Source organism: Magnolia sinica, chromosome 3 (genome assembly GCF_029962835.1).
Source record: "Magnolia sinica isolate HGM2019 chromosome 3, MsV1, whole genome shotgun sequence".
Classification (NCBI taxonomy): domain Eukaryota; kingdom Viridiplantae; phylum Streptophyta; class Magnoliopsida; order Magnoliales; family Magnoliaceae; genus Magnolia; species Magnolia sinica.
In genome coordinates, this window is record NC_080575.1 from 10359942 (window position 1) to 10504120 (window position 144179).

General features: G+C 41.2%; 4 protein-coding genes and 1 non-coding gene across 7 annotated transcripts; 3 read left to right on the forward strand and 2 right to left on the reverse strand.

Moving 5' to 3' along the window:
* Window positions 1-40109: 40109 nt before the first annotated feature.
* LOC131239491 (uncharacterized) lies at window positions 40110-42040 on the reverse strand. Its single transcript, XM_058237216.1, has 3 exons — window positions 41843-42040; window positions 41634-41726; window positions 40110-41322 (listed from the first exon to the last, which is right to left on the reverse strand). Exons 1-3 carry the CDS (start codon window positions 41888-41890, stop codon window positions 40387-40389), a joined length of 1077 nt encoding a protein of 358 aa, XP_058093199.1. The 5' UTR covers window positions 41891-42040; the 3' UTR covers window positions 40110-40386.
* Window positions 42041-58412: 16372 nt separating this feature from the next.
* Window positions 58413-58485, forward strand: TRNAK-CUU (transfer RNA lysine (anticodon CUU)). Its single transcript has one exon. It is a non-coding gene; the product is annotated as a tRNA-Lys (tRNA).
* Window positions 58486-60536: 2051 nt separating this feature from the next.
* LOC131239492 (ribonucleoside-diphosphate reductase small chain-like) lies at window positions 60537-61895 on the forward strand. Its single transcript, XM_058237217.1, has one exon. It carries the CDS (start codon window positions 60761-60763, stop codon window positions 61748-61750), a length of 990 nt encoding a protein of 329 aa, XP_058093200.1. The 5' UTR covers window positions 60537-60760; the 3' UTR covers window positions 61751-61895.
* Window positions 61896-64710: 2815 nt separating this feature from the next.
* On the forward strand, window positions 64711-94441 carry LOC131239493 (uncharacterized). Of its 2 annotated transcripts, XM_058237218.1 has the most exons (9): window positions 64715-65046; window positions 80159-80234; window positions 82811-82850; window positions 89279-89337; window positions 89420-89457; window positions 90187-90250; window positions 92035-92088; window positions 93766-93867; window positions 93951-94441. In XM_058237218.1, the coding sequence occupies exons 1-9, from the start codon at window positions 64850-64852 to the stop codon at window positions 94005-94007; spliced, it is 687 nt and encodes a 228-aa protein (XP_058093201.1). In that variant the 5' UTR covers window positions 64715-64849; the 3' UTR covers window positions 94008-94441. The 2 variants fall into 2 exon arrangements, with proteins under 2 accessions (XP_058093202.1, XP_058093201.1); XM_058237219.1 differs by lacking the exon at window positions 93766-93867 and having other exon boundaries at window positions 64711-65046.
* A 2564-nt stretch (window positions 94442-97005) lies between these two features.
* LOC131239494 (uncharacterized) lies at window positions 97006-117612 on the reverse strand. Of its 2 annotated transcripts, none has more exons than XM_058237221.1 (13): window positions 117353-117612; window positions 115908-116049; window positions 115523-115659; window positions 112546-112747; window positions 112002-112240; window positions 111197-111308; window positions 110946-111090; window positions 101718-101853; window positions 100779-100961; window positions 99839-100336; window positions 99381-99436; window positions 99056-99258; window positions 97006-98787 (listed from the first exon to the last, which is right to left on the reverse strand). In XM_058237221.1, exons 1-13 carry the CDS (start codon window positions 117551-117553, stop codon window positions 97415-97417), a joined length of 3627 nt encoding a protein of 1208 aa, XP_058093204.1. In that variant the 5' UTR covers window positions 117554-117612; the 3' UTR covers window positions 97006-97414. The 2 variants fall into 2 exon arrangements, with proteins under 2 accessions (XP_058093204.1, XP_058093203.1); XM_058237220.1 differs by having other exon boundaries at window positions 100779-100951; window positions 101708-101853.
* Between the last annotated feature and the right edge of the window lie 26567 nt (window positions 117613-144179).

A 144179-nucleotide genomic window follows, 5' to 3' on the forward strand; every position in this document is an offset into this window, starting at 1 on the left:
CCTTTCAGACGCATTGTACTCAAAAGTTTTTATTCACAGTAGATTTTGTGGTAGTATTTTTGTGGTTATTGTTCGTGGGTTATGCTTTTGGTTATGCTCATTACAATTGAACTGATGATTTGAAACCCTCCTTGTAGCATCCCAGGATCGAAACCTGGTGTATAGGTGCCGGAAGCCGAGAATGGGGTACTATGGAGGCTGTCGGTGCCAAATTCGGCACTCGAAAATTTTGTGAACCCGGTTTCCGAGTTTGGGGCGTGACAGCCGGGGTTTTTGAAGGTGCAGATGTTGTGGCCTGAGTTGGCAGCACTTCCAGGGCCGCTTCTTGGGTAGTACTACCCGTATTGTGGGAATCGGCCGCCCCTTGGTGGCCTTGTTGATCATCGGGAGTGAAGTGATCCTTCTCGACTAGGTCACCGTGAGGTATGCGGACAAAATGACTCTCACCTTGAGAACACATTTTCCTGGAAAAACATTTCTTAGAGGGTTAAACACTAGAGCATCGTCCATGTAAAGGTCGTACACAAATATACAAGACCTATAGGTTCCATTCATGAGTATAAGCGACTATACATACAAGGCATTCACAAGGCAACAAGAAATTTCAAGACAATCCATACATTCATATTAAATTCAAAATGTCATTGGCATGGCCAGTTACATCCTATATCATGGATTACATGTGTCACTAGATACTTCGAACATAAGGAAATACAGCCTAATCAAAGTAAAAAGTTCTAATTATCCTTCAATACATAGGAGTAATTCTAACTGGCTCAAAACAAACTACTATTTATTAGTAGAGCTAATCTACTATTTTTCCGGGTCGGATGAAGACGGGGGTGCTTTCTTTCCTTAACTACAGTAAATCAAGGCCTTTATAGCTCGATACATTTTCTTGTTCTACTTCTCCTGCCTCGCTTGATTTTTCTCGATCCTCGCTATCTTAGCGTCGAGTGCATCTAAGCGCTCACGTATGTATGGAGTAGTGAGCAACCCTTCGCTGACTTCCTCAGCTTCTTCAGCCTCTTCGGCGTCCTCGCCGTCAGCCCCGTAGAACCCCATTTTCGGATCCCGGCACCCATTCACCAGGTTCCGATCCTGGAATACTACAAGGAGGATTTCAAGTCATCAGTCTGATTCATAATGAGCATAACAAAAGCATAACCCACAAACAATAACCACAAGAACACCACCACAAAATCCACTAAGATCAAAAACTTTTGAGTACAATGCGATAGAAAAGGAAAATACAATGTGATAAAAGAAACAAAACTCCAGAAGCTCGCCTGCACGGTCCAACTACGGCGAGACTATGGCTGCGACTGCGTCCTGGCGTCACCTGCACGCATCAATCGTGCATAAGCTTATGGAAAGCTTAGAGGGTGGTGTAAGTGTGTGCGCAATATAAACGTGCTCAAAATGCAAGGTCAAAGTGATGCGGAAACATGGTGATGAACACATGAATGCAATCAGCCGTACCAAGGCTATGCGGTGCAAGATATGAATGCTATCGGCCATACACAGCCATGCGATGCGAGATGCAACTCAAGCATGCCAATTCTCAACATGTATCAGTACAGTTTTCATTCTGGATAATCACCGGGGTTCAATACACTCCAAATGGCACTGTCGCTCTCCTAGCCGCACAGTCCAAATGAGCGTAAGAAACCTCACTATCCGCCTGACCAATAGTCTGCCAATACCTATCCGGCACGTCGATAGCGGACCCATTCGCGAGCTGGTCAAACTCAGCCTAGTATTGCCCCCTTCCCTCGGGCGAGTGAGGCCACACTCCTTTCCAACCGACCACGACACAGTGGGAGACGCGGCCTCCTGGTATTCGGCCCTCGTGCGCTCATATATCCACTCGGTCTCGACATTGGAGTCATCCTCCGGTACCATCGGGTTTAGGAATTTTCACCCGGGGACGTCTATGGCGCCCGTATGCTGAACCAAATATTTTCGATTTCCAATCCCGCCATCCACGATGTGTCTCTGTGGAGGCTATGGCCCCGATGTCGCTAGGGCATACAAGAACTACAATCACACAAATGCAAGTGCATGAATCATACTATCACTCATGCATAGTCCTGCGTAACCCATGCGCTCATATGGGCAACTCCGCCTATCGGGGAGCTCATCGAAGGCATATGCTATGATCAATCACTCCTCATACCAGCATACATATGATGCGTATGATGATAAATCATGGATCTATACTAAACATGCATATAGGGATGGGCTCTGCGTATCACGGAAATGGGCCTAGACGGCCTGCAGAGTATAAGTATGAACCTATCAGTGGCCTTAAGGAGTGTGACAATGCGGACATTTAACCAACATTGTCCTTACAATGTGGACGTCAAACCAACATTGTTCCCAAGGCTTAGCCCGCCATAAAGCACCATTACACAAACCATAGGAAATCACACATTGCAATGGACTAATATACATCTCATTGGGCCTCGACCCATAGTGCTCAGAGATACATCAAATGGGCCATCTCATATGGGCCTTATATAAGTCAAGTGGGCCGCATTAGTGGGCCTTATGTACATTGCAATGGGCCATAACCCATGAGCCTTTGAAAACTTCACAATGGGTCTCGTAACATGGCCCTTATATATATCAGAGTGGGCCTCGACATCGGGCCACCAATACGTCGAATGGGCCTAACCTCATGGGCCTTATATATATATCAAGGTGGGCCTCCCCAACGGCCAGAAATACATCGATATGGCTCCACCACATGGGCCTAGGGCCCACCATAATATTTATTTGAAATCCAACCTATTCATAAGGTCACTTGGACCTTGGGTAAGGCCCACTGAAATGTTCATTTGAAATCCAACTTATTCATAAGGTCACACGGGCCAGGGAGGAGGGGAACAACAATTTTCAGCTTGATCTGAAACTTCTGTGGACCCAGAAAGGGTTTCAATGGTAGAGTTCAATTCACACTGTTTCTTGTGATGTGGGCCGCCCGAGCGCTGGATTGGCCTGATTTTTGAGGGGGGTCCATGTCAAATAGTGGCCCACCAAATGGGCGGTGTGGATACAAAATATACATCATGGTGGGGCCCACGGATGGAGCCGTGGGTCCCTGCCTCTTGGCCGTCGCCCGTACTGCAGCAGCAGCAGCGCTGCTGCTGCTGTAAAAATTATTATTATTATTATTATTATTATTTTTTTATTTTATTTTATTTTTTTTTGTTTTGGGGCCCACCGAGATGTGATTCACAATCCAGCCCGTCCATTATGTGTGTCCCACTTGACTGAGGGTACAGACCAAGTTTCAGCCGCATCCGAATTTCAGGTAGGCCCCACCAAGTGCTTTTATATGTTTAGACATGTCTTCATATGATTTTAGATGGTGTGGCCCCCCTGAGTTCCGTATAAGGCTGATTTTTGGTGTGGACGGCTGGTCCGTGGGGACCCACAAATGCACGGTGGCTGATGGTCGAAAGGAACCAATGTGGGGTCCACAACAGGGGCCGTGAGCCCACCGACCGTCCGTCCGTCACCGTCGGCCACGAAGAGCAGCAGCAGCCTTCATTTCTTGTTTTTTTTTTTTTTTGAAAAACAGCTTTTACCATTGGCAAGTGGGGTCCACATCTAGACAATCCACTCCATCCATTGGTTTCGTGGCTTGATACCAACCCATGAGTCCAATATTGAGCTTTTCCAGATGTACAGAGCATCATGGAGCAAATCAAAGGTAGGGACACTGTTTCCTATGGTAGCCTGCCAGAAAATGGGATCCACTTCATTTTTCTACTCAACGCCTAAAATGAGTTGAGGAACAACATGGACGGCTCGGATCTTACATATACATCAAGGTGGGGCCTACATGAGTGGCCCACCACTCCTTTCTTCTCTTTTTTTTTTTTTTAAGGATCATTGTTGCAACGTCCAGCGTCCAGGGACGCTGGACGGTTTGTATATATTCCCAAAAATGTGGTGGGTCCCACGTGAATGTGGCCCACCAATATATATATATATATATATATATACATATACATTTAATATTTACCTTATATTGTATATATATATAAGTACATATTATATTATATATTATATACATATATTATATAAAATATAACATACATATATATATATATACATATAAAAAGATGCATTGGACCCATCCCAACAGTAGAGGGTGCGGATCATCACCTATAATAGAGTGGGCCACACCGTCTGATGTAGATGGACGGAGGAGATGTAACACCTATCGGTGGGATCCACACCATTACAAAGAAAGAATGAGAGAGAGATAAAGAGAGAGATACACGGTGAGATAGAGGAACCCCGCCACTATGGGCCCTCTTGATTAAATCACATACATCCAAATGGGTCCCACCAACAAGTGGGCCCTAAAATTTAAATTAATGGAAAAACACCCACCTTATCTTCCTTCTCCTTGCTCCCTTGGACTCCTTAGCTCCTTACCTTCACTTTTAATGGAGGTTGATGAAAGATGAATGGTTGAGATTGGAGATGAGAGGGTGGGCCACACTTGAAGTTGAGAGAGAGAGTGTTGGATGTGAGAAGTTTCTCATGGAATTTGGAAAAGTTGCTAGAGAATGAGAGGGAGAGATAGAAATAATGGGTGGAGGGATGGGTGGAGTGATGGTTGTAAGAAAGAAGTGATGAGGGGTATGGTTTAGTTTGAAATTGGTGGAGAAGAGGGATGGTTGAGGTTGAAAATGAGAAAAGAGGAATGGTGAGGTGGAAAGATGGTGGACTTTTGGAAAAAGAGGGAATGGGTGAAGTACTTTGAGGCATGGTTGCATTTATGGTTAATTAGAGGGACTAATTGTGTAGAGATTCCCTCGAAATCGGCAACGCGCGGTGTTTCTTCGGAATAAACGCTGATCGGCATCTTCTTACCTGGGTATCGGTTCGGTGCGCAAGTCACGGCGTTGGAACCGCGGCGACGACGCGATCGTCAAGACATAGGTTTCAGATCGAGCCGACGTCGGTGCGAGGGACCTGGCTTAAGATCGTGCGCAAACACCGAATTCGGTGCAATGCCCAAATTTGACCGGAAGGATCCAAGCGCTCACGTATGTATGGAGTGGCGAGCGGCCCTTCGCCGGCTTCCTCAACTTCTTCAGCCTCTTCAGCGTCCTCAGCTTCTTCCTCATCCTCTTCACTTTCATCGCCTTCCTCCTCTTCTTCGTCAACATCTCCAAATTCCTCAATGTGGGCCTGTCGCTGTTTGGGGCCCATTCCCATAAGATTTAACATCTTGTCACCCAAGATTTCCATCAGTACGGGGTTCCCGTTCGATCCGCCTATCCCATGCTGTCGGGCCATATGGCATACTAGGTGGCCAAATGGAAGGACCATATCCTTCCGAGTCACCCTAGCAGCCCTCACGATTTGGCGGAGCACCATGTTGGGGGCGCACACATCTGCTCCATGACCCACTTAATATAGAAATTCCACCATGTAGCGGGTGCATTCGGGGTGATTTTCAACCTCAAGTACAGATTGCAGGTGCCAATTTGGTGAAATAACCAGTATTCGGGGGTCAAGGCTATCGGGTATAGGCTGACATCCCGCGTCCATTGAGTCGCACGGTTGTATAAGAAGCGAGTTCGTTCATCGCAGCTTCAACTCCATTCCAAATTCCTTTCGTCAATTTGCACAACCCCCAGTGGTACTCCCAGTATTTCAGAAAATTACTTAACTGCGAAGTGGATGTTCTTGCCACCTACTATAATATCAAATCCTAGAGGCGTGAATTGAGGGTTCCTAATTCGAGTGCAGAACGCCTTATCTTACCCCTCATCGGCCCGCGCACCTCCATAAAACATGGGACCCCATCCTTTTTCCATAAGTCGATTGAGTAGAGAGTAATTACCTAACAAATGTTCCTCCATGGAGGCCTTAAAGGTAACCTTGCGCACTCAGAAATTTCTCAAATCTTCAACGGGCGATTAGTCGACTCGTATTGTAGGCTTCCTTTGGGAATCGTTTCTTCTTTTGGATCAGACTTCCGGGTTTGATTTCTCCTTTGGATCGGCGTCACACTTGCTTCGCCACTCTTGGCTTAGCCCTTAGCATGGATCAGCTGCCTTCTTACTCCGTCTTTCTCGGCTCGGTCCCGCCTCCTTGGGAGCCGGTCTTTTCTTTCCCATGAGGAAGAGGATCACCAGAATAGAAAAGAATGAGGCAATAGTTGCAAGGAAGGTCATCTTCCTTGACTAGATATGGATTGGATATGAGGATGTATAGGTGGGTTGTTGAGGGGAAGGATTCTAGGAAGGGTTTTGAGAATGGGTTTGAGAATGAGTTTGAGAATGAGTTTTAGGAATGGGTTTTGGAAATGGGTTTTAAGAATGTGTTTTGGAAATGGGTTTTGGGAGTGGGTTTTGGAAATGGTTCTTAGGAATGAGTTGAGAATGGGTTTTTGGAAAAGGTTTTGGAAATGGTTTGGGGAATGAGTTTGGGGCGTGTTTGGACGAGCCCATTCCATGGGACTGGATTGTATTAGGGTGGACGGCAGCCATTTCAAGGTAATGATGGTTGCATTAGTGGATTGCTTGCAATCCTATGGGATTGCTATACCCAGGGATTTCACCACTGAGTCTGCTTAGCATGCTTGGCTAATCCTGGGATTATGCCCGGCCAATCCCTTCCAATTCGTCCAACCAAACACGTCCCAGGCAAAGTAGACGGGATTAGGAGGGATTAGGTGGATTTCAAGGTAATGATGGTGATGTAAGTGGATTGCTGGAAATCCCATGGGATTGCTATATCCAGGCAGAAGTTCAACGTGTGTGTTTGGCACGCCCGGCCAATCCCGAGATTTCTCCTTCCAATCCCATCCAATACAATCCAATCCCTTATTATCCGCCTGTCCAAACACACCCTTGGGAACGATGGAGTGAGATGGGTTGAAGGTGGATGTTGTTGGTTGGGTTTTTAGGTTTGAGATTTAGAGGGGGAGAGGGTTTCTCTAGAGGGTTTGGGAGGGTTGGAGTGTAGTGAAAGGGGAGAAATGAGGTATTAGGGTCTTAAAGTGCAATAAAGTGGGGCCCACATGAGTTTGGATTGCAAAAGGGGGGGCCACCCATCGGCGACCCGGGTGAGGGCCACGCGAACCTTTGGACCCCAAGGTGGGAGCCACGCCAACCGGGCGAGGGCCACATCCCCTCACTGCCCATCCGGGCGGGGGCAACGTGTCGCGCTGCCTAGTTGGGTGGGGGTCACGCCATCCGGGTGAGGGCCACGTGGGTTCCTGAGTTCCCAAGCATGGGCAACGCCTCCCGGGTGTGTTTTACATGAATCCTTGATCCCCGAAACGCGACAACACCCCCCTTCCCCCCACCCCCCCTCTCCCCCCCGGCATGTGCTATGAGTCTCGCGACCTCTATGTCCCCTCATTTTCATAAAATTTGACTTGCTAGGAGCATCCATCGCCCCCAAACGGCTCGGTAATGCCAAGTTCAAGTCTGCAATGGGTCATTGGGCTCAGGGGTAACGTTCACGGACATTTCAAGTTCGTGTTTCGTCAATACCCTATTCCCAAACTAACCCGTATTGGATTTCGCAAGGCCAATGATACCAATGGGCTAGAAGACATTTCAATCAGAAGGTATAGGTACCCGGCTTTCCGAATCTCAAGCGAACGTATCGTAAGGGTCCAGATTTAACCCTAACATCGTCGCGCTCCCTCTCACCTTAGTTTATACCCTTGGGAAGTTAGACTTTCCATCTAAAATTTACGATTCGAGATACCTAAGGTGAGTCATATTGTCTCTACATCACTAGTGCGCTCACTCCTAAGTCAACAGATGCGTTAGTGAGTTTGTGGTCCACGACCTAATTGATTCCAAACTATTGCTCCAATACCAACTTGTAATACCCTGAAATTTGAGGGTCGTGTATACACTCGACTCCCAAGTTTTCAGGTATCACTTTTAACCAAATTTTAATGTTTTGCATGTAATTCAATTAAATGAGCAGTATGGAATTGACCGGAACATAAACCACAATCACAACTGTCAACTGAAATGAAGCGACTAACGTATACAAGTCTACAAAAAAATCAACGGGCCGCACAAGGCGTCGCCCGACAAAATAAAAAAATGATATGTCCAAAAGAATGGTGCGCTGAGTCCACTACTCAGCAATCCATAGTCAGCCCGCTCAATTTACAGTGATCCGCCCATCAGCTGGAAGTAAGATAGCGCATCCTCCTTATCTATACTCGCACCGCTCGGCTCATCAAGCTCAGCATCACCTGCATCTATTAAAGAGTCTGTTTGGTGTTATAAAACACCGTCCCAGAGTGGGAGTGAGTGATCAACTTAATAAGTGCTATTAGCCTTAAGTTACAACAAGTGTCAATTCTATGGTGAATTTAATGAAAAGCATACATTCACAGATCCCTGACTAGTCTTGTTAATGTATATGCATAAATTATGATATGATGTATGACCCCGCGATCCTTGATCCCGTTGGGTTCCCCATCCCCGATTTGAAGCACATGGGGAGTACTAGAAAGTGGGATCGCTTGCGGTAACTACAGGGAGTCTCGTCACCCAAGCGTAGGCCGACAGCTTGGATACAGTATCCCATTCCACCATACCCGGCTCTCAAGATAGTAGATCAATTTCTAGCAGTTGTCAGTGGGCTTCGGTGGGAGAGGGGTGTCCTAGGTTCCATATAGGCGTGAATAGGTATAGTTAACAAACATGGTTGGTCAATAAGTGGGCTAGACCGTCCAAGTTCAGGCGAGTACGTATCAGACGACATCGAGTGCAAGCAACCCACGTAGTCCAACTACTGTCGCCCATTCGCATCCGCTCAAATCCGTTAGTCTAGTCACAAGATGGTTCTACTAACGAGACCAACTTCACCAATCTCAATTCATTGACCAACCCAGAAATGGATTGTATTCAATAACACTTCAACAATTAAGGATTCATTTCTAGTACAAGTGAAATCATGCATACCATACATTGAGCATGAAAATTCAGATTTTTAATATAAATGCAACTACTCTTAATAGCATGAATTTGAACGTGATGTGTGTAGTGCTGGGTTACCAAAGAGACCAAGAATAATACATGCCTCATAGTACAAGAACACAATAAGGAACAATGCATTCATGCATACTACAGGGAAAATCATGCAAGAATTATGTGTGAGATGAACATGCAACACCAATTTCATGCCCAAACATATTGAAGAATAAACAAACAACAATTAATCATTTCATATAAATTAGGTGGACCTATCATGTAGGTTCTTAGCTAGGTTTTCTCTAAATTACTCATGCACATCACCCTAACATTCATAATTATTAAATTTATCTTCAAATTGGTACTTGACCACCTAAGGATAATAGTCTGCACCTTTGGATCGTTGAGAGCTTAAGGAAACGATCTAGAAGTGTCGAACTCGTGGGTCGATTAGCCGATGTCCTAAGTCAAATGCATTTTGCATGTAAGCAACACAAAGGATTTCTAGAAAAGATGAGTGGTTACCTCCCTAGTCGGTTAGAAGTGGTGCTTGTAGTGGTGGGTATGGGGAAGAGGAAGGAGATTCTCAAAGTTTCCAGTTCCTTGGGCCCCACCTTCTACTACACTCTCTTCCTCTCACTTCCTCCTTTCTTTTTTCTCTCATCTCTCACTTCTCTCTTGTTGCTGGAAATTGGTGAGAGTGGGTACTAAAGGATCTTATATCCTAGACTTTTGGGCCAAATGGCCTTAATTTCTATTGTTTTACTCCAACGGCCCCGTGGGACCCCTCTTTGGCTTTTGGGGCTGCTTTGACGCACCCTTATCCACAAATTTATAGCGTAGGTGTCCCATGGTATGAAGGGTTGTGCAAAATTTGAAGGCAAAACGGACGCGGAGTTTTATCATACGGGCCCGATCTTTAAATGGCCCTATGGGGTCCATTTCTGACTGTTTGGGCTACCCTGATGCCTCCCGGCCATGAAATTTATAGGATAGGTGCCCCATGGCCCGATGAAGGGCCGTGTAAAATTTGAAGGCAAACGGACTTGAGATTTTATCGTACGGGTCCGATTTACAATCAATGGTCACCGTTCCACGATCGGGGTTTAGATTTTGTGGACGGGCGTAGAGAAATATTTTCGGCCTTCAACGTAAATTTAGGAGAGATCTAACGGCTAAAATGCCCAATATCTCAGTTTCATTAAAAGGTCAGTGATTTAAAATTCTAGCCTTTGGGCCAAGGCTGGGGTGAGTTGCGCTTGGCAAGTGCCATCTACACGGCGCGCATACTTAATTTCTAGGTGTCTGCTGAGTCCATTGTCCATAACGAACCACAAGCCTAGTGAGGTCTACGGTCTCCCCAATTTTTTAGGTTTTTCTGACCTTTCTTGGCCGTTGCACGGCCTGTACAGGCTGTTACCAAGTACAAACAAGCTATCTGGCTTAACAGCTCGCACTTAATCCGAACATAACCAGGTTCAACCGCCTCAATGGAGATAACCTGGGTTAATTTGTTGGTGGTACCCCTCATACGAGTGGTTTAATCGAGCGGTCCTGCAGTAAATTCCGATCATTAGATGAGTTACATGTAGATTTGGATGTTTCAGATGGTATAAATTATTCTTTATGGGGGTGCATTTGTTGGATGCCTTGAGATATAATACACGTGCTAATTGGGCCTCACAGTTCTCGACTTCAACACTAATTTCCAAAGAAAAAAGAGGCATTTTGGTAACATTGCACCGCTACAAGCAATGATTAAAGGGTGAAATCATTTATTTTATCACACATTATTCAACAACCCCAAGTGCAAAGTTGGGGTGTAGTATAAACTTGGGAGTCCAAGGTAGATCTATAGGCACTGTATGTAACACCCCGAAAATTGGCATCCGAGTACATAGAATCCGATCCCGAGTTGCCAGGTGTTAACCAAATGAAAACGCATGTGTCCTCATTCAAATTCAAATTCATTTCATACACAGATAATCAGAGTAGTGTAATTTCGATTAGGGATCCAAAGTGAGATAGAGATAACAATAGATTCGGAAATATAAAGTTAAGAGTTAAAAATACAATTTCAATAGTGATGATCGCCCAAAATGGAATTATACAAACCATAATCCACAATATACATACCTAAGATGGTTAAAGTGTAAAGCCTCTAATTTACACCCAATTCTCCAAAACATAATGGCATTAGTACAACCCGATATTAGCCTACCTGTCTGAGGTCCCACTAGTACCTGCATCATTGATACGCCTGGTTGGTGTTTTAAAACACCGTCCTAAGTGGGAGTGAGTAGTTGTTGAGGGTCAAATATTGCATATTAGACCCCAGTTGTCTCAGTCCGTACCGTTCCGTTAGCTTTCGCGGTCTTGCCGGTCAAATTCCAGCAACCTTCGCATCGTAACCGACATTTGCGCACGATCCTAAACCAGGTCCCGCACACCGACATTGGCTCGATCCGAAACTTGTATCATAACGACCGCGTCGTCGCCGCGGTTCCAACGCCGTGACTTGCGCACCGAACCGATACCCATGCTAGAAGATGTCGATCTGTGTTTATTCCGAAGAAACACCGCACATTGTAAATATCGAGAGAATCTCTACGATATGTCCAATCAATCAATCAATGTCAAGTACAAGTCAAGTCACACCTTACCCAAGTACAACAACACATCCCTCTTTCTCCACAAAGTCAACTCTCTCTCTCTTCACCCATTCCTCTTTTTCCAAAATTTCAACCCAAACCATACCTTTCCTTACATCACCCATCACCCATCTATATCACTCCCATCCTCTCATTCTCTCTCTCATTTCTTAAATCTCCCAAGCAACATCTCACATCCAAGCTTCCTCTCTCCCAAAACACAAGTGTGGCCCACCCTCTCATCTCTCATCCACACCATCAATCTCCCATCAACCTCCATTAAAAGGCAAGCTAAGGAGCATTGGAGTCTAAGGGACCAAGAAGAAGGAAGATAAGGTGGGTGATCTACCGATGTTTCCAATTTTAAGGGCCACTTGTTGTGGGACCCACTTGATGTATGTGTTGTATTAATGGAGGGCCCATAGTGGCAGGGTCCCTCCTCTCTATCACCGTATATCCCTCTTTCTCTCTTTCTTTTCTCTCCCTAAAATGAAGTGGGCCCTACCAAATCATGTTAAATCCACTCCATTCATCAATGGTGTGGCCCACCACATCTTAGGCGAAATCCATCGTCCATTTTAGGATGGTGGAAAGTTTCACATGTTATATAGTATATTATATTTATTTTTATATTTACATATATATATAAATATATATATATACATGGTGGTGGGCCATGTACATGTGGGACCCACCATGGTGCATGTGTTGTAGCAACACTGTTCAGGACGCTGGACGTCTAACCGTGGACGGGAGAGGCTAACCTGGAGTGTGTACACTGACGTGGGTGTGTACTTTAAAAAAAAAGGAAAAAGAAAAGGGAAGGAAGGTTGCTTTTGGGTGGACTGCTTATGTAGGCCCCACCTTGATATATGAATCCGATCCACGCCGCCATTCTATTCCCCACGTGTTTTTAGGCATTGAACATAAATTTGAGGCTAATCCGATTCTCAGGCGGGCCATACCATAGGGAATAATAGGGTATACCATTCGTCCAAAACAGGCCGCATATTAGACTCATTTGGTCAGTCTTGGACTGTGGAATCCAATGGCTGGAGTGGATTCATCTGATGTGGGCCCTGTAGGGGAAAAACCACAAAATCTCCTTTTTTTAAAAAATAAAAATAAACTCAACAGCAGCGCTGCTGCTGCTGCTACTGACAGCAGGCGCAGGCAGCACCTGCGCTGGCCGCTGACGGACGGACGAGCTGGAGCTCACGACCCCAGCTGTGGGCCCCACCTTGATGCGTTTCGAACATCAACACCGTGCATTTGATGGGTCCCCTTTGTCCATGGGACATCTCCAAAAAAATCAACCATAAACGGAACTCAGGTGGGCCATACCATCTAAAATCATGTGAAGACATGCCTAAAACATATAAAAATTGCTTAGTGGGGCCTACCTGAGTTTTGGATGTTGCCGAAATTTGGTCTGGACCGTTAGTCCAGTGGGACACACATAATGGGTGGGCTGGATCTGTGGAACACATACGGTGGGCCCCAGATTCGAGTGGCCTCATCAAACAGTTTGAATGGCAAATACACATTACCATGGGCCCCGGTCCACATGACTCCCACGTGACCTCATCGACAGGTTGGGTGGAAAATAAACATTACGGTGGGTCCCTCACTGACTGTGTGGCCCTATGAACCGGTTGGGTGCAAATAAACATTCTAGTGGGCCCCTGGTCCACACGACCCTATCAACAGGTTGTATGGAAAATAAACATTACAGTGGGCTCAAGTTGAGTGAAAAATAAACATTTCAATGGGCCCAGGTTGGGCCCCAGGTCTGAGTGAACTTGTTAATGGGGTGGATGGAAAATAAACATTATGGTAGGCCCACTTGGGGCCCACTGAAGTATGTATTCCACACCCTTCATTAGTGTGGGCCCCACCATGATGCATGTGTTTCATCCAAACCATCCAATCATTTGGAAAATATTTTAATGCCATATGATAAGGCCCACCTTGGTATGTTTGTGGGTCGTCTGTTGAGGCCCACCTTGATACATACAAGGCCCACCTTGATTTGTATAAGGCCCATACTATGAGGCCCATTGTGATGTATGCAAGCCTGTGTGACTAGGCCCATGTTGATGCATTTGTGGCCCGTCATTGAGGCCCACCTTGATATGTATATACGAGACCCATGTATGAGGCACATTTGATGTACTGGAGGCCCATGGGTCAAGGCCCAATAGGACGTACATAAGGCCCATTGTAGTGTGACTCCACCATGGTATATGTATTGATTTTATAGTGGGTTATACCTTGGGAGCAATGATGGTTTGACGTCCACATTGAATGGATAATGTTGGTTAAATGTCCGCATTATAACTCTCCCTAAGGCCCACTGATAGGCCCATATTTGTGGTAAGTAGGCCGTCTAGGCCCATCTCCATTATACATAAAGCCCATCTCTTTATACATGTTTAGCATAGATCCATGATTCATGATCATTCGCATCATATGTATGCCTGATGTGAGGAGTGACCGATCATAGCATATGCCTTCGGGCCCTGATAGTCGGAGTTACCCCATATAAGTGCATGGTACACGCAAGACTGTTGCATGACTGATAGTGTGACTCATGCACTTGCATTTGTGTGATTGTAGTTACTGTATGCCCTAGCGACATCAGGGTCATAGCCTCCACAGACACATCGTGGATGGCTAGATTGAATACCGAAAATATTTGGTTCTAGCATACGGGCACCATAGATGTCCCTGGGTGAAAATCTTTAAACCCGATGGTACCAGAGGATGACTCCAACGTCGATACCGAGTGGATATATGAGTGCACAAGGGCCGAATACCAGGAGGCTGCGTCTCCCACTGTGTCGTAGTCGGTTGGAAAGGAGTATGGTCTTACTCACCCAAGGGTAGGGGGCAATACTAGGCTGAGTTTGACCAGCTCGTGAATGGGTCCGCTATCGACGTACCGGATAGGTATTGGCAGACTATTGGCCAGGCGGATAGTGAGGTTTCTTACACTCATTTGGACTGTGCGGCTTGGAGAGCGGCAGTGCCTCTTAGAGTGTACTAAACCCCGGTGATTATCCAAAATGAGAACTGTACTGATATATGATGAGGATTGGCATGCTTGAGGTGTATCTCGCATCGTATGGCCGTGTTATGACCGATGGTAATCATATCTTGCACCGCATAGCCTTGGTACGGCTGATTGCATTTATATACTCATCACCATGATTCCACATTACTCTGATCTTACATTCTGAGCACGCTTATATTGCACACACACTTACACCACCCTCTAAGCTTCCTATAAGCTTATGCATGATTGATGCGTGTAGGTGACCCCAGGACGTAGCCATAGCATAGTAGCAGCAGGAGCGTGCAGACGAGCTTTGGAGTTTCTATCTTTTGCATTATCTTGTATTTTTCCCTTTTAGACACATTGTACTCAAAAGTTTTTGATCATAGTAGATTTTGTGGTGGTGTTCTTGTAATTATTGTTCGTGGGTTATGCTTTTGGTTATGCTCATTGCAGTTAAACTGATGATTTGAAATCCTCCTCCTTGTAGCATTCCAGGATCAGAACCTGGTGAATGGGTGCCGGGAGCCGAGAATGGGGTTCTACGGAGGTTGTCGGTGCCGGATTCGGCGATCAGGAATTTTGTGAGCCCATTTTTTGAGTTCGGGGTGTGACACCAGTTACTACCTGGATTTACGAACATGACACTGCTTAACGGTTCATTTTAATCGTGTTTGTGATGCAGGGTGTATTTACGAGCTTGGACTGAAAAAGATGCTAAATGCATAGAATTGACGCTCTAGAATCACCAAGGCAAGGGACGGACTCTAGGGGACCGAGATCGACGGAAGTGCATGCCAGATATCCAGGAAAATCGAGAAACTGAAGCTCAAGTGGCCCGAAATTGGTCCAGAATGCAAGATCACATGGTTCCCGCCATCCGATTGACACAAGACTTCATACATGTGATGGGGGCCATAAATTAACCGTACATATTAAATTTCAGCAATTGAAGATCTCTGAAAGTGGGCTAACAGACAGATCAACCCCTTAATTCACTAAGTGGGGCCCACCTGCTATCTAAATATGCTTCAAAATTGTCCTTGACGGCTTAAAGAATATGAGAAAAAGGATGGACAGTGCAGATTTCTGAAAAGCATCATAGTGGGCCCTGCATATGGTGCATGTATATCATGTACATTGTATGTACGCCGAGCACAATGCTGCCTTCCAAATCCAAACAGCGCCCGCCCGTGCCTAACCAATTTCCAAAACAGAAATGGCACTTGCCATTTTCAGCTACTCAACGAACGGCCGCTGGCCGTTTTTGTGGACCTCTGTGGGACCCACACGTCACCCGTACGGAAAATCCGAGCTGTCCATCTTGTAGAGTGGCTCGAATACTATAAAACCTTGCTGAAATTTTACACCCATGCGTGCACACGTGTGCGATACAGAGGCCACAAACAGGCGGTTCTGCGACGTTTAAAATTGTTTTTATTGTGATTTCTTCTCTGGGCCACGACAATGGACGTTCAAAACCATCCATTCTTGACTGAAATTTCGTCATGATGCAATGGATGGGGTGGATTTCCTTGAAAACACCTTTGTGGGGCCCACCGATCACGACAGTGAAGGAATGCGAAAGCTTTCGCAAATCCACGAAAACTGGCTTTTCCAGGCGGTTGTGGCCCACCATCTTTCATCATATGGCAGATATGAACCATCCATCATATAGAGGGCTCAAAAACGTCCTAAGGGACGGGGTTTCTTTTAAAATTGAGCGAGGAAAGTAGGGAGTTTTAAAGCTCCGAACTTGACTGCGAAAAAGCTTTCGCTATGGCTGCGACAGCTGCTGTGACAGTCCTCCACCGCCTCCAGCAGCTATAAAAGAAGGTTTTGGACATGGGGAGAAGGCATTCAAATCTAAGGAATTCCTTGGACGTGCACAAGAGGGAGAGTAGAGTTTTTAGGGTTTTTATTTTTATTTTTCTGTTTTATTTTTTCTTTCTTTTAAGGTGTAGCCTAATCATGTTACTAGGCTAAACCTCTTAGCTAGGGCTAAGAGGTGAAGCTTGTAGTGTGATTGGGTTATTAGCTTTGCTTTGATTCATGGTTATTGAATTCTTGTGGATTTTAGTTTGATTATTAAAGAATACTTTTAGTTTTTAATGGTTTATTGTGACTCAAATTACAGTATATCTGCAATAGCTTTGAGTTTGTTCTTTTCATTATGAGATTGTGAACTTGGAAGGCCCAGTTGTTCACCATTGACTCTTTGTCATGGTTGGGTGACGGAACCCCTTCCTAACTTTCACAATTCTCTTGTGATTGGCTGTGGGTTTGATAAATTGTTGTTGTTTGCCATAGTCTCCTGGGCATGGTTAGGTGATGGAATCACTTCCAATTCTACACCAATCGTATCTGTTGATGATTAGATCTATGAGACATTCAGATATCTACCAAATCTCTTCTTACCAACTGGATAGGATGAGACTCTGATTCTAGTTGTGTCCTTGAATCAATACAAGGTAACTTCCCAATTGCTACAAGTGGATCCTTGGCACCCTAGTTCCTACCTTTATTTTTATTAGTTTTTAATTAATCTATTCACAATTATTCCCTCATATTCGCTTGATTTAGATTACATCTTAGTCTAGTTCTAGTTCTATTTAATTTCAGATTACGTACAGGTTTCAATCCCTTGGGATTCGACTTCGGTCTCACCGAGTTTATTACTACATCACAACCCTATACTTGGGGAGTGAACAGTCGCTAACTCAGTGGTTCCATTAGTCCTAAGTTATACATGGTATCGACACAATCAGCGCAGTTAATGATAAACAAAAAATCAAACAATTCCTAAATACTCTTATTAAATGTGCATATGAAGATATGACATGATGCATACCCTTTCCAAACAACACTCCCTCACACGCGACTCCGATCACCTGTTTCACAAATGACAACACTCCCTCAAATGTGCGACTTCAACGCCTGTTTCACCACATTCTAATATAATGTGATGCGATGAACGATCATATTAGCTGAGTAATTATTAAGTTCAATTCATCCATCATATTGGCGAAGCTATGATACCGACATTATATTACGAGTCTTCATCCACTTCACGTGGCTCGTTGTCGTACGTTACGACTCCTTACCAATGTCCCTTGATTCAAATTTAGGTGTTGCCCATTTATCTCATAAATCTACAATTCCAAGGGTACAGTATGATACCCAAACGTATGAGGATCAACCCAGTATGAATCGTCACCCAATACCGGGTATGATCACTCAGTTCCGAGGTGCGGGCTTGTCACATAAAACCAAAAATATATAAGGAAAGAGCTCGTCACCCAATCTCATTCACGCTCGAGTCATTTGAATTGTACTCCGGCACGTAAACATCGGCCGAGTAATTTGACGGGGGTCATTCAAACAATGATATATCACCTCCATTAGTGTTCACTGGTTAATATAGGGAGGCTCCTCACCCTAGCATATGCCGATAGCTCGAACACGGTGTCCCATACCACCATGCCTGACTCATGAGTCTTAGTGGGGATCAAATCGCACTAACGATTATGAATGGACACATCTATTGGGAACGGGGTATCATATATTTCATTTAGTCATATCATACAATGTGAACATACATGATCAGTCGGCTAGTGGACTAATTTGATTGACCTGGGAGAACCACAACACAACCAGCATTGGGTGCAAGCAGCCCGTGTAGTCCAGCTACTGTTGGTCGTCCGTGTTCAACCTGGGTCAATCGAACAAGCCTAGGGTGACCGCCTTAACTTGGGCCACCCTTTTAGTTCAGGCGGTTAGCCAATTAATCCAACATTGTAGCAATTGTAAGTATCGCTATGAACTAAACACTACATCACACAATTATAGCATAGGTTCTACCACACAACCACTTAGGCATTTCATCGAACATGTAAGCATACATAGGATACTATGTTCACTAAGGCATTAAATCAAACATGTGAGCATGCATAAAGTAATACAATCACTTAAGTATTAAATCAAGCACATGAGCATCGAAAAAGCAATACATTCCACTATTCAAGCATTTTATCAAACATGTGGGCATCCATATCTAACAAATAACATATATTATATACAAATCAAAATATTTACATATTACCATGTACAAATTCATCTATAAGCATCTAATCATTAGCTGAGACCCTCAAGGGTCGATAAATGATAACCTAGAGATGATGGTTCGCACCTTGTGACGTTTCGCCCAACTCATGGTGCTCTTTGGGTTAGAGTTTTGAAAAAGATCATTAAAATATACAAGCTTGTGAGAATGGGGATAAACAAGTATTAAAACTCTAGATTACAAGTGAAATTCAACACTTACCTCCATTTATTATCGGAAAAACTCCGACGATGACTCTTGTTACGGCGGGGCAGCTAGATATGGGATGTGAGGGCGGAGGTGCACCAACACCCATAACCCAAGCTCTCTCTCTTCTCCTTTCTCCTCTTTCTCTTCTCCCTTTCTCCTTTTTTTTTCTCTTGCTCTAGGGCATGAAATTCGTATGAGAGGAGGGGTGCCCAAATAAGGCCTTTATATAATGCCAGATTTGGTGTAAATGGCCCTAAGGGCTAGGTTTTTACTATACTAGCCTTAGGAGAGTGTTTTTTACCATTTGGGGGCTAGTACGGAGCATAGGAGTCGACATCCACCGTTGGATAATTGGCCCTAGCGATGATCTACTCATAGACACAATCGGCCTGTCATTTGGATGCGTCGGTATAATTAAAAGTTTATTCAACGGTCACCAATAGTCGATCAGGGCAGTGGCTATACGGATATGTGTGGAGAAATATCTTTAGTCAGTACCCTAAATTTGGCCATGAATCGACGGTCTGAAAGTTACAACTTTGTGAAAGAGTAATGGACTTATTTCACTTAAGTTTCAGATTTTTATATAGGGTATTCGTACAACTCAAGCACTCACCTTACGAGTCCAAGTTGAATGATTCGAGACGCGATCTCGGCTCGATGTCCCGCGATAGACGTCAAGCCCACTAAGACAAATGTATTTCTATAGCCACGGGTTCAGTGGCCCACTAACGAGCGATTTAGAGCTTGGTTGGATAATCAAAACATTTCTGTAATGAATTGGGTAGTGAGATTTCTTATGCGTAATAACTACGGTTTGGATTGGCTAAGTTTGTAGTGTGGCCTATTTGCAATTAGCGAAAATATCGATTCGGTTAAAGTCCGTCTAAGTTGTTGATTTTTAGGTTAAAGGGGTAACTGATTGATTTGGTTTATTAATTAAGATCTAACACCCCCACTTGTCTTGACTTTGGCTGGATCTTTGTTTAGTTACGGTTGTCTCGATTAGTCAGTGATAGGTCAACTAGATTTGGACCCTAAGTGAACAAATCCCGAGGCTAAGCTCGATGTTTGAGTGATCGGGTGGATTCGTTGGCTTCCTCCGGTTGATTGATCGGATTTGTGCGGTTCTTTACTAGTACTACTCGTATATAGGCTCACTGCGAGTGTTATGGACCAGTAAGCGACAACATAAGTTAGTTATAATGAAAATTTTCAAGGGTTTTTCGAAATCCAAAAGAGTGAAAATCCAGGATGTTACACTGTATGAATAACAATTCACAAACAGCTAAATCTAAGCTAAACTAGAAATAATATAAGAAAGATGCATTGTAGTGAAGGGAATTCAATAATGCAACGAACTAGAATGCAAATATCCATTTTAAATAGATTATGATACCAATCCAACAATTCAACTTAATAACTTAGTTGGAGCAGAAAATCTATTCCCTTCGATCGGAATTAGGGGTACATTGAGTCGAGTTGGCCTTAGCTCGACTCGGCTCGGCCACTAGCTGACCTCAGCTCGAACTCGACTCGGCTCGGTCCTCGAACCTGACTGGCCAGCTTGGCTCGGTTTGGTCAGCAGCTCGAGCCAAGATCGACTCGAGTTCGCATGTGCAGTATTTTCACAAACACCCAGACTGCACCTTGAAAACCCCACTGTATGTAAAACAGCTACAATGGTTTTACATGTATTTTATCAAATACCTTCCAAGCAACATAAAAATCAAGAAAAAAAAAGGATATTTGTTTCATATATATACCTTCCTTGCTGCTAGCCACACTTCGTTGAGTCATTTCATCAAACACTTAGTGAGCAATACCAATATCAAAGTAACCGAATCGCTGAACTAGTTCGATCCGAGTTTGATTCGAGCTGGGTTCGATCCAAGTCGAGTCGAGCTAAGGTCAGCTCGAACTCATTTTCGAGCTCAAAGAATCAGCTCTACTCGGCTCGAACTCAACTTCGAACCAAATCGAATCAAGCTTTTTCGAGTCGAGTCGAGCGAGCTACCCCTCATCGGAATATAGAGCCATTAAACCATAAATTCAAACATCCAACATAAATTATGATCATAATTGATGAATCTTACATGAAAAATATGATAATTGATTGTAAGGAATTCTAAGTATTTATTTTGCCCGGAGTCTAGAATGGATCGAGTATTATATAGATCAATATCTTCTATAATCTATGAATTAATTTCACGCGATGGTTAGCCATGAGTTACTAGTGGAAGCTTGGTAGAGCTATAAAATGAAAGATATGTCCTAAAGAGGGTGATTAGAACCAAAAAAAAATTATACCTTATTAACATATAGTTATTTAATTAAACTAAGTAAGACAAATAACTCTAAAGCTTCTAAGCCAATAAATGGTCTAATTATATAAAATATAAATGATATGCTGATAAAGTAATCAGTCTATATATGATAGTGTGCATATGTATATATGTGAGATATGCTACCTTATGGTCCAAAATCCTCGATTTGAATGTGGTCTTAGCATCAAAAATTTGAGAAAAACACTCTAAATCTTATTTCATCAACATTCTCATCGTTAGTACTTTAAATTCTAATCTAAGTAGACTTTAATCAAAGATTAAAGGTTTATCCAATTTAATTCCAGCGTATCATCTCTATTCTTTTATACTTACTAAAACATAAAATAATAGAAAATCTATCTTAAAATATTGAATATAAAAATAATTACATTATCTGAGAGTGTTTGACAAGAGCAAATGCAGCTTATAAAACGCACATCTGAGCCATGACTTGTCCACACCCAGATCTAGAGCGCAACTGGCAGACTGAGTGGAGATACCTCGTTTCAACACTCGAGGTCTTGGCATCGATCCCCAACGGGGGTGGCTAAAATGGAGGGTGTGTACTGACATTACCTTAGGCTTACAGTACCTTTGCACATGTGGGATGTTCTAATAATAGGTGTTGCCTACTAAATCTTTTTTAGCTGACACTGGGTCGCACTAATTGGATGATTCTAATCACCCAATCAGCGTGTGAACTTGGATGGTTAACATCGTGTGGAGGAAAAAAAAATCCAAATTTCAAGTTAAAAGATCCAATCCATTGATCCATATGGCTACAATCCTACCAACACATGATATTCAGATATCATCTGATCAACTTATAGGCCCCATCGGTTGGACATCCAACACAGTTGCAAGACTCTCACTGATCGAATACTTAGAACCGTCCAATCCCTTCTGTATTCAATCTTAGACCATCCATTTAGTTTCTCAGATGATCGATGGCCTGATCATCAGATATATTTTGCATGTGCACCATTAGGGTCTCATGGACTGGTAATGGGGAGCGGATTAGGTGAGACCCTGGCCTAACCCAAGACGGTGCGGCCCTTACTGTGCGGCCCACCTTGATGTGTGTATTTTGCATCCACACTGTCCATCCGGTTTTACAGATCATTTTACGGCGTGATACCAAAAATGAAGAAAATTCATTTATCAGGTGGACCATACCATAAGAAACAGTGGTGATTGACTATTAATGAGCCATGAAAGTTTTGGATCAAGCTGATATTTATTTTTTCCCTTCATTCCGGCTTATTTGACCTTATCAACGGATTGGAGGGAAAATTAACACTACAGAAACATTAAGATGCGGCCTAAGAAGTTTTTAATGGTAGGGTGTTCAATCACCATTGTTTCCTAGAGCATGACCCACCTGATAAATGGATCTTCTTCATTTTGGAATCATGACCCAAAACGAGATGGAAAAACGGATTGACGGGTTGGATACAAAATACACACATCAAGGTGGGCCCCACGATAAAGGCAGCACCTCTTGGGTGAAGCCATGCCTCACGAAATCCGCTTCCCTGGTTATGTGTGTTGTTGAAAGCACACAAGTATGTGTGTGAGACATCCACTCCATACATCATTTTTGCCACCTTATGTTCACCCTACACACAAAAATCAATACGATCCCAAAACTAAGGTGGGCCATACCGTGGGAGCAATGTAAAATCACTCATAAATCCTCTAAATTAGGGGGGTGTGGCCCACCTGAGTTTTGGATAAGGTTGATTTTGGGATGTCTCTTCATCCTGATGATGTTCACATGATGAATGGGTTGGATGGTGTATATATATATATATATATATATATATATATATAAGTGGCTCAAGTAGGTTGTACACCAAAATAGTTAGCTCAATTAGATGGCTTGACTGGACTCAAAAAAGCTCAACTTAAAATTTTTTTAGTGGAGTTTGAGCTTGCCCAGGCTCGACTTGAGCCATATCGGACCCCAAGTCGTATCAAACTCGAAATTGATGGCTCGATTGTTTTGATATTAATGTTGTCCAGCAAGTATTTGATGAAATGACACAACGAAGTGTCTATAGGTGGTGAGGAAGGCTTGGACATGAAACAAACATTTTTATATTTTGATTTTTATGTTGCCTGTGTTGTGTTTGATGAAATACATGTAAAATTATGTTTTACATTCAGTGAGAAGTTGAAGTTGCACTCCACGTGATTGAAAAAACAACATTGTTGTTCTATTTTGGCTTGAACTGGCTAGTCAAGCTCAAGGACGGAGCTAAGCCAAGTCCGAGTTAGGATCCGGTAGTGACCAAGCCGAGTCAAGCTGTGCCAAGCTCGACTCGCCTACACCCCTAGGCGAGGAAGGTCTCCCAGGCGTCCTCATCTTCACCGTTACTCCTGGTGTGGCTCAGCAGAGTTCTGGATCCGCCAATTTTTGGGCTCAAATCCTAAGATGATGTATGGAAATTGAAGGAAGGTGTGAACGTTACACGTGGGCCCACAGAACTCTATGAGATCTATTGTGTTCTCTGTGTGACATCGACGTCGTCCATCAGCTGTATCATCTCAAGTTAAGACGACTGTTGAAAAAATAAAAATAAATAAATAAATAAATTTACTTGAGCCCACAGTAAATTTTATACGCCATCCCCAACCTGTCCAGTAGGTCCAACATACCTGGACTAAGGAAAAAAACAAATATCAGCTTGATCCAAAACTTTTGTGGCCCACAAGTTTTTAATGATAAATCACCAGTGTTTCCTGTGGTGCAGTCCACCTGAGATCAGGATCTGTTTCAGTTTTAAAACTTTTAATCCCACGTCCTAAAATCAGCTGGAAAAACGGATGAACGGCATGGATATACAACACATACATCAAGGTGGCCCCACGGTCGCGACCTGACCTGACTGCATGGGCTCCCCGTAATTCTCAGGCAAGCGCATTTACTCAGTGGGGCCCACATGAGGAACGTCTTAGATGGTGGGCTTACGGTGTTATGATTAGGGTGGTTGGCAAATAGAGTTCTCTTGTCAAATCCAGATGAAAGTGACTTTTGAGGGTGCGACTGGAATTTCGCTGGGTAGGTGGGCCGGAGGTTGAACGGTTGTGGTTGTATTTACCTTGAAAATGACTGCTAAAGACGAAAAACGAATGATGTCTCTATGAGAAGGAAGATCCACGTGGCATGATTTCTTTTGATCTTTAGGTCACTAGGCATGTGCCTTGTATTTGGTGGGCCCCACCTAGCTTCAAAATTGGCAAGCGTCTCTGACATTTTCAGACGCGAAAATGACAGTAGGAAACGCTTTGCCGTCTGTAATAGGTACGTGGCGTCCGCATCTTTGCAATCTATACACGCGTTTCTAAGTCTGACAAGAAGGGTGCGGATTAGGTGTTACCGTTACCATAGGGCCAACCTCGATGATGTGTTGCTTATCCACGCCGTCCATTCATGTTTACAGATCGTTTTAGGACGTTGTCCCAAAAATTAAACAGATCCAAATATCAATTGGACCACACCACTGGAAACAGGGGTGAATTGCCATTAAAAACTTTTTGTGGACCACAAAACGTTTTGCATAAATATGATCTTTTCATTTTTCCTACATCCAGTTTTGGTAGACATTATCAACAGGTTGGATGGAAAATAAACATTACAGTAGACCCCAGAATGTATTTAATGATGAGCATTCAATCACCAATTGTTCCTGTGGTGTGGTCCACCTGAGATTTGCATACTCCTAATTTTTTGGATTGCAAACTAAAATGGGCTAGAAAAACGGATGGACGTCGTGGATATGCGACACATCATCAAGGTTGGCCCGACGGTATTGGTAACACCTAATCCGCTCCTGTGAAGATGGGGTCATGATTTCGAAATCCAGACCATTGGTACGTTCACTCCCGCCGTGATAGAACATACCCAGAAATCGATTTTCAGTTGGATCCGGAATTACTCTTCTTGACCGTCTATTTATATACAAAAATCGAACGGTTAAGATGGTCCGGTCAAGATAATATTTAACCCATATTCCATCCACGGTGGAATGCAACAAAGTACGGTCAGGATTACCGAATTATTGGCTAGTTTTCACTTAGAACACATATGATGTAATTCGTGAGCTATAATAAATGGCAAATCAAAACACATGCCCGCGTTCTCATTCATTTGAAGGTAGATTCAACAAAGGCGGCGGATTGCTGGATTACCTCCAGCACCCGACTTCAGGGATTTGTGCAGCACTAAGCTTGTGGGGCCTACATGATGCGTATATCATATCCACGCCGTCCATCCGTTTTAAAAGATAAATATCATATCAACGCCGTCCATCCGTTTTAAAAGATAAATTTAGATCATAACATAAAAATTGAGGTAGATATAAATCTCAAGTGGGCTACTCAATAGGAAAAAATGAGGATTAAACGGCCATCCTTAAAACTTCTTGGGGGCCACAGAAGTTTTACATCAGATTTATATTTTTTTTCCCTTCATCCAACTCTGTTTGAGCTTATGAACAGGTTGGATTACAGGGCCCTAGAAATATTTCAACGGTAGGCGTCATTATCTTCACTGTTTCCTATGGTGTAGTCTAGTTGAGTAACTCGTTTTTTTCATCTTAATGTAAAATGATACGAGAAAGCAGATGTACGGAATGGACATAACACATAAATCACGGTGGACCCCGCATAGCTTAGTGCTGCAGGTGAAGAATAGGAAAGGATGGACGATCTCTGAAAATCTTCCCTATCTTTCACTTTAGACCAGCTGATATTAATGCCTTCCGTGTATGGCAATTCAACACGCATCTCACGTATGAGGTGGGCACACGTGTAGGATTGTTGAAGTTGATAAGATGGTCTTTCTGTGGAGAAACGCAGGTGGGCCCTTACAATTTGAGAAAAAAATTTATACTCTGGCAGAGTGTGATGGATGATACGCAAGCACTTAGAAATTGCATACGTGGCATACAAGTTATTCCAACAAAATTGTGGGTTCTAATTTAGATGTATCATAAATAGAAGTTAAGCTTATTTGGTTATCTAATTCTATGATTTCATTTACAGCAAAGGTCAAAAAGAAAATCATCCAATGGTCCAATTTCAACGACTAGGTGCCAGATCATAGGTTAGGACTGGGATTTTTCAAAGAATCTGATCTTCTGACTGTGACTTTGCGACGCTGGTCCACAGTTCAGTTGGTTTAGTTTGATTTAGTGTATGCCACGTGCAGTTTCTGAGTGTATTTATGTTAAGTGGGCCACACAAGGGAGGATTGAATGCCCACCGTTGAAACTTCAGTGGGGTCACAGAAGTTTTGGATCGGGATTGTATCTGTGTTTTCCCTTCATTCAGGTGGGAATCATGTTATGAACGGGTTGGATGGCATCTAATCATCAAGGTGAGCCGCAGAAATGTTTTAAAGGTGGGTGCATCCGTTCCTACTGCTTTCTCTGGTGTGGCCCACTCGATTTTTGGATCCTCCTCATGTTTGGGCTCTCAGCGTAAAATGAACTGACCAAATGGATGGACGGAGTTGATGAAACATAAACACCATGGTCCTTAGTTATTCGATACTTGTCAGAGCGTGGCGGGTGATTCCATGCATTTGTAATCCCCAGAAATTGTGGAACCTACCGTGGAGGGGGAAGCGGATTGTGTGGTATGCCACATACCACCGACATCCGTGGTGTGTTGACGTCACCAAGTTCTGTGGGGCCCACCATCATGTTTGGGTTATATCCACACCATCCATCAATTTTTTTCATATTATTTTAAGACATTGGCCAAAAAAATGAGGCAGATCCAAAGCTAAGTAGAGCGACCGCAGAAAGTGGCGGGGACAATGATTTCCACCATTGACAACTTCCTAGTTCCACCGTGATGTTTATTTGCAATCCAACCCGTTTATAAGGTCACGTGGACCTGTTGGGAAAAAACAAATATCAGCTTGATCCAAAACTTCTGTATCGCCAGGGAAGTTTTCAATGATAGATGTTCAATCCCAGCTGCTTTATGTGGTGTGATCCACTTCAATTTTTGGCCCCTTTCCTAAAATGATCTCAAAAAATGGATGAAAGGTGTGGATAAAAAACGTACATCATGGTGGGCCCACATAACCTGATGATGTCAACACACCATGAAAGCTGGCGATCAGTTTCCGATGAATAGGCCATCACCTTAAATTTGAATAGAATGAATGTCCTGAAACTTTAATTAGTGGACATTTATTTGTTGGGTGTGGACCATATATATCTTCTCATTATAACCATACATAAAATGTCCTTTTCATGTATCTAACTTTTCCCCTCCCTTCAGTATTCCCCTAGGTACCATCTTGCTTGATAAACTAAGTGCCTGTTTGGGAGCATGGATTTGGAATCCCCTGGATTTGAAACTCAGTGTGTTTGGCACCTTGGATTGTGAATCAACTTTAATTCAAAAGTAGTTATGCATGGTATATTTATAGGGATTTGAATTTAATTACTAAATCAACTTTAATATCTCTAGCTAGCTAGATATGTAATTTTTGACACAGTGGTTGTAATAAGCCCGCTGAAATATATGCTTTCCCCGAAAATGATGAAATTCCAAGTCTACTATGGGCCACAAGCACAAGATCATGTTTGAGTGATTAATCAATGATTTTTATTCATTGATTTATATGGACAATGTTTGATTTTTAATCATTGATTTACATGAACAATGTTTGAACGGTGCTGGACAATGCTTGGTCGTTGTTGATTTATATGGATAATGTTTGGACGGTGCTGATCATCATCAATGGGTCATGTGCTCAATAGAATGATAGTATAGTGACACACATGTTATACATGCAACTATTAAAATAATTTTAAGCGTAATCTAAACTCTTGCTGTGGATTTCAAACCCCTCTTTGAGGGGATTGGAAAACCCCAGTTACTTTATATTGCCAAACAACGAGGGGGTTTGAAACCTCCTCAAATCCCCTCGAATCCAAGGTGAGAAACAACCCCTAAGGTAATCCTTAACAAGATTTTATATATATATAAACTCATTAAAGTTATTTATTGGCTTATTCAAGCTTTTGATGTAAAGAGTATATAATGAAAAAGACCATGCTTATAAGAAATCCCCAATTTGTCAAATTTCACCTTTAACTAAGTCACTAAGGGCTTATTTTTTCACGTGGATTTGTAATACAATGGAATTTTAATTATAACTTTATTGAATAGAAGTGATTTCAAATCTTCAGTCGTGTTTCATAATTTGAAAATGAAATTTCGTTGAATCTAAAACTTATATTTAGTGGTATAAATTTTCACTAAAGAAAAGTTTCATAGTTTTTTATAGGACATTGAATTTGATAAATTAAATTATTTTTAATACTTAAATAATACACATTTCATTGAAAAATATATTGCAATTAGAAATAAGTAAGTAATTTCAAGTATCGGGTCTATCAAAGTTAGCTTACTAATTTGGTGGTATGTTTGGGAAGAAAGAGACAGGAGATGTTTTGGGGATGTCTCAAATTCTGTTGAGATTATAGCTAGTATGGTAAATTGGCCAATGATAGAATGAATTGTTCATATAAATTACTTTAAAGATTATGATTTTCTTTTTCTTGAAGCCTAATAGAGTTTGTTTCCTCGGCGAACTCTCTCTCATTTTTATTTATTCCCTCTTTTCTTTCTATATATATATATACAAAAAAAAAAGAAGAAGAAGTTAGCCTACTAATTTTATAATTTAAGCATAATCTGATATGTCAATGTATTTATCTGGGGTGAAAAACCTATACAGCATTTAAAAATTAAGACAGGCAAAATTTAAGTAGGCCACACCACAAGAGAAGGTATGATTGAATGTCCACAGTTGAAACCTTCTTTGGCCCTAAGAATGTTTTTTATTAGACCAATAATTTTGTCTTCCATTCATCATGCTAGGGATAACCTTATGAATGATTTAAATGACTTACATGCATCATTGTGGATAAGGAAGGTTTTTCAACGTGGGAGTTTATCCACAGTTTCTTATGATATGGCCCACTTTAGTTTTGGATTTGCCTCATTTTTGGACTCATATGTTAAATTAATCTTTAAAAATTGATGGACAGAGTGGATGATTGGTAGTTACATTGAGGTGGGGCCCATAGAGCTTTTCGTTGTAATGGCTCCTTGTATACGGTTGGGACCAGAGTACCTGTTATTCTATATCTTTGTCCTTTGTAGAGCTATTTGATACGCTGAGTTCCTATTACAGTTGATAAACAGGCGTGCGGGAAAAATATATATGGCATTATTCGTATTAAACTTACTAAATTGTGTAAAATATTGCATTCAAGTTATAATCCAAAACTAAGATTGGTTGAACGATCCTAACATTTAATTGGATGTTGTTGAAAGGAGGTTAGAATAAAAAGAAAAACTACTCCAACAGTTCAAAAAAATCTACCCATTGGAGAGGATTTTAGTTCCTTCCTCACATGAATCGTTGGATTTAAAGAGGATTTCAGAAAGCCATTTTCTATTAATCCAAATACACTCGAATTCAAGTGCCTCAAATTCCAAGCTCTCAAACGCCCCTAATTCGCTAATTCCTCTCAGTTACCTCAAATTCTGATGTCGAGCGAGTCGCGAATACTTTCATGTCTAAGATGAATAAGAGACGCCCCAATTGAAGGCAGAAGTGATTTGAACAATTAGAACACTAAAATAGGTATATCTCGTAAACCGAAATAAGTTATTGGACATACCATATATGATTTTTGGGTAGGAGAAGCTAATTTAGCCAACCAACCCTGCTACGCCGGGTTGCCCGCACCAATTTTGCAAGATTCAATCAAATTTATGGTCAAAAATCCATTTTATTTCCATATTTATTATTTATAGTAAGTTTTAATTTGATCATAACTTTTGATCCATTTAGCTTTATGAGTTGTGTGCAACATAAAAAGGGCTTGGAAAATTTAGGAGAACAACGTGGTTAGGCCAAATAGGACACTTACATTTTTTGGCCTAAAACCAATAAGTGTAGTTGAAATGATGACCCTCTATAAATAGGAAGTTTACTATTTATGGTAACTCATGATTCTTATGGAGTTTGAGTTGAGTTTGATTCTGAAACTTATTCCTAAGTTGGTATCACTATTTAAAGGATTGTAAATTTGTTTTTATCCAACAATCAATATATTTTGAATTTTATTAGAATTTATTTCTATTTTCTATCTTTTCTCGTGGATTAGAGAAAGCTCTCTTAAGAGTCTGAAAAAGCTCCATGGATTCATAGTAGTTATCCCCTGAGGAAGACGGTGCTCCACCTCATCATGCCCATCCCTGTGTCAAATTTCAAACTCTGAAATGACCCCTTGCAGCATTTTAATGCTTCTGAAATCTTGAGAAAAAGAAATGATTTCACTTGACTATAGACACACCTTAAACTCAATTTCAAGTGTAACTTCTTCACAATTTAAAAAGTTCCAAGCATCCAAACAATCTCCAGATGTCTAACATTCCACATTCAATGAATGAAAGACAAGATTTAACCGCTAAGATCTTCAATTTAGGATATTTATCTAGACGGGCCATATGGGAAATTATAAAATACGTCATGCCCTTTTGTCAACGGTACTTTTGTCTACCAAGCGCTATAGATGGGCCTACAATGGGCCCATTGACTTTATAAACCTAGCCCATTTACAACTCCATGTATGAAGAGGTCAAGATATAGATTCCAGTAAATAAGAGAAATGATACAACACATCATGCCCTGCACTTTTACTAAAGGGACGCGGTTTGGCCAGTAACGCTGACAATGTGGACCCAACCATGATGTATGTGTTTTATCCACGCCGTCCATCCATTTTGAAAGATAATTTTAGGGCTCGATCCCAAAAATAAGGAAGATCTAAATCTAAGTTGGACCACACTACTGGAAAACAATAGTGATTGAATGTCCACCATTAAAAACCACCTAGGCCCACTGTAATGGCTATTTGACGTCTAACTTGTTGATTTGGTCATACAGACTTGGATGAACGGGAAAAAATATATATCAGCTTGATCCAAAACTTTTGTGGCCCCAGGAAGGTTTTAATGGTGGGCGTTCAATCAACACTAAGCGGTCCACTTGAGATTTGGATCAACATCATTTTTGGGCTCATACCATAAAATGATCTAGAAGAATAGGTGGACAGCATGGATGAAGCACATAAATCATGGTGGGCCTACATAGCACCGACCATAGCCATTGGCTAGTGGCAGAGTCAGTAGCCAATCCGTTTCCTTACTAAACTAACCAAAATGTAGGCATGAGTTTGAACTATAACTTGAAATTGGATGACTAAGACCATTCCAACCCTTCAAAATTGTAAAAAGATTGCATTGGCCCAATGACCTTACGAAAGATTTTCACAACCTTAATCAATGTAAGTCAAAGGTGGGCCCCACATCATGGACTCTAATTTTTTTATGGAAAATTCGTCTTGACTTTTAGAAGGCAGAGTACCTTTTGGTGAGCAAAATGACTAAAAAGCCTCAGTTTCAACTGTTGAGGGATTGTGGCGGATGTGGTGTTTCTATGACATCCAATCCGTTCAACTGATGCATCAGACTATTCTGACCAAACAAACAAAAAATCAGGCCGATCTAACCATTAGGTAGGCCACACAATAGAAAACAATATACACCAGTCAAAACCCTTCAAAGTCATACGCATGGCCTATCAATGATTATATCAGCTTGATTATTAGTTTATATGTACGTCATGGTGGGATGAGAGGGCATCGTAGTCATTTCACATGCACATAAGCACTCGATACTTTGAAAAGGCGTAGGCATTATTTGGTAAAGCTAGCATTTGTGAGGAACTTTAGAGTCAAGACTACTAAAAATAATTAATAACCAAACGGGAGAAAAATAAAAGTATCTTTAATTTAAATATTAAGTAAGACAGCTAAATAACCTGCAATCTATTTATAATCGAGATGATTGGTATAAATATAATGACTTTGAATCTTTACTTGTGTGGAAAAGGGTACCAAATGATAAAGATTAGATTCATTTTGGTTGGTTGAACTGATGGTGCACCTAGCTTGTGAATGAGTTGGGTTTAGGTAAGGTCCAATAGTACCTGTGCTAGGGCTAACTAGGTTTAGGTCTTGTTAGATGTAGGTCCCTTTAGGTATGGTGTAGTTGTAGAAAGTCTGAACCTAGAGGTGGTTGGGTTTAGTTGGATCTAAGTTTCCAGTTGGGTTTGGAACAAATAAGAGCATTTATATGGTTAGTCTCATCCGGGGATTAGATGACACATGCCCCACAGTAAGTAAATAGGCCCATTTACATATGCATGGCTGAGAACAAGTGGACAACCTTGTTTCTTTTGTTAAAATAATTGACGTATATTAAAAAAATTTTAAAAATTACTGTTCAAATTAATTAGACTTGATCCAACTTGATTTTATTCAACTTCACTGCATAGACCAACCGGTCTAAAATCAATTTTTAACGGGGTTTAAAAGGTAAGACCTGAAACTAACCTTATTTATTAGCATTGTTTACACTTTTTTTTTACACACTCGTGGACCAATGAAATGGCGCTACGTATCGACACTACATGCTTAATAATAATAAAATTGTATTTGCGCCTGACAATAATTTTTGCCATCATCGTTCCACAACACATTTCTCGTCATAAATATGGTGTCACATAATCTTACGCACGCCTCTAGACGAGACGAACATATGAATGACATGAAGCCCTAATTCATGTGGCACGTGACCAAGGCAACGTACCTAACACATCTATAAAAGACAGAACTCCTATCACGAATCTAGGTATGCTCGATAATAGTCTTTTAAGATCCTTCTAAAATGGGAGATCTTCCCAAAGACATTTGAAACTCTTGCAACAATTACGAATATACGAATATCAGATCAATATTTGAGTGGAAGAAAACTAATAAATTAGGTTTCAATATGGATCTAGTGGAACTGTGAATTTTTCATGGTCATGATAAGGGAGATCTGAAAATAGTTTGTAAGCAAATTGGGCATAGCAAGACCAATACCTAAAGATCCACGGATATCTACAACCATGTCGACAAGAGATATGAAAATGGTTTTAGATTTATGGAGATCTCTTGTGAGAAATCCATATAAACATAGTGACTGTGAAAAATCTTGAACTAGCAATAAAATCTAACGATGGTTTTACTACCTCTTAAACCATATTTATTACATCAAGAAATACATTAGCTACAATTACTAATGAAAGAACAAGTCTATAAGACATAAAGTAAAAAAAAAATCTTTTATGAATGATTAATCCTTGCCCTTCTTCAAATCGCATGATTGCTGTTACAGCCAGTAGTTAAGAGGACAACTAAGTCTTAGAATTCAATCTTAAATGGTCTATCTTAGTGTGAGGGCACTTGCATTCAATCAAACATTGAAATAAGTATAACTCTGGCATGTCTATACTTTCCTAATCGCACACGAAAACAAAATACATGCCCTCGCTAACACATGTGGCCTCGTGTTTAATTAAGTTGCACAAATAAGCAAGTCCAATTAATGGAACCTAAACCCATTAAAATTGGATTGGATACATTGAGGTACCCACGATTCTGGGTAACCATTGACATCCCTAGTTAAGAGGCTTATGCTCAAGTCTTGTTGATGTGTATCCCTTCCCAAAATGACTATGTAAGCTATTGAGTAAAAATATACACCTATCCAAGTTGTAAATTGAGAGAAGATTACCTCGTTTCAACACAATGTTAACATCGATTCCCAAGTGGGGTGTGTGCACTACCATGCTAACCAAAAATAATAATAATAAAGCAATTGAATAAGTAATTTTAACCTTGACACTAACCCAACCTAATCTAACCCAACCCAAGCTAAAGCTACTAGTTAGGTTCAAATTCACCTCATCCATAGCGACAAATATAGCTGTTGGAAATTTACTTGCTGGGAAATTTGTTGGGGGATTTTGATATTCTTCTTCATATATTATCAGAAAAACACTCACTAAAATTTATAAGTAAAAAGTATTTATTATAAAATAACAAATAATTTTGAAATTTGAATATATATATATAAAGAATTAGTTAATATTTTAAGTAATTATTACATTAATTAATTTAGGATATTTTCACAAAAAATTCAGCAATTTTTTTTCCTAAAGTTACCCGTGATAGACGGTACGATGAGCATATTTCTGATGGGATAGCCATATTTTCAACAGCTGGGATAACCATATTCTCAGCTATATTTGTGGCCCTGAGTACAACCCAAGTTGCAGCCCTAGAAAAAATATTTTTTTAAAAAAAAATGTTGGATTCTTTTTATTTTTTTATTTTCAGTCACACACATCTCATGGGTCATGATCATGCACGTGTGCCACTTTGCTAAATGCTTTTGCTTGGTGCATACGTGCGTATACAATAATCTTGTGGCATCCAAACCGAGTATCAGGAGGAGACGCTTTGTACAGATGATATGAGCAAACACTCAGGCCTTTTAACTACTATCGAGTCTGTCACACATGCAATGGCCACAAAGCAATCCACGTCGTGTAAAAACAAAAAGAAAAAGAAAAATACTTCGAGCTTTGTAGTCCGTCCAATGTCTCCGTCCTTATCGTTGACTGACCTGACTATTTGGCAAAAAATGATCTACACAGTGGGTCCCACCTGATATGTGGCTCAGATGTGCTAGGCAGGCGCTGGGTAGAGTGCCTGGGTGTGTATGCCTGTACAGTTGCGTGTGAGGTGCCGTGATTTGTGGGGCGCGGCTTCCGTCCCATCATCATACGCGATCTCCGGACGATGGTTTCCTGCGAAAGCCTTTCCCATAGAGTTCCTGCGCTTGAAACTTAGGTGGGGTCCACCGTAATGTTTTTCAGAAATCCACTCCGTCCATCCGTTTTGTGAGCTCATTTTAGTAGCCGACACCAACATTGAACGGGATAAAAGACTCAAGTGGTCCGTACTGAAGGAAAAGGTGGTTAGGAAAATTTCTACCGTTGAAACTTCCCTATGTTCGACAGTGACATTTAAATGGCATCCATACCGTTAATAGCGTCATTTGTACTGAAGAACTCAAAACACAAATAATACCATAATTGAAAACTTTTTTGTCCCCACGAATATTTCGACTGTAGACGTTTAATTATCATTTTTTCTGCCCACTTGAGCTTGGGATACGGTTCAATTTTGTCCTTGTATTCTAAAATTAACTCAAAAAACGGATAGACGGAGAGGATTTTTAAAAAATGTGACAGTGGACCCTACCTGAGTTCGAGGGGCGCAGGAACTTCCTGCCAAAGGCTTTCACAGGAAATCCGAATCCGCGTCCCGCGATCTCCAGCCAAAGCCTTTGCCGGAACTTCCCGCTACGAAAAGGTAGGTGGGGCCTACTGCGTTGTAGGTAAGAAATCCATCCCATCCATTCGTTTTTCAGGACATGGGCTCAAAACTGACGCAAATCTAGAACTCCAGTAGTCCACACGAAAGAGAATAAACATGTGTGGGGCCACACAAGTTTTGAATCAGTCTAATTTATATGTTTTCATTCACATTGTTTATTTATTTTAACATATCATTTTAGAATATGATCTAAAAAAAGAGGTATATTGAAGGCTATCAAGTAGACCATACCATACCACGGGAAACTAGCGCTATGTATATAATTTCTATCATTGAAAACTTGCCCCCACTAATGTTGGTTAGATATCTAATCTACTCATGAGGTCACGTGGGAATGTATAAGAGGAAAAAATAAATATCTACTTAGATATAAAACTTCTATGCATCTAAAGAAGTTTTCAGCCGTACACTTTCAATCACCGCTACATCACTGAGGGCCTGTTTGGGCCGACTGATCCCACGGGATTAGGAGAGCTGGGATGGATTTTAAGGTAATGATGGTGGCGTCAGTGGATTGGTTTAAGATCCATGAGATTGTTATATACCGGGACAAGTTCACCGAGTCTATTTGGCACGCTCGGAATATCCCAAGATTTTACCTTTCAATCCCTTCCAATCTGTCTAACCAAACACGCCCTAGGCATGATTGAACGGGGATGGATGAGATCAAATTTAAGGTAATGATAGTGATGTCTGTGGATTGGTTTAAGATTCATGGGATTGCTATATCCCGAGACAACTTCATCAGGTCTGTTTTTGGCATATTTTACCATCCCATCCCTCCTAATCCCTCTTAATTTGCCTGGCCAAACAAGCCCTTAGTATTGTAAACTTAAGCTTTAGTCTTCCTTCTTTTAGGGCTCATCCTCTAAAATAATATTCTATCAAATTTTATAAACAATGTGGATAAAACATATGCATTAAAGTGAGCCCCACAAATGCCTTGACATTACTGTCCATCTCTAGTAAGGTGGTGGTGGAGGTAGTACCCCATCAGTGCCCAAGGACAGATGGGGACCCGGTACTACCCCCATTAAGACCTAGCTAGAGATGGGCCATCTCTGTTCTCTGTGGGGTTCACTACAATGTATGTGTTTTAACCATACCATCCATTTATTTTAACAAATCATTTTAAATGATGAGCCCAAAACTAAAGTACATCGTAAGCTCAAGTAGACCACACCACCAGAAATAGTGAGGATTGAATATCTATTGTTGAAAAGCTCTACAAAAGCTGTGGTTCAAATTAATATTTACATTTTCCTTTCATTTAGGTCTATTTGACCTTATGACCAGGTCGGATGGCAAATAAACATAATGGTGGGTCCTAGTAAGTTTTCAACGTTAGGAATTCAATCCCCACCGCCTTCAAACTGTCTCTTTTTAAGCTCATGCCCTAAAATGATCGTTCAAAATAGATAGACAGCTTGAATGAAACAAATATAATATGGTGCCCCATAGATCATCGGAAAGGACCTAGTAGGAAGTCCATTGCATCCCCCAATAGAATTGGTCATATAATATGGTGGCCCCACAGATCATCGGAAAGGACCTAGTAGGAAGTCCATTGCATCCCCCAATAGAATTGGTCATGGCAATGACGTTTGGGTTTCATCCATGCCATTCAACCATTCTTCCAAATCATTTCAGGACATGAGCCCAAAAATGAAGCAGATACAAGATTCAAGTAGACTACAAAGTAGGGATTGAACGCCCACCATAAAAAACTTCATGGAAGACACAAAAGTTTTAGATTAATGGATGAACAAGACGGATAAAACACATACATCATGGTGGGCCCCATAGAGCCTCTGGGGCAGGACACCTTCTACTTCTTTGTTCTCATTAGCCGTATGGTGCAGTGAGGCGATCACCACCCTTTACCAAGATGTGAAGAATGTATGAGGTCCATATTGATGTATGTGTTTAATCCACACCATCCCTCCAGTTTTCCAGCTCGTTTTGGTCACAGTGGGCCAGGAGACAGAGGCATCCCCTTTCCAACAATACCACACCATACATCTGGCAGTTCTTAGTGGATATGACCCACCAAAAAATCAGCCTGCTCCGCTCATCAAATGAGCCTTAATTCTACTAATTAAAAGGAAGATCTGCCTTCTACATTCAATTTACACATTTGGCCGTCTGATGAATGGGCTAGTGTGGTTTTCAGTCCAGGACTCAACTGCAGTGAGGTGATGCAGCCAGCATGGGACTGAGAGTAGAAGGGAGCATGGTGTCAGATGCTTAAAGTGTTCATCGGACCATGGGTTCCATTTGTATGGTGACCAATAATCTGGTGAGCATGTATGAGTGACCCGTTTAAGATGAACGGTCCGAATGTGTAGGGGCCAAGCTGAATGGTTTGTGGGTCAAGCTCAGGCTAAAAGATATAAGCCCACATAATCCCACCCTTTCTTAAATGGTTCATATAATAGTTTTATATAGCTCAACCACAAGGGCTTGTTTGGGAGCATGTATTTGGAACCCCCTTGGATTCAGAACCCTCTGGATTTGAAATTCTCTTTTATTGTGTTTGGCACCTTGAATTCCGAATCCCCTGTGATCCAAAAGTAACTATGCATAATATATTTATAGGTGTTTGAATTTAATTACTAAATCAATTTTAATATTTCTAATTAGTGTGAGTAAGTAATGTTTGATACAAAGGTTATAATTAATATATACTTTGCCCAAAAATGATGAAATTCCAAGTCTTAAATGGGCCACAAGCACAAGATCACATCCGAGTGACTTACCAATGATTTTTTTACCGTTGGTTTATATGGACGATGTTTAGACAATGCATACCATCGTATTAAAGTAATTTATAGTGATACAATTGATAATTTGATTGCTTTCGGATATCATCAATAGCCTAGTGGCACACATGTTACACATGCAACTCTTAGGAGGATTTTAGATGAAATACAAGCTTTCACCTTGGATTTGAAACCCGAGGTTTTGAAACCCACAGTTATTTTATTGTGCCAAACATTTGAGGATCCATGGTGCCAAGGGACTCCTAAGGGTTTGAGCTGACTTTGACTTGGCAAAAACTAAAGATATGTCAGACCTGGTCAAAATTCACAAGACTTGTATCTAGTTAACTCACCTAATTAAAATTCACAAGACTCAAACCTAGTCAACTCACCCAGTTAAAATTCATGAGACTCAAACTTAGTCAAAATTCATAAGACTCATACCTAGTCAACTCACCTAGTCAAAATTCAAAAAACTCGTACTTAGTCATCTCATCTGAGCCTCGGCTCGTTTGGATGACCAAAGGCTCTTGGTTTTCAAACAATGGAAGAAAAAAAAAAAAAAAATCAGTGGTGAAAAATTAAGCTATCCACCTTATTCTTGATTTCTGTTGCAAAAATTAAATACACGAAATGGAAACGGGAGAATTCGTATGTTGGAAAATCAAGTACCCAAATGAGTCACTGAGTCAACTCAGTTGTAGAAATGCCGAATGGAGTAAAAATAAACACTTGCTGTTTCTGTTTTTTTAAATAATTTCAAAGGATTAAATCCAATTAATCTATTACTCAAACAAATTGATGGAGTAGACAAAACCCAATACTCCAAAATCTAGAACAAACTGACTGGGCAATCGAATTTGAACTAGAAACAACTCAATTGCAGACTTGAACTTGTTTTTCTGTCTCTAATTCTATATTTGATTAATCTCTTTATGATGTGTTTGGATGCACTATCGAACTGGATTGCAATAATTAGTCTCATAAACTGTAAACACCCAGCTTGTTTCCTACCATGGTATTCATATCGACTGTCTCGGATCCGAAAAAATGTAAGCAGGTTGGGGGCAATTTCTGTGCATTGGAATAACAATTTATTCCTCGGAAATATCTTTACTTCTTGTCATTTCCTCTCGATTAAACCAAATGTTCGTAATTCAGTTCAATCACCCCTCCAAACACAACTTCAGTAGGAATGTTCGACTGCTTGGATTCAGAAGGCTTGATAGTAAAACAAGGGAAGGCATTCCTCTACTGTTTGGATACTCTTCGTTAGTTCGAAGGGAAAAAAAAAAAAAAAACACTTCAGGACTTAACGAGAATGCAACAGTTAGAAGCTAAGGGTGTGTTTGGATGTGCCCAAACTAGCCAATTTGTTCGCGTGGTGCGTTTGGATGTTACCCAAATTGCAAGAAGAACAGAATAGGGCAGGGTGGAAAGTGGGAATGACATTATTCTGGATACCATTTCACTAACCTTTCCATCGTCCATTTTGAGTGTTCATGCTCATCCTAAACCACAGCTGATATTAATTCCGCCGAATTTCTTCAGTACATCCAAATGCCACCTAATAAGTTTTCATTTTACACCTATATGAACACCTCAACAATCACACCCCATTGAATTTTGAAACTCTTAGATCTCTCAATCAGGCTTCTCAGTTCCTTATACATAGGTTATACCTTTGGGTATGGAAAAGAGAAGAAAATGATATTTAAACACCTATTGTTTTTGATCCATACACCCTTTTTTTTCCACCTTTTATAATTGTACGAGGTGTGTGCATCAAAAATTTCAGGTGCAAATAGCTCCCTAAATGGGACCCACTTTCTCTTCTTCAACTCCAACCAAAGCAAATACAAGTATAGAAGATATTACCATCATTGATACAAGCTTTCATGAAGCTGAAGATGTATCAAAGGATTTCCTCCTCACCAAGAGGCATGTAATCTTGGAAGGGTGGGCATGTGTATTATCAAGTGTGCACAGGACAAAATCAGGCCGATGGAGTGCGAGGCCGAGCCGATCTTCACCAACTAGGAGCCCCGTCGCATCCAAAAGAACATGCCACGAGTTCCGGTGGGCCTCAGAGACCCAGTGCATTGAGTAGCGCGTCCCCCTCACTTCGGCCGGATAAGAGAATAGCCCTTTGGGGCTGTGCTTACATTTCCTTCTGAAGTACTGACTGAGCTGTGATCCTTTGATCCTCAAATCCAACCAGCTTTCGGGTGCCGGGATCACCTTCGAGTCCTTGTAAGTTGCAAACTCCCTTATGTAGTCCACTTCCTCGTCGATGATTGTCATGTAGCAATTGTAGCGGAAGAACGGGTAGCTCTCCCCAACAAGCATCATGGCGTCTTTGTAGTTTGGGATGAAGAGGACTAGATATTCATCTTCGGTTAGACCGCAGTGTTTTAGAACACGGTTTCGGGCTTGAATTTCAGGGATTGATATGAAGCTCCCCGGGAACGATGATTTCTTGTTTAGGATGTCAAGGAGACGGGACGGCTCCAATTGGGTCTTATCAAGATCAGGGAGATTGCTCCCGAATGAAGGAGTGGAGGAGTCTCGAAGGCCGCGGGGAGATTTGCGCTTATCGTCGGGTGGGCCTGCAGTTTCTGAGGAATCATTGTTGAAGCAGAGGGAGAAGAGGTCGGTCTTATCGCCTTCTTCGATAAGGCCATTGCAGTACTGTGGGTATTTAGCGAGGACGTACTGTTCTACATACTTCATTTCGCTCGGGGTGATCGGGCCGGACCATCGAAGATCAAGGCCATGGAGGGTGGATATTGCTTCAGCTACTATGTGTGGAGGTATAACTGAAGTTGGCTTCTGTTATGTCAGCAAAATTCGGTTTGCACCATGAGAAAGAAGTCCATCTAAGGAGAATCCCATGATCCATGGCTTGATATGTATGTTCTAAGTGGGACCCATGTTCAGAATCAGGATTATGGATCCGATGGATAGACAGAAACATCGAAAGAGTTTCCGTCGTGGAATAATCTTAAGTCTTTGATCATTTACAATGATCTGGATCATTGAATCATGGGACCCACTTGTACAGCAGCTGATCATGTGTTTTTATTATGTTCTTTGGGAAAAAATTCATCAAACAGAAGAAACAGGAGATGATTTGAATTTACCTTCACAACCATACTACTCGGTCTCCCGCTTTCCATCGGTGACTTGGGCATCATTGCAAAGATTGATTTTTCGTATTCCGATTCGACCAAAGCCTGATTTTAAGCAATTGTAATTAAGATGAGAAATCCGACGCCTCAAGCTATAGAAACCAATCAAAACACTAAAAATTCAAGAAACATGAAATGGATCTAGAATCGAAAGCACATACCTTCGAACCGGCATGTAGAATGATCTGATCTTCGACATTTTGACCCATGTATTCCTCTTTTTCTCTCTACTCATGAACTAAAATTGAAGAGTTCTGCAATCTCAGATGGTGTGAAAACAAGAGAAGAAGGGAGAAAAAGAGAGAAGGTGTGAAAAGAAGTCTAAGACGACCACAACAAACCTTCCTTGTTGGAGAAATCTTAATGGATGTTATTAAAGAAATTAAAAAAGACCCAATAGGAAGAACAAACGTACCGACAATGACGAAAGCAATCTACCCCAAACAGTACTACGAAATATAGATTCGTTTGATTATCATAACCATGGTTTAAAAAACTCGAGTTGATGACTCACTGAGTTTAACTCGGACCGGTTGTTCCAAATGCAAATCTCATCACATGGACGGTTGAGATTGGGGGTTATGGAAATGGGAACTATTTTTAATTGGATTGATAAGATTCACCTATAGTAAGATTGCATTAAGGGTGTTTGTCTTACACCATATCAAATGAAACAAAATGACATTTCATAGCTAGAGACAACATGGAAGGCCAAGAACTAAAGTCGCCATTGGTTAGAATTATCTCCATTAAAACAACCATGCCTTATCACCTTCTAAAAGGCCACTCATGTTGGGCCTATATCCAGCAGTTATCTGATTAGCCGTAGCCTATTGATGTTTTTTCCATGATCATTTCTCTATTCTATTATGTAAGGTTTCTATTAGGTGGGCCCTACATAATCAATGTTCGGATATGATCGTTGGATTATTTAGACTGAACATAGAGGAGTCTATAATAGTTATGATTAGTTTAGATATGTAAGGGGTAGTATGATTCGACTATATGCACAATATTTGAAAGAGACTTGGACTCTTTACCACAGAGACTTCAGAGGAGATTTGTGAAGGGTTAAGGTAGGCCCCACATAATTAATGGTTTGGATATGACACATTGGATTATTTAGATTAAGCATACCAATGAACCTCATAATAATTATGATTCAAATAAAAATCTTTTTTTCTTTCACACATGCACACACACTCTTGCGCCGTAGTATGATTTCACCACCTATGGGTACTTGAACACTTGACCTGGTGTTGAAACTCTTATGAGTCCATCACCAGGGCAAGAGTAAGGACTCAATACTACACAATATTTCAAAGAGGGGTTTTTATAGCTAGTATAGAGACTCCTGTGGTAATTATTATAGGTAAATCATTTCTATATTCTATTATGTAAGGTTTTTTTATTAGGTATACCTCACATGATTAGTGGTTTGGATCTAATCATTAAATTATTAGGAATGAACATACCAATAGCCCATAACATTTATAGTCAATTTAGATACATAAGGGCTAGTGTGCTTTGATTTTTTTATGTGTGCCTAGTATTTTAGAGAGACATAGACTCTGAGTGTGAAGACTCCTAAAGGAATGGTTGTAATAAGTTGATTATTTATTTATTCTATTATATATGACTTTTATTAAGTGGGTCCAACATGATCAATGGCTTGTATTTGATTGTTGGATTGGATCGAACATGTTGGCAGGCCCATAATAGTTATAATTAACTCAGATACGTAATGGCTAGTTCACTTGAATTATATCATGCATGTACATTATTTCAAAAAGGCTCTTATAATGTGAAGACTCTTTAAGGAGTAGTTGTGATGAGCAGCCCATAATAGTCTGATCAGTTTAGATGTATAAGGCCTAGTTTGCTTGAACAATATTATATATGCACATTATTTTAAAAAGACATGAATTATTATAATATGGAAACTTTAGAAGAGAAGGATAAGTTGTTGTAATGGATTGAATTACTTGTATCCTAATTCTTATAAATAAAATCTTAATTTCCTCAGCTAATTCTTGAGAAAAAAAAATCCAATCATAGGTTCTTAGAAGGGTGAAAGTTATATAAGATTAAAAAGAATATGATTCAAATTAATCGTTATCCTCATCAATCCTTGTCTATGGTATGAAAATAATTTCCTAATTTTTCATGTTCGATGTATGGTACGATCCTTTATTCCACAAATTAAGTTAACATATTATAATGAGAAACGGCTGGACATGAGAAAGCTGCAGCAAAAGAATACAATGTGGGTGACTTCATTGTCTTTAATGTCCCATCTACTCCCATAACAAGAGAATCCAAAAGCAATAGAAGAATTTCTTTAGAAAAAGTTCCACAATCAGTCAGCCAACATGCTATGCTTGTTGTAGTTGAGCGGATACGCCAATTCCCATTACTCATCACTGTCCTAGTTGGCATCCATGGAGTAGATTACAGTGACATTTCATACTATGGCGTTTCACATAGAGCATTCATATGCAAAATCTGGACCGTTAATTTTCGGGCAGGGCCAGTCTTTGGTAGACCCCATAAGATGAACCGTCTGGATCTTGTATGTAGTGCACCATGGAGAGATCAAGTGCCTAAAAACTAGGGTTTTGTGTGTAACATGGGATCGATCCTTAAATGCATCTTATCTAGAAGTCTGCTAAAATATCTATGCCTGTGTCCATCCGCAAGCAAAGGTGCCAATATGGCACGTGGGTGCATGATCTGATCGTCTGGTTAGGTGGGCCAGTACACAAAACAAATGGATGAAGCATTTTAAGCATCTGTGTTTGCACATGGGGGCCATTGAATACCTGTGTGTATACCTGGTGTGGCTCACCTGAATTTTGGAACAGGCTGCGATTCGGTTTGTCTTTTCATCCTGGTGGGGCCCACCAGATGACTGGGTTGGATGGTACAAAGTGGACCCCACCTTCTCCAAATGTCCCTACTTGTTGCCTTTGGTGTGGCCCAACTGAGTTATAAATCAGGCTGGATTTTGGGATGTACCTCTAACATGAGGTTGCATCTAATGGATGTTTGGATTTCACTCACATATCACGGTGGGCCCCACACAGCTTGGTTAGAACGTATGTGATCATTCTCCAGGTATTTTCACGTGCAAAATAGCACTATTTAACGGTTCTGATTAGCTGGCTGAGTCATGACGGAGTCACAAACTCATCAAGGTGAGTCAGGAGTCAAGTTAAGATCTCAACCCTTGATTTAACCATTGATCTACCCTAAGTTCTTACCTCAATCTATCCGACTAAGTCAAGAAAGGAAAATGCAAATTACACAAGAAAAAAGTATGATATTCTGTCATTGGGGGAAGCCCACGTCACCCCCAGATTTTAAAATTTTGAGCAGATAGTGACCGTTGGAGAGAGAAAGGTTGTATTGAAATTTTAAATTTGGCGGGAAAGAGAATCATTGGGTGCTGATAACGACTAGTCTTGGAGACAGCCTAACCCACCTTTGAGAAAATGATAATTTTAGAATAAATAAAAACAATTCAATCCAAGCCGCACATTATATAATTAAAAAATAAGTGATCACATACAACTGGTTGTACGGTACTTAGACATCCGAGCTTTCGAAAGATGGGTCCTACCATGATGATCTACCAGTGGGAGGATCACTCATCAGATGGGGCCACACGGTTTTTTTTTTGAATCAGACTGTCAGTGGGTTAGATCCGGTCCGTCCATTTGTTTTTGCACCAGGTGGCATTTCTGTTGTGGGTTATCATTAATCTAATTATTTTTTAAAATATAATTAATTTAAATATGAAAAATGTACATATTACCTGCCGTGGTGATAGGTAGGGAGTTTATATCATGGATGTAGACAATCGTCAACCCAATAATATTTTATGATTGAATCAGGTTTTCGATTTCGTACACGTGAGTCCCACAATTTACCAATCCGAACCATTGATGTGATAGCCTGCTGTTGATTGCTTCAATTGGTGATTGGCGATTAGATAAGAACGAAAAATTCAGCAATCGTACCCGTTCAGTGGAAAAGGGCCAAAGATTCAATGGGTAGGATTTTCCCGAATGGGAGATTTTTGGGATAGGGGTATCCAGCGTGGAGCTTCTCATTCAACGACTTCGATTATTGAGACATGCGTCGTCCCATTTGAAATATGTGGATGTTTTGGAGAGTTATTGATACTCTGGCAGCGTATGAAGTTCGATGCACGAGAGCTAGAAATTGTACGTTTCATGCGTTAATTAAAGTTAAACCGACTAAAATTCAGAAAAAGGGCAGAGACCAAAATGAGATTGGTTGAGCAGTTCTAACCTTTGATTCCTGAAAACTTGTATTTTGAAACAGGTCAATGAATATTTTTCCTTTTTAACCGTCCAACAAATGTCCACCAATCCGATAGTCCAATAATCGATCAATGTTGATTTTTGGCTCATGAGACATCTAAACTATAACCTATAATTTGGACAGTTAAATTTAATCAATTACATTCCACGTGAGCATTTTCTATGCGCATGCGTATCATCCGTGGTACGCCCCAGAGTATCAAAGATTTTCTCCTTGAGTTTTTCCACATATGATATTCAATGCAGAACAAAGCAATTCGAATGCGATATAACCTATGTTTAAGAGAGAGATGCCAATGGAGGAGTAATTTTATACTCTGGTTGGGAACGATGCTTGATACACAGGCACTCTTAAATTGTAAAGATGGCATAAATTAACTCAAACTAAACAGACTAATTTAAAATTAGACCGTTTGAAAAATCCTAACCTTTGATGTATGGGCACTTGTTTGTTGAAATAGGACAGCTTATTTTGAATTACTTGTGCTTCATGTATGCTATTTCTAAGTTCCTGCGTATCATCTATCACACTCCGCCAGAGTATCAAACTTTTTCTCATGCTAATAATAATAAAATACATTAAATAGAGAAATGGTCCAGTGCTGTCGGAGCACTGCAAGTTATAGTGCTTCTAGTTGCATGTGTTCAGTTGGACAGTCCAATTAATCGATCTGAACTGTCCATTGAGTCCAGAACATCATTCATGGGCTAAGATGCAAAATTCATACTAATCAGATTATCCATTCCATCATCGATCTGTCCTTAACTTCTACAGCCATCCTTTTTCAATCCATGGATGGGATGGATATGATTGTCTAACAAAAGTATTTCTTTAGAATCATAAGCAATCCACGATGGCCCCTAACAAATTGATGGATCAAGTTGTTGATTATACCTATTTTTTATAAACAATCTTGAGCGTCCATAATAGAGGCCGTTGATCAAATGGTTAAAATTAGTCAGATCAGTGTGATGATTGCATCTTAGCCCATAGAATATGCGTCGGATCTGATAAACGGTGTAGATCAATGGACTGGACTGTCTAAGTGTCCAATAAAACTTGGAGCACTATTACTATTCGAAATTGTACTGTCTATCCCATGTACCGCCCACCGTGTAATCAGAACCGCATGTTCGATGGGCCCCAATATGGATGATCCACGGAGAGGAATCCAGACAATTTTTTGGGTCCGACTATCAAACGGACGGCCAAACTATAAGTCAATGGTTCACATTCAACAAGCAAACTCCCTGGAAATTTTCCACTGCGGACCAACCATAGTAATGCCTGCCCCACCTGAAGGTGTGGCCCACATTCCGTACACCCGATTTTCAAGACGTCTACCAAATATATATAATCTTCATCTAATAATAGCCAAAATATCAAATATGCCAAATCTAGAGATGCTCCAGGCACGTTGATACATAAAGACAAGATATTAGGAGGGCGGATTGCATGTGCCCCCGGGCATAGAGATATGACTGTGCCCGGGGTTTTGTGGGTCCCACAGAGATGTGGTGACAAATCCACTCTGTCCATCTGTTTTTAAATACAACAATAGAATATAATTCTAAAAATCAGGCAGATATAAAATTCAAGTGGGCCACCACAAACGAAAGAATTGGAATGGAAACGTCCACCGTTGAAACCTTCCTGGAGCTGGACATGATGTTTATATGCCATCCAAACCGTTCATATGGTTATTACCACTCAGATAAACTGTAGGAACAAATATCATCCTGATACAAAACTTTTCTTACTCACATGTGTAATGTGTTCAATCCCCAGTGTTTCTCGTTGCATGGCTCACATGAGTTTTTGGATATGTCTAATTTTTATATTCTATTCTATTGTGTTCTCTAAAACATATGGACGGAGTGGATTTGTCACGGACATCTATGTGGGCCCACACAGCCCGGGCACAGGTATATCTACGTGCCATTGGGCAGTGGCACATACAATCCACTCTCGTATTACCGTGTCAATGGGCCTGGTTCGGGCGTTTAAATTAGATTTTGAATAGGATCGGCCCGATGGCCCGGTACAGTTCAAAATACGGGCCGAAACCTACTGCAGGCCCGGCCCTTGACACCTTAGATATTAGAGAGAATTATGCTTTGATACTCTGACGGCGAGCACCAGTTCATACTCATGCACTAAGAAATTGTTCGTGGGTCATGAATATAGCCTTAATTAAACCGTCCAAATCGTGGGCCCTGCATTGTATGGATCTTAAATAGGAAGTAAACTGAAATGAACTCCTGTGAATCTTTAGACGGTTAAGATGATCAGTAGCCAATGCTCATATTCAACGAACCGTTCAATCATACTAATTCTGGGGTCATAATCCAACTACACTGGATCTCATGATTTGGGCGGTTAGATTGGAGTTACATACAATGCGATATATACGATTTCCGTACGCATGAGTATGAACCATCACATTCTCTTGGAGAGGGAGGCCACATGCAATGTAGAAGATCCAAAAGATTCAAACCTTCTGTTGAAGTCATCTATGGAGAGACTGCCGCGAAGCTTCTTGTGAGAGGGACCTATGCCATTAACGAGCAATTAGTCAATACATGCATGTCTGTTTGTGGCTGTCAATGAGTCAACACAACGGCCTGAATCCGGACCCTGGTCTGGACCCACATTTGGGGTCACTTGAGTCAAATGATCTTAGCCAATCACTGATCGAACCTGATTTGATCTGTTTACAACCTGGTTAAAAGACTCGGTGACTCAGATTGACTCGTTTTGATCTGTTTACAACCTGGTTAAAAGACTCGGTGACTCAGATTGACTCGTGTAGCACTGAGTCAAGTCTGGATTAATAGGCTCAACTACCTTTTTTTGGGGGTCACGGCCCACTGACTGGGCGGTCGTGATCATCATCCCAGAAGGCTTGAGGCCCATGATGGTTCGATTTGAGACTGCCGTGGCTTACGGTCTGGCTGACCCAGCAGGCTGCTGGTCCGGCCGGATTGTAGTATGGTTCGGGCCTGAAAATGGGCCTGTTAAGTACACTGAGTGGTCTCTTGCGGTAGTTAAACGACTCGGCTGTAAGAATTCTATAAGGTGGGTCTTACTGATCAATGGTCTGGATTGTCACAAGGGTTGGATAGTGTGATCAAGAGTACCAATGGACCTGATTACCAAATTCATGTGAAGCCTTATGGAGAGGAGTTTCGATGGGTATCAAACTCTTCAATCCTCTAAAACTAAATAAACATGACTGGTTCCCCAATCCTACATACAACGGAAGCTTCATTTTCATCCCAGTGCTTCTCTAATGGTGCAAGGTGCGAAAGGCTACGACATCAAGCTTACAATGATTGCGTCTCAACAAGGTACGCTGTTTAGGTTTTTTTTTTTTTTTTAAATCTCCATGTTCGATGCATAGTATGGTCCTTTTGTAATTCCGCATACGGCTCACATCAGCAGCCCAGATCAACTTGTTCGATCTCGACAGCTGTAGCACAACGATTTCGGTGCGAAGTGTTATGGAAAATGTTTTAATAAAAAAAATTTAATAAAAATTTATATATATAATATATATAAAAACGTTTGTAAAAACCTTTTTTTTTTTTTTGGGAACAATCCCATATCAGAAAGAAGAGAAAAAAAAATTGTCTTAATAAGTACAGTGTTGAGTACTTTACTATTTACTTGATGAATCTGAGGAGTATCAAGACATGTGTGTTCCGGTGTTTTACGCACACATGACCACGGTCTTGGGCTCGGTGCAAGGGTGTGAGCATGTGAAGCAATGTGACTATAGAGGCGTTAATGGCGCACTTCACATGTGTCGTAGATGGGTTGCTCCCTCACAAACTGATGTAAGACGAGCGCGAGTCACAGTGCGACAGTGGCTAAGAGATATGAGTTAGGTGGCTAGAGTGTTGTAGGTAACAGGCCTGGTAGAGAACTGCATGCCTTATATAGGGCCTAAAACTAGCCATTTAAGAGGCCTAGTGTAATTGCTCATGCAGTAATAAACCAGACTATGCAGAGACGGCTAGCCAATGAGTTTAAACGGCTAACATGCAGTTGATTTTCCCATATACAAAATGGTCAGAAACTGCCAAATAATGGCTAGTTTCTTACCAAAAGTTAGAAACGATCAATTAGAGTTATGACCATGGACCAAAACGTCCAATTACTCCAACCTATACAAAATGAGCATGGATGGTTCATTTCATCATCACAAACCACTCGAATCACTCTTTTATATGAACCAGTAAAGCCCAATAGTTCTCTGATCAAGCCAACAAGGTTCAATACGAACTTGAGCCAACAAGTCCTTAAGAAACAAACCAATGTAGTGGTCTAAGCAAGCAATTTCTTTTATGACTTTCTCTCTAATTTGGGATTTTTTCTTTAAGTTTTTCATCTACCAGCAAACTGTATTTACAGAGTTCCAATAGTGTTTTCTTTGTTCTTATTGAACGCATAACTACATACAGGCTTGTCGTAACATAGAAGTTGTTTGGCCGCAACCTATTAGCAGCCTTAATTAATTTTAAGAAGTGACAAGTAACACTTTAAAGACAATGTGATCACGCGTGCTTTAGCCTGTCCTTAATAGTTTCTTTCCTTATTTTTTATGGAGATTTAGAATCCATAATTTGATAATATCAAATTCTTAACACAAGGATAGTCGCCCTCCAGCCATTTGTGGGTTTTGGCTGCATATTAGCTAAACCAACTCGGTATGTACACATCGACAGCTGATGAGCTGGACCAACCAGTGGCTTGCACGTTGGTTCAGATCATACGAGCTTCGTTCTCACCCATAGTTGTCGGTTTGGATGATAAGCTGGACCAATCCATGACCCATGCGTCAGTCTCGATCAATGCAAACCTCATTTTGATATAAGCCTTGTGGCTCATGAGAACCAAGCCTACCCCTCCAAAATGCCTATAAAATGAGGTTGCCACCTTTGGGAGTGGAGGGTTCATATAGTTGAGATTTCAGAGGGAGGTGAGAGTCTAGAGTCTATGGCCAAAGGTAGAGGTGAGCATTTGATGGAGGTTCTAAAGGGAGAGTTAGCACCCTATCGAGCTTCGATTTGTTGCTTCTCCTTTGGTTCTCATTTTTCTTCTGCCTTTTTTTTTTTTTTTACTATTTTGAAATATTCTCCCCAGTCCTTTACTTTTTCAAACTCTTCTTTATGCAGTTTTATTATTTCAAAGCCATTTTGTTATTTCGAACATTTCTTTCAACTATTTGTTATTTCAAACTAAGATCCGTTATTTCTATTTAAAAGTTAAATATGCATTTTCAATCCATCTCTTTCCAATCTGCATATTCCAACTCCCATGCATTAAGCACCTAAAAACATAAGTTTTAATTTGACATTACGTAAAGTATGCTCTACAATTGTCTTTCTTGATGATCTTCTATATCATAAAACATGACTTAAGGGAGTAACTGAAAACTCTATGTTTTTTCCTTCCCGTACTTCTATCAAAAAAGTCTTTTTACCGTATTCATTTCGTTTGTTGTTTATCTTTTGTAATTTAGACTTCTAAATCTTAGTATTTTACTGAAAATTCTTTGAATCCCCTTTGAAAGTATACTTCATGCTAAAGCAGAGACCATGTTTGACACGAGCGGTAAAAGGGGTGCCTAACCTCTTCATTTTTTCGTAACCAAGGCCCTTACCCGGAATCCATAGCGCAGACCTATCTAAGAGTCACTCGAGTCAAGAATTCTTTGGTTTTCCCGATTTCAAAGTGATCCCATAGATTTTAGCCAACCGTGTATTCTGACGCCTTTTTTACTTGCTAGTGATGACTCTACAATAATGCTCACTTGAACCATTCTATCAATCTTATAAAAGACAAAACCACATAGGGTTGCTGTAAACCAAGTACACACACCCCAAGGGCTCAACATCTAAGGATATGAGTATGTTGCATGAAGGGCTACCAACAATATAAGTATAATTATTAGCTTAACTTCTTAACCCCTTCGCGAGGTTCGGGTATGGATGTCTTAGGTATGGGTTTCACTAGATTTGAATAGACTTTGGATATGAGCCTTCACATGCTATCGTCTATATCAATTAAGCATGTACAAATCATAACCTCTCTTCTCAACCCTTCTGCAAGGTTCGAGTATGGAGGTTTTAGTTATGAGTTTCATTGGATCTGAATAGACTTCGGATCTGGGCCTTTATATGCTATCGCTCGTATCAATCGAGCATGTGGTATTATAGATTTATGAAAGATGTATGCTCTATGACTTGCCGAGTATCTAGATCCCGTTACATCAGAAACATAGTAAATTCTAATGATATATCTATCACCACTTATGTGTGTGTGTGTGTGTTTAACTCATGCAACCATTAGACGGTTCAACCCAAATGCCTAGTAAGCAAGCTGAGGGAAAGTTTCCCTAAGCATTCACACATGGTAACTCGGGATCTCGAACTAGATTGAGCCTGGCTGAGTCCGACTCGACTCGGACAAGTTGCACGTGACTCATCCTGATTCTTGAAATAATAGCTCTCGCTGACCCGACGCCTGGTAGGAATTTATAAATTATACAAGGGTTTAATAAGAAAAGCTCTAGTGCTCTCAAAGCTCCATATAGTGCTCCTACTTGCATTGCTTCACTTTGACAGTTTAATCAAGTAATTTGAACCATTTATTAAGTCTAAAATACATTTTCTAAGCTACCTTACAAAAATCACAATGATCATAAGATCTAATTGTTGCGTTACTTGTGATTCTTTTGAATCATAAGCGATTAGTGATGTTCTCTAACAATAAATGGATAAGATTGTTGATTGTCCATATTAAAATGCATTGATAAAATGGTTAATATATATTTCGGACCAATGTGATTATTTCATAGTTGCCCATGAAATGTGTGATGCATCTAATGAAATGTCTAGATTTAATGAATTGGGCTGTTTAAGTGCCCCAACACAACTAAGATCACCATGACTTATATTGATATGAGAGCATTGGAGCATTTCTCTAGTTTGATATTGCTAATAGGCCTAAATGAAGCTCATTTAGTGAATTAAATAGCTTAGTTGAGTGGGAAATAGTTATAATATTTGTTTTGTGAATCTAGTCACTAGCTTATAATCTGAATGTATTTGGCTTCTTTTTTGTTGTGACGCAGTGTCAAACTAAAATATCCAACAAGCAATAGCTCTCACTGAAATGAGGCGATTCAGCCACACTTTATGGTATGGCTACTTTGTTATGACTTCACTCCAATCACTAGCCCCGCATTTGACATTCCCCTCCATGTAGTTAAGTAATGACTTTAGACATGGCCGACTCCCATAGGATGAGGGGCAATGTGTATATGTTTTACTCATGCTGTCCATCCATTTTAATAGATCATTTTAAAAATGAGCTCAAAGAGGAGTTAGATCGAAGGCTCAAGTGGGACACACCACGCCTAAGAAGCAATGATGATAAAGATGCCACCATTAAAACCTTCTTAGAGAGCACTATGATGTTTGTTTGTCATCTAACCTGTTCATAAGGTCACATAGACATGGATAAATGGTAAACATAAATATCAACTTGATAAAAGAAAAAACTTCTTGGCTCTTGAGAAGTTTTCAACGTATGTGTTCAATCCCCACTATTTCCTATGGTGTGATCGCTTGGCTTTTGATCTGCCTTCTTTTTCAGCTCATGTGTTAAAATGATATTTTAAAATGAATCTAATGCATGGATAAAACATGTACATCTTTATAACATATATCAAACTCCACATACAGTGGGCCTTAGGGGGTTCTATCCTAACCGTTTCTTATGTTATTGCTGACCTGAATTTTGGATTACTACAAAATTTGGGCTCAGTGGTTAACGTGAGCTAGTGTACGTGATGGATGGTGTGGATCTCATGGAAGTCACAAAACAAGGCTATGGGCTTGGCAAATTAATACTAGTATATTGTCGAGATTTCGAACTTTGTATCCAATGTTCCAGTGTAAAATTTATTAAATGATATTATGGTGAAAATATCGTAAGGATTTTAAAACCATAGGCAATATTTAATTTAGCACAATTTTATCATGAAATTACTGTGATTTTTACAATTTAGCACAATTTTTACAATTTTGGGGAGTGTGGATTTGGAACCTCCTGATTTGAAATCCCCTGGATATAAAATGTCACGCCCCGATGAGCACATCCTCCCTTATCTTAAATTTGAATTTTTTATGATATTTAATAAAAAATTTATTATTACTACTTCAAGAATCGATCCCTAAACCTTTCTCTCAATTAAGAATTTCACTACCAACTCAACTATTGACTTGTTTTTATTTTTTATTTAAAAATAAAATTTTTAAATATTTAATTTAGTCCTGTATATGAAACCCCCAGGATTTGAAATCCTCCTGTTATGTTTGGCACCCTAAATTCAAAATATCTTGTAATTCAAAAATAACTATGCATACTATACTTATAAGGGTTAGAATTTAATTATTAAATCAATTTTAATATATTTAATTAGTGTACATATGTAATTTTTGACACAATGGTTGTAATAATCCTGTTAAAATATATACTTTTATTTGAAAATGATGAAATTCCAAGTCTCGAATGGGCCACAAGTACAAGATTACATTTGATTGACAAACCAACGATTTTTAACGATTGATTTATATGGACAATGTTTGGATCGAGCATATCATTGTATTAAGGTAATTATAATGATGCAATTGATAATCTAATTATTTTGGGATATCATCAGTGGCTCACGGGCCCAACATATTAATAGTCTAGTCACACACATGCAACTCTTGAAAGGATTTTAGATGTGTTCTAAGCTTTTATCTTATATTTCGAACCCTCTATTTGAGGGGATTTAAAAACCTCCTTACTTTATGGTGCCAAACATATTAGGGAATTTGAAATCCCCTCAAACCTTCCCGAATCCATGATGCTAAATAAGAGGATTTAAAACCCTATGGATTTGAAAAACCCAGTTACTTTATGTTGCCAATATATGGCAAGGGATTTAAAATCCCCTCCCCCCCCTCCAAAAAAAAAAAAGAAGCTAAAAAAGCAATAAAAATCTCTAATGCCGAGCTTGTTGGGAGTATGGATTTGGAATCCCTTGGTTTCGTTGAATTTGAAATCCTCTTATTGTGTTTGGCACTTGGATTTAGATTCCTCTGCAAACCAAAAGTAGCTATGCATAACATATTTATAGGGGCTTGAATTTAATTATTAAATTAACTTTAATACTTTAATTAATTAGCGTATGCATGTAACATCTAACAGAATAGTTGTAACTGTTGAAAAAATCTACTCAATGCATTAATAGCCTAGTGGCACACATGTCACACATGCAATTGTTAGAAAGATTTTAGATGTAATTTATGCTTCTCCCTTGTCTAGCAGACAAGGACAGCAACTCCCCCCAAACCACCCTAAGTTTTTAAAATCATTAATTAATTTTTAATATGTATTTATGATAATTTATTTTCAGCTAGATTTTCCCAATATTAGAACGAGAAAATCATCACAAATATGAAAATCTCACGGTAAATGACCATGTGGACAAACCGCCGAGAACGAGATTTGAGAGCGCAGGTTCCTGTGGGTGGATCCGTAACTACGGGGCCCACTTTGATGTATTTTTCTTACATCCACGCTATCCATCCATTTATCCATATCATTTAAGCAATGAAACCAAAATTGCAGTAGATCCAAGTCTCAGATAGACCACACCACAAGAAACAGTGGTGATTTCTATTAAAAACTTCCTGGGGGCGACAAGTTTCAGATCAAGCTGATATTGTGTGGTCCCTTCATCCAGTTCTTTGTGACCTCATCAAAGGTGTTAGGTGGCAAATAAACATTCCGGTTGCCACTAGGTAATTTTTAATGGTTGGCATTCAGTCACCACTATTTCCTGTGTTGTGGTCCACCTGACAATTATATCTTCTCCATTTTTTCGTTGGTGCCCTTAAAATGAGCTGAACAAACGGATGGACGGCGTGGATTTAAGACACATACATCAACGTGGCCCCCACATTCAGGGATCCACCGAAGCCGCGCCCAAATTTGAGAGCAGGTGATTGAAGAGGAGATCATGTCGACCTTGTACACGTGTGGGGATCCATGCCCTGGTCGGTTATTAGGCTGGCCACAATCGGAATATGGACCGCTGCCTTTATTTTCTTCTAACCCTGTGCTTTTCTCATTTTCTTGTGGCACACAGGATGCATTGAGCGGCCTGATGTCTCGAAAAGGACATTTTCGGTGTGGGTCGCACATGATGAATGGCCTAGATTACGGAAACGGATTGGCCACTCCCCCAGACACCAACCCGGAGCTGGTGGTCGGTGCATTGTAGGCCCCACCATGATGTGTGTGTTTCATCCATTTTTAAATATCATTTTAGTTGTGATATAAATCTCAGCTGGATCACACCAAAGGAAAACAATATTGATTGGATATCTATCATTTAAATCCTCCTAAGGCCCCATGTACTGTTTGTTTGACATCCAATCTGTTGATTAGGTCATGAAGACCCAGATGAAGGGAAAAAAAAATATCAACTTGATCCAATACTTTTATGGCCCCTAAAAAGTTTGTAATGGGCAAAGTTCATTCAACACTGTTTCCTGTAATGTGGTCCGCTTGAGACTGGGATATATCTCATTTTTTGTATATTACCGTAAATTGGTCTATAAAAATATATGGACGGAATGGATGAAACACATACGTCATGATGGGCTCAAAGAGCACCGACCATCAGCTCCGGGGCTGGTGTCAGGGGGAGTAGCCTATCCGTTTCCGATTATTACTCGTTCAGTGGCATCAGCCTATGAAAATCACGCCCGAGATTCATCATTTGTGGCGGGAGTCCAGCCAACATTGAAGTGGCAGCCGGTCGGACTTTTGATACTCTGGCGGGCTTTTGATACTCTGGTCCCGCCAACATTGGAGTGATACCGACTTTTGATCATCTGCGGGATTTTTGATACTCTGGTGGAGTGTGATGGATTATACACGTGCAATCATACATTAATTAAAATTGTATATATGGCATGCAAATAATTTATATTAAACTGTCCAAATTATATTTTCAAGTTTAGATATACCATGAACGTTAAATTACGATTATTTGATCATCTTCTTATCAGATATGTCGACTTTCATTCGACGGTTACGAATAAAAATTTCCAGCTGCCTTATTTCCACAAACCATTATCCATGAATCAGTGGTTAGGATTGTTCGATCAATCTGAATTTTGGAATTTCCGTTAAAGGTAATGGATTCCACAATTTAGTCGGTTTACTTTAACTTAATAAACTCCAGCTGTACTTTTCAAATCACCTGTGTATCAAGCATCATACGCAGCCAAAGTAACAAATAACTCCGATTACTGAAATGTCGAGGCAATTCTTCCCGGAGAGATGGGAGAGTATTTCGCGCCTTGTATGTCACTGTAGAATAACTAAACTCCATCTGGTCCATTCATCTGGTGGAGACTACCATTAAAAATTTATGATGAAATTTTTGATGAGTTATGATAATAATTCAGGCCACATATATACATAAATAGGGACCATTGGAAGTGTTATTCATAACCATCCATTTTCTTTTTAACATAAAATATTACTAATATTTCCAATTAATAAAAATGAAAAAAATTATTACTATTTAAATTCATGACCCACCTGATGAATGGTCCTGATTTGATGGTAATTTACAACGAATTGCCTGACAATATCAATCCCGCGAATCGCCTCAGCATTAACTTCTCTTCTAGCTTCCCTCGTAAGCTTCGCGTTCGTAAAAAGACACGAGCCGAGGAAATTCATAAAAGCGGAGCGGATTAGGTGGGCACCGGCATCACCCAAGATGGCCCTTACCGTAAGGCCCACCTTGACGTATGTGTTCTAAATCTATACCGTCCATCCGTTTTTATAAATCAATTTAGAATGTGAACCCAAAAATGAATCAGATCAAAATCTCAGGTAGAACATGCAATAGGAAACAGCGGGGACTGAATGAGCCACCATTAAAAACTTCCTATGGCCAACTGTAATGTTTCCGTGATGTTTATTTTCCATCCAACCCGTTGATAAAGTCAAAAAAATATATACATATGAAAATAATAACCAAAAATGAACTCCATCCAAAACTTTTATGGCCCACGAGAGGTTTTTTATGGTCAACCATCAAATTTTCCTATGATATGGTCCACCTTAGTTTTGGATCTGATTCAATTTTGTCATTATTCCCTAAAATAGTATTTAAAAATGGATAGACGGTGTAGATATAAAATCAGTGCATCAAGGTGGGCCCCACGGTAATTAGAACACTTAATCTATATACTTCAAAACTAACATCAAAATCAATTTATATTTATTGTAACATATGCCCGTCTAGCTCAGTTGGTAGAGCGCAAGGCTCTTAACCTTGTGGTCGTGGGTTCGAGCCCCACGGTGGGCGTTACTTTTTTTATCTATTTTTTTTTCTTTTAAAAATTGCATGGCCCACCTAATCCATCAGATCAGCCTAATTTTATATTTTTTCTTTCAAAAAATGCATGGCCCACCTAATCCATCAGATCAGCCTAATTTTATAGGATGTGAATCTTGATGATTATACATGTTTCACATATTTAAATCCAAGCCCTCCAAATCGTGTACCCCACTGTAGATGGGTCATCAGCTCAAAGTCCAGATGATGGATGATATTTATTTATTTATTTTTTCCTTTTCTTTTAAAAAATGCATGGCCCACCTAGTCCATCAGATCAGCCTAATTTTATACGATGTGAATCTTAATGATTATATACGTTTCTCATATTTAACTCCAAGCCGTCCAAATCGTGTCCCTCCACCGTAGATGGGTCATCAGCTCAAAGTCCAATTGATGGATGATATTTTTTTTTATTGAATCCTTCCTTATCGTTGACTATTAGATGTCCACTGATCTGTTAATTAAAATACAAGTGGAGTTTAAATTTTTTTGTGACCCTCCAAAAGTGGGGTTTTCGTTTTGGACGGTTTACACGTATTCCACGTGTACACTTCTTATTTTACGTGCACGTAAACCATACAAAATCGGTCTCTCTAAAAAGACCTTTCTAACCCTACATCATTGGCCCTGTCTTGTGAATTTGAACTCCGGATGGAAGGGTATTCTCGTCATTACAATAGTCCACAGAGAAAATGACAGTAGGGTCGTTAGTTAGATGATCCAAACCGTTGATTCGATGAGATCTACAGTGGATAGATTATATTCCAAAAATTTCCTGTTAGTACAATCTCAGCCATTCCGTACACGGACACTATGAAAAGAAAGGGCCCCAAAAGAAATTCAGGGTCGACGGAGGAAAGTCCAAAATACTGGATGGATACATAGGATATTCCAAACCGGATGCCGATTGCCCACTGACACTTCCAGTATTAATTCACAACTGTACGGTACTCTGTGGGCTTTACCATGATGGATGTTTTTATCTACACCGTCCATCCATTTTTCCAGATCATTTTAAGGCATGATCCCAAAACCGAGACAGATTAAAGTCTCAGGTGGACCACACCTCAGGAAACATCGGTGATTGAACACTCACTATTAAAAACTTCTTGGGTCCCACAAAAGTTTTGGATCAAGCTGATATTTATGCTTTCACTTCATCCTGGTCTTTGTGACCTAATCAACGGGTTGGATGGTAAATAAAAACTATAGTGGGCCTTAGGAAGTTTTTAATGATGAAGGTTCAATTAACATTTTTTTCCTATGGTGTGGTCCAGCTGAAATTTGGATCTATCTAATTTTTGATATAATGCTCTAAAATAATGATCCAAAATAGATGGACGGCGTGGATAAAACATATGCATCACTATGGGGCCCACAGAGCACCGTCCAGTTGCGACATGGCTACTGGCAATGTCAGTAGGCAATCCACGTCCATTCCAAACCACTTGATTAATCTATTCACGCTGGTTTTGATAAAATCCACAGTCGGGAGAATCTGGACAACTGATGCATGGGCCCACTTGTATAAAAAGAAACCCGAGGGTACTGTACACGTCCTCTTTTTAACGATGGAGCTAGTGGAACCAGATTATGGTAGAGCCATCTCTCCAGAGTACATCTGACAATGTGACCTATCAATCAGGACCGTCCATATACGTTTCCTCACCAAGGATAGAATTTAGTTTAAAACATGTATAGATTTGCATAAATTAACGGTCCAAATCCAATGTGGGAAGATGAAACAAAGTCATGGATAGAAATATCTGATGGGTGTGATTTTTCTTCCGTAGGCCATCTATCATAGTTCCTACTTGATAAATAGTCCCGATTTTTACATAGTCCTGCCACGTGTACTGTGAAGATATGGCCACATAAATATTCCAGTACTCCCTTTCGTACTGTATAACCCCCTCTATCTTCCCTCGCAAGCTTTCATCAGTTCGAACTTCGAACGTTTCCCGAATTCAAATTCCCCGCTCTCACCATCTCTTATAAAAATTCACAAAAACCTCATTTCTCCATCACCAATCCCTCCTCAATCTCTCTTCCCAAAATACCCCTTCATCCATCTCTTCATTTCCTCTGCAATCTCTTCCCAAAACACCAACTTCCACATCTTCAATCATCTCTAATTCCTCTTCAATTTCTCAAAAAACCCATCTCTCGATCGTCGATTCCTCTTCCAATCCCCTCCAAAACAAAAACCCAACTCTGAAATTCTCCCAAATCACCGCCAAAAATGCCTTCTCTTCCTGAAGAGCCTCTCCTCGCCCCAAACCCCGATCGCTTCTGCATGTTCCCGATCCGATACCCTCAAATCTGGGAAATGTACAAAAAAGCTGAAGCCTCGTTCTGGACCGCTGAAGAAGTGGACCTCTCTCAAGATCTCAGCCATTGGGCTACTCTTACTGCCGATGAAAAGCACTTCATAACCCATATCCTGGCCTTTTTCGCTGCATCTGATGGCATTGTTCTTGAAAACCTTGCAGGCCGCTTCATGAAGGAAGTCCAAGTAGCAGAAGCTCGGGCCTTCTATGGATTTCAAATCGCCATCGAAAACATCCACTCTGAAATGTACAGTCTCCTCTTAGAATCCTACATCAAAGACTCCACTGAGAAGGACCGTCTCTTTCACGCAATCGAGACCGTCCCTTGTGTGGCGAAAAAGGCTGAGTGGGCTCTTAAGTGGATTGACGGCTCAGAATCATTCGCTGAGCGTCTGATTGCATTTGCTTGTGTTGAAGGAATCTTCTTCTCAGGGAGCTTCTGCTCGATATTCTGGCTGAAGAAGCGAGGCCTGATGCCGGGCCTGACATTTTCAAATGAACTGATATCTCGTGATGAAGGGCTGCATTGTGATTTTGCATGCTTGTTATATGGGATTTTGAATCATAAGCTGAGTGAGGAGAGAGTAAGAGGTATTGTTTCAGATGCAGTTGATATTGAGAGGGAGTTTGTGTGTGATGCTCTGCCTTGTGCTCTTGTTGGGATGAATGGAGATTTGATGAGTCAGTACATTGAGTTTGTGGCGGATCGATTACTTGGGGCGTTGGGGTGTGGGAAGATATACAATGTTTCGAATCCGTTTGATTGGATGGAGCTGATTTCGTTGCAGGGGAAGACGAATTTCTTTGAGAAGAGGGTGGGAGAGTATCAGAAGGCGTCAGTGATGTCGAGCTTGAATGGGGATGGAGGGAAGCATGTGTTTAAGTTGGATGAGGATTTCTGAATTGTTTTTTCTTTTTCTTTTTTTCTTTAATGAAAGATTATTTGCTTGTTGATTTCCTTGTTTATTGAATGGTAAGAAGGACTATGGCATGATGTTGATGGAGGGTTGATATTGTTCTTGGGTTATTGCATCAATGGTCTTAACAGTTCAAGGTTATTTGGCTTGTGGTAAATGTGGCAAGTAGTAAATGATTTAATAGCAAATCAGTTACTATTTATATTAATTTAATAGCAAATCAGTTACTATTTGTGTTTGAATGCTCTAATTTACTTGTAAATGATTTACTAGCATAGTCTAATTTTCATTTACTAGCAAAAAGGTGAGTTATCATTTACCAGTAAATGAGGAGATGGCAACGGTTCTATTTTTGAATAAAATCTTAAAAATCATATTTCATTTATTATTTATAGGCTATCCAAACACTCTAAATGATTTATTAGTAAATTATTTACAATTTAAAGCCAAACAGAACTGTTATAAATCATTTACAACCTTTAAGTAATTTACTAGTAAATCTTTTACAACATAAATTATTTTCCACCATCCAAATGACTCAATGGATTTAGGGTTTGTCCAGTTTTAAATCAAGTTGCAACTTGCCCAAGCTGGGGATGAATTGGCTCGATTCGGTTGAGTTGGGATGACTCGTGGTGTGTTGAATCACTTTGGGTCTGACTCAGTCAGAGTGAAACTCGAATGAGTCACTTCCCATTCTTAAGATAGAAGATTTGGTGACTCAAAGGCTGATTAGTCTGGTCCGAAGTTGGATTGTTGAAACTCTTGTGAGTCTACCACCAAGGCATGAGTAATGATCTTTTTATTGAAGTTATTAGCGGTTGTTTGAATGCTTGTAAAGTGATCAAGTTGTAATCTGATTATAGGTGTAAAGTGTTTATATGGAGTTTTGTTTGGCTTCAAGTTGTAATATAATTACAAGGAATAATTGTTTGTATTTAAATAACTTGAAATTTATTTACAACTTGTAATTAGATATTTACTCATAATAAAGTTGGGAGTGGTAGATCCTTTGAAAATAATCAAATGACATATATAATTTTTTCTAAGATAGATCATTAGGATAAGCCAAATACAATAAAGCCTGTTGCTGATTTTTTCGATAAACAAATCAATTAGTGAGTTATAGAAGTGGCTCACTAATTTAAGCATGGCATTAAAGGTTTGATAACATCTCATCATATAAGAAGTTTCAACTTTAGCCACGGTAACAAAGTTGGAGAGAAAGGAATTCGTGCTTTTATTTTTCATGTTCAACTTTTATTTTGGGTTCTTGTGGCCATTGAAAAATGATTCTTAATTCTTTTTACTTTGAAAATTTTCAAAAATTAGTCTTGTCTGAAATTCTTATACTTGTAATATGAAACATGCATTTTTCTCATATTTTAGATTACAGCTAAAAATTTCAGCTTGAAATCTGATTACAAATAGATATACCCATCCAAACACTTCCTATAATTTAATTATCTATAAATAAATTCACACTTCCAAGCTTAGGCTTTAGCATTTCGAAGCGAGGAAAAGATGCTGGCAGTGGTATGTTATTTTAAAATTTGAGTTTAAACTTGAAATGTGGAGGCATTATAAGGCTCTCTTATGATGAGAATTACAGGTAATAAGGGATTACAAAATCCCCTTCACCCGTGTAAAGCAAAGATTCGAGTGTGCCCTTTTCGCTGAATGCTCACATCTGATAAGTTGGAGATGTGGACTGCGTGGCTGATGCCTTTATTGGCATAAAAACCCTCGTATGACTTACTTTATTTGAGTGTTTCTGCACTAGGTACCGTTTAGCTGGCACAAAAATATCATGGCGATACCACACAACTCAACACGTGATGGTTCCACGAAGATATTTTACATAGCAGCTCACGAGCGATTGAGAGAAGATGGTAGGAATCGAATTAGGATCCTCTGCTTGTTACAAGCAAGTTTTTCTGTTTTTCTCTATTGTGATTAGAGGTATACACGTGTTGAACCGAGTCGAGCTGGGCATGGCTCAACTCAGCTTGGCTCAGTCCTCGAGCTTGACTGGCCAGCTTGGTTCGGTTTGATAGTAGCTCAGGCCAGTTCGAGCTGAGTTTGAGTCTAGATCGAGCTATGTTCACCTGTGTAGCATTTTCGCAAACACATGAATTGTACTTTCAAAATCTCATTATATGTAAAATAATAGCAGTGGTTTTATATATATTTCATTAAACACCTTTTAAGCAACATAAAAATCAAAAAAAAAATGCTATTTGTTTCATATACATACCTTCCTTGCTACTAGTTATACTTTGTTGAGTCATATCATCAAATATTTAGTAAGCAATATTATTATTGAGCGCTAAAGAACAACAAGAAATAGAAAAGAGGAAAGTGATATTGCTTGCTGGTTGTCGTTTAGTCTCTGAAGAGAGTTAAATTTAAGCTGGGGTTAAGATTTTTAGGATTGAGCGAATGGCTGAGACAAAAGAAAGCTATGAGATTAAAAGATTTTTTTTTTCCAATCAATTTTGAGCATCTAAATTTTTTTTAATACACTTACTTGAAATTTAATCAGACCTGAATTGAGCTGGGTTCAAGCTCAATACCAAATCTAGTCGAGTCAAACTAGGTGTAGCCCGAACTTGACTTAAAAAATTTCAAGCTCAATAAAACCGACTGGATTCAACTCAAACATAGTTCCAATCCAAGACGAGTTGAGTTTTTCCCGTCCATCCGAGCGAGGTAGCTGTACCCGCGTACACCTCTAATTGTGAACCATTGGTTCACATCATTATTGATATTGTCCGTACTACAGCATTAAATGCGGTCTGCAATGATGTGACCCATCACATTTCAACAAATGGGCTTTTCTGGGGCAAACACCGGATAGGGATTCGCAGGAGTCAGAGGCGTATGGGCCCACCACAGCAAAAGCCCAAATGAAAGACGCTTTCCTATTGGTCGATTTAAAAGCAACTCAAATTTCTCGCGGGCTATTTTCCCGTCGGACGCGGGAAAAAGGGCGTCTCAGTCTCTCTCTGGAAAAAGAGAATCTCAGTCTCTCTCTCTCTCTGTTAGGGTTAGGGTTTTTCTTCAGTATTCCAGAAGGTGACAATGAATTCAAGAGAGTTAGCTCTAATTTCAACCGCTGCCATGTTTGGCGCGGTTGCATCTGCAATCGCAATCCGTTTCTTTCTCAATCCTAACAAAAAACCCTCATTCCATTGCCTCCAATCATCATCGTCGACACTCAACGACATCGTTGAAAAACCCCCAAAACAGTGCCCTTTTGATCCATCCAAACGAAAAGGGTAAGATTCTCTCTCTCTCTCTCCCCTTTCTTTTTCTTTTGGTTTTCTTCTAGTAATTGCTAGATTTATGTTCATATTAATATGGGGATCAGATCCAGTGCCTCTGGATGCTTGCGAGATCTGTCTGTTACACGTGGATGTGACCAGAGCCGTTCATTTAGCAGGCCCAATGATGGATGGCTCATATATCTAAAATGATGTTGTTTGGCTGATCCCATTTCTCTAATTAATGGTACAATTGGGCTCTAAATGAAAAAAAAAAAAAACACGATTGCATTCAGTTGGGAAAAACTCACTTGCTAGATAGTTAGGATACTAAGATCGTGGCAATTTTTGGTCAGTGGCTAATCAATGGTAGAGCCGGTGGATGCATGGTCTGGATCATCATACACATGTGCCAGGTGTAAGGTACATCATGCACATTTGCCAAGTGGAAGGTAAGTGATATAGAGGCATGGAAATTTTGTGCGTTGGATGTTGGGCGCACAAGCGGACAATGTGGCAATTATTATTATTATGGACTGAGCGATACGATTATGCAAGTGACTCAGGGAGCTGAAACAGGATATCTGGTGGCCTGCTCAAATCAACCACATGTGGAAAAGACAAGCCAATTTACATCCCTGATTTGATGACGAAAGTGGTATGCTGATGACATGGTCCCACTCAACTTGCAAGTGGACAGGTCCTACATAACACATATATCGTACCTCATTCCCTTGTTTACTCACCTTAGATGTCAGTGAGACCTTGTAATAGGATGATGTAGCTGCGCATATAGGGAAGTACAACTTTTCTACAAAGTAGGGAAGGGTGGCAGCATGTGAGGGAGAGAGTAAGTAATGAGAGAAGGGAGGAGGGGTTATATAGGCCCCATATGTGGGGCTGCACCAAGTGGTGGGCCCCACTAGGGGTTGGCGCACTACCCTTCTCTCTCCTCCATTTCCAATATCTCCCATTCAACCTCATAGTGGAGAACACAACTAGCCGCATCCACTTCAGCAACATTGACTGACATTGTATGCATAGAGCAAGAATCGAGGACGTGGGACCAGCCGGGGTACTGATGTCTCTATATACAGGTGTTTGTATGTTAAGCGACCACTTCACTAGCGCATAACCTCCCAAGCTCTCCAAGGCATACAATAGACCCACAAGACCATACCAGATGGAGACAATCCCCGATCTAGGATCGCTATGCTAGCATATACACTTATCCTTTTATCGAGTTTTTTTTTTTTTTTTTTTTGGTTAGCTTGTCAGTTCACACTTCACCGTTAGCCACCCCCACTAGGGATCGATACCAAGACCTCAGTGTTGAAATGAGGTATCTTTCACTGTTATTGAGTTCAAATCACTAATTCTTTACAAACATTCTTTGAATTTTTTTCAAAAATAAATTATTTATTTACATATAATATAATTTCAAAAATAAGTTTGCAAGTCATCTTTTTAAAACTTGATAATGCCGCAACCGATAAGTCTCAAAATGCATAATCATGGTCCTAAGAACCTGGTGTCGTTGCTAAGAGATCTTTCCCACGCAACTACGAAATTTAGAATCGATCAAGCTGCTTTCCTAGCAATGCGCCCCGGCCGAATCAATCACGACCTTTGTACTGTACGCTAAAGTAACATTCAATCCCATCCTGCTATATGCAAAGGTGGGTAGCTGAGGGTACAAGGGTTACCTAGGAGACCAGCCTGCTTGCACAATGCACTGATTAGATAGAATCAGGTACCGGTAGCTAAATTGGTCCTGGAGCGGAGTCCAACTCAACACTTTGAGAATGTAGGTAAAGCACGTGAGTACTAGCTCATCAACTCCTAACCTCATCACATAGAGGTCTTGCCTAAAGTACGTGAGTACCAACTCAACAACTCCTAACCTTATCATATAGAGGTCCCTTCTAAAGCATGTGAGTTTTAGCCTAATAACTCCTAACCTGGCAAAATACAGGCCATGACAGCACTAGGAGACAGAGGTCCTGCGTGAGCTGTCTAACAAGCTCAACGGCTCCTAACCTCATCTTCCATTGTGAATGTCATTCGACTTTAAGAGTCTCATCTCTAGTCACCTAAGTCTATCAACTGTGTGATAATTTCATGCTAATAAGCACTAATATGTGTAAGATTCATTGAACCTTTCCAACATGTCAAGGATACATACATATAGTCATGATTGGAGGTAATTCTGCCCCATGTTGCCTCATCTTCTGCATCACTATAGAAGGCAATCGTACCTCATCGTGCTTCCTCATCCTAACTCGGTGCCGTGATAATACAACACATATTCCTTTGTTCTTCGCAGGTGGTGGAAAATCCTTTTGACTACTTGCTAATGTGCTTGGGCTAGATTACCATGACATCGACTCATAAGCCCCATGGCATAGCATATATCTAGCTTAGTACATAGCATGACATATATAAGGCTACCTATCGCACTAGCATAGAGCACAAATGACATAGATTGCTTCTCAACATCAGACTAGGGACACACTCTCTTATTCAACTTGGAGTATTTATTGATCGAGGTTTCAACTGGCTTGGAATTGTGCATTCTGAAATGCTCTAGTATCTTCTCAACGTAGGATGCCGGCGATAAGCCCCAAAACTTCTTCGAGCGGTCCCTGATAATCTTAACCCCTAGTATGAAATTTGCTTCACCAAAGTCTTTCATTTCAAAATTCGAAGATAGCCACTCTTTCGTTGAAAGCAACATTCCTATATCATTGCCTTCTAATAAGATATCATCAACATATAAGGATAATATCAGAAAGTGTCTCACAAATCACTTCATATATATACACAATGGGTTTCTTCACACATAGAAAATCCATAGGAAGTGATCATATCATGAAATCTCATATACCATTACCCTGATGATTGTTTCAGCCCGTAAATAGACTTCAAGAGCTTACAGTTTGCTCATTTGATCTTTCTCAGTGTATCCCACGGTTTGTTCCATATAATTGTCTTCCTGTAAATCTTTATTCAAGAAAGTAGTTTTTAAGTCCATCCGATATAATTCCAAATTAAGATAGGTCACAATTGCCAAATCATACAAATTGATGTAAATCTAGCCACGGGTGAGAAAGTCTCTTCATAATCAACACTTTCCACTTATGTAAAACCTTTGGCTATTAGATGGTCTTTGTACTTATCAATGGAACCATCTACCTTTCTCATGATTTTGAATGCCCATTTATTTGCAATTGCTTTATTGCCAGCGGGAAGATCAAATAACTCTTAAACATGATTTTTCTTCATAGAATCAATTTCTTCATTCATTGCAAAAATCCACCCTCCAGAGTTTAGGGATGCCAATGCGTCTTGGTATGAATAAGGTTCATCTTCATTAACTACGATATAAGAGTACGACTCACCCTCTGTCTGAAATTGTTTTTTTAGGGATTTTGCCATGCAAATTACGTCGCAACTTGGATAGACTAGATAATGCGCTTCTATTATCCTCACGAATTGTAGGAATGCCTTGATGATCAATGCTAGGACGACTGCTCTCACTTCCTTGAACAACATCTGGCATCTCATAGAGTCCTATTTCTATTCTGGGCTTCTTTCTGCTAGGATACATATCTTCTACAAATGTTACATCTTAGGATTCGATTTCAATTCATCTATTATGGTCTTCGTACACTAACACATATCCTTTTGAATGGACAGGATACTCGATGGAGATACACTTAATAGTTCTTTTATCTTACTTCTATTCGGAGTAGGGATTAAGACATTATCCATCAAACCCCCTAGAGGCAAGTTGCTCAATAGTGGTTTTCTACCAGTTCACAACTCAAAAGGTGTTTTGGGAATGGATTTGGAAGGAACCTTGTTCAACACATACATAACTGTAAGCAGAGCATCTCCCCAAAAGGTGGTCGGTAGATTTGCATGAGCCATCATAGATTTGACTATATCCAGTAATGTCCTATTTCTTCTTTCAACTACACCATTATGTTGAGGAGTATACGGCATGGTGTACTGTCGAGCAATGCAATTTTCAGAATATAATTTAAAGATATCTAATGTGTATTCTCCACTTCTATCTGTTCTCAACACTTTGATCCTTCTATCCAGCTAATTTTCAAATTTCGATTTATATTTTTGAAAATAATCAAGGTCTTCTGGCTTTTGAGAAATCAGATACATTGTACCGTATCGCAAGTAATCATCAATAAAGGTTATAAAATATTGGTAGCCATTTCAAACTCGAATGTTTAGAAGTCCACATATATTGCTATGTATAATCTGCAAAAGTTCTATAGATCTAACTGCTTTAGGGAACGGTTTCTTGATCGCTTTTCTTGACACTCATTTTTCACAAAATGATAATGTTATTTTAGATAATGTTCCTAATAATCTATCTCACGCTAACTTGGTCATTCGATCCTTTCCTATATTGCCCAATTTGTTATGCCACTTAATAGATTTGGATATAACACTAGCATTAGATACACCTACAAAAGATGAGTTGCTTGACATTAATGAAAAACTATTTACAACTTCTAACTTAAACAAGTCTCCATATAATTCTTCCTAAGCAAGTATTGTATTGTTTCTCTTTAATGAGAGCCAGGCTTTATAAAATCTTACATCAAAATTCTCTTTTACTAAGCACGTGACATATATCAGATTTTTTCTCATCCTAGGGGCAAAAAGGGTGTCTTCAAAAAATAGTGGATGCCCTATCTTCGACTCCAGGCAATAGGTACCAACCCTAATGACATCCTCTGATGCATTGTTTCCATGTACAACTCATGACTTCCAAGTGGAATGGTTTGAAAATCCACAAAACCTTCTCTATGCGTTGTCACATGCCTTGTGGCCCCTAAATCCATAATCCATTCATTGAAGTTTAAGTCAGTCATCAACACTTCTATGCAAACACAAATAATAGGTGGAGAAAAGGTTACCATTTTATGTTCGGGGAAAGTCCTTGCCCAATGGCTTTATTTTCCACATAAAACCTGAACCGTTACCCTATCGGCCTATCCCGTGTCTTTTCCTATTATCCCTCCTTAACTGCGAGGGTTTTGTATACATATCACGAGTTCAAGATTGCTATGGAGGTTTCATTGGATGAAGCCTAGGTGGGTACATATGATTTTGAGATGGGTATGGCTGATCTTGGGGTGGTTGATGCTAGTAACAAGGTGAATGTGGATGGAAATGAGGAGTTGGTGGTCAATAGGGTAGATTAGTGGATTTTTTTGCCATTTCTGCCTGCCTGAATTTGAATCTCTTCTCTTCGACCAATCAACTTTCTTACTGCTTTTAGCGACATAAACTGCACTGCTACTAAACTGGATAGCCTTGGACCCAACCTCCTATTCTAGATGATGGACCAAGTCTTTGAAAGTTTTGATTGCTTCATTGTGATTTTGAATATCCTTAATGTGGGACCATGAGTTCGGAGAGATTGAAACGTTGTAATAAATTTATGATTTTCAGTCAGAGGGCAGCTTATATTCCTCAATTCAATAATAATTTATTCCATTTTCTAATGTGATCCCCAATGGTGCACCCAATTGGTATCTTATACGCAGTAAATCACATTTGCATTGTCTTAATCTTAACATCCGATATTTTGGCATATGATTCAATTAGGGCATACCACATTTGCTTAGCGGTCTTATGGACTTCGTACGTGGCAATCAGGTCCTTGTGCATGGAACTGAGTAAGATGTTTCTGGTAGTTCTATTATTTTTCTTCCACTTTTTGTATTTATGTTGAGTGAGTTTCAAGTTGCCTATGGGAACATCCTCATCCTCTATCTCTGGCTTTTTCCTGATAGTTTTTAACATATACAATACGTTTTCTTCATCTAGCAATATTCTGATGGATCTCTGCACCAGTTGTCAAAATTATTTCCGTCAAACTTTTCTCCTCTTAAGAGATCAATGGATTTGGATGCCATTTCTAGTTACTACATCAGGGGAGAGAGGGCCCTATTTAAGTCAATCAAGAAATACATTTGAGACACTAAATATTAAATATCATGCACAATCATCATCAGTGGTTTAAAAGGGTCCAAGTAGGCATTACACAAACCAATTGACACCAGGGTAGTATGGTCATTGTGGGTATGGCTCAAAAGTTTTCATTTATCCGATTGGGCGTAGCAAAAACGATCAAAGTCGGAAGAAAAGCATTCCTTCTGTGTCAATGGTCAGGTGACGCCCACAATAAACATGCCACACATTAAATATAAATAGCCGCACAATGAAGTAATGCAATGCCACTACGTGCATATAAAAACTTAACTACTTCGTAATGCACCAATATCATACCACTATACACAATGCCACTGTACGCGATGCCACTATGCGCACATGTGTTGCAATTGGCACTCGTATGCCACACTAATAAAACTAACGCATGTACCACAATGTGAACAATAAAAAAGTGCGTCGGCAAGCCACTTCGTCATCTCTTTTGGTTGGAACCGTGTCGATGTCCTTTGATACCACTGGTGGGCATGCAAGCAGAGCGCGTGACATTTATTATTTAATTTTATTGTTATTATGGATTGAGCAATATGATTACACAACCAATTCGGGGAGCGGAAACATGATACCCGGTGGCCCACTCAACAAGGTGTTCCATAACGGTAACGGTGGCGGTAACGGCCACCGCCGTTACCGTTTTGATACGGGCCGTTACGACCTTTTTTGTATTTATGAAAAAACCTATTTCGACACCATTATGGGGTTGTTATGAATTGTTATGGGTAGTTTTTCCTATAACGGCCGTTACAACTGTTTCGGCCCCGTAACGTGTAATGGTTATGGCTGTTACCTTTACGTAACTGTTTTTGAATACCTTGCCACTCAAGTCAAGCACACACGGGAAGACACGCAATTCACATCCCTGATTCGGTAGTGGAAGTGGTAATGCCAATGATGCGGTTCCACTCAACTTATGAGTGAACGGGCTCCACATAATATATATCTTACCTCATACCCTTGTTCCCTCACCATAGATGTTAGCGCGGCTGTGTAATAGGATGATGTGGCTGCGCATATAGGGAAGTGCAACTTTTCCATAGAACAAGGAAGTGCAACTTTTTCACAATACAAGGGAGCGTGGCTTTTGCAAAGGGAAGGGTGAGAGAATGTGAGGGAGAGAGTAAGTAATGAGAGAATGGAGAGGTTATATAGGCCCCCATACATGGGGCCACACCAAGTGGTGGGCCCCGATGAGGACATCGTGCACACGCACGCCCGCACACCACCACCCCTACGCACGTACATACGCAGAAGGAGGACCCCACCATCGATCTGGCTCGATGACGACGTCAGGGAGGGCCTCCTAGCTAGAAGACAAGTTTTGGTTCAGAAAAGTGGCCCGATAGTCAAGAAAAGCCCACCATGAGATCTCATGATCGTGGCCCACTCGTCGGATTGGTTTTATATTTTAAGTTTTGCTTATTGTTATTATTTAGAACATCGTGAACGCTTTAGATTTTCTTGTTTGGTTTTTATTTTAGTTTACTTCATCGCCAGTAATAGGTGTCGCACATGGTGCGAGTTTTGAGTATAGGATTTCTCCCTATAAATAGGCACCCCTTGTAGTTCTTTTCATTCATTGAAGTTAATAAAAAATTCTGCTTTATTTTTCTGCTCTCTTCGTGAGTTGTGGAAGAATTCAAAAGTGGGTGTGAAGCCCTCCCTTTTCGAAGGGCTAACTACCGTGGTGCGAAGCCACATCGATCCCCATTCACCCCCATCTTCCATCACCTTTTTTTCCATCTTCCCTCACCCTCCGTACTTCGAATTTGTCCTATTCTTGTCACAGATTTCTTCAGTACAGCAGGTTACCAGATTTCGGCCCGCAGGCGAGCTGAAACATTGGCGGAGCACACCGAACAAACCGAACATCGGATCGAGCTGAAATTTGGAGGTTTTGGAGTCCATCCTGGCTGACCAGGGCCAAGGTGGCCTTTTTCTGAATAGTGGGCCCCACACACGTGCGGCCGGGATCACACACACGTCCATCTGGACCATTGTTGCTGTCCACACGCGGGATCATCTTTTGGTTCAGGTTTTTATCTTCTTTTATCCTCTCATAGCCGTTTTTTCATGAATCCTAACCCTATATTACATGATCCCTAATTGATTTGCCCCTTTTTATCACCTTAGGGTTCCTTGAATTGAAATTAGGGAATCCCTTGGATTAGGGACTGATTTTTATGCATGAGTAGTTGATTTTATTTCCCTTTGACATTGTTTGGTTTATAATTTTATTGGTCCAGTCCTAACCTTGTGTCGGCTTGGACCCGGATAGATTCCCCTTTAATTGAATGTTTGGATTTTCATGTGGGATGTGGAATTTGTGTGATTGTTTCTGAATTGGTGTCATCTAAGGCTGCAATCTTGCATATCATATTTAATTTTCCATGTCCTGCATCACTAACTCAATGGGCTATCAAACAGGATGAATCTCGCATCACCACATATTTAGGGTTTAGTTTGTTTGAGTCCTTCATGCATTCAGTCCATCATATATAGATGAATTTTAGTAACAGTGTGTAGTCTCCTTCATATAGAGTCTCGTAGGGTCATTTAGTTTTTAGACGCATATAGTTGTCATAGCAGGTCCTTAGGTTGAGCAAGTCAGTGTATGCCCACACGTACGGGTCGCGGCTTCGGTTTGCACCCCACACTAAACATGGAGCAACTACAAGAAACAGTGGCCAAGTTAGCCCAGCAAGTTGAGTCCTTGAATAAGCATTTGGAACAACACATAGATAAACGTCTCGAAGAAATAGAGGCCTCCTTCAGGGCAAACCCCACCACTGGGGAGGATGCCCAATCTCAGGCAGTTGGTCGGGATGTTAGACCAAGGAATGGAGGCGGCCAAGGAGCTGGTCATGGGCGCGTACCTGTGCACCCACCCCGTGAGGGACATCATGATCAATATGACCCAGATGCACAACTCCTCAAGGGAGTTAGGGTAGATGCCCCTACTTTTGATGGCCACTTGGACCCTAAAGCTCTTTTAGATTGGTTGGCGGATATGGACCACTATTTTGAATGGTATGATATGTCGGATGCTCGACGAGTCCGATTCGCCAAGATGAAGCTTGTGGGTCAAGCAAAGAGGTTTTGGGCGACGGTTGAGCGAAAAAAAGAAAGAGCGAGGGAACTTCCAATAGTCCATTGGGGAGAAATGAAAGAAACGTTGAAAGAGAAGTACCTCCCTTTCTCTTATCGCATGCGGTTGATTGAGGAGTGGCAGTCTCTTCGACAGGGTTCCATGAGTGTTGTTGACTATATTGAGAAATTCGAAGAGTACTCGACCCGCTGTGAGGTTGATGAGGACCCCGTACTCACCCTTGCTCGTTTTAAAATGGGCCTCCGTCCTGACATTAGGAGAGAATTGCTCGCCAAAGACATAGACACTATCGAACAGTTGTACCAAGTAGTGTTAGATGTCGAGCAATACCTTAAAGCATCTGTGGGAAGGCGGTTTGACTTTCGCGAATCCGGTGCTAAGGCCAACCCCTCTGGGGCTAGACCTAACACGGGATTCCAAAACAAACCTTCCTCTAATGTTCAGCCCAGACCTAAGGATGATAAGGGTAAAGAGATTGTCGGGTCTAGTTCACGTGGAAGTGGGGCCACTAGGTGTTTTAGGTGTCAGGGGTTTGGTCACTTTGCTCACCAGTGCGGCACGAGAGAGGGCACCAAAGTACTCCTTATTGATGGGCAAGTAGAAGTAGTGCCCCCAGAGAGTGATAGTGAGGAGGAGGAATATGAGCCAGTCGGAACCCCTAGTGATGAGGAAGAGGGAGCACAAGAGTCTTTGACCCTCGCAATTGTGCGTTGCGCCCTAGCTCAAGCCAAGAACACTGATGACTGGCGCCGCAACACGATCTTCTACACTTATGCAAAATGTGGGGAAAAGAGCTGTAAGATGATCGTGGATAGTGGTAGTTGTGCCAACGTGGCATCCACTAGCACTGTGAGTCGTTTGGGCTTGAAGCTGGAAGCCCATCCTCAGCCCTATAGAGTCTCCTGGGTTGATGAAACATCCATTCCAGTCTCGCACCGCTGTCTTGTCCCTATTCAGTTCGGATCTTATAAAGACACAATTTGGTGTGATGTTGTTCCTATGGATGTGGGCCATGTCATTCTGGGTAGGCCGTGGCTCTATGACAGGGATGTTACCATATTTGGTCGTTCAAATGTGTGTACATTCTGGTTTGAGGGCAAGAAGGTCAAGCTAAATCCTCTACCACCCAAGAATACAACTGGAAAGGAGTTCACCACACAGAGTGGTGTGAGCGGCCCAAAAGAAGTGAAGGAGTCGAAGTCCAAGTCCAAACCACTCCATATTTTGAATGCCAAAGACTTTGAGCGAGAGACGGAGGCGGACTCGATGATATACGCCCTTGTGACTAGGGAGAGTGTACCAGATACTAGCGTAGAGTTACCCACTGAGGCCATTCAGGTAGTACATGAGTTTCGTGATGTTTTTCCTGATGATTTACCGAATGAGCTTCCCCCTATGAGGGATATATAGCATGCCATTGATTTAATCCCTGGGGCAACTCTACCAAACCTCCCACATTACAGAATGAACCCGAAGGAGCATGCTGAGTTGAAGAGGCAGATTGATGAACTCCTAGAGAAGGGTTTCATTCGAGAGAGCATGAGTCCGTGTGCCGTGCCCGCCCTTCTTACACCTAAGAAGGATGACACATGGAGGATGTGTGTTGATAGTAGGGCCATCAACAAAATTACAATCAAGTATCGATTTCCCATACCGCGTCTTGATGACATGCTAGATATGATGGCTAATGCTACTATCTTCTCAAAAATCGACCTCAAAAGTGGGTATCACCAAATCCGTATACGCCCTGGTGATGAGTGGAAGACGGCCTTCAAGACGAAGGATGGGCTATATGAGTGGCTAGTTATGCCTTTTGGGTTAACTAATGCCCCAAGCACTTTCATGCGTGTGATGACCCAAGTGTTGAGACCCTTCATGGGGAAGTTCTTGGTCGTATACTTTGATGATATCTTGATTTATAGCATGACTAAGGAGCAACACCTCAACCATTTGAGGCAGGTTTGTGGGATCCTTAGGGCCGAGAAGTTGTATGCCAACCTAAAGAAGTGCGCGTTCTTGTCTAGTAGTGTGATCTTCTTAGGTTTTATTGTGTCAGCTGAGGGCGTATCGGCGGATCCCGAGAAGGTCAAGGCCATCGTTAATTGGCCCGAACCCCGCAATATTCATGAGGTGCGCAGCTTTCATGGCTTAGCCACTTTTTATAGGCGGTTCATTCGAGGCTTCGGTTCCATTGTGGCTCCCATCACGGACTGCATAAAAAAGGGAGAGTTTCAGTGGACAAAGGCCGCCTCGAAGGCCTTCAAGGAGATAAAGGTCAAGATGACCGAAGCTCCAGTTACGCGTCCAGATTTTTCAAAAGCTTTTGAAGTCGCATGTGACGCATCGGGAGTCAGCATAGGAGGAGTACTTAATCAGGAAAGGTATCTTGTCGCCTTTTTTAGTGAGAAACTGAATGAGGCGAAGCAAAGATATTCCACCTATGACAAGGAATTCTACGCGGTAGTGCAATCACTACGCCATTGGCGACATTACCTGTTACCGTAAGAATTCGTCTTGATCTCAGATCACGAGGCCTTAAGATACTTGAACTCTCAAAAGAAATTGAGCCCCATGCATGCTAAATGGGTTCAATTCCTTCAAGAGTACACTTTTGTGCTTAAGCACAAGGCCGGTGTAGAGAATAAGCCTGCCGACGCGTTGAGTTGTCGAGTCACATTACTCAACTCCATGAACGTTGAAGTTACGAGCCTTGAGCGCATCAAAGAAGAGTATTCTGAGTTTCTAGATTTTGGGGTTGTGTATATGTCTTTATTAGAGAGTCCGTCAGGAGCTAACAGTGAGTATTTGATTTTGGATGGATATTTGTTTAGGAGTGACCGCTTGTGCATACCACGCACCTCCCTTCACGATTTTCTTGTCTGGGAGTTACATTTAGGGGGGGTTGCAGGTCATTTCGGTCGTGACAAGACCATTGCCCTAGTGGAGGATAAATTTCATTGGCCAAGCCTCATGCGGGACATGGCCAAAATTATAGGGCAATGCCGTACTTGTCAACTGGTAAAGTAGAGGAAACAGAATACATGATTATATGCACCTTTGCCAGTCCCATTCATCCCTTGACAGGACATCAGTATGGACTTCATGCTTGGACTTCCTAAGACTATTCGAAAGCATGACTCCATATTCGTTGTCGTGGACTGTTTCTTTAAAATGGCCTACTTCATTCCTTGTTCTAAGACCTTCGACGCCTCTCATGTTGCCAAGCTGTTCTTTAGTGAGGTTGTCAAACTGCATGGGTTACCAAAAACCATAGTGTTTGACCGTGACGTGAGATTCATGAGTTACTTTTGGAAGACACTATGGCACATGATGAATACTAGGCTCCAGTTTTCTTTTGCCTACCACCCTCAGATCGATGGCCAGACTGAGGTGGTTAATAAGAGCCTAGGGAGTTTACTTCGATGTTTAGTAGGGGAGCATACCAGGACATGGGACGCCATACTACCCATAGCCGAGTTTGTATACAATAGTTCTATCAATAAGTCCACAGGTCTAAGTCCTTTTGAAGTTGTTACTGGTTATAAGTCTAGGAAGCCTATTGATCTTATCCCCATGTCATTGTCTCATAGGCCATCAGAGTCTGTAGAGTCTTTTGCGCATCACATACATTCATTGCATCAAGAAATTAGGCGAAAGATCACTACTAGTAATGAGCATTACAAATGTTCTGCAGACCTACATAGACGTTTCAAAGAGTTCAATATTGGGGACTCTGTGATGGTCTGCATCAGGCCCGAGCGGTACCCTCCAGGGGCCGTTCGTAAGTTACACGCGCGTAGCGCTGGGCCCTTCAAAATTATAAAGCGAAACGGTCTCAATGCGTATGAGGTAGATCTTCCACCTTCCATGGGAATTAGTTCCACATTCAACGTGGAGGATCTAGTTGCTTTTCAGGGAACCACTGATACTTTGTCCAGCCCTTCGCCCACCCATCCTGATGTCCCAACCTTACCCTTTGATCCATGGCCTCTTCCCGACCTTTCATCTCAGCCTCTGCCTTCCATACCTAGCCTTCACACACCCAGAGAGGAAATAGAGGATATCTTGGACCATGAGATAATTTCCACGTCGGATGGCGGGTTTCAGAAATACCTAGTTAAATGGAAGTCACGCCCAACTTCGGACAGCACGTGGCTCACTGAGGAGGAGCTTCAGAGACTTGATCCAGACATCCTAGAGCGGTTCAGGAGTTTTATTTCGCGATGGCGAAATCTTCGGCCAATGGGAGAGTTGATGAGGACATCGTGCACACGCACGCCCGCACACCACCACCCCTACGCACGTACATACGCAGAAGGAGGACCCCACCATCGATCTGGCTCGATGACGACGTCCAGGGAGGGCCTCCTAGCTAGAAGACAAGTTTTGGTTCAGAAAAGTGGCCCGATAGTCAAGAAAAGCCCACCATGAGATCTCATGATCGTGGCCCACTCGTCGGATTGGTTTTATATTTTAAGTTTTGCTTATTGTTATTATTTAGAACATCGTGAACGCTTTAGATTTTCTTGTTTGGTTTTTATTTTAGTTTACTTCATCGCCAAGTAATAGGTGTCGCACATGGTGCGAGTTTTTGAGTATAGGATTTCTCCCTATAAATAGGCACCCCTTGTAGTTCTTTTCATTCATTGAAGTTAATAAAAAAATTCCTGCTTTATTTTTCTGCTCTCTTCGTGAGTTGTGGAAGAATTCAAAAGTGGGTGTGAAGCCCTCCCTTTTCGAAGGGCTAACTACCGTGGTGCGAAGCCACATCGATCCCCATTCACCCCCATCTTCCATCACCTTTTTTTCCATCTTCCCTCACCCTCCGTACTTCGAATTTGTCCTTTTGTTGCATCAGATTTCTTCATTACAGCAGGTTTCCAGATTTCGGCCCGCAGGCGAGCTGAAACTTTGGCGGAGCACTACGCACAAACCGTACATCGGATCGAGCTGAAATTTGGAGGTTTTGGAGTCCATCCCTGGCCGACCAGGGCCAAGGTGGCCTTTTTCTGAATAGTGGGCCCCACACACGTGCGGCCGGGATCACACACACGTCCATCTGGACCATTGTTGCTGTCCACACGCGGGATCATCTTTTGGTTCAGGTTTTTATCTTCTTTTATCCTCTCATAGCCGTTTTTTCATGAATCCTAACCCTATATTACATGATCCCTAATTGATTTGCCCCTTTTTATCACCTTAGGGTTCCTTGAATTGAAATTAGGGAATCCCTTGGATTAGGGACTGATTTTTATGCATGAGTAGTTGATTTTATTTCCCTTTGACATTGTTTGGTTTATAATTTTATTGGTCCATTCCTAGCCTGTGTCGGCTTGGACCCGCATAGATTCCCCTTTAATTGAATGTTTGGATTTTCATGTGGGATGTGGAAGTTGTGTGATTGTTTCTGAATTGGTGTGATCTAAGCCCGCAATCTTGCATATCATATTTAAATTCACGTAGTGGTGGGCCCCACTAGGGTTGGTCGCGCTACCCCTCTCTACCCTCCATTTCCAACAATGGAGGCATTAGATGCCCTCTTAATGTGAGGCCATTTTCTATCCATCGCGGCACATAGGAACCATACATTGCACACCTTCTTGATCTGGTCAATTCCATGCATGGGTCATGGGACCCATGACTCAAAATATCAGACGTACAATTGACCCAAATGGACAAATTCTGTCTTCAATGGGAAAAACTCAATTGATTGGATGGTAATGATTGTCCATGAGGTGCTATTCTTTGGGCCCCATGCAAGGCCACCAGATGGGCTGCCAGGATCACCTCACATATGTTCATTTGTATGGTAAAGAAGCTGTAGAGGATTGCTTTCTACCTGTTATACAGGAGAGGAGAACATCCTTCTCTTATATTATTTCTAGGGCTATCATGGAAGTAAAAATTTATTTATTTATTTTTTCCTGTTTTCCATATCCTTTTTTCCATCTTTATGTTGATTGCTGTTGCTCTCAGATATTTGTCGTGGGATGATTATTTCATGGCCATTGCCTTTCTTTCAGCCGAGCGTTCTAAGGATCCCAATAGGCAGGTATGGCATAAGAATTTTAGGGTCTTAAGCCTCAGGAAACATGCAGTTTGCTGATGTTATCAATTCCATTTTGTGTTACCAGACCATAGACTTGATGGCCCTACTGTAAATGAGGGTTGCTCTCAAATTCTTCCATACTGGAAGATCCTAACCCTTCAATTAGTGGCCTAAAAATGGATGGTTAGGAAAGATGCATTAACTGTCCAAATGAACAAAAAAGTTCCAAAGATTGAAGGATCGGGGAATTGACCGTCCAGAGTTTAGATCAGTCTGGATTGTCAAACAATGGTCCACATGCATGAAATCACAAGCATCAGTAAACCGTATGTTTACTATGGCTTGGGATGATTCCTCTTCCACTAATATCCATAATATTATCCTGACTTGTGCACGCACAGATAATGTATTCTGATCCCTGAAAGAATCAAGCTTGCAATAGACCATTCATTTTCCTCCCAATGATCTTTGCTATGCTCTTTGATGTCTCTTCAGTGTTGCTTCTAATGCTGACATAGTTTCTTTTTTTTTCATGAAACATAAACCTTACACAATTTAGTTGGGAGCATCAGTGCTTGATTTTGGATTGGGTCCACATCAGAGGCCTTGTTGGAAATGTTCACCAATTTTTTTTTTTTGATAGTGCCACTCAAATGCTCATACCCACCTCTGCACTGTGTTTTGAGTGAAGGCTGTACTAACTATACTGTTTGAGGAGATGATGGCAGTAGCAGAAGTTCTATTCGCCATCTTCAGTTCTTGGGATTCCACAGCTGCATGCAAATTATAGTGTTTCATCTTTTTATTACATGAGTAGGAGCAGATTCTGGCATGGGGAGCAATGTTCTCAAAATTTTTGATAGCAGGAATACCCCCATGAGGTGTTTGTAGAAAAATACCATGTGTTTATATTATGTGTCTTTTATTTAATAAAATCGATAAAATAACTTGTAGAATGTCTGTTTATGTTGAAATTTAGAATATCCTGATTTAAGTATGACGAAAATCTGCAAATAGTAAGAACTTGAACGAGTTAGAGGTGTTCTAATGCCAATCACGATAGTGTTAGTTGGTGGTTGGCCCTAAAAGATTCACAAGCAGGATTGGGAGTAAATTCCAGAGTAGGACTGACTGTGTGGGAGATTGTTGCCAAGGTGCCTTGGAATCTGATGTATCATTTAACCTTGAGGAATCACATCCTCTTGTGCATCAAGGTAGCTATGATCATTAGAAATTATGTTACCTTTATGGGTACGACAAGTACCGGGGTCTAGTATGGTGTCTGGTGAGTTGACTTGATAAAACACCGTGAAGGCCCTGACCCCTTGGATCAAGTTGGCATAAATTGTTAAGCAATACAACATCACCTTGTTGGTTGAATAGATCAATCATCATCGTCATCATCATAATCATCATGGCCTTTTCCCAGTTTTTTGGGTTTGCTAGTTGACATTGATCTATGGATTATATAATGACAGAAGCCGAAGAAAAGTGACCAGTGCCTAAGCAATGAAGCTTTGGAACAACTATGTCATGCTTGCTTGCTTAATTATGTATGGATCATATTAGTGAAGGTTTGCACAAAAGCAATCAATCGCTTTTTCAGTGTGCATGCCTTTAGATAGCTTGATGACAAGCAAACTAACTTGGACATGGATACATGTGCTGGTGTCAAGGAAGACTAGAAAACCCAACATGCCACATCTCTATACAAATAAGTAATGATATTGAAAGTTTATAATTATGTAAAGTTTAGTTCAAAAAGGTTTACAAATTACAATTGGCAGCCTGCTCCACCAAACATCTCCCTTCATCTTCTACTATGGCTGTGGTATTTATTTATTATTATTATTTTTTAACGGTTAGATTGTTAGTACACACCCATGTCAGTACACATACTCCATGTTAGCCACTGTGGCTGTGGTATTGTCCGTGGCAGATCTCACATTGACAGCAGTTGCTTGCCAATAGTATTTAAATGACGCATTTACATAATAGACATGTGTTAGGAAGTATATGAATAGTATAAAATACTGCTAAAATACAAGAGTAAAGATGAATTAAGGAATTTCTCCAGTAGCTGCATGCCTCCATCTGTCTCCTTCACATGGGTGTCGGAAATGACAAATTTTTATAAAGTGGAGTGTCCATGTTTAGTTAACAACATAAAGCACTCTGCGACTTCTCATTGTATCAATGGTACAATAATGTGAGCCTTTGTAGCTGCTATTTTCTTCACCATATACATATTATTGTAGCCATTTCTTCAAAAGTATGTGTTCTTTTATAATTGTCCAAGGTCATTCCTATTCTGTTTTGAGTCTCCTCTGTGCTTCTTTTGCTCTGTTCGGTACAAATTTTCACTCTTTATATATATATATATATATTACTTTTAATTTTTTTTTAACTCATATTCCTCCATATGCGAAATGCAACATTGGAAACAGTCCTAACAGTAACTCTAAGATTCTATAAATCTGTGTTGCTTATGCTTCAAATGTATTGTTCTGCTTATACTCAGTGGTAGCAGCATTAAATTAGCAACTTCATAACTAACTTTGTTTGTATTGTTTCTGTAGGTTGGGGCATGCTTGGTCAGTCAAAATGGAATAATACTTGGTTAGTTTGAAAAATCAGAATATTACTGGTTGCTGAAAATATTTTGTTGGGAACTTAGCAAGATAAACATCATTTTACGCAAAGTCTCTGATGATGCCTATATGTCTTGATGACTCCTGAGAAGAGAATAATGATGAACCACTTCTATATCAAAACAATTGAAGAGCTGCTAGTATGAATGACAACAGGAGCCAAATGGGCTTCTACTTGGTGATGCAGGACAATTAACCACTTGCTCTAAAAGCTCAAACTGTTAGAGTATGGCGAATTAATCCTTTTATCTCATAGCCCAAGTCTCACATCTCATGGGTTAAGACCTTGGCCAAACCCCCATCGTGGGCCCCAAATCACATGGGCTACCCACCCCGAGTGTGTCCCCACATCCCACTCGAGCCCGGTGTGAAATGCGCATTAATCACCCTCGATGAGGAGTCTCGAACATAAGACCGCCCTCATAGGCCCCAAATCACTTGGGTCACCCACCCTGAGTGTGTCTCCGCATCCCACGGGCTACCCCACTCGAGCCCGGTGTAAAAATGCCCTTGCATTAATCACCTTCGGTGAGGAGTCTCGAATACGAGACCTTCTGCTTTGATATCAATTTGATGCAGGACAATTAACCACTTGCTCTAAAAGCTCGAACTGTTAGAGTATGGCGAATTAATCTCCTTATCTCATAGCCCAAGCCCCACATCTCATCGGTTAAGACCTCGGCCGAACCCCTCTCGTGGGCCCCAAATCACATGGGCCGCCCACCTTGAGTGTGTCCCGCATCCCACGGGCTACCCCACTCGAGCCCGGTGTGAAATGTGCATTAATCTCCTCCGGTGAGGAGTCTCGAACACGAGATGATGGGGACATCTCGCGCACACGCACGCTCCCCTTAACGCATGTACGCAAGGAGGGCCTCACCTTCGATCTGGATCAATGATGACATCCATAAAGAGCCTCCTAGTTAGAGGACTGTGTTTTGGTTCCTTGGGGTGAACTCGATCATCATGTGGATCCCATCATTAGATCTCATGATTGCGGCCCACTATCCTAGGTAACTTAGGACTGAGTTTTGCTTATTACCGTTATTAGGAACATCATGAACAGTTTAGATTGCATTGATTAGTTGCTATTTTTGATTACTTCATCTTTAAGTAATAGTATGTGCACATGGCGCAGCTTTTGGGGTATAGGTTTTTCTTATAAATAGGCAACCCCTTGTAGGGTTTTTTTTTCATTAAAGATGATTAATTAAATTCTGCGTTTTCTTGTTTCTCTAATTCTTTGAGTTGTGGAAACCTACTTGGGTGCGAAACCCTCCCTTCTTCGAAGGGCTAAATATCGTGGTGCGAAGCCACACCCATCCCAAATCGCCCCCATCTCTTACTCTCCGTTTTCCTCATCTCCTACATCTATCCCCTCATTAAATCTACCTACGTTTGTAGCTAATCTTTCCCCTACAATAGATTTTCAGAATCTGGCCTTGCAGGATGACTGAAACTTTGGGGGAGCACCGTGTTCAAACCGATCATCCGTTTAGCCTGAAATTTGGAGGAAAGGTGGCCCATCCCTAGCCGACCAGGCCCTAGCTGGCCGATTTCAGATTCGTGGGCCCCACACACGTGCGGGTTGCCATCCACGCACGTGTGCCAGGCCGGTTTGTTGTCCACACATGCAGGCTGATCACAGGTTCCCTCTCGTCTCTATTTCACTTTTCTTTCGTCTTGTTTCCATAATCCTAACCCTAGATCATCTCAAATCCCCAAGTTCTATTCCACTTTTGAAACCCTAGGTTTTTCCGAATTGAAACGTGAGAATCCCTTGGATTGTGAAATAATCCTTTGTATGTGTGGATGAATCTATTATCCTTTGAGCATTGTTTGGTCTAATAATTTTTAATTGATTCAGCCCTAACATGTATAGGTTTGGACCCTCGTAGATTCCCCTTGTTGAATGCTTGATTTTATGTGGGATGTGGAATTATTGTGATTGTTTCTAAATTATTATGATTTAAAGCCTGAAATCTTGCACATCATATCTAAGTTTCATGTCCTGCATCAAATTTGGTATCAGAGATTAGGTTTTTCATAGAGGATTGCATTGCATGTTTAGGGTTTAGTCTACTTGCGTTTATTTTGTATTAAATTTCATCATATAGGGTTGTTTAGGACCCATTATTCACAACATAGACTGCTGAATTTTCTATTGTCAGAAATTTCCCAATTTTCATTGCTGAATTTTTTGTTAACAAACTGTTTGGACAGTTATGTTGCTGGAATTTTAGGAGCGTTGCGTAGTTTCCCTCATGTACAGTCCTATAGGAGCATTTAGTCTTATTTAGACGCATATAGTTGCATTAGAGGACCTTTGAGTTGAGTGGGTAGTTGTATGTCCACACTTACTGGTCGCAGTTTTGGGTTGCACCCTGCACTAAACATGGGGCAATTACAAGAGTCAATGGACAACATAACCCAACAGTTTAAGTCTTTGGGTAGGTGCTTGGAACAACGTATTAACCAACGCTGGGATCAGCTTAATGTGCGCGTTATCCAACTAGAGACCTCTACCCGGGCAAACCCTGCTATTGAGGAAGATGCCCAATCTCAAGCAGGTGGTCAGGAGGATAAACAAGGGAATGAGGGTGACCAAAGAAACAGACATAGGCGTACACCTGTGCACCCACCCCGCGAGGGGCATCATGATCATTATGACCCAGATGCGCAACTCCTCAAGGGAGTTAGAGTAGATGCCCCTACGTTTAATGGCCACTTGGGCTCTAAAGCTTTTCTAGATTGGTTGGCGGATATGGACCACTATTTTGAGTGGTACGACATGTCGGATGCTCGTCGAGTCCGATTTGCCAAGATGAAGCTTGTGGATCAAGTAAAGAGGTTTTGGGCTGCTGTGTAGCAAAAGAAAGAAAGGTTGAGGGAACCCCCAATAGTCCATTGAGGAGAAATGAAAGAAACTCTTAAGGAAAAATACATCCCTTTCTCTTATCACTTGAGGTTGCTTGAGGAATCGAAGTCTAAGTCTAAGCCTCTCTATATTCTAAATACTAAAGACTTTGAGCAAGTAACTGAGTCGAATTCGATGGTGTACGCTCTTGTGGCTAGAGAAAGTGCACCAGAGGCTAGTGCAGAGTTACCCACTGAGGCCATTTCGGTAGTAGATGAGTTTCGTGATGTCCTCGATGATCTACCGGATGAGCTTCTCCTTATTAGGGATATACAACATGCTATTGATTTAGTCCCTGGGGCGACTCCACTAAAAATGTCTGAGGTGGTCAATAGGAGTCTGGGAAATTTGCTCAGGTGTTTAGTGGGGGAGCACACCAGGATATGGGACATTGCACTACTTATCGCCGAGTTTGCATTTAATAGTTCTGCCAATAGATCTACATGTTTAAGTCCTTTTGAAGTCGTTACTGATTATAAACTTAGGAAGCTTATTGATCTTGTTCTTATGTCCCTGTCCCATTGGCCATCAGAGTTTACAGATTCCTTTGCACATCATATTCATTCATTGCATCAAGAAATTAGGCAAAAGATCAATACTAGTAATGAACATTACAAATTTTCTGCAGACTAACATAAACGTTTCAAAGAGTTCAATGTAGGGGACTCTGTGATGGTCTACATTAGGCCTGAGCGGTACCCTCAGGGGGTCGTTCGTAAATTACACGCGCGTAATGCTAGACCCTTCAAAATTATAAAACAAAATGGTCTCAATGCGTATGTGGTAAATCTTTCACCTTCCATGAAAATTAATTCTACATTCAATGTGGAGGATATAGTTCCTTTTTAGGGGACCACTGATACATTGTCCAGCCTGTCACCTAACCATCCTGATTCCGTAGACCTTTCCCTTGATCCATAGCCCCTTCCCGATCCATCTTCCCAGCCTCTACCGCCCATGCCTACCCTTCCCACACCCACAGAGGAGATAGGATATTCGGGACCATCAGATAATACGACGTCAGATGACGGATTTTAAAAGTTCCTGGTCAAGTGGAAGCCACGCCCAGCTTCAGACAGTACGTGGCTCACTGAGGAGGAGCTTCAGAGACTTGATCCTGACATCTTGGAGTGGTTCAGGAGTTTTGTTTCGCTGGTGGCGAAATCTTCGCAGCTAGGGAGAGTTGATGGAGATATCTTGCAGACACGCACGCCCCCCTTACGCACGTACGCAAGGAGGGCCCCACCTTCGATTTAGATCGATGACGACATCCATGGAGAGCCTCCTAGTTAGAGGACTGTGTTTTGGTTCCTTGGGGTGGACCCGATCATCATGTGGATCCCATTATTAGATCTCATGATCGTGGCCCACTACTTTAGGTGACCTAGGACTTTGAGTTTTGCTTATTACCGTTATTAGGAATATCATGAATGGTTTAAATTGCATTGATTAGTTGTTATTTTTTATTACTTCGTCTTTAAGTAATAGTATACGCACATGGTGCGGCTTTTAGGGTATAGGTTTTTCTTATAAATAGGCAACCCTTTATAGGGTTTTTTTCAGTGAAAATGATTAACAAAATTCTGCGTTTTTCTGCTTCTCTAATTCTCTGAGTTGTGGAAACCTAATTGGGTGCGAAACCCTCCTTTTTTCGAAGGGCTAACTACCGTGGTGCGAAGGCACACCCATCCCAAATCGCCCCCATCTCCTACCCTCCGTATTCCTCATCTCCTACAACCATCCCCTCATCAAATCCACCCACGATTGCAGCTAATTTTTCCCCTACAACAAATTTCTAGAATATGGCCCTGCAGGAGGGTTGAAATTTTGACGGGGCACCGTGTTCAAACCGATCATCCGTTTGACTTGAAATTTGGAGACAAGGTGGCCCATCCCTGGCCGACCAGGCCTTATGATGTAAGACATGGAAAGCACGTGCGTCAAGTCGGTATGCTGTCCTCACGTGCGGGCTGATCACAGGTTCCCTCTCGTCTCTATTTCACTTTTCTTTCGCCGTGTTTCCATAACCCTAACCTTAGATCATCTTAAATCCCCAAGTTCTATTCCACTTTTGAAACCTTAGGTTTTCCTGAATTGAAACGTGAGAATCCCTTGGATTTAGAAATAATCCTTTGCATGTGTGGATGAATCTACTATCCTTTGAGCATTGTTTGGTCTATAATTTTTAATTGATTCAGCCCTAACATGTGTAGGCTTGGACCCTCGTAGATTCCCCTTGTTGAATGCTTGATTTTATTTGGGATGTGGAATTATTGTGATTGTTTCTAAATTATTATAATCTAAAGCTTGAAATCTTGCACATGATATCTAATTTTCATGTCCTACATCACGAGATCTCTCCCGTGAGCGCCAAATCACATGGGTCACCCACCCCGAGTGTGTCCCCACATCCCACAGGCTACCCCACTCGAGCCCGGTGTGAAAATGCCCCTGCATTACTTAGGCTTTGGCTTGATCTGATGGCCTTGTGAGTAAGGTTTGGTCTCTGAACGTGGCTGTGCATCTGTCGAAATTATATGAGCTGGTTGAGTCTCTACAATAATTGACTCAAAATAGATAGATTAATTCTTCTAGGTCAAATTTGAGTTGTATTTTATGCACAATTGTAAATTTGAAGTCCAAATTTAGGACAGTTTATAAACACTTCCAGTCACTATTGCACATTCACTAGTAAGTTGGAGAGTGTTGTTACAAGCTGCATTTATGAAACAGCTTATGGCTTATTTATTTATTTAGTTATTTCATTCTCTATTCCAAATTGTGCACAACATAATTTCATTTCCTCCGAATGGAGTCTCTATTCAAGATATATAATTTTTTTTTGTTAATTAAATTTGCCTTGTGCTTTCTCTAGGTAGATATGCAAAGCCATTTTAGTAGCAGAAAGTGCACCTCATAAAAGAAGAATTACTTTATTGCATGTCTATCATTTGCATTTGCTAATTACAGTTATAACATAAATTTCTAAACAAGGAATTATACGATCGTGGTCCACATCTTTGCACAATATGCATGGGTTTTTAATTAGAAAATGGGGACGCCCATCGTTCACTGAGCTGGAACATTGGTTTGTTGTATCCCGGCTGGGGTCGACTGTCCCTCAAAATTCTATTCGATAGGACAATAGTCACCTTTCCATTTGCAGCCTACGGATAGAAAGTTAATAAGGCATGCAGCAATGTTTCCATTCTGAACTGAAAAAAGGTCTTAATAATGGTCACTGGGATCTTCCAATCCAGGATATTTTGGGGCATTCTCCATCCAGACCTGAGATCTTGTTACCTATCATGGAACCCACTTGTTTGAATTGGAAATTAGTGGTACACTGTTCAAAATGCTGGTCATGTATAATAAAAATTCTCTTCCTAAATATGTGGGGCTGATGATGGTGACAGTCCTTTACAAATGAATTTCCTCTTTGGTGTTTATGGTTCTCATTCTAGTTTTCATGTAGCTAGGAATCGGCTACAATGGATTTCCAAGAGGTTGTGCAGATGATGAACTTCCGTGGGCAAAGGTTAGTTTACCCATTTAACTTGATGATTTGTTCTTTCATAGGTATTCCCTAATGCATCCTTTTCTTTCTTTTCATATTTCAGAAATCTAGGACTGGAGACCCATTGGAGACAAAATATCCGTAAGTCATACTGATGCATCTCCTTCAAAGTCCGTTCTTTATTTGTATCTGGTTGATGCTGACATGTTTCCTTTTCCAATGATCCATGGAATTTACTCTCTTCTCTAATAGATCCATGGAAGATGTCATGTACACGACCTTGTAGGTTGGCAAATAAATAAGCAGACCTTATACTCTTATTTTGGATTTATGCGTCAGATTAGCATAATAGACCACATTTTGTTGCATGACCTGACCGTCATTGCATTGACCCTCTTCCATAGTTCTATGTTGGGGTTGAGCTCATTGCTCAATTGGATGGTGCTCTAAGCTTCAACCTTGAGGTCACAGGTTCAATCCCAGCTTACCCATGAATAAGGCTTCTATGCTAGAGAATGTAACAATGCAGCAGATGAACCCACTCTAATTGAAGTGGTTTTAACTGTTCCATGAGAGGGCGAACTGCCATGTCCTTCAGCTGAAGCTGCCCTACTGTTTGTCAAGAAAATTAGCAAGAGTGGAGTTCAGGAATTTATATTTTAGCTTGAACATTTTTCTACACCATGCTTGCTCCCAAAGGTATCAAACATCCTGTTAGCTGTGGATATTAATTATTCACGTATTTTCTGCAGCTTCTTATTTGGTGATGTTGGATTCTCAGTCGATATTTTTCCCCTTTTTATCTTTATAATCATGTACATGATTTTGCTGATTACTTCATTGTTATTTTTCTTCCTTGATCTGTTGCAGGTATGTCTGTCATGCTGAAGTTAATGCTATTATGAATAAGAACCATGCATCAGCTGCTGGGCAGGTTACTCATCTTTGCTCTTCCTCAAAGCTCTTTTTATATTTTAAACGGTGTTAAGAAAATGTTTGCTCTTCTGCCATTTATTCTTGTAAGGCTTAAGAAGGCATTTCTCATAACTATGACACAGTCATGATTAATTGTCTAGTCAAGCAGCACTTAACTAAAGAAGAGATATACTACCTCTTGGTGATCCAAACTGTTTGATCGAGCTTTTTTTTTTTTTGCCCAATTAACATGCGCGGCCCGGCTTTTGGTTATTAAACTGTTCATATGGTGAACTCGTTTGTGGATGGTCAAGACCCCAAAAATCTCTCCCTTTGGATGATCCTAAGTCCTAACCATGCAATTGGCCACAGTTAAATGTAGACCATTTGTTCTAGTTATCCACTTTCATTGGAGGTCTAAGATCACCTGATACGTGAGATATTTATGACATGATCCATCACATGCGGGGTTCATCATATACAGCTTATGTTACTGAAAGGTGAGTTCCACAGTCCCACCTAGGCCACTGCTGGGTTGAAGGAGAGAAAAGGTGCCGTTTCTTTTGATTGTGCATCATACGACACCTCTTACCTAAAAGAAGACACAAAACAGGCTGCCTTTCAAAGTAAATTAGTAGAAACCAGTACTAGGTTTATTCTTTAAAAGAACACTTTCAGGATGAAATGTTAAGAATCCAGAGTTCGAAGACAACGCGAGATCCATCCTCCCTGTAATGGAATTCTCCCTCTTTTGAGAGGCGAGCATTTTGTTTTTGGAGTTTATCCTTTCTTTTCTTATATTTCTTTTCTCTTTAATGAAAAGAAAAAACCCAAAGAGAATGTGAGTCTACCCATATTTGCTGCTTCACAGCCATTCATCTTTAGCATGCTACAATGAAATTTAAGCATCTTTATCTCAACTGAATTTACCTCAGTTACCTGGATGGTGGAGCTGAAGGACTAACACACTTTAAGAATGCTATAAAGTATAATCCCTGTGGGCTTAGGCCAGGCTTATCTTCTTTACTTATATTATTAATATCTTGGTTATGTTTTGAAACATCTAGAAAAGTTGTAAAAGGTTTAGCTCCCTTTTTTAGTACCTCCCTTCACTAGCCCTTGATTAACACAAGAATTGACTATTGAAGAGAGCCAGCTGAGGGCAAATCAATCCTAGTCATCCACTAATGGGGCCTACATGACAGCATCAAAGCCTGAATCTCATCAGGACCCTGTGGCCTGTATCCTATTTGTCATGCAGCCAAGTTACAAAATTCTTGTTGTGTTTTGACATTATTTGACTCCCAAAAAAATCAATCTTCCTTGATGATTAGCACAGCACCTACAAGATGTAAAGATCCAAGAGCTCTTTTCCTGGTGGCTGTTTGTCATGGCTTCAGTATGGAAGCTCATTACTTCTGGATGCATCATTCGTGGGTCCTTGCAGGATACTAACCCTTGAGTGTGTGGATCAACACATGCCTGTTTTGAGTACTGTTACTTTAGTTAAAAATTTGCAACTAAGAGCAGTTGTGTGGTAGATATATCATCTGCTGAGGACTCAAGTTTATCAATTGTTGCCCGTGGATTACCCGATGCACGTGGTTGGCGGGTGATTGCGTGCATCCGCAGGGAATAGTCTTGCCTTAAAAAGGGGCGGGGACACCCCGTTGTCATCCAAAAAAAAAAAGATAAAAAAGAGAGTTTATCAACTGTTCTTGTCATGCAGCTGCTTGGTTTATTGCTACACTTCGCATTTGTATTAGCGGTGTTAAAAATAATCTTTGTTTTGGTGGTGTGTAGAAGCTTTACGTGACAATGTTCCCTTGCAACGAATGTGCAAAGATCATTATCCAGGTTAGAGTTTTATTTGTTAATGTGCACAAGTCTATTATCTTCTTTGCCTTTAAGCTTTATATAAGTTGTTTGCTAAGCCTAGACATGCATCCTTACATGCGGTCACAATTGTGTGGGACATCAGACCTTTGCATCAGGTTGCTTCCGACCATGTAGGTAGGGCTATCAATGGGCCAGAAGGGTCGGCTTTGGCCTGGTTTTTGAACTGGTTGGGTTGGTCTTGTCATTCCAGCCCTATTCAAAATCTCGATTTTGCTATGCCTGAGTCTGGACCATTGACAACCTTATGTTTAGATGACGTGGCCTGAAAATTGGCCGCCCACAACTTATCAGGTGGGACATAGGTGTAGGAAAACACTGGACAAAGTTTAAAAATTGCCTCTGGTCCAATCTGATGCAGACTTATGTCCTGTCCGATGAGTGGACTTGGCTTATCTTTTGGCAGGTCATCAATGGTGGGACCCACCTGATCACAGATTGGATGTCCAACATGTGTTTCAAGAGAGGACTTTTTGGAGAGGTGCATGTAGGCTTAGCATAGCTCTTATATTAATATTAGTGGGCTTAATAAATTCCTGTTGAATTTTCCACTTCATTTCTGTTACAATTTAGTAGCCTCATTTCTCTTTTACATGTTCTTAAGCACCTTCATATTTTCATCTGTTTTTGTGAACCATTCCACTAACCCCTCAAACCAAAAACTAGTTCAACAGCAATGTCTTTCATTAGCCAGTGCTATCTCGACACGATTTCCGTGGAATCTCCATTTCCAGGAACTGAATAGCAGGGTCTTTGAGAATATAAAATTATCGACTTCTTCCAGATTGATTCCACAATTGCTTTATATAGAAAAATTTGGGGATCCAGTTATAAGAATGTACACTTTGATGAATCTAGAATCAAACTGGCAGCAGTTCTGGAGAATACATTATTTTGGAATGCTATAGACTCATGAAGTGGTCTTTCACATGATGAAGGTGCTCTAAAGAATCTGCAATGTTTCATATCATGGAAATATTGGCTGGATGATTGTGTTTTCCACCATTTCTTAAATGTTGGTGATGAAATTGGTAAGTCCGGCATTCCCGGCCCACCAAGCGAACCTAGTGGTTTCTTGGTCACGACCAGCTAAAGATAAAAGTTTCTTGCCCAAATTGTGGGCTCCATTGTGGATGGCTCAAAGCCCAATAATTATTACTTAATTAATGGTCTTAGCCATCTAATGTTGGTTGCTGAATTTGGACTGCTAATTGTCCATTTTGCTGATTCTTTCTATTTACTGTTTTCTGTCCACTAATTTCATGGCTAGGTGGCCCTATAAGTGTGAGTTTTGGGATATTCTCCATCCATGATGAGGTGTCATGTCTTTGCCACCTGATGTCAGTTGCTGAATTCGGATCGCTAATCCTCCTCCCATCTACCTTTTTCTGTCCACCAATTGTATGGTTATGATGGCCCTATAAGTGTAACTTTTGGGACACTTCCCATCCCTGATGGGGCGTATGATACACGCTGGATTGGTCGTCACCATTTAAGAAATAGCAGAACACAATAGCAAACTAGCCTTCCCACTAATATAGTATACTTCTGTTTCCCACAATGTAACTGTGGATGAGATTCTTCATTTCACTGGTACTATGGTCCGTATGGAAAATGATAGACTCTTCCATCTCACAGCAAGGTGTCTCTGAAGTCATCTACTTTGTCGAGAAGAATATAAGAAATTCAGATACTTCATATATTGCTTCTCACAGATTATTAACGATGGCTGGTATTAAGGTAAAATCTCTCTTGCCTTGTAAATAATCTGTCGAAAGATCCGAGCACTTGCATTTGTAATTTCTCCATTTTACTGATTTCAGGTTAGAAAGCATCGACCACAGATGGACCAAATTTTACTCAAGTTTGAGGAGACGTAAAGCATCCCTTTGATTCAATACTCCTGTATTGAGTAACTTATTCTCTTGCGCTCCAAGAATGTTTCTCAGTACCGTTGAAAATGTACTGCTTGTAGGCTTGTAGCCGCTAGTTATGGCAGTCATGAAGAGAGATCTTGAACATGGGGTCTTGTGACATCTGTGACATTACACTGTACTTGTTTAGGAGTGAGCCCCATGAAAGCCCAGCAGTGGACCCCATGATCCACCTGATCAGAGAAATTGCGGTCTGATCATCTGATCGATCAGATTGTGGGATCCAAATCTCTGGTCCAACATATCATGGGGTCCACTCTTGGGTTACATCACATGTTCTCCTAGCTAGCTTATGGTGATTCCCTTGGATGTCCATGTTAAGGAAATTGAATGAAATGCATGTTCATTTATAAACTAAAACTGATAGTTGATTTCTTACATGTTGCCAGATATCATTTCCATTTCTCATGAAATGTCATTTAGGAACCCGTGGTTTTTTTTTTTTTAGCTGTGATTTTTGCTGATTCTTTGTTATTTTCGCTGAGTTGGTACTATGGGAAGCAAAGCCAGACAGGTGTAATATCTGGTGGATGAAAGGAAAATCAGAGCAGAAAAGAGTTCCAACGTTCTATGTATAGTGGTTTAAGATATCATCTGATGTGCATCATAGTCTGATATTTTCTATACACGATGTATCAGTTCTTTTGATCCAGTCATGATTTTTTTCCCCCTTCCTACTATTCTCTTTTAAATGTAATGCCACAGCACTGAAATTGGACAATTTATTTGGTTGCAGATGGCATGTAGTGAGTCAACTTCTGATGGTTCAAATGTAGTATGTAACATAGTGGGTGCATGATAAAAAAAAGGGGAGAGATCACCATCTTCTTCCCTACAATAATCCTTGAATCCACAAGGAGAGAAAAACCTCTAAAAGAACGAGATTAAAACTGATATTATTGAATGGAAAGTGTTGTTTACAATGACATGATGGGTTTATATAAGCAAAGATGCCTTATACTCTTAATTCGATTCAAAATACAACTTTCCTGAAATAGCAAAGATTCCTACAATAGTAGACTCACTAAAAATAGTAAAATGCGTCTAATCCTACCCAAACTTGTAAACAACTCTACAAGAATTTAGACCACAACTGAGACTCTTAAAACCCTAAAATGGCAAAAATATAACATTCTAAAAATTTGAAGTGTTGACTTTAAACTCAAATTTAACCCTTGAAATGAATGAAATTTGCAAAGCTGTTTGGGGGTCAATGAACCGTGTTGATTTGCCAGGGAGTAACGCTCGTTGATAGCTTTCCAATGACATATTATACATGCAAATCCAAACCAATCACAAAGCTGTAGTTGCCATAAGCTATAGTGTGCGTTTGGGCCATTTTTGATGGAAATGGCTGGTATGTGCAGCAATACCAATATTTTAAGAGTTTTCATGGATGCTAGGTCAATGCGTTTGTACATAATGCTCTGGTTTTCAGTTTGTATAAGTGGCCCATTTTTCAGTGATCCAAGCTGTTGATATGATGCATCCTACTTTGGAGGTCCAATGCATGCAGCAAAAATCCCCCTGGTGAGAAAATTCTTTCAAGTGTTCATGTCTTCATGAAATGCAGTTAAGAAAGATAATAGACAATGTACCTATTCAACCAAAAAGTCCACACATTTGATGTATATGATTGCGTAGACCATCGACAGTGCGAACCATGTCAATCTCTTGGATTGCTGAGCCATGGGGCCCAACATATTAATACAGGTAATGGTGGCTGTAACAGCCACTGTAATTACCGTTTTGATACGGGCTGTAGCGGTTGTTACAGCAAAAAATAAATAAATTTAAAAGAACTATATCAGCCCTGTAATGGCCGTTACGGCCCATTTTTTCCATAATGCGTAATGGTTCTCATTGTTACTGATGGGGCCTCACTTGTACAAAGTGAAAAGCCTCTACTATAGAAACTCTTGGCTGAGAATTGTATGATACCTCATGTTTAAAACCTTGATCATCAGCCTTAATTATAATTGAATTTATCTTTATGTTTTTTCTGGTTTAAAATCGTCCGTCATTTGTCTTGCCAATAACTAAGAAGGCAGAGCTGAATGCCAAAGAATGAAAATGCACAAGTACATAACCATAGTTCTAAAACTTACAGAGGAATCATTTCATTGCTAGTTGTTCCAGAACATCCGTCCTTGACAATTTTCTTAGCCTGTGTTTTGATGTGCTGTCGAATTAAATTGCAAACGTTCAATCTATTCAGGAGGAAATGACAACAACCATTGATATTTCCTAGTTTCGTAATGAGAAAGCAGTTCCCTTATTGCAGTTACATTTCTTTCAAGTGCTACTTAAAAGCATCAAAGTTGCAATTTGGTGCCTGTTTTCAACGTTATCACTTATTCCACTCCATCGGACCAACAGTTGCAATACAATTAGATAATCCAAACACCTCTAAAACTGTTCCTATAATCTCTATAACTCCTATCTTCAAAAGAAGTTGTATCAAATAGGGAATCTTAATTTTATACAACAAAATGCACCAGTTTTATAATATAAGATTTTTAAAAATCTGCAGTGTTTACCACAACCACATTCTTTTTTTTTTTTTTTTCACAACCACATTTACAAAGCATGAAGTGGCCAATGGTCCAGGGATCCATGCCATTGATCTGATGCACCTCATATACCCCAAGCATCTGGGCATGGGGATATCTAACCCATTGATGGGTTGCCTTCACAGAGATAGTTAAGAAATGCAGCAAAGGACCACATTCAGTGGGGTCTAGGATTTCCAGTTGGAGAGATTAGTGTATGATCCATCCATAGTGGGGCCAGCCATATCAATACTCTGGATCACTGAACCATGGGCCCCATATGTGAGGATCATATCATTCCTTCTAATCAGAATCTAATCTACTTTCATCTACCAATCCACCTGTTTTAGTGGCAAGACTGTTATGGTGCTATACCAGTGTCCTGGATCTGATTATTCTCAACCATCAATTTCTGCTCTCTCGAAGTTAACTTATAGTGAATCAAAATACATGTACACCGAACAAACTTCTAGAGAAAGTTAGTGGTTACAACAACCCCAAAATCTCTCCCCAAAAGGCCACATTGATTCCAAACAGCGGATTATCGCACCCTGTTTGTCACTTATAGACAAAGTAGTTATGACAAGCCCAAAATCTCTCACAACAAAGCCATGTTGATTCCAAACAATGGATTATCGCACCCCATTCGTCGCTTTAGTTAGCTCCCGTACAACTCCAATCTGGTTATGTAGTTTCTCATAGTGCTGGCTCACTGCTTGCCTTCATGTTGGTCTTCAAGAGATTGCAATTTAAACCTACCAAAGATCAACTACATGGGTCCACTTGAATTGGGTTCAAGTTTCAGTTCATGTTCCTTGGGAAGTAATCCTCAGAATCATCAGCAGACGATTCATCCGAGCTACACTGCTCTCTTGGTGAATAGCTAGTACTGGGCTGCTTACCACGCCTTCTACCACCTGAGAAACTAGCTTTTGCCATCTCCTGTAACATCTTCAACTCAGCCTTTGACTCTTTCAGTCCCTTGAGTTGCTTCCCTTCTCCAGACCTTGATCTCCTCCTTTGGATTGGCGGAAGCTCACTTTGTGATGATGATCCTACATTAATCTCTACTGCAGCTTGTGCACTAGCAGAAGCTGTCATTGCTTGTTGATCGGTAATTGGGGACGAACGAGGACTGTACATGGGAACCACTGTCGCGGTCATGGCACTTAAAGGGTCGACCCGTGGCCCGCCCATATCTCTTCTTTCCAGTTCTGTTTCTGGACATAGTGGAACCACTGGAGCTAGGCCTGTTTTGGGTTGTGACGATTTGGGCACAAGTCTAGACCAATGTTTTCGAGGAAGGAAAGGAAGGATCAGGCCTTTTGCTACCCATTTCAATCCAAGCTTGAAAGAAGGATTCTGAGATTGTGGTAGTCTCAGCAGGCAATTGATCAGAGCATACCATTCATTCACAAGCTGACAGGCAAAGCTAGTGAAAAGGAGGGCCAGCATCACTCGGCCCATGCTCTTCTCATACTTAAATCCATTCCATCGATTGTTGTAAAAAGAAAGCACGAAGATGGCTGCCTCACATAGAAGAGATGCACCCTCCGTCACCTGCACTCCCGTCCTTATATATGGTTTGAGAAAAAACAGATACAAGAACTGCACTGATGTGATGCCAAGAGCGATGATGCATTGGCTTTGGCCATGTGATTGATCTGTTGATGAGTAGGCCCCAGATATGATACCCAAACCCACCTTTCGGAGAAGATCAAGAATGAGATAGGCCGATCTAGCGCACCCGAGAAGCCTTCCAGACGTGGGTATTTTGGCTTCTCCCTGGCCATCATCTGAGATTATGGCCCGCATTCTTCCAATACCGCTTTGGCCGCTGTTGGTCCACTCTGGAGTGCTGCTTGGATCATTCCTATCGACTGATATGAATACTGGCGGGCCTTTCCGGTCCTCAAACAAGATTCCGAATCTTGGAAGGAAAGATGGTGGCAGGCCTTCCCAATGGAACCATTTTCCTATGGTGGGCTTCCCCGTGAAGAAAAACAACAGCTTGGTGTGCCATGGATCGTTTGCATCAGCCCGCTTTACTTCTTTGTATTGAACAAAACTACCCATGAATATTGCCACTATCAGGAAGAGGCATACTGACAAGAGAAGTGCGGCGGGAACAGCTAGCAGCAAAGAACCAGCGATGATCCCTTCTGTCGTTCCACCTGAGAATCTCATAGTTTAGAACACCCAAATCTTGGCAATGCTCGGAGAACAGATGGGCCCCCTCGTTTATGTTCTATGACCAAAGATCAGTCTGGGAGGTCATCAGGTGGGCCACACACATAATAAGACATCATCCAACAGTCTGCATTTGATTAACCTGTGTGCCCCACCTGATGATCAGAACAGCCTGATTTTCTGTCCATGGCATGACTAGTGGGGTTCACTTGATGAATGGCCAAACATTAGGCGGTGCTAATAGTCTTTTACCTCGAATGACAAATGCGGACGATTGGCACATACAAGGAAGCATGAGAATCAGAAGGAAAAGCTCGAATCTTGGAACTGAGAGTATCCCATGAACTGATGTTCCTGTCCTCCATCTTAGAAAGACTAGCACCAGCAAGTGCATTGTAAGTAAGCCCCCGCTCGCCACTCCAAGCCAGAACATGTTCATCTTGAAGTCCTCCCATCTACACAGCAAGTTTCAGAAAGTGGAAACGACATGATTCCGAACAGATGATTCTCTCAGACCTAGGACAGAACCATCCTCCATAGTAGAAAGAAAAGCATATATGGAGAAAGCAGAGCTTACCCTGTATGATTCTCCATGCTTTTGACAACATTAGCTGCGGACAATGGCTCTCCTCTCTGCGATGAAGTAGTCATACTCAAGTCTTCAGATAGAGCTCCACTATGTCCACTTGTCACACATGTCAATGTGGACAATCGCAAGATCCAAGTCGTTCATTAGGCGGGCTCCATCGTGTGCTTGAAAGTCAGGGCAGTTACTCATCAGGTGGGACGCATCTATGTCAAAAGAGGACACTTGGAATTTTTTCCATCATCCATTTTTTTCCTACATTTTTGGTTATCAGGTCCCACAGCTCATGCACAATCAGGCCCACACGATGAACGCTTTGTAACTCGCTTAGATGTGCCACATTGGCACATGTTGCGAGTAGGCATCACATGTCTCCTTCAAGATAAATGTTCATGTTTTAACTGAGAATTAGGACTGAACAAACCCAATTATCTCAATCGAATGCTTACCAAGAAGTAAATGAAATATTCAGCAGAATCCAGAGGTAGTCCATAAGGGGTGTCTTTCATGCTTACGTTCTTTTGTCTGTGGAGCCCACCAATCTCAGATTTACAAGGATCTGCGTAGGAGGATGTAAGTACCTCAGCTGGCTGTCCTGGACATCTGTAATGCTTCTGAAAGATCGGCAATGTTGTTCCATCGGATGCTGTTGGCATCTGTTGTTTAAACAATGAGGTAATGCAGCTTGAATCTAAGCTAGATGCATATTGCAGTCCTTTTGGATTGCGGGAGAATTCTCCAAACAAGCCTTTGTATCTCATTGACGGTTTAGTGGGACCTTCGTATGAAGGGTAGGTGGGCCAGACATGTGTGTCTTCATGCTTCCAAGGAAGCTTTTCGCGAGGAATAAGCCACCGGAGGCCTTTTATCGTCTCAGAATATTCTATGGGCAGGCTAACTGAAATCCAATCTGAGAAGACAAACACCTGTAAGTGTCCAAACGTTCCCTGCGAGAAAACATGATGAGTGTCCAATCAGAAGCTCAGACAGGATTCATTCACATTTTAGTTCAGATACAGTAAAAACAGCTTAAGGCATCACCATGGATGTCTGGCTTCTGTGCTCACTATAATGGTGGATGAGCCCTGCTAATGGGACTGATAGCTTAGAGGTGGGCCATGTGGGTGTGAAAGAAATGGATGGTCAAAACATGAGGCATTATATGATGCTCAGTCCGAGAGTTTGTACAGAAGAACACTAAGGGTTTTCGATTTGTCCATCCGGTGAATGTGTGGGCCCAACCAGGCACCAGATGATCAAAACTATCCTTTTGAATTGTACAGTGGTCTCTTCCTGATGATCGCATCGGATCTCTCGCAGGTGAGTCATGTTGGGCTGTGTAGAGTGTGGTACTGTTGGAATTTCTCTATGATGAATCTGTAAACTAACCAAAATATTTCTTGAAGGATCTGAGATAGCAATGTTGGTGGCCCCACTAGTTAAACCCCCTATTGCCGCAAGGTTTGCTGAGGAGAGTGCAAGAACAGCAGCTGCTAACGACGTTGCTAATAGTCCGGCCGTCACAAACGAGTGCAATGCAACTGAGATAGCAGGCACTGAATCTACATGCAACTACATGAATCAGAAATTACAAGATCGATTACCAAGCAAAACTCCATATGCAATGCTTTGATGATGATGAAGTCAGTAATTGCGGTTAACTTCAAGAACACATGATCATGTGATGCTCAAACAAATGAAATGTCATCCTCATCTGATCCAACAATCATACAGCCAGGTAATGTATTTGAATAGCCTAAGCTGTTCATTCATTGGGTTCCATCATGGGATGGATGATGGTTTAATATCTCGATATTGGATGATCCTAGCCAATAGATTGGTCAATTACAGATGAAAAATCTTATTCAATGATCCACATTAGTAAGGACTATATCAGATATCAAGATAATCCGATGAGGGAGATTTTCAGCATGTCTTCCATTCATGATTGTATGTTTTCTCATTCTTTAGAAATCAAAATCCCAATTCCAAATATCCAATCTTGATGTCTTAGAAAGAAAGATTCTAAGGGCCTGTTTGAATTTTCGGCTCAGGTGTAATTACCATGTAAATGGGTAATAATTATTTACCTATGTAATTACCACATCTTTCCCAATGCGGATGTGACAAGTTACTTTTCTAACACTTAACTCGAGAAATTTACAACATCGATGTGGGGCCCATCGTGATGTATGTTACTTATCCACACTGCTCATTTGTTATGCCAGCCGAATTTATGGCATGAGCAAAAAAATGAGGCAAATCCAAAGCTCAAGTGGACCATGCTAGAATTAACAGAAGTGAAGAAGGATTCCTACAATGCCTCACTTCCAATTGGTTTGAAGCGGAATTTAGATTTCCAGCGATATCGCTTGCTTTGCCGTCTGGAACAAGAACTGAAACCACACTCTGAGATACATCTGAAACAGTCAATGAGTATAGAGCTCTCGAGAGCTCTTTAAATCTGCAAAACAAAACGATAAAAAAACTAAGAAATTCGAATGTAGTAATCTTGCATATGTTGAAGATAAATGCATTTCGAAACTTCATTCAACTTTTTTTATGTCTTTCTGATTTGATCATAGAGAAATCATCCTTTGGAACTAGTTTTCACTGTATTATGTTGCAGATTGTGATTGTATTGGACACTTGAATGGTCTTACTGATCAATCAAGGCTGTCCATTTTGTCCAACCCACCATGGGCCATTGATGAAAACCCATATTTGTTTCCTAACTATTCAACCAAAGGTCTGACATCCAGATAAGTTCTTGGAATCCAGATAACAGAAAGGGTCCAACCATCAAACAGGAAATATCCATCTAGTAGCTCCCACAATGGATTGCTTATGGCACTCAAGTTCTTGGAAATAGATGTTATAACCATAGTGTGCCGTAACAGCCGTTATGGGGCCATAAATGCCATTACATAAAGGTAATGGTGGCAACCGTTGCGTGTTACGGGTCATAATGGCCTTAATGGCTGTCATGGAAAAATGACCCGTAACGATCGTTACAACCATCGTAATGGCCCGTTACAACCCTGTAAAGGCTGTAACGGCCTTGTAACTGTCCGTTACGAGGCATATACAGGGTTCACACACACACACACACACACACACACACACACACACACACACACAATAAAAAAGAGATTGTAATAGCCATTATAGCTTATATTGTCACGACCCCGATTTCAAGTACCTGGCGTATACTTCGAACCCGAGATCCATGTCATGACTTGTACACTAAGTGTACTTAAACTATTAAATTGCTTACAAAAAACTCATCTACTTAGTAGCTTTACCATAGATCTACGTTCCATTCATACTAAGAATCATCTCATAAACAAGAAATAACCATTTATTTCAAATAACTAATCATAAACATAATTAAGGACCCTCCTATTCGGGGTCTTATGAAATGAAATAAACATATCCAATAACTTGAAAAATTAATTAACAGTCTAAGAAAATCATATATAATAAAATAAAATTATGGCTACTCTAAAACAATAATTTCTTCCTCTGTCAAGTAGGGCCATGTGTTCCTTAAATCTTCCTTCGGCTCGGCACGTATTCCTGTTCTTGAGCCACCGACTCACCCTCATTCACATTTGTACAGTTTTTCCATCAATAAAAAAGATAAGTTGGCCAGGCCTAGTGAGAATTCCCAACATGGTTTTTTACATCAAATTATAATAGAGTGGCCAATAATCATGCACAATATAAATTAAAAAAATAAAATGCAAATTAAATGCAATAATACATCAAGTGGGAATCCGTCCACTTGCTTGAGTTGGAAACCCGTCAACGCACATCTGCCCCTTGGCAGGCTTCTACCATTTGGTAGGCATAGGTAAGGCCCGCATCTACTCCTTGAGTAGGCTTCCACTAGTATAGTGGGCTTCTGGTAACGATTCTACTAGGATATACCATCTAGGGAGGTCCCCCAGGAATCCAGCACGTGTTGTGCATGCAATTGATAGATGCACCATTGACGCAGGGGAAGGATGTGAGGTCGAGCACCATCTTCCTCAAGAGGATAACTATTCCGAATCCACGGAACTTCTCTGGACTCCTCACAGAGACTTCTCGAATCCACGAGGAAAGAAAGCAGAAAATAGAAATAAATTTTAATAAAATTGAAATTAATTAATGAATGAATAAAAATGAGTTCACAACCCTTTAAGTAAGGGTATCAAGCAATGTGAAAGAAATCATAATCAAACTACAACTCAAACTCCTAGAATCCGCGACTTACTATAAATAGTAAACTTACTATTTATAGACGGTCGTGATGTCTACTAGTGCGCAAGGTTTTTGGCCAAAAATAGTAAGTGTCCTATTTGGCTTCACCAAACCATTCTCCTAATTATTCTAAGCTCTTTTCATGTTGGGCGCAACTCCTAAAGCCCGACGGATGAAGAGTTATAATCAAACTAAAACTTACTATTTATAGTAAAAATGAAATTAAAACAGGGAAACGACCGTCGATCAAGGGATTTTTCACAATTTCGGGCTGCGCAACCCGGCATAGCAGGGTTGGTTGGCTAAAGTAGCTCGTTCTACCCCAAAATCATATATTTTACATCAGATAACTCATTTCGGATTGTAAGATACGCCCGATCTAAGGTCTGATGGTCCTAATCACTTCTGTCGTCGACCGGGCCTTTTCTGATCCATCTTGGCCATGAAACTGTCCTCGACCCACTCTACATCAATCCCCTCCACTTCAAAAGAACTCGTCCTCGAGTTCTCATCTTGCGCTGGTTCATGATACTCAGTCAGGTCCGCGACGTTGAAAGTCCGTGAGATTGCCATGTCATCTGGAAGATCAACAACATAAGCGTTGTCATTGATCTTTCGGATGATTGGTACCGGTCTAATCTTTTTATTCTTCAACTTGTTGTACGTTCCGGTTGGAAATCGTTCTTTGCGCAGATGGACCATTACTTGGTCACCCACCTCGAACACTTTTTGTCGCCGATGCTTGTCGGCTTGCTCCTTGTATTTTTTGTTCGAGGCTTGTAGCTTGGTTTGTACTTTCGCATGAATGCCCATGATCTTGTCAGCCATATGTTCCGTTGCAATGCTCATGTCTGGGAGCTTGGGCAGAAGGACCAAGTCTAGTGTGTGGCAAGGTACTCGTCCATAAATAACCTGGAACGGGGATTTTCCTGTCGAGCGGTTCACCATGTTGTTGAATGTAAACTCTGCTTGAGACAAGGCCAAATCCCACTGCTTCGGTTTTTCTCCTGAAATACATCGAAGGAGGTTTCCCAACGTGCGATTCATAACTTCAGTTTGACCGTCAGTCTGTGGGTGGTAGGCGCTGCTGAACTGAAGTCGTGTATCGAATCGAGTCCACAAAGTCCGCCAAAAGTGGCTTATGAACTTCGTGTCACGGTCAGAGGTAATAGTCTTGGGAACCCCGTGTAGCCGCACAATTTCTCTGAAGAATAGATTCGCCACGTGTGTTGCATCGAGAGTCTTCTTGCATGTAATAAAGTGCGCCATCTTGGAGAAACGATCTACTACCACGAACACCGAATCCATACCGCGTTGTGTTCGTGGGAGACCAAGCACGAAGTCCATAGATAAATCCTCCCAAGGGCCGTCAGGCACGGGTAACGGAGTGTAAAGGCCCGTATTATGAGATTGTCCCTTAGAGGTCTGACAAATATAACAACGTTAGACTGCCTTTCCCACATCACGTACCAATTGTGGCCAGTAATACCGTTCTTCCACAAGAGCTCGCGTCTTGTCTCGCCCAAGGTGTCTACTGAGGCCACCTCCATGTAGCTCTTGGATTATCTGTTCCCTTAGTGAACTGTTTGAGATGCACAGTCGATTTCCCTTGAAAAGGAACCCATCTTTCATATGTAAGTCACCGGGGTGACCTTCTTGGCATTTAACCCATGCGTCCTTGAAGTCGTCGTCATCGGCATATATGTCTTTGAGGTGCTTGAACCCGACAACCTCATTGTTCATAGTGACTAACAAAGTTGCATGGCGACTCAGTGCATCAGCTGCTTTGTTCTATTGCCCTGACTTATGTTTTAGTACGAACGTAAATTCCTGCAAAAATGAGATCCATCTAGCATGCACACGGTTAATGTTAGCTTGACTATTAATGAATTTGAGAGCTTGATGGTCCGTGTAAAGTATGAATTCCCTTTGAATTAAATAATGTCGCTAGTGTCGCAGTGCCTGGACCACCGCGTATAACTCGATCTCATATGTAAACCATTTCTTACGTGCATCGCTAAGTTTCTCACTGTAAAAGGCTATCGGCCTACCTTCTTGAGACAAAACTCCCCCAATTCTGACATATGAGGTATCACATTCGACTTCAAATAGTTTGTCGAAGTTGAGAAGTACAAGAACCGGGGTCGTGGATAATCTGCGCTTGATTTTGGCAAAGCTCCTGTCGGCTTCGTTAGTCCACTGAAACTGCCCTTTCTTCATGCAATCTGTTATTGGTGACACAATGGTATTGAAAATTTTCACGAACCGATGATAGAATGTCGTCAGTCCATGAAAACTTCGCACTTCGTGAATATTTGTAGGAATCGGCCATTCTCTGATTGCCTTGACCTTTTCCTCATCCACCCGAATGCCCGTGGATGTGACAACAAAACCCAGAAACAATAAGCTATCAGTCATGGAGCTGCACTTTTTTAAATTGAGGTACAGTTTATTTTTAGTGAGCACTTGAAGGACCTTCTTGAGGTGTTCCATATGGGTGGTTTCATCTTGACTGTATATCAAAATATTATCGAAGTAAACCACAACGAACTGCCCAATGAAAGGTTTCAGAACTTGGTTCATCAATCTCATAAATGTGCTAAGCGCATTCGAAAGATCGAAGGGCATGACCATCCATTCGTATAATCCTTCCTTGGTCTTAAAGGCTGTTTTCCACTCATCACCCGAACGTATTCAAATCTGATGGTAGCCGCTCCTTAGGTCCAATTTAGAGAATATTTTTGCACCCTCTGGCATGTCCAGTATATCGTCCAACTGTGGTATATGAAACCTGTATTTTATGGTAATTTTGTTGATGGCTCGGCTGTCGACACACATGCGCCAACTCCCATCTTTCTTTGGAGTTAATAGAGCTGGTACAGCACATGGACTTATGCTCTCTCGAATAAGACCCTTACGGATAAACTCCTCCACTTGTCCCTGCAGAATCTCGCACTCATTCGGACTCATTCGATAATGGGGACGATTCGATAAACTGGACCCAGGGACAAAGTCGATATGGTGTTGGATATCCTGCATGGGGGGTAACCCATCGGGAAGGTCATCGGGCCAGATTTCTTTGAATTCATGTAGTAGGGGCTTTAGTCTTTCAGGGATGTTGGTAGGCTCGAGTTCTTCCCCTTTTACAATTAATGCATAAGTCTGTCCTATTTCCTTTGATTTTTCCACGAAGTCCCGTATGGTTAAGAGAAAACGGCCCTCCACTTTAGAAGTTTTAGGTGGTCCATCTGGATCCATAGGAGTCAATATGGTCTTCCGACCATCCTTAACGAAGATATATATATTATCTCGCCCTTTATGAGTGGCGTCATGGTCAGATTGCCAGGGCCGATCGAGTAGTATGTGACATGCTTCCATGTTAACCACATCGCATACTACTTCATCCTTATAATGTTTGCCAATTGAAAAAGATATGGTGCACCGTTCAGTTACCTTTGTTTCGCTGACCTTCTTAATCCAACCGATTGTATATGGAGAGGGATGACGCTCCGTTTTCAATTGTAATTTTTCCACCATAACCTTGGAGACGATGTTCTCGCTGCTCCCACTGTTAATGATCACGTAACAAACCTTTCAATTCACTGTACACCTAGTGCGGAAGATGTTATGCCGCTGTGGATGCATTTTTTTTCTTGGCGTATATAATAGTCGCCTCACGATGAGCGACTCACTGTAATCTTGCTGAATCCAACCTGAATCATCTGCCTCGTCCTCGGTGGTATGCTCCTGTTCTTTAATATCTGGATCTTCATAAGCGTTATCAACACTACCATCATTGATGGTGAGGTTTGCCACTTTTCACTGGGGACAAGTATTTGATAGGTGGCCCAGTTGGCCACTACGACAGCAGCTATCAGGTCTTGGCCGAGCATAGGGGTTCAGAATTCTACTTGGACCAGCAGCAGTCGATACGTTCCTTTGGAGTCTAGCTTGCTCGCTTCCCTGATCTCGGTTCTCAAACGTAGGAGGTTGAGTGCGTGCTCCTACGGGTTCCTTCCCCTTAGGCTGTGCAGTTCCCTAGGACAGACTTGCTATAGAGATCCTTGCAGTAGGATAGGTCCGTGTGTTAGGACGTTCAAGTTGCGCTTCTGCCTAAGTAGCCAACTTGATTGCATCATTCATCGTCCAGACGGACTGCATCTGGACCCGATCCTGGATAGCCATACGCAATCCACCATTGAATCGGGCGACTTGCTGCGATTCAGTCTTGACCAAATCGTTACGCGCCGCCAGGCGGTAAAATTCTTCTGCGTATTCTCTCACCGATCGATTACCCTGTCGACAATTTTGGTATTGTTGGAATAATACCTGATCGTAATCACTAGGGAGGAATCAGGCACGTAGTAGCCGCTTCATCCGCTGCCTGGTTCGCACGAGTTGCAGTTGTTCCCACCAAGCTAAAGCTCCTCCTTTCAACTTATAGGCGACAAGCTTGACCTTTTTTACTTCAGGGATGTTCATATAGTCGAAAAATCGCTCAACTTCAGAAAGCCAATCGAGGAAATCCTCAATGTGTAGTTGGCCATTGAAGCTAGGAATATCAACCCTTATCTTGAATTCTTGATCCGTTCGATCTACTCGATCGCCGCCATGTTTGGGGTGTTGGAAGATTATGTCATCGATTTCCTCCTCACTGGAGCCCCCTTCCTCAGGAATGACCCTTGGATGCACTGCCGGTACTATCCTTCGATCAGGGCGCTTAATTGGGGGTGGAGGATTGCCACCGGGAATACGGAGTTGCCTTAGGTTTTCCGCCAAGAGATCCGCTATATGGTCGATGGAAGCCTTCAGCCCTTGCATGGCTTGCTGATTCTCTCGTTGCGCTACTTTGAAAGCTACCGCCGTTAAAGGTAAATTCCCTGGAGCACCGCCCATGGGATTGTTGCCCGACCCGTCGTTAGAAGTCATCAATCCGAGGAGAAACCTCGCTTTGATACCAAACTGACGCAGGGAAAGGACGTGAGGTCGAGCACCGTCTTCCTCAAGAGGATAACTATTCTGAATCCACGAAACTTCTCTGGACTCCTCACAGAGACTTCTCGAATCCACGAGGAAAGAAAGCAGAAAATAGAAATAAATTCTAATAAAGTCGAAATTAATTAATGAATGAATAAAAACGAGTTCACAACCCTTTAAATAGGGGTATCAAGCAATGGGAAAGAAATCATAATCAAACTACAACTCAAACTCCTAGAATCCGCGACTTACTATAAATAGTAAACTTACTATTTATAGACGGTCGTGATGTCTACTAGTGCGCAAGGTTTTCGGCCAAAAATAGTAAGTGTCCCATTTGGCTTCACCAAACCGTTCTCCTAATTATTCTAAGCTCTTTTCATGTTGGGCGCAACTCCTAAAGCCCGACGGATGAAGAGTTATAATCAAACTAAAACTTACTATTTATAGTAAAAACGAAATTAAAACAGGAAAACGACCGTCGATCAAGGGGTTTTTCGTAATTTCGGGCTGCGCAACTCGGCATAGCGGGGTTGGTTGGCTAAAGTAGCTCGTTTTACCCCAAAATCATATATTTTACGTCAGATAACTCATTCTGGATTGCAAGATACGCCCAATCTAAGGTCTGATGGTCCGGATCACTTCTGTCGTCGACAGGGCCTTTTCTGATCCATCTTGGCCATGAAACTGTCCGCGACCCGCTCTACATCAACCATATAATCATGAATCATGTATTGCATAGGTTATTTCGATTATCATATTTAAATCAACATAGTCTAACACCTTAATCAAATCATATCATTATTAATACAGAAATCAGAGTCCCTGAAATTAACTAAGAGTATATGAAAATTAAATCATGGCAATTAAATCATGGTAATTAAATCATATCAATTAAATCATGGTAATTAAATCAGGATAATAATACAATACATCAAACAATCCATCTATTTTAACTTGATGGATGAGAAACACATCGGGATCACTCACCTTGTGTGGTGGAGATGATTCCATGAACCAATGGTTTGAATTGAATTAGGACTTCCTAAAATCACATAAATAAGAATTTTCTTTAAATCTTACGATTACACATAATAAATACAATGTATGATTTATTATTTATTAAGATCAATATTGCCCATCCAATGGTCTGATCTGTATAGAATTTAAGATTTTAATTTATTTTAATATTAAGGAACTAATGAATAGCGATGATTTAATCACACATTTTAAATTATGTCATATAATTCTCTGTGCCAAATTGTATTTTTGCACAGAGAATTATTCTGCCATCTTTTTTTTTTTTCGTTAAGGAAGAAGATTGATGGATATATGACCAGTACAGTCCATTAAGGTATCGAATCGATCTAATTTTTAAAAAATATTATATAATTAATTGTCATTACACCCATGAACGGTATGGATCATACTGGTTTCTGTCCATAAAAAAAATAATCACATTCTACATATTACCCTTAAAGCCCTGCGCATACCTTAAACTCTCACGTTCTATACTTTAACAAGTCATGCGCATACCTTTTTACATGAATTAATTAAATCTACACAATGGATGTTTGATTAATCCAATCCATCCAATGTGTAGATCATGCTAATTACATATTACATAAATAAAATAAGAAAAATAATATAAAATTACTTACCTCAATAAGTGAATTCTAAAGAAATTCGTCCTTCCCACTTTTCCTTCCATATTCTTTTTTTACGAGTTATTCTTTGCTTATTTCAGTTTCAATAGAACTCTTACTCTCTTACGTTTTTTTTTTTTTTTTTAAAGAAGGAAGGTTGGTTAGGGAACTACGAGATACGAGGAACGAGATAAGAGGAAGGATGATGAATGAATCTGTTTCTCACTTAAACTTTAAAACTTAAAATTTAAAATTTAAATTTTATTTAAAAAAAATTACGAGTGTTACATATATTGTAAAGGTAACGGTGGTGGTCATTACAGCCACTGCTGCTATTATGGAATACCTTCATTATCAGGAAATGATTCTTCAAGGACATCACCAATATAGGGATAGTCTTCAATGGTTAGGATCATCTAGTTGGTGTTATTTTGGCATGGTGGGCCATCAAGATCAGGATGACAATAGGTACAATCCAGATTGGTGTTTTGCACTCACCATGTGTCCAATACAATGTGCTTATATACAAAATTTTAGCTGTCCGCTTAAATACAATGTGAATGAAGGTACCACACGTTAGACGGTTATTGCAGCGAATGCATGATGTTGAACAAGAATCATTAATACAAGAGCTCTAATAATGTCGAAAAATCATTGGTTTTCAAGTGTTACTATCTCCACCTGCCTTGCAAGTCTGCCCCCATCAACCTCTATCGCAGACGCATCGAACCCAAAGACCGGCTTTGTAAATTCAACTATCACATTGATGTTGGACTCCTTTGTAACCCTTCGAGAGCCACTGCTTAGCCTTACACTAGGCTTCATAGAATCTACCAAATAAGCCGTCCATCAGTTCGTTCAAATAACTTTAATTCAGGAATATAAATAGCTGATGGCGGTTTAAAGTGGTAAACATGAGAGGACTATAAAACATACCATAGAGGAATATGATTGGTGCGACAGGAGAGACGACAGTTCCCGACCGTCCGATAAGAGAATTCGATTGGAGTTTAATTGTGATGATCTCTGTCCCAGACACATTTTGGAGCTAAACAAGAGCAATGATATAGAAAGACTTGTCATTTTAATGTACTGAGGTTTTTCTGGTATTTGCTGACATGCTTGAGGCTGTGTTTGGATGAACTAAAGAAACAAAATACAATAACCAGCTCAATACATAATTCCTCAATCCATAGGATTCATTATGAAGTAGCACATTTGAATTCCTGTGCAATTCCTTTTTGAGTATAACTTGGAATGAATATGACCACAATCCCAACTTGTTGCAATTCAATTTCGATAGTTCATCCAAACACAGCCTTTAAAAAAATAAATAAATAAATAAATTTGCAATTCATTGTAACCTTAAAAAGCAGCATACTCTTCTTGGATCTGCTCAAGATCTGGTTTTGGAAGTGTTTCAAAAAAAAAAATGCAAGATTGGAAGATCATATCCATCTAATCTTTGGCCTTCCTACAGTTGAATTTGATCCTTTATGTTTTTTTTTTTTTTTTTCTAAACCATCCATTTGTTGGGAAGTGTTTTGGGGAATGGTCTATCCACTGTGGGACCCATAACATTAGTCTGGATCACTCAACCAAAAAGTGAGGATCCAAAGATACTATACATATCCTGCATTGGTGATATTAGAATTCTCCAATAGAAATAGATGTCTGAGCAATGTAAGTGCAGCTCCAAGTTTGATTTAGAAATAAACCAGATATGAAGCTTACTACTTACTTTGAAACCGAATCGCCGGACGCCATGAATTCCACTATGAATAGGTACAAGATTACCCACATTTGCATGCAACACACTAAGGATGTCTTTTGTTGAGTTCACAACAGGATCACTGAATTCCAAGAAAATTTCCAAGTCCTCTGTTTTATTCGTTGCGAAAACAGTCCGTAGCATCTTGCCGATCTCTAGTTCATAGGCTGGAACCAGTGTCCACATATCGGCATGTACCGGTCTTCTATCTGGACCATAAACAAGTGTGCAAAACAGAAAATAAAAAAACTTACGGTGACAAAGTACTTGAAAGATTACAGTGCGTTTGGCCGTTTGGGCATTCCCACTTCCCAATATGACAATTCTCACTTTGAGGAAAACAGAAGCTCAACTAGTAAGGGTCCCATTTTCCATGTGGCCCCAAACACTAAGCGTATCAATCACAACATTGGGAGCCCCACCAAACAGTTTGGCAGTACACCCAAACACACCCAAAATTAGAGTTCAAGAAATAGGTCATGGATTTATGAAAGAAGTTGATCAAGCTCCTTACCAAAACGGACGACTGCGATCGACCTGTTTGTCCTTTTGAATAGATTTCCCGCCTGATCTGCACAAAACTTCTCAGCCATTTTAACTACCACACGGCCGTATATGCTGCTCATGGAGAGATCAACGACCACACTATATTTGATATTGGTTTGAAGCATTTTCAGCGTAGATGCATCTACAGTAGCTGGTCCATTAACCATGACCTACAAAACAAAGACGATTTGTAAACAAAGCACATTGAACTACAATGGTGCTATAGAAACTACAAATCAATTACAAGCGGGAGTTCAAAAGAAAAAATAAAATACAAAAATGATTGTTCAGATGTACATTGAAGTTATTACAGGATTCGCTTTGTTGTATACTTGTATTTGAAAAAGTTCAGGGATGTATCAATTGATTTTTTTTGCAGTGTTTAATAATATTCAGTTTTCCAAATATGACCTATATTTTCAATAATATTAGCGATATTATTAATATCAGCTATATTTTGGGATGAATTCCTCAGAGATACCATCAATAATATCCCTGATACCAGGGGAACATCTGTAAATAGGCAAAGATTGACAGAAAATGGATATATATATATATATATATATACACACACACACACACACACACACACACACAGAAACGCTCACCTGTGAACCAGTTCGTACGTACGAACTTTTTTGAGAACTCATCATATCTGATGAATCTCGCAAATCTGAACGGTCCACATGAAGCAGAACCTCATGAAACCCCTTGGTACGGATTTTTACTTTGATCCGAAACTTTGGTGGGCCATGAAAAATGAAAACAGTTTGTTCCCTTGATTTGAATTTCTCTTTGCTATGGCCTACCAGAATCTAATCTATATATATATATATATATATATATATATATATATATATATATATATATATAAATGAAAAAAATCTTCATTTTTTGAGATTTTTTTTTTTCTTTCAAAATTTGGTTCTTTGGGTGATTTTGATCATTCTTAGTTTTTATTGAATCAAAGTTTGGATTTTGGGAGAAATCTTAACTAAAAATGAAGACGGGTCAGAACTCAAAGGTGATGAAATTCCAAATGTAAGTATGGATTGCAATGCAAATCCATGTGTATGCATGATTTTCATGCATTGACATGGATTTGTGGTGAAAAAATTAATATTTAAGTGAAAAATGGGGAGAAATAGGTGAAACTAAATTATCTATTTTCATATTGAAAAAATATGTGTTTCTCTGTGGAAATTGCATATATTAACGTGTTGGCCAATCTATTGATTGGTACAACTTTTATATATTTATTTTATGCTAAAATTTTCGACAACACATGGTTAGGCTCTTATAAAATAAAAACTTATTATCTATAGTTGTTTTTTAAATATTTTGATTCGTATATGTGTAAACACGTGTCTTTTAACATTTTCTGAAATTTCATTAAAATATTCCACAATTTTCCTAATGTTTCCACAATGTTTCCCCGCATTGTTATAGTTTTCTGAGTACTAGCGATATGCACGTTGCTATATCCCCAGTCATCTATACATGTAATGATATCGATTCTCTAAACATCAATCCCAATTAATTGGGATTGGCGGCTACATGGATCCTGTTCCGCCATTCCACTCTAACAAGGGCAATAATTTTGGTTAGACCATAGGGCATCAAGCCTTCTCCTTGCCTTTTTAGAGCCTTCAACTTGTGCCAACTCACTCCTAACTAGCGCAGTTCTTGGTCTTCATTGCACATGACCATGGAAATTGTGAGAATAGCATGCGTATTCTCTTCATGGGTTTGAATGGAAATTCAAGCCTTGGCTAATCTGATGCAGGGATGAACGTGATGAGGATAACTACTCCGAATCCACAGAGCTTCTCTGGACTCCTCACAGAGACTTCTCGAATCCACGGGTAAAGAAAGCAGAAAATAGAAATAAATTCTAAGAAATTTGAAATTGATTAATTGATGAATAAAAACGAGTTCACAACCCTTTAAATAGGGGTACCAAGCAATGAGAAAGAAAGTAGAATCAAATTACAACTCAAACTCCTAGAATCCGCGACTTACTATAAATAGTAAACTTAACTATTTATAGACGGTCGTGATGTCTACTAGTGCACAAGGTTTTCGGCCAAAAATAGTAAGTGTCCTATTTGGCTTCACCAAACCGTTCTCCTAATTATTCTAAGCTCTTTTCACGTTGGGCGCAACTCCTAAAGCCCGTCGGATGAAGAGTTATAATCAAACTAAAAATTACTATTTATAGTAAAAACGAAATTAAAATAGGGAAACGACCATCGATCCAGGGGTTTTTCGCAATTCCGGGCTGCGCAACCCAGCATTGCTGGGTTGGTTGGCTTTAGTAGCTCGTTCTATCCCAAAATCATATATTTTACATCAGATAACTCATTCCGGATTGCAAGATACACCCGATTTAAGGTTTGATGGTCTGGATCACTTTTGTCGTCGACCGGGCCTTTTCTGATCCATCTTGGCCATGTAACTCTCCACGACCCGCTCTACATCATAATCCCACCTAGGGTTTTCAAATCTACTTTAGTTGGAAATTCCTTTCCCTGACTAAGCCCAAGGTCTCAAATGCACTCCGTCGAAAATTTGAGCCCCAAGCAATGCTTGTGATCTTGGAATGGTCTTTTTTGGAAATTTGGGTCCGTGGCTGACCGCCGAGTCTCAAAATGAACTCTGTTGGAAATTCGGGACCCTAGCTAATGTCATCCGGTTTCTTGAAATGGGATCCATTGGAAATTTGTGTCTCCATTCAAAATTCCTTTTACCCAGAAATTGCAAGAATATCATGTACATTCTCTTCATGGGTTTATATTCCATATAAGCCTGAGTAGGCTTTAAAAGTGTCGAAACAAGAACCATGAGCATGAACTTAGATAATAAATGGTGTATTCTTAAAATGGATATAAATTTCACCCAAACATGAGAATCAAAGCACAAGAAGAAATGGAGAATCGACTTACATCACAGCTGGAAGCATTTTCACACTTGAAACCACCTTGACCAGTGCAAGCCTCACTGAATGCTATCTCGACAGTGACATTTGCAGCATTCGTAAAGCTAGCTTTGCTAATTACAGATGCAGTTGGTGGTATCGTATCTATAAGAAATCAACCGAACATCAAGCTAACATAGTGCATCTTTTAATTAAAACAAGTAAAATCAAAACAAGTATTCGAGTTTAGGCCGTGTTTGGATGTATGAATTGAATTGGGATGAGGCGATAACGGTTACCAACGTTCGCTAATGTTTGTTATGACGTCTTATGTTCCAATTCAATTAGATATTGCATCCAAACACGTCCTTAATGAGTGAAATGTAATGCATGGAAATGAGTGGGTCACTCACCAATGTACCACTTATAAGCTGATGAATTTCTCTCTCCCGCTGAGGTTGTGACGTTGAGAAGAAAACAATGATCGCGATTTTCAGTTAAGTTCTTTAATGTAATAGAACGAATGGGACATGATTTCAAGGGCCGACCGTCAATCTGTTCAAGTTTCATAAGACTTACTTTCCTTTTTTGAAAAAACCCACTGAATTGAATGGTAGATGAAACTTCAAACACTTGCATGATACAAATATTTCAACAGACTTCAGCAATTAAACAGGATTCATATCATAGAGAAAAAGGCCAAAAATCAAAGAGTTAGTTTGTTACAGTTCATGAGGTTTTTTGGGCAATCCCCACCCCATCCATCGCGGGCCACACTTAGATCAATGGGTGAATCACTTGACTGTGGGACCCACATGTAGAAATTGAAAGTATCAGCAAACAGCATCTGGCATTTGAATTCTGTATTCATTCTTCAAATTCAAATTTCTAACTAGTTATCTATGAAGTTCAGAAAGTAGATGAAACCATCAATCATGCAAATAGAGATTAAAAATAAAAAAAATAAAAAAATCCAATATCATATGGAATCGAAATAAGCCAATTATCGACAATGGATCTTGTTTTGCTATAGTCTTGGATTTTAATCTGAAGCTGTTCTGTTTTCTCAGATCGTAATCTGAAAGAGCATGTATCTGCATCATTCTCACAAAAACAATGTCTTTTGAGTACAGATTTGCTAACTTCACATTGCATGGCATGGCCCACCTATATGACATTGCATGAATCAAGATGGTATACTGTGAAAGATCCAAGCTCTACATCAGGTGGGTCCCACTTTGTAGATATCCTGGCTCAAAAACCAGGTTGGCTGAGCCGTCCATCTTGGAGCCCCTGATGGGTGGACCTGCTTGATTGTTGGGCCAGGGCATTTCATGGTGGGACCCACTTGATGGATAGATTTGATATCCACCACATTTTCCAGATTGGCACGTGTGCTAGTGCATAGATGGGCCAGCTTAGGCAAGTGTGTGGGATTAGCAAACCTCCATATCCTAATCATCTGTAATCTAAGTGCTGGCACACATGTCAAATCCTGGCCATTCATCAAGTAATGTGCAATGTAAACATACATTGGGCTAAAAAAAATATTAATCCACTGATCAGGAGGATCATACTTGTATGAGAAATAGGTGTTTAGGAACAAGAATCTAACGGTCCAAATTTAATTTGCATGTGTGCCTTACTTGATGAGTGTCCATTCATGATTTTTGGTACATGTCATGTTCATAGTGAATGCTACCTAGTGAATGGTGCAGATGATCACATGATCGCCAATGAATAGGACACAAGGCCGTGTATGGAAACTGCGGTGCATTCTATCAAAAACCCAACTCAACATACTAAGATCAAAGAAACAGAACATTTAAACACAACCATATCCAAAACAAAGGGTTACCTCACAGTATATAGAACAACCATGATTCCTGCATGGATTTCGACCGTCTGTTCCTTCGACGGTGTACCGGAAAATGGCGGTAGAGAATCTTGTTCGAGGTGCTGGAACTCGATCCAACCGTACAAAAACATCTGATCTACCCAATTGCAGCACACTCATCACCAAACAAACATACAACTGAAGAATCAAGAACAGACCCATCTCAAGTACACCGATCAAATGCACATTCAAGCACTCTAATGAGAGAGAAGGAGAAGAAAAAACATGAGTGGCAATGTCCTATATTTGTTGGGAGACTAATATTCATTAATTTCAAATCACCAACAACAACAACAACAATTGTTGCTGTCAGATACATAACTGCACATTTAAAGACGTTCACATTCCTCATTAACTGCCACTGGCCTGTAGAAGCTTTTGAAACAGCCCCCACGCCCACTCTACAGGTGGCATGCATGTACTCAACTGTTCAAACAGTGGGGACCACTGGATATGGGTCACAACCCAAAATTCTTACCACAATATCATCACAACCGTATGATCTGTTGATGTAGAGTGGGTCAGGGACACTTTCATGTCCAAGATGGACCAGAGAAGGCCCAATCAGAGGCTAAAGTGATCAGGACCGTCAAAACCCTAAAACAGGCATATCTCACAAACTGGAATGAGTTATTCAACGTACCATATATGATTTTGTATAGGAGAAGCTACTTTAGCCACCCAACCCACTACGCTGAGTTGCCCACCCTAAATTTGTGAGATTCCATTCGATCGACGGTCAAAACTTCATTTTAATTTTGTTTTTACTATTTGTAAGTTTTAGTTCTATCATAACTCCTCTTACCTCTAGGAGCTGTGCTCAATAAATAACGTGGTTAGGCCAAATTTGACGCTTACTATTTTTGGCTGAAAACCATGAAGTATAGTAGAAATCGTGATCATCTATAAAATGAAGTCTACTATTAATATTAAGTCATGAGGTTTAGTGAGTTTGAGTTGGAGTTTGATTCTTATATTTCTTTTTAGGTTCGATATCACTATTTAAAGGAATGAAAATTTATTTTTATCATCAATCAATATATTTTTAAATTTATTAGAATTTATTTTTATTTTCTATTTTTCGTGGATTCAAGGAGTATATGTGAGAAGTCCAAAGAAGCCCCGTGGATTTAGAGTAATTATCCAATTTAAGAAGACGGTGATCGACCTCATCACATCCATCCTTCATCATCCGTGGTTGCCAACAAATGGACTGTTAAAATGAAAAATGGATAATAGTCCAAATTTAAGTGATTGGGATTGTTCGATCAATCTAAATTTGCATGTATAGCTTCTCTACCCTGGGGCCTACATAGCGGATGGTTTCTGATTGCAATATCTGCATGCCACGTGGAAAATGTCAGTACGCGTGAGTATGGATGATCATACTCTGCCAGAGTATCAAATATCTCTTTTGAGCACGGGCAGCTGAGTTCAGGCCATTGTATGTGTGGTTGTGATGAAAGGTGTAACGAATAACAGATTCATGTGAGGAAGGTTGAAAGATTGAGAACAGCTCAGCTGCTGAAGTACTCCTTCTGCCGCATTCAACACGCAGACTGCAATGTGGGGCCCACCTTTTCTCTCACAGTATAGCGATTGAATACAAAGGTGGGCCATCTTTTCTTTTCATTTATGATGTGATCAATAGCAATCACAATGTAAGTTCGCCTCTGCTCACCCTGGTTAAGCCTACTCGCGCGAGTAGCATTAGGGTAGTGCAGGCTAGCACGGCACACGTATGTGAGATCTGGTCTGTTCATTTGGTAGCCCACATTTCCTTATGCCCCGAACCAGAAGAATTTGGGCGATCGTCTGCACATCAGGTGGGCCGTATGTCTACTCAAGAAATGGACGGCTAAAGAAAACTGACCAATGATCTGCATCCTACATGCAATAGTTGCTGCAACTGATGAATGGATTGGATCTCGCACGTGCATCCTTGTGCGAGTACATTATTTTCTTTATAGAAAACACTTGCGTACCTCACGATAGGTACCTATCAGGGTTACTTTCACTAACTTGGAGAAACAACCTCACGTGCATTAAATTTGCACCGTCCATCACGTACACGACATCTTTTTGGTCTAAATCTCGAAAATCAGAACTCAGGTGGACCACCCAAGAGATTTATACCTAAAACTCTAAATTCACATGCTATGGCTCACCTGAGTTCTAGAATACTTTGATTTTTGGCTGATCCTTTCATCCGGACGAGGCACATCAGATGAATGGATTGGATGCGAAATGACACTACGGAAGTTCAACACAAAACTGATGGTGGACGTTCCATCCCAACGGTTTCCTTTGGTGTGGCGTATCTGAGTTTTGTATGATCATATATTTTCTTCAATGGTTAAAATGTGGGACCTTACCTGAAGGACGTGTTGATCTCTTGAAAGTTACACCCACGTGACTCTCGGTTTGCAAAAGTAACCGTCCTAGATACCTAGCGTAAGGGGCAGGGATTGCCTGGCCCGGTTACGGGAGATTTCGTGAAAGTTCCACCCACGTGACAAACCACTCCATCCATAAGTTTTGCAAGACTATAATTAGGGTTGTACATGCGCCACGCATAGCTTGGCTTAACTCGAATTTAGAGCTTCATATGACTCCGCCCATTTTGCAAATAAGGCAAGTTCAAATATTATAGTAGATCTTGACTCGTCTCAAATCGAATTCAGTTAAGCTTGAAGCTGAAGCTCGGCTGGACTTGAATGTGTGTGTATATATAATTTAAATTATTATTATTATTATTTTATTATTTTAAGTTAAAACTTAAACTCTACCTTATATGTTCGTCTCTTTCTTATCCTTTCTCTTTCTTACCCAACCCACCATACCTAATCTCCTCTCTTTCCCTCTCTTATGCTCGAGCTCCACAGTCCCCCATTTAGCTCTCTCTCTAATTGACCACTCTCCCAAGCTTGACTCAGCATCTGCCCAACTCATCTCAGTCGTACCACCTACACTCAGCCACTCTCTCTCTCTCTCTCTCTCTCTCTCTCTCAACACTAACAATAAGGTACCTCTATAACTCTATATAATATTGTATATATATTATTAATTAAATATTTAAATTAGGAGTTGGGTTAGGTGTGGGTTGGGTTACTTGGGTCGGGTGGTTAAGTTTGGTCGGGTGTCAATTGAGTTGGATTGTTGGGTTGGGTCGGGTGCGGGTTGAGTTTTATGTTGGGTCGGGTTGGGGGCAGGCTCGACTCAACTCGATCCACTACATCATTTTGAGTTTGACTCAAAAGATTTGGCAAACAAGTTAAGCTCCAATGGTAAGCTCGAGCTCGAGGAAAGTACGGACGATTCAAGCCAAGCTTATCCCACCGCGACTCAACTTGACTTGGTGTACATACCTAACCATAATAGGGAGGAAGCCTAAAAATCAGGCAAATCCAAAACTCATGTGGGCCACGCCACACACAAAACAGTGGCGATTGAACTCCCACCATTGGAAACTTTGTGGGCCTACATAATTTTTGTATCGGAATGATATTTGTACATACATTTTATCCGAGTGGTATGGATGGTTTGGATGGAATATAAACATCATGGTCGGCTCCACGAAGTTCTCAACAATAGACGTTTCTGTTCTTGCTGTTTAATGTGGTGTGGCCCACATGAGTTTTGGATCTGCCTGATTTGTAGAATAATGTCCTATCATGGACTTGAAAAATTGATGGACGGAGTGGATTTGTCACAGACACCTCTTTCAACCCCACACATCTTCCAACTACATGAAGTTCCTGGCCCGGGGACACAGGCAATCCGTGTCCGCGGGGGATTCACTTGGAATTCTATACTTTCGTATAGCATGTGGATTTTATGCACATTAACATCCACTGTACACTTGGCATATATCCAAAATTTGGGGCCCACAATGAATGGACATGTTTAAAAACTAAAATTTATTTCATGATGCTAATCATTCTATTAATGTTATGGAAAATATTTGATTATATATATATGTGTGTGTGTGTGTGTGTGTTAAAAAACTTAGTTTTTGGTATTTTTGTGAATGGTCCAATATTGGATAAGAGATATGAAAAACTTGTGTTTATAAGTAGGTGTTGAGTATTTTATTATTTGCTTAGTGAATCAATGGAGTATGAGACTTGTGTGCCCGAGCATGTGTACGGGCTCGGTGCGAGAGCGTGAACATGTAAGGTAGTACGGTTGTAAAGGTGCTAGTGTCACACTCTGCACTTCTTACGTATCATAGATGAATCACTTCCTCATGACCTTACCCAAACCGATACGACAATGGTTGTGGGTAAAAGGTTTGAAAGAGACCTATTCATCTTATATAAAGGCTGGAACTAGTCGTTTAAGAAGTGATGTAGCTGCTCATGCAATATTAAATTGGACCATGCAGAAACTACTGCATGTGACTAACCTAATAGTCATAAACGGCTAGCCACTGAGTTTAAACGGCTGATATGCTGCTGGTTTTTCCACATGCAAAATGGTCAGAAACTGTCAAATAACAATTATTTTCTTACCAGTAGCCAGAAACAGTCATGTGGAGTTATGACCTTGGACCAAAACGTTTAGCAATCCTGGCCTATATAAATATTGCCTAGGTAGTTCATTGGACCATCGCCAACCATTCAAACCACTATCTCATACGACCTAACAAGAAAAGCTCAGGTGATTTCTGATCAAGTTAGCAAGGTTTAATACGAACCTTAGCAAACAAGCTCTTAAGAAATAGACCAGGGTAGTGGTATAGGACAACCACTTCCTTTCTAATCTTCTATATAACATGAGAATTTTCTTTAAGTTTTTATCTACCAACAAACTTTGTACATAGAGTTTCATTAGTGGTTTCTTCATGCTTGCTAAACGAAGAACCACATACAGACTTGTCATATCCTAGAAGATATTTGCCTACGACCTATTGGCCATCTCAATTATTTTGAGAAGGGCCAAATAACACTTTAAAGATAGTATGATCACACATGCTTCAACCTGTCCTTAATATTTTTAGTTTATTTATTATTTTATAGAAATTATAAATATTTAATTTGAGAATATCGAGTTTATAACAATTAACGGGCATCTACTTGTTGAATTAGGACCAATGACTACATCATTAGCTTTTGACGTTCGTTTGATAGGCATTGAACGGATGGATGTTGTATGCCGTCTGATCAATGTCAGTTGTGGGCCACGTGTCATCCACAACGATGTCCATGATTTATCTTTATAACTTGCATAATTCTTATTTTTAGGCGATCACCACTATTGAAATTATATTTTCATTATTAACCCTACATTTACGGATTTTTGTTATCTTTATCTCGCTTTGAATCCACTAAGTTGAATTACGCTACTCTAATTATTCATGTGTGAAATGGATGTAAATCTGAATGAGGTCATACGTGTGGTTTCATTTAATTCACATTTAGAAACTTAGAATCAGGGTCTCTATACTCGAGTGCCAATTTTTGGAGCATGACAAGCTTATATTCAAACATGAGCTGACAAATGGATGGAATGAAATGATTTCTCACAAATATAATTCTAAACCCCACCTAGCTTTCAACTATAATAAGAGAAATCCTTGTTCATTCCTGAGTGCCACCCTTGTAGTTTGCCTAATAACCAAATCATCAAGAATATTTTGATAACATGATATGATGGGATTTAATTAGGCCATGTGCTACTATTAAAAGTGGGACACACATAGTATGTTTAAAAGTTGCTTGGTTGTATTCTTAGTTTAGGTTTAAGATCAATTAATGGGACCTAGCTGGAAAGTGTTCTTCTCTCTGTCATTAACTTAGGTAGTCTTAGAATGAATAGTTGTTTGAGGTCAAAATCTCGTGCACGGTTTTGTAGAGTGACAATAAGGCTTACAACTTCCCTCTAGACCTAGCTACGGTTAAAGTTCGATATACAAATGGATAATACTTTAGTCTTAATGAAAGATTTGCCATGGTAAGTACACTTAGGGCCTGTTTGGCCAGTAGTATTAAGTTGTATTAAATGGGATTACATTGTTAATCTCACCTCAAGATTGGGAATGACATGTTTGGAAGGAGTGTGGGATGAGATTAAAATTAATTTTACAGGCTTTGGAAAATGAGCCTTGTGTTGGAAAGTGTGAGATAGAATTTCCAAATCCCATGGATGATGAATTTTTCCATTACCTAAGTATAATTTGAAAGGAAATCCCGGAATTTTTTTTTAATTGCATACATTCGAAACATGGTATTGGAAAACATGGGATACACCCAATCCAAGGACAATACCTTACGCATACATTTATTGTACTTTTACAATTCCATCCACCTTAATCCCACCTAATGCAGTTGGCCAAACGGGCCCTCAGAGAGCTCATTAAATTTTGACAATAACACCTGGTAATTAAATCTTGCCTCTACATGTCAAGAGTTTATTTTTATTATTTCAAGGCATGCAATTTTACTTACTATAAATGATGGATGGTTTAATTTGGGTAGGTGGAAAAGAAGAACCTTAATATGGTAGAGCTATTCTCTACGCTGCACGGTGCATATTGTTGTTCAATTGGGTCGGTTTAATCAATGGGGCCCACCATGGATGGCTTGGATTTCAACAATCAAACCTAGTAGACCGTTCATCTATTGCTTATCTTCAAATCAGCTTACTGACTAATTGATCATTGACTACTTTGATTTTCCACCGTCTATTTGAGAGCCACTACTCAAATAGATAGGTTTGTCTAGTGGTGTCATTTTTTAAATATAAACCAACCATTCTAGTACGGTCCAGTGGATAGATGGACCAGATTGATGTATCACCCTCTTACGTGTACTGTAGAGAGATGAGTGTATGGTACACCGGTTCTTCTGAGCTACACCGGTCATTTGCCTGCGTATCAACCGCCGTACTCTACAGAGTATCAAATAACTCTCCATAAATTAGATGGCCAGATAGGTCTGGACTTCGGTTTTTCAGAGTTATAATTACTGCGGATAGCAACACTTCCGTAGATTCAGGGTGCACTTGGCTCCGAGAGTGCGTGGTTCTTTGGGACAGGCTCGGATTCGGTAGTCACTCCTCCCGTACCGAGCTCAGTACTGGTTTTGACTGGAAAAGCTTTGTGGGCCCCACTATGATGTAGGTGTATTATCTATGCCGTTCATACATTTTGGGAGATCATGTTAGGGATTGATGCAAAAAAAGAGGAAGATCCAGAGCTCAAATGAATCACACCATAAGAAGCAGTAGGAAATGAATGCCCACGGTTGAAACCTTCCTAGGGCCCACTACAATGTTTATTTATCATCCAACCGGTTCATAGTGTCACATAAACCTGGATGAAGGGAAATCACAAAAATCAGATTGATCTAAAACTTCTGTGACCCACAAAAAGTTTTCAACGGTGGGTGTTCAATCTCATTCAATCTTCACTGTTTCCTTTGTTGTAGTCCACTTGAGCTTTAAATCTGCCTCATTGTTTTTCCGCTCAAGACCTAAAATGATATGGAAAATGGATGGACAGCGTGGATAAAATACATGCATCATGGTGGGACCCACAGAGCTTTGATCAGTAATAACCAGTACCCAGCTCGGTACAGGAAGGGTCACTACCCAATCCGAGTCCCCTTGGGACACAAGGATGGTCAAATCTTTGATCTTGTCCGTCCATTAGGTTTGACTTACTTCTCATGGCCCAGTGTAGAGTTCATGCCTAATAGAGGAACCTTTCCATCTGATCAGTGCCATAAAATAATGGACGGTTCCATATAAAAGAAGGGTTGCTAATCGATATGAATAGTCCATTCTAGAGAGACCATTTTGGATAACGTATGCATCCAATGGCCCATTTTGATAAGATGATCATAACAATCCCACCATTGGTTTGGCAAACCGTTGGTTGTAGAAGGAGAGGCCAATGTTTGGGGGCTTAGCATACTCCGATCAATATGAAGTTTTCATGGAGATCCATGAAGCGTGCAGAGAATTCAATGGACGGTACAGATGGAAGATTCGATCTTTCAAGTGTCTAAAAATACTGGGCCACACTAGGATCATTGTGCGTGCAAATGGTGCGGATGTGGATTGGTAGCTACTGGAAAGCGCTCTATGACCGACCATGATGTATGTGTTTTATCCACACTGTCTATCCATTTTTCTCATATCATTTTAGGTATGAGCCAAAAAATTAGGAAGATCCGAATCTCAAGTAGACTACACCACAAGAAAACAATGGTTATTGAATGTCCACCGTTAAAAACTTCCTAAGTCTAATGTAACGATTATTTGACATCCAACAGGAAAAATACAAATATCAGCTTCGTCTAAAACTTTTGTGGCCTGCAAGAAGTTTTTAATGGTGGGCATTCAATCACAAATATTTCCCATGTGGACCCCACATGATATTTAGAGCTGCCTCATTTTTGGACTCATGACTTAAAATAATATTAAAAAATAGATGGATCACATGGATAAAACACATACATCATGGTGGGGCCCACAAATTAGCATCAGTATGCAATCCACGTCCAGCTGGTGTGGACAGACTTTTCCCATATTTGTTGTTATTAGATGAGAGACCACAAAATTACATAGGTTGGAGTCCTCTGTAGAGGTGTACACAGTTGAACCAAGTCGAGTTGTGCCACTAGCTGACCCTAGTCGAGCTGTAAATGGTCGACTCAGCTTGGCCATTAGCTAACCCAGCTTGAACTCGGCTTGGCTCGGTCCTCAAGCCTGACTGGCTAGCTTGGCTTGGTTCGGTCAGCAGTTCAGACTAATTCGAGCTAAGTTCACCTCTGTGGCATTTTCACAAACACATGGACTACACCTTCAAATTTTCACTGTTTGTAAAACAAAAACAATAATTTTATAAATATTTCATCAAACACCTTGTAGGAAATATCAAAATCAAGAAAAAATGGTATCTATTTCACGTACATACTTTTCTTACCACTAGTTGACACTTTGTTGGATCATTTCATCAAACACTTAGTAAGCAACATCTCTATCAAAGTAGTCGAATCATCGAACTGGTTCAATTTGAGTTGGGGTTCGATCCAAGTTGAGTCAAGCTCGGCCAAGCTTGAATTCAGTTGAAATTTTTCTCAAACTAAAACTATCAGCTTGGCTTGAACTCAGTTTCAAACCAAGTTGAATCAAGCTTTTCCAAGTTGAGTCGAACAAGCTAATCGAGCTAAATTGGTTCGTGTACAACCCTAATCCTTTTGATGAAAATGTCAAAAAACAAAAAAAGAGGAGTGGGCCCACTATTATGGCCCCACTTATGGCCCATATTTTTAAAAAATATATATTTTTGGCCAAATTATATAATAATTTAGTGGGCTTATTACGATTATTATATAAATATCACATTTTTTGAAGTATTAAAACTAATTTACTTATTTCAAATACAACACTTAAACATAATTTTTGTAAACGAGTGTATTCTAAATTCTAATTACAGCCATCCAAATACAACAAAAGATTTCAATTTACATCAATTCTAACTATAAGCGTCCAAATGATATGAAAGAAACATAAATACTTTGATATTCTGTCGGAGTTTGATGATTGATACTCGGTCACTTAAAAATTACATATGACAAACGAGTAATATAATTTAAAGTGTCCAAGTTCTGGGTCCCACTTTAGATGTGCGATGAACTAAGAATTAGGCTTTTGGGATTGGTGGACATTTATTGGACGGCTTATACTTAAAAATATCAAATGGCCCTATCTCAACAAATAAGTGTCCCCTAATCAGAGATTTGAACTGCTTAAACAATATGATTTTGAAACGGATTGGCTACTCCCCCTGCCACTAGCCAATGGCTAGTGGCCTGTGCTATGTGGGCCCACCATGATGTTTGTGTTTCATCCAGGCTGTCCATCTATTTTTATAGATAATTTTATTTTGTGAGCCTAAAAATAAGTATATACCAATCTCAAGTGGACCACATTACTGGGAACAGTGTTGATTAAACGTCGACCGTTAAAAACCTTTCGGGGGCCATAAAAGTTTTGGATCAAGCTGATCTTTGTTTTTTCCCTTCATCTAAGTTTGTATGACCTAATCAACAGATTGGATGTCAAACAAACAGTACAGTGGGCCTTAGGAAGATTTTAATGGTGGATATCCAATCACTATTATTTTCCTGTGGTGTGGTCCACCCGAGATTTATATACCTCTCATTTTTTGGATTAACCCTTAAAATGATAGGTAAAAATGGATGAATAGCATGGATAAAAGCCATACTTCATAGTGGGGTCCTCAGAGCACCAACCACTAGTCACCGGGCTAGCTGCAGGGGAGTAGCTAATCCGTTTCCATGATTTTGGGGCTGTTACTCAGCGACACTGAGCTCCACAAATGTTTACCACGTGTACATTTTCTGACTGCCTGTGTATCACATCCGTGCATAGCATCTCTTGATCCCCACCGTCGATGGAGAAGGCCAAAGCATCTCGCAGATTGGAAGATCCCAGAGACCAAAATAAAGACCTTCATCCGTCGAAAGTGGACCATTGTGTTGTTTCTCTTCTCAACTGTCAGAATTTATAACCTATCAAGGAGATTTTTGAAGAATAATCAATCCACTACGAGATATGACAGATCAATGGTCTGGATTACTAACATTAACTCTCACATGTCAGAATTTAAGATGCTTGTGTACACTATAGACATGAGGCGACGTATCATGTATTTCCTTTCAGTTTGGTTGGGGCAATCGATCCAACGGACTGCATGACAGGAAAATGCATTTAAGAGGTATTAGATGATGCTCGGCAGGGGAGTTTGTACCGTACGATCAGTTTTTTCAGATTCAACAGGTGAAGGACACGATTCAATGATCCCAACGGCTGATTTGATGGTCCCCATCGTACATGACATATGGACCAAAGATTCCCAATATTAGAAAAATCTAACCCTTCAATTACTTGTGGGAAAACGGACGGTGAAGAAAGAAACTATAGTACCGTTTCACGTTGACGGGAGTAGAGGAAATATTTCAGAATTTTGTCAATCACGGGAATAGGCCATTAGTGCATGGCCCATTTTTATCAACGGTTTAGATCACTGAAACTAGACCCCACTCAGCACAAATTGGGCCGTGGATTGCCTGGTGACCCCACGTGGCGGGATGTAATTGAGTCGTGCCACTATTAAAAATGGGGCCCACGCAAAAATGTTGGTGACAAATCCACTCCGTCCGTCTGTTTTGAAAGACCACAATAGGATAGGATTCTAAAAATCAGATTTAAAACTTATGTGGGCCATACTGTATGAAACAGTGGGGATTGGGCGCTGGGATGACAGGTATTTTGTATCAGGATGATATTTGTTCCTACCGTTTATACGAGTCTTAATAACCTTATGAACGGTTTGGATGGCATATAAACATTATGGTCAGCTCTAGGAAGGTTTCAACAGTGGACGTTTCTTTCCAACTATTTCATTGGTGTGGCTCACCTGAGTGTTTGATCTTTCTTATTTTTAAAATTATGTCCCAACGTGGTCTTTAAAAACAGATGGACGGAGTGGATTTGTCATGGAAATCTCTGTGGGTCCCACACAGCGTGGATTTATCATGGAAATCTTTGTGGGTCCCACACAACCCCGGGCACAGGTGTATCTATGTCCCCTGGGTCACATCAATCTACTTTTTTGTTTCGGAGGCTCCCTCGCATTCACCTTTTTATCTCAGAAGATGCATTCTAGAAACTTCGGTGTTCACGATCGTGGAGGAGTAATTGGGAGATGTACGGTGGTCCACTATTTGGGTGACTGGGGTTCCACGGTACAGGTACAGCAGGAAAAGACCTCGCAGTGACATTTGTGTATACTATTGTGCCGTATGTCTTAAATCGGTAAATTAATGTCTGTATATTACGTATCCACGCCATAAAGTATACTTCAATGCCATCCCCACCTTAAAAAAACTAAAATTTTGAGGGTCGATACTATCGAATAATGTTCTTAACATCATAGCCCTATCCGATGTTATCGTAAAAAACTGAATTTTTCATGTTTAGTTGTTGGAATGTATTGATGTTAGTTCAATCCCATTGAAGAATGTTTGATAACATCGAAGGTTTTTCGATGCCATCGAAGTCTTATCAAAGGTGCCATTGAATGATCGCACAAAAGTTACGCAGAACTACATATCTATGGGATTTGTTTTCAATTTTGATTGTGATTCTCCTAAAGGTTATAAATAGGGGTGTAACCAGAATAAAGGGGTATTCTAAGAGCTTTCTAATTATTCTTAGGGTTTTAAGGGCTTGTAAAGGAAAATTTGAGGTTTGTTTGAATTGAGTATTCTCTTTATCTCTTGTAATTTTTATTTTCATAGTGATATTTGTCATTTTTGTGTCGTGATTTTTTCTCGAAAGAGTTTTTCCATGTTAAATTCGGAGTGTTTGTGATTAGCCTTGCCTGTTGTGATTGGAGTACTTTGTTTGATTCATCTCTGTGTGTTTCCGCAGTCCCCTAACAAGTGGTATTAGATCTTATCGTTGAGGCACAAATTGAATCTAAAACAGAGTATCAATGACTTTTAATCCTAAGTACGACGCTATGAAATACTCCGTAAATTTGAATTATGGAAGGTCGATGTCATCAGTCTCCTAATTTAGCTAGGATTGAATGATGCACTCCTTGAGAATGATTGAAATTTATAATAAATGAAGAAAGGAATAAGTTGGATAAGAAAGCAAATTGCAACAATGTGATGAGAGAGAAAATTGCAACAAGTTTATGGGCGAAGTTAGAGGGTATTTATGCGAAGAAATTTCTTGAAAACCGTTTATACTTGAAGCTTCAGTTGTTCGATCTTAAGATGGCAAATTGAGGTGAACTTTAACACGATGATTTACAAATTGTTGGATGTAGATGAAACAATTAAGGATGAAGATCAATCATGTATCTTGTTGAATTCTCTCCAGGCTTCGTATGAGTCTTTCAAAGACATATTGTGCACCGGTAAATCGTCCCTTAGTATCGATATTGTTATCTTAGCATTTCAAGGAAAGACGATGAGAAAGAAAAACGGTAACATGGGTACCTCTACTGATGCATGGATTATAATGAGGGTGGAATTCTGAGCGAGACAGTGAATCTTTTGGATCGAGATTCAAATCTAAGGGCAAGTTGAAGTGTTGGAACCGTACATTATCTGGGTATATGAAGAAGGATTGTACAAATCTTAAGATAAAAAAAGAGAACTCAGAGGCTTCTTCTAGGGAAGCCAACACCATCGAGTCTGATAAATGTACGAGTGGAAGTGATGTGTTGTCGGTATCTATAGTTGAACACTTATACGATGACCATAGGGACGAGTGGATTTTGGATACTGGGGTATCATATCACATGACTCATCATCGGAGTTGGTTCATTAGTTACAGAGAGTGCGATGATGGCTAGGTATTTATGGGCAATGACAATGCATGTAATATGGTGGGTGTTAAATCGGTGCGCATCAAGATATTTGATAGCATAGAGCGTACCTTGACCAAGGTGGGACACGTTCTTGACATGAGGAAGATATTGATATCTCTTGGAGCACTTGAGGCGCTTGGGTGCAAGTTCATTGAGTTTGATCGTGTCCTTAAAGTTACAAAGGAGGTACTCATTGTTATGAAAGCACAGAGGAGTAGAAACATTTACAGATTGATCGGAAGTACTTCATTGGGTAGAGCTGTAACGTGTGTAGAGGATTCCATATCTACACATGTAACATGAATGTCTGGGTCATATGAGTGAAGGGGGCATGAAGGTACTTTGCAATCATTGTTTAATTTCTATTTTAAAAGTTTTAATTTAAGTATATCCGAGTATTGTATATATGGCAAACATTCAAGGTTTTCTTTTAAATATGAAAAACATGTATGTAAGGGTGCTCTTGATTATGTGCATTTTGATGCATGGAGGCCATCACCTGTAGTTTCCACTGTAAGGTTGTCATGGTTTGTCACATTCATTGACGACTACTCCAAGAAAATGTGACTTTATTTTATGAAAAATAAATCCGATGTTTTCACCAATTTCAAGTAGTGGGAGGTAATGATGGAAAAATGGTAAGGGCGAAAGGTGAATGTACTAAGGACAGATAACGATGGAGAATTTACTTTAGGTAAATTTATTCAATACTATAAGGATGAATGGATCGTAAGGCACAACACAATACGCCACACACTAGAGCAAAACAGTGTGACTAAGATAATGAATCAGACTTTCTTGGAGAGGGTCCGATGCATGATTAGTAATGTTGGGTTGGGTAAGGAATTATGGATTGAGGTCGTTAATATGACTTATTACTTGGTAAATCAATCCCATTCTATTACCATTGATAATAAAATTTTAGAAAAAGTATAGAGTGGTCAGCAGGTAGACTACTTGGGATTGCGTGTATTTGGTTATGAAGCTTACTCTTGTGTACTGTCAATTGAGAGAGATGAGCTAGACCAAAGAGCTAAAAAGTATATTTTTGTTGACTATGTTGGTGGTGTGAAGGGATACATATTGTATGACCAGGTCACACGAAAAAGTATTATTGGCCGTGACGTCAGGTTTGACGAAGGATCCTTATCACATAAGGATGAGCATGAAGAACTGTAACGCCCTGAAATTCGGGGGTCGAGCATAACTCAGCTCCCGAGTTCCAAAACATCACTTATGCAACATAATTAATGAATGATGTATGTTGACTGTATTAGCACATAAACATGGGATAGATTAAGCCAAAACACAGATATGATTCAGGGATAAGTGAATAAAGCAAGCGGAAGACTTATAGTAAAATACGTGTACAAGTGTAAGTCCCTGAATTACATATACAACCAGATCATGTAAAAGTGTTATTTATCAAAATTATAAGTACAAGTTACATCATTTCAGTTCCCAAAATAATCATCCCATAGATCCCGCGCAACAGACCGAGGCTCGCTAGAACCCGTCTCAAAACCTGCATATAGGAGAAGGCGGCCTCGTCGTCATCCAGCCCGCTCTGCCTCAGACGCCGCATCCACATCTGCAACATCGGGGCCTAAGACAGAAGTCCGGTGGGTGTGTAACACCGCCCGAAACGTGGGAGTGAGTGATCAACTCAGTGGAACAATAAGGCACTGGTTAACATGTTATCAGTTCAATCAAACAGTAATGATAAAGCAGGACAATTAAATAAATCCTAAGTACTCTTATTAATGCAGGTATGAATGCAATATGATGCGTGCCCTCACGCGTACACCCTCAGCGTCTTCATCTTACGTTACGCATGACATCGCCTCAAAGTGCGCCACATCTACAAAGCACATGCAAATGCGGTGCATGGATATGATTACCAAGTTGTTATTAGTCCATTTCACACAGCAGGATTGGGAAGCTGAGATACCTTCCTCATATCACCATCCAAACAGTGATCCATACTAGGGTCGTCAATCCTAGACATCTCATACGATCATATAGTTGAGGTCGTAGCAAAGGGCTCGTCACCAATCAATGCACGCCTTTCCTGCCCTTACTACCACAGATCGGCTCGTCACCTCCTTGCGGTATCCAGGTATGCTCGAGGTCACTACAAAGGGCTCGTCACCAATCAATGTAGGCCGACAAAGACGAATATAGTGTCCCATACCACCATAATCGGCTCACGAGTTTAGTTGCTCACTTTGGTCACTACGGGAGGCTCGTCACCCAGCGTAGGCCGACGGCTCGACCACGGTGTCCCATACCACCATGTCCGGCTCATGAGTCTTAGCGGATCGGTACCATGGTTATTAGGATTTCACTGGTAAGTTCGGTACCCTAGATTCAAGTAGCGTCCATACATGGTTAACATACATCGGACAATCGGGTTAGTTGACGAACTCGACTAGCACGAGCGCACGTTGAATTGAACGACATAGAGTGCGCAAACACTCCGCGTGGCCAAACCACCGCCGCCACTCTAATACGACTCGGGTTCGTCTAATGCGTCTCACGTGGCGAAAGCAATCTCAACCACGACCATAGGGTCAATTACCGATTTCTTGGACTAAGGCATAGTCCCAAACATCCTACACTACGACAGATATTCATATGGAATGTAAAACAATAATGGAACAACCACTCAAATCATGGTGCATACACATCTGAAGAATATCAACTTAACATAAATGTAAGCATAGGAATGCTTGAATTTAAATAACTTGGAATGTAAATGCATAAGGAAATCATGCGCATCCATAGAAGTATTGAGAATCACTTCTCAACGCCCACATTTAGTGTAATCAGTTACACGTAGATCATTCATGCATTTCTACAAACACTTAGCATTCATGGAACAACATACATGACGTATGTTGAAACACATGCACTTAGACATTTCCTTTTCCCAAGGAGTTGTCATACATGCATCTAGCATACATACATGACCAATAATCATGGCAAGCACAAGTGCGTATTTTATACGTATACGGTACTTTATAAATACACTTAGAATACACAAATCTCAATATAGCACATGCATATCGGAAAGCAATGCAAACATAACATTTGACATGTGAAATCTCATCCATAACAAGAATAAATCACTAATGTGATTGAAAGCCTTGAAAACCATAACCTATACACTTAAAGTCCGCACCTTAAGCGAAGAAAGAACCGCCGAACTGATTTAGACGAGTTGTCTTCGTCAACGGCGCAAGAATACCCTAAAATAAGGATAGAAATGAGATACAACAACACCAAGTCTAATCTAAGCTCTAACACAAATTAGGGTTAGGTTAACTTACCCCAAAAGATCTCAGAATCGTCAGAGGAACGATTCAAAGTGAAGGTTCAAAGGTGAAGAAGAACAAGGAAGAATCAAGATGATTCACCAATCAATCTCTCTCACTAACTCTCTCTTTTCCACTCTCTTTCCAAGCTAGGGTTAGAGAAAATTCGTATGGAAATGAGATCTAGGTTTAAGGACTATATATAGGCCTTAAAATGATGGAAATAACCCCATGGTCAAGGTATACTTAGGTTATAACCAAAGTACGCCTTTCTCGATCCAACGAAGCACTTCGGTGGGCCTATAACCACGAAAGGTCGGACTTAAGCTCACCGACCATGGATCTAGGTCAGCCTGAGTTTTCGTACCGACCGGCTCTTCGGATCACCGTGGCGGACCACACTCAATTCAACGGTCACGGAATCTCGATCGTGTCCACAAGCACTAGGATATGCCCGGGCCAACCATCCTGATTCGAGGGTGAAATTGGGTCGAAATCCAACGGTCCGAATGCTTAAAATCGTCGCGCAAGCGCACGACTCAATTTCATAAAAGCTTATTAAATTCCAACCGTTCTCACACTCTTCACTCCGAACTCAACCAAATCGACCTAGAAATCCGATCGACTTGATTTTCGAGGTGAAGACCAAGCCCAACTCGGTGACCGCAACTAAGATCATCGCCATCGGACTTTCGACGCGCGGCCAGTCCGATCCGGATCTTCCAAAAATTCCCCAGAACAACTGGATTTAGCGATGGATCCCAGATTTCAGAGTAACGTAGCGCTCACTAATCTGCACGTTTAGAGCCATGCAGATACAATTTAAAGTGATTGATGCGAATTTCACAAGCAATCAAGTAGAGCGCTAATTACCCCAAAAACAACTACTTAAGGAAAGATTAGCACCAAAAATTCCAAGGTCGTTACAATCTACCCCCCTTAAAGAAAATTTCGTCCTCGAAATTCATACCTTCGTATAATCCTCAAGGATCAGAGGGTAGGTCTTCCTGACCTCAGCTTCAGATTCCCAAGTAGCCTCTTCTACGCCATGATGCGACCATAACACCTTCACGAGAGGGATAACCTTGCTACGCAGTACCTGCTCCTTTCTATCCAGAATACGTGTCGGTTGCAGTACATAAGTGGCATCCTCACTTAACTGCACTTGCTCCCAACTGATAATATGCGAAGGATCAGGAACGTACTTCTTCAGCATAGAAACGTGAAATACGTTATGCACGCCCGCAAGAGGTGTGGGCAAAGCAAGGCGGTAAGCTACCGCTCCCACTCGATCCAGAACTTGAAATGGACCAATAAATCTCGGCGTCGCCTTCCCTTCTTACCGAACCGCAAAACTCCCTTCATAGGAGAGACCTTCAAAAACATGATCTCCCACTACGAACTCAAGCGGCCGACGCCTCGTATCCGCATAACTCTTCTGCTCTGCTCTGCTAGAAGTCGACGTCGAATGATGTCAACCTTCTCTCAAGTCACCTGCACAACTTCGGGCCAAGCAAACTACGCTCACCAATTTCGCCCAACAATGTGGTGCTCGCACGGCGACCATACAACGCCTCGTAGGGAGCCATGCCGATACTCGCCGGAAACTATTATTATACGCGAACTCGGCATGAAGACAATCATCCCAACTTGTCTTTGAAATCCAAAACACAAGCTCGCAACATATCCTCCAGGACTTGATTCACGCGCTCCGTCTGCCCATCTGTTTGCGGATGAAACGCGGTGTTGAACTTCAGTTTCACACCCATCGCTTCCTGGATACAAGTCCAGAAGATAGATGTAAAACGCGTGTCTCTATCAGACACAATCTCCAGGGGAACTCTATGCAGACGCACTATCTCCTTGATATATAACCTAGCCAACTCGTTTGCAGAGTAAGTGACTCTGATCGGTAAGAAATGCGCCGACTTCGTTAATCGATCGACGATCACCCAGATAGAGTCAAATCCCTTTCTCGTCCTCGGCAACCCAGAAATAAAATCCATAAAGATGAAATCCCACTTCCATTCAGCTATGGGCATGGGCTGCAACAACCCAGGAGGTCGGCGATGCTCTGCCTTGACCTGCTGGCACGTGAGACAACGAGAAACAAATTCAGCAATCTGGACCTTCATTTTGTCCCACCAATAAGACCTCTTCATATCCCGATACATCTTCGTGCTACCGGATGCATCGCAAGCTTAGAACTATGGGCTAACTCGAGAACCTCACGCCTCAAGTCAGGGAGTTAGGAACACATAACCGCCACGAAAACGTAGGCCCCCATCGAACTAACACTCCGGTCGGAGTTCCCATCTGTACCAACCCGCCTCATCTTCACTAAGAGCTCATCATCTGCCCTGAGCCGCAACGATCCTCTCGTCGATAGCGCGGGCCGTACACGAATGTGTGCGATAACCTCATACGGCTCAACCACCGTAAGCTTCGCTCAAAATCGCGCACGAACTCCAACATCTCCCACTCTGCTATCATCGGGAGCCGCAAATTCCAAAGCCTTCTTGCGACTCAACGCATCCGCCACAAGGTTCGCCTTACCAGGGATGGTAAGAAACATCGAACTTGAAGTCCTTCAATGTTTCCATCCATCTCCGCCTCATATTCAAATCACGCTGCGTGAAAATATACTTAAGGCTCTTGTGGTCGCAAAAGAGCTCGAACTCCTCACCATAGAGGTAATGTCTCCAAAGCTTTAATGCGAAGATGACAGCTGCCAATTCCAGGTCGTGCGTAGGGTAATTCTCTTCGTGTTTCCTCAACTGACGCGAAGCATAAGCAATCACCCTGTCCTTCTGCATAAGGACACAACCCAGGCCAACGCGAGAGGCGTCAGTATATATAATATACTTAACCCCTTGCTCTGGCAATACTAGCACAGGGGCGGACGTCAACTTGTCCTTCAGCTCCTGAAAAGCTAACTCCGCCTGCTCATTCCAAGCAAACTTCAAATCCTTCCGTGTCAGCTGCAACAACGGTCTGGCAATCTTCGAGAAGTCCTGAATAAAGCGTCAATAATAACCTGCAAGGCCCAGAAAACTCCTCACCTCAGTAACTGAACCAGGCTGCTTCCAGTCCTGTACCGCAGCTACCTTGGCAAGGTCGAAGGCTATTCCTTCCTTGAACACCACAAGTCCCAGGAACTTGACTTTCTCTTTCCAGAAATCACACTTCTTGAACTGTGCGAAAAGCTGATGCTCCCTAAGAGTATCCAAAACCGCTCTTAAGTGCTCCTCGTGCTCTGTCCGGCTCGCCGAATAAATCAAGATGTCATCAATAAAGATAATGACGAATCGGAACCAGGAAAGGCCGACCCTGTTCATTCGATCCATGAACACGGCCGGTGCGTTAAATCGAACGACATCACAAGGAACTCATAATGACCGGCCGGTCCCGAAGCGGTCTTCGACGCCCCCATCCTCGACGCGCAATCGATGATACCCCGATCGCAGATCAACCTTCGAAAAGTACCGTGCCCCCTTCAACCGATCAAACAGATCATCAATCCCGGGCAAGGGGTACTTATTCTTCACAGCTACGGTTCAACTGCGATAATCAATACACAATCGCAAGGAACCATCCTTCTTCTTCACAAACAAAACAGTGCTCCCCAAGGAGACACACTGGGCCGAATAAAACCCAATTCTAGCAAACCATCTATCTGCGCTTCCTCAACTCCTCCATTTCACTCTGAGGCATCCGATAAGTGGGTAAAGAAATGGGCGCCGCACCAGGCATAAGATTGATAGCAAAATCAATCTCACGCTGAGGAGGTAATCCAGGAATCGACTCAAACACATCTTCAAACTCCTGAACTACCAGCGTACTAACCAACGCCGATTCGGCCGAACTCTCTAACAGAGAAGAATAAAAATCAATACGAAGAGGGTAACTGACCTGAACTGGGAAAGTAACAGTCTCGCCCTCAGGTCCATGGATCGTCACTGATCTAGCTTCACAATCAATCTCAGCTCGCATCCTCGTGAGCCAATCCATACCCATAATAACATCGTAGTGATAAAGCGGTGCGACTAGCAAATCAACACGGATCGATCCACTTCCTAAATCGACCAAACAATCCATACAACGCTTGCCCAAGGCAGAGGACATCCCCATAGCGGTAGTAAGCTTCACTCCTTGCATAGGAACAGATCTCAAACCCAAACGCCTAACTGCCGCATAAGATATAAGAGAAGTAGTGGACCCTATATCCACTAACACAGAAACGGGAATACCTTCAATGTGCGCTGTCACCTCAAAGGACCTCGGCACCAAGTCAGACATAGCTTCTGCCGAAAGCGCATGAACACGAGCCTCGCCGACGATTCGGCGGAGGAACCATGGGGCGCTGAGGTGGCCTAAAGCTAGGACGCAGGTCTGAAGGATGGATGAGCCGGCGCCGATCGAAGAGGAGGAGGAGAAATAACCGGAGGCATCGGACGGCTAACCCTCTGTGGTGGAGTAAAACCACCGGCTCGCATACGGAAAAGCATAAACGGTCCAAGTGCCCAACCTTCCCACAATAAGAACATCTCGAGATCGGCTCTCATCTGCCTGAGCGCGGCGCGAACGCCTGGGAGGAGAATCAACACGCGGCCTCTTGCCAAGGAAAGGTGCACCCGGAAATCCGGTCTCGGCCTAGGAGGCATCGGTGCTCGCATGCGGACGCTCTATCTCCGTCCTGCTCGCTCGCAAGGACATGCTCACTAGCTCCGCATATGAAGAAATGCCAGCACAGCAAATCTTCGATCGGATCTCAGGTCGCAGCCCCTCATAAAAACGCCGCATCCTCATCGGCCGATCACCCAGATCAAAGGAACATACCGCCCCAACTCAAGAAACCGGTTCTCATACTCCGTAACCGACAACCCTCCTCGGCGGAGGCGAAGGAACTCACTCTCCTTCTCATGTCGACACGAGGGAAAATACTTCTCGTGGAAGCGCGCCTCAAACGCCCGCCACGACCACACGAAGTCCTCTTCGACAGGCGAAGCACACTGCCCCACCACAAACCGGCCTCCTTCTCAAACATGAAGGTGGCAAGCTCAACTTGCTCGACCTCAGAGAGTGTAGCGGCTTTAGGATCTTAGAGATGCGGTCAATCCAATACTCGGCCTCCTCGGGTCATGAGAACCCGCAAAAGTAGGAGGTCGCAAGCGCTGAATCGCTCAGAAGTGTCGCTCTAACACTGGCACTGGCGCTCCCGGATGGAGGCATAGGTGAAACAGTGGAGTCGCCCCTACCGACTGAGCAAAGATGCCACCATGGAGGAGAGGAACTCCTGCCGCTGCCGCTGCCGCCGCTAACTGCCGCTGCATCAACAACATCATCTGCTCAAACCTATCAACAGTGGAGCATAAGAAGGTGCATGGCTCGGCTCAGAACCGAGGGTGTGACCGGAGGAGCCATAGGTGTCGACCCAACACCGACGAGATGGACTCGCCTGCGGATCTGAATGGCTATCGCTCAAGGGAGGAACCCCTGCAAGCGATCAATCAGAGATAGACGGGCCGAAGTCTTCGAACCCTTAGGAGGCATCCCTACATTAAATCAAAGGATGCAACTTGTCAGATTCTAAGTCACATAATCCATCCACACAACAACAACACAGCACAACACCAAAACAAACCACATGCATTCCATTAACCAAAATCGTCGCAATACAAGTAGTGCAACAGCAATACATGAATCACGACTAGGAAAGCATGAAAACAACAACATCTAACACCTCAACAACCACAACTACTACAACCACTAACAGCTACAACACTACAACAACACCAACTACAAGCCAACAACGGCCACACACAGAAAGAAACACCAAACAAAGCAAAGACGGCCACGACGATGCTACTCGTCTGAATCAGGAACGGAGGCGGGGCACCCTGATCCTGCAAGCAACACAGGATAGACTTCAAAGTCCGGGACATCTTCTTGAACTTGTGCTTAACCAAGCCTCGAAGATCCACCATCTCCTGGGCGTAAAGCGGCTTGCCCTTCTTCAAGCCGTGTAAGACGGGCATCTCTCGCAATCTGCTCTGCGCCTGCTCTGGCACCACAAGAGGAGAGCGATCACTCGAATCTTGTGCCTCACTCTCTTCCTCGTCTTGCTCGCTTCTTCCTCGAGACTCCGCACCACCTTCAAAGATAACTCTCATCGTCACCACTCTCGACCCGGCCTCACCCTCGAGGCAAGCCGACTGAACCAACCTCCATCGCCTTAAGGGTCCTCAAGTTGATATGGCGAACAGGACCGGTTTCTCAGCTCCAAGCCTATAGCCAAACTCATGTGCGATCTTGCAAATGAGGCGGCCAAAGGGAAGAGACTCGGTCCGCCTACTCGAACGAGCGATGAGAATAATCTGGCGCAGGACGTACGTCGGCACACACAACTTCGCTTCCTGCCCCACCTGATATAGAAAATCCACCATCAGGCGCGTACACTCGCTGCGGTTGCTCCACCTGGGATACACATTGAACGTAAAGATGTGGTGAAGCAAACGGAAGTCGTCCGTCATGTGAGAAGCCAAAAGACTCTTATTCGGCTGCCATTCAACCAGACGACCACACAAGGATCGGGTGCGACGATCCTTCTCGCGCACACTGTCCACATTCTTCTCGCTGGCATGCACTTCCCCAAGTGGAACCTTCAAGAGTCGGGATATCAAAGCAACATTGACAATACCAACTCGACCGCTACCACAGGGAATCTTGCAGAGGATCCAGCGAAGGCTCCAGAATGTTGGCATAGAAGGCCCGAACAGTGCTAGCATTCGCGCGATACTCGCCTTCGAACAAGGGACCCCAACCAGCCCCTTCTAGGCGCTCCAACAAGAAGAACTCTCCAAAGAGCCGCGGATCAACATGAGCCTCAAAAAGGACTCTACGCCCCTCATAGACTCCATGCGACAATTCCGCCAACAAGGTCCTACTGACAGGAGCTCGAGGATCGAGGTCCCGCTCGTCTGGAACTCGCGCGTGGCGGACGTGCTAGCGGCGGCACCTCTCGGCCTCCGTGCACGGGTTGGGCGGCTCGGCCCGGCTTCATCCACGGCGCTCTCTTCTTCCCCATCAAGGAAAGAAGGGAAGAAATGGAAAAGATGGCCGTCACAATCTCAAAGAGGGCCATGAGAAATGAGAGAAAGAGAGAAATAGGAAGATGGTGAAGCTTCCACACAACTATGAGCCAAAAAGGGAATGAAAGGGCTCAAATGAGAGGGAAAGATGGAGAAATCAGCAATGGAATGGAAGATTTGAGAATGGAGTGATGGGTTTGCACGAAAATGGGAGGAAGATGAAGATTTGGGAGAGATTTGAGAGAGTTTGGAGAGGTTTTGGGAGGAAAGGAAAGCTTGGAGGTGGGTGTTGTGAAGGAAATAGATGAAAGGAAGGGTTTTAAAATGAAAACCGTGGAGGGGTGGGCCACACAAGCCTCATGGACGATCGGCCCGCGTCGGCCCGCCGACCGGCGAGCCCTCGCCGAACCGGCGATGGCATCGCCGGTCTCTGGACATATCGGCGATGCCTCGCCGATTTGGCGAGGTCCTCCTGGTCCTCCTTGGTCCAAATGATGTGGTTCCCCACAGGTCCCACAGAAAATGCCCCGATTGGCCCCTTGTGTAGTTTGAAGCCTATCGGGTCATTCTGACAGAAATCAGGTTCAACCGGCGATTTCTGGAAGGTTTAAAGATGAATAATGGGAAGATAGACCATCTACACTCATTAATAGAGGGTCTAGGAAAGGTTTCGGGTCGCTGTGTGTGATCAGGTAAGGGTATAGACTCGATCTCGGCAAAGGTTTTCAGGAAACTTTCGCCGATAGAAACTACGGAGCACAAACACAAAGCGATGATAGACCCGCACCCAATTACACTATAGTGGCGACAACGTGCGGTGTGTGACCATAACCTATGTCCGGTTTAATCCAGATCATGCTCGATACCAACTTGTAACGCCCGAAATTCGGGGTCGAGCATAACTCACTCCCGAGTTCCAAAACATCACTTATGCAACATAATTAATGAATGATGTATGTTGTGTATTAGCACATAAACATGGGATAGATTAAGCCAAAACACATATGATTCATGGATAAGTGAATAAAGCACGCGGAAGACTGATCGTAAACTACGTGTACAAGTGTAAGTCCCTGAATTACATATACGACCAGATCATGTCAAAGGGTTATTTATCAAAATTATAAGTACCAGTTACATCATTTCAGTTCCCAAGATAATCATCCCATTGATCCCGCGCAATAGGATCGAGGCTCGCTAGAACCCGTCTCAAAAACCGCATATAGGAGAAGGCGGCCTCGTCGTCATCCAGGCTCCCGCTCTGCCTCGACGTCGCATCCACATCTGCAACATCGGGGCCTAAGACAGAGTCCGGTGGGTGTGTAACACCGCCTAAACGTGGGAGTGAGTGATCAACTCATGGAACAATAAAGCAAAGGTTAACATGTTATCGCAAAATCAAACAAGAATGATAAAGCAGACAATTAAATAAATCCTAAGTACTCTTATTAATGCAGTATGAATGCAATATGATGCGTGCCCTCACGCGTACACCCTCGGCGTCTTCATCTTACGTTACGCATGACATCGCCTCAAAGTGCGCCACATCTACAAAGCACATGCAAATGCGGTGCATGGATATGATTACCAAGTTGTTATTAGTCCATTTCACACAGGCGGATTGGGAAGCTAAGATACCTTCCTCATATCACCATCCAAAAAGTGATCCATACTAGGGTCGTCAATCCTAGACATCTCATACGATCATATAGTTGAGGTCGTAGAAAGGGCTCGCCACCAATCAATGCACGCCTTTCATGCCCTTACTACCACAGATCGGCTCGTCACCTCCTTGCGGTATCCGGGTATGCTCGAGGTCACTACAAAGGGCTCGTCACCAATCAATGTAGGCCGACAGCGTCGAATATAGTGCCCCATACCACCATATTCGGCTCACGAGGCGGTGTTACTCATTGGTCACTACGGGAGGCTCGTCACCCCAGCGTAGGCCGACAACTCGACCACGGTGTCCCATACCACCATGTCCGGCTCATGAGTCTTAGCGGATCGTGGTACCATGGTTATTAGGATTTCACTGGTAAGTTCCGTACCCTAGATTCAAGCAGTAGCGTCCATACATGGTTAACATACACTGGACAATCGGGTTAGTTGACGAACTCGACTAGCACGAGCGCACGTTGAATTGAACGACATAGAGTGCGCAAACACTCCGCGTGGCCAAACCACCGCCGCCAACTCTAATACGACTCGGGTTCGTCTAATGCGTCTCACGTGGCGAAAGCAATCTCAACCACGACCATAGGGTCAATTACCGATTTCTGGACTAAGGCATAGTCCCAAACATCATACACAACGACATATATTCATATGGAATGTAAAACAGTAATGGAACAACCACTCAAATCATGGTGCATACACATCTGAAGAATATCAACTTAACATAAATCTAAGCATAGGAATGCTTGAATTTAAAAAACTTGGAATGTAAATGCATAAGGAAATCATGCGCATCCATAGAAGTATTGAGAATCACTTCTCAACGCCCGCATTTAGTGTAATCAATTACACGTAGATCATTCATGCATTTCTACAAACACTTAGCATTCATGGAACAACATACATGACGTATGTTGAAACACATGCACTTAGACATATCCTTTTCCCAAGGAGTTGTCATACATGCATCTAGCATACATACATGACCAATAATCATGGCAAGCACAAGTGCGTATTTTATACGTATACGGTACTTTATAAATACACTTAGAATACACAAATCTCAATATAGCACATGCATATCGGAAAGCAATGCAAACATAACATTTGACATGTGAAATCTCATCCATAACAAGAATAAATCACTAATCGGGATTGAAAGCCTTGAAAACCATAACCTATACACTTAAAGTCCGCACCTTAAGCGAAGAAAGAACCGCCGAACTGATTTAGACGAGTTGTCTTCGACAACGGCGCAAGAATACCCTAAAATAAGGATAGAA

What these genes read in the sequence shown, in the direction of transcription:
- LOC131239494 (XM_058237221.1), bottom strand. Translation starts at nt 117,553, where the DNA reads ATGGGTCTGTTCTTGATTCTTCAGTTGTATGTTTGTTTGGTGATGAGT. An exon ending in AGCTTATAAGTGGTACATTG is followed by an intron (nt 115,660 to 115,907) that starts GTGAGTGACCCA and finishes GATTTCTTATAG; the next exon opens with ATACGATACCACCAACTGCA. An exon ending in CCGCTTCAAACCAATTGGAA is followed by an intron (nt 100,962 to 101,717) that starts GTGAGGCATTGT and finishes TGATTCATGTAG; the next exon opens with TTGCATGTAGATTCAGTGCC.
- LOC131239491 (XM_058237216.1), bottom strand. Translation starts at nt 41,890, where the DNA reads ATGGGTCAAAATGTCGAAGATCAGATCATTCTACATGCCGGTTCGAAG. An exon ending in TTCTACATGCCGGTTCGAAG is followed by an intron (nt 41,727 to 41,842) that starts GTATGTGCTTTC and finishes GCTTAAAATCAG; the next exon opens with GCTTTGGTCGAATCGGAATA. An exon ending in CGAGTAGTATGGTTGTGAAG is followed by an intron (nt 41,323 to 41,633) that starts GTAAATTCAAAT and finishes CTGACATAACAG; the next exon opens with AAGCCAACTTCAGTTATACC.
- LOC131239492 (XM_058237217.1), top strand. Translation starts at nt 60,761, where the DNA reads ATGCCTTCTCTTCCTGAAGAGCCTCTCCTCGCCCCAAACCCCGATCGC.
- LOC131239493 (XM_058237218.1), top strand. Translation starts at nt 64,850, where the DNA reads ATGAATTCAAGAGAGTTAGCTCTAATTTCAACCGCTGCCATGTTTGGC. An exon ending in GATCCATCCAAACGAAAAGG is followed by an intron (nt 65,047 to 80,158) that starts GTAAGATTCTCT and finishes TGTTGCTCTCAG; the next exon opens with ATATTTGTCGTGGGATGATT. An exon ending in ATGCATCAGCTGCTGGGCAG is followed by an intron (nt 90,251 to 92,034) that starts GTTACTCATCTT and finishes GGTGGTGTGTAG; the next exon opens with AAGCTTTACGTGACAATGTT.